The sequence below is a fragment of the Thalia democratica genome, chromosome 1, assembly GCF_965202585.1.
Source record: "Thalia democratica chromosome 1, ktThaDemo2.hap1.1, whole genome shotgun sequence".
NCBI classification, from domain to species: domain Eukaryota; kingdom Metazoa; phylum Chordata; class Thaliacea; order Salpida; family Salpidae; genus Thalia; species Thalia democratica.
Genome location: NC_139165.1, coordinates 115807564 through 115951742, shown reverse-complemented (window position 1 = coordinate 115951742; position 144179 = coordinate 115807564). Strand labels below are relative to the sequence as shown.

The 144179-nt window shown below is 24.6% G+C and overlaps 3 protein-coding genes across 3 annotated transcripts; 2 read left to right on the top strand and 1 right to left on the bottom strand.

Annotated features, from left to right (window-relative positions):
- The first annotated feature begins 35693 nt into the window (after window positions 1-35693).
- LOC145842672 (uncharacterized) lies at window positions 35694-86827 on the top strand. Its single transcript, XM_082950148.1, has 5 exons — window positions 35694-35804; window positions 85616-85686; window positions 85818-85964; window positions 86072-86317; window positions 86410-86827. The coding sequence occupies exons 1-5, from the start codon at window positions 35694-35696 to the stop codon at window positions 86825-86827; spliced, it is 993 nt and encodes a 330-aa protein (XP_082806274.1).
- Window positions 86828-110284: 23457 nt separating this feature from the next.
- LOC145842661 (uncharacterized) lies at window positions 110285-112171 on the top strand. Its single transcript, XM_082950137.1, has 2 exons — window positions 110285-111094; window positions 112085-112171. Exons 1-2 carry the CDS (start codon window positions 110285-110287, stop codon window positions 112169-112171), a joined length of 897 nt encoding a protein of 298 aa, XP_082806263.1.
- Window positions 112172-119612: 7441 nt separating this feature from the next.
- On the bottom strand, window positions 119613-120815 carry LOC145842651 (kelch-like protein 25). Its single transcript, XM_082950127.1, has one exon. The coding sequence runs from the start codon at window positions 120813-120815 to the stop codon at window positions 119613-119615; it is 1203 nt and encodes a 400-aa protein (XP_082806253.1).
- Between the last annotated feature and the right edge of the window lie 23364 nt (window positions 120816-144179).

The window sequence follows — 144179 nt, the reverse complement described above, 5'->3', positions numbered from 1 at the left end:
AAATTACGCTATAATTTTAAACCGATCTATTAATACAAAGGTAATTTTACACAAGCGAAATAACGAATATATTTTGTCACTTCACAGGATTCTTCAGACCATTCATCTTTATCAACATCATAAAAAATAATTAATGAACTGTTATCTTGAAGTATTACGATTTTGTTTCCTATCGAAAGAGCTTTATGCAATTTAATACAGTATTCTGATTTTAGATCAACAAATCTTTTATTGATATTGTCATAAACTTCACAACTATCACTTCTATAACCAATAACAAATAGTTTATTTTTCAGAGTAAGTAAACTGTGAAAAGTTTTACTGTTTATCATGTTAGGCATTGACGACCATTTATTAGCAAATACATCATATGATTCTAGTGTATTCAATTCATTATCAAAATTATCAGTTCCACTAGAAACAACTATATTTCCTTGAAAAACAACACAAGCTGCACACCTTCTTGTTTCTTTCTTTCTAGCTATTTCTTTAAAGTTGTTATTTTTTGTATTGAATTCTAAACAGGGCTTAGTCGTTATTATATAGTCATCATCATAATCATCTATTATATGAAAACCACCAAATATAAATATTTTATTCATAAATGCACAAGCACAAAAGCAATGACGTTCATCAACCATACTAGATACTACAGTCCATGTGTTAGTAGGTGGCGAATATTTTTCAACTGAATTTACAAAATTATCAGCACTATCATCACCACCAAAAACATATACTTCTTCTTTTAAACAAACAGCTTTAAAGTATTCTCTACATTGATTCATTGGAGCAAGATCTTTTACGCAGTTCATGTTACTTCTATCAATTTGTTTTACTTTACTTACAACTTCATCCAATCTATCATCATAACCACCACAAATTAACAAATTATATTTGTTTTGGTTACAATACCTACTTGTGTAAGTAATTTTTGACTTATTTTTGAAGTAGTTGTTGTTTGCTGAAAGTTCTTCTAATATGTTATCATTATCATAAATTTCAGTAATTGAAGAAACTTTATCTGTAATATATTTCAATGCATGTTCTGACAATAAAGGAAGTCGGACTTTTAGTAACAGCTGTTTTGCATGTTTGCGACGATGTTCACTGTTGAATTTAAACCAATTATTTGCTGAATTAAATACTTCAACTTCTGAGTGAATATCCAATTCAGAACTTGAAAGTATTTTTGCAACAAGACTGAAGTCTAAATGTAAAAAGTTTTGAGTTTCAACTACCATCGGAAAACATCGTTCTATATAATTATAAGACAAGTCAGAAATAGCAGCTAGGTTGTAACATTTAGCTAAACAATAAAATACGACAACATTTTTAATTGTTAATTTGCCATGAAGGAATTTACTGATCTTCGTAATTGTGTCTTCTTTTTGCAAAAGCTTATTTATTTTTAAAGCTAACACGATTTCATGTTCTTTTAGATTTGATACATCTAAAAATATACATGTATTATTTTTATAAAAATGCTCAAAATAGTTAATACATATGTAGAACTAGAAACCTGCATTATCAATAAAAATATTATCGCAATATTATTTTATATTAATTATTGCAACACAAAATTTTGTAAATGTTGTTAATAAATAAAATAGAAATTATATTATTATTCTTTTCAATTAAACATTGTAAGATAGATTCATCAAATCTATCATCATAACCTCTACAAATTAACAAATTATATTTGTTTGGTTACAATACCTACTTGTGTACGCAATATTTGACTTATTTTTGAAGTAGTTGTTTTTTGCTGAAACTTCTTCTAATATGTTATCATTATCATAAATTTCAGTAATTGAAGAAATTTTATCTGTAACATTATTCAATGCATGTTCTAACAATAAAGGAAGTCGGACTTTTAGTAACAATTGTTTTGCATGTTTGCGACGTTGTTCACTGTTGAATTTAAACCAATTATTTGCTGAATTAAATACTTCAACTTCTGAGTGAATATCCAATTCAGAACTTGAAAGTATTTTTGCAACAAGACTGAAGTCTAAATGTAAAAAGTTTTGAGTTTCAACTACCATCGGAAAACATCGTTCTATATAATTATAAGACAAGTCAGAAATAGCAGCTAGGTTGTAACATTTAGCTAAACAATAAAATACGACAACATTTTTAATTGTTAATTTGCCATGAAGGAATTTACTGATCTTCGTAATTGTGTCTTCTTTTTGCAAAAGCTTATTTATTTTTAAAGCTAACACGATTTCATGTTCTTTTAGATTTGATACATCTAAAAATATACATGTATTATTTTTATAAAAATGCTCAAAATAGTTAATACATATGTAGAACTAGAAACCTGCATTATCAATAAAAATATTATCGCAATATTATTTTATATTAATTATTGCAACACAAAATTTTGTAAATGTTGTTAATAAATAAAATAGAAATTATATTATTATTCTTTTCAATTAAACATTGTAAGATAGAGGTAGTCCACAAGTAGATCACTGATAGGACATTTTGTTTAGCATTGTTTATGAAATTAAATAAAATCAAGACCCTAAACGGAAAAACCTACAAGAATGTAATTTTGGCCCTCTACAGCATATTTTGAAATCAAATTTGATATCTTTGGGTTTAATATGAAAATAAGATAAAATGTCTTTAAAATACAAAAGATTTAAATCTGCAAAATTTTTTATTAGGATGGAAATATCTTTATTACTGTTTTAAAAAAGAGCTGTGTATTTAATTCGTAGTTTCTAGACTTGGTAATCTTCGTTAATTGCAAAAAAACAACTATAAATAAGTGGTTTTTTATATGGAATTAACAAAAAGGACTTTTTAAACTACACTTTGTTAAACTTTATATTATTTTGTGTTATTTTGACACATTTTTAAAATTTTACTAAAAATATAGTTACTTAAAAAACAACTAGTTTTGATTATTATACTTATTTTAAACAACTTAACTTTTTAAGAGTTTCTTGAAAATCAACAATTTTAAGATAGTAGAGAACAAAGAGGAAAATTTTTTTGAAATTGTGGATTTCTGTATAGTTTGACTGTAAAATTATTCCAGTCAATTAGATATTATTGGAAAATTTTAAAAAAATGACAAAGTCCCAAGCTTATCATAGTATTTAATTATTGAATTAATTACTTATAGTTTACTTTTACAATTTATATAAAATCAATACTTATGTTAAAAAATATCTCTCAGCCCTATTATGCTCTTAATTTTTTAATTATTTTTATATTTACTTGAGTTTTCTTAATGGAGTTTGAAGTTTTGAAAATTCTAAAATATTTATTGATAACATCAAATAACAATATTAAGTCTTATTTTTTATAAGTAATTTTCTAAGCATTAAAATTTTGCTATAACTAACAAATTAAAACGATAAAGAACTAAATCTAATAAAATGTATTAAATCTAATTATGTCAAAAATATTCAATGTTAAAAAAAAATAATTTTCTTTTAATACAAGTAATATTAACTAGTTATAAAAAAACGGTCAATGTTAAATATTGTTTGAATTATCTTACCTGTATTGTTAAAAGTATTGTAAGCTCGTAGACTTTTATCATCTAATTGTTTTGTTAAAAACACCATGCATTTGTTTTTAAAACAATCAAATACTGAATTACTACAAGTTGCACCAAAACTTGCTAATTGTTGATGGTTTTCATCAAGCTTTATTCTTTTAACATCAATGTGGTCCATATTACATTCACTTGACATGAATTGATGATATTTTGTTTATCTTGTTATAAAAAAAATCTGAAAGTAATAGTTCAAATATATTTGGCTATTCTAATAATAATATACTTTTTAATAAGAAATAACTTGTAACAAATAGTTTATTAGGAAAATAATTTTGAAGATTAAAAAATTTTTAACATGGAAAAGTACAGTTTTAAAATAAAAAAAGTTCTGGTTAAAAAACATATAAATTAAATAACTTAACTATATTCTTGCTATTATTTAAAAAAAATTAAAGTAAAAATTAAAAGTTTGTTAGCACTTATAAAAATAGGATATAAGAACACTATAAAAGTTCTTTGTTGTATTAAACAAATTTAATTAAAAATACTAAGAGAGTAATCATGAATAAAACTATGAATTTGTAATTTGTATCTCTTTCAAATGGTTTGAAAATACTAAATTAAAGCATAACAATAACAAAATATTCAACCACACAAAAATTGATACTATTCTTTAAATTGAGCTCATACTTTTATTTTGTAACTTACAGATTCCTATTTCTAAAAATAATAGACATCATTTTAATACTAAAGTATTGTTTAAATAAAAACAAATAAAATGTTTAAAGGTTTTAGAGCAGGGAGTTATATAAGAAAATAATAAAGTATTAAGACTTATATTTATAGAAAAGTATTATAGTTTAATAGAAAAGTATATGAAAACAATAACAAAAATAAAATTAAGAAAAAACACTTGAAATAATTAAAACTACATATATATAATAAAGTTAGCCAACCTGTGTTTTGATAAAAAGATCAAATAAGCCTGAATTAAACTAAGTAGAGTTTGTAAAAACTATTTGAATATTTGTTACATTAAACTTACCACTTAATTTTTACGAGAAGTGAAAAGAACCAAATAGTTTTAGTTTGTTTTTTTTAAATTTTTTAAGGAATGTTTTCCAAATTTATAATAACCCTAAACTTATGTCTAAAATACTGGCTTGATATTAAAACTAGATTTAGTTAATCTTAAAAAACCTAAATAGTTCCGATTCATGCGGAGATTTTTTTTATTTATCTACCTTTGGTATTTATTTATTTAGTTATCCAGATTGTTTGAATACTCTTGCAAACTATTATGAATTTCTATTATAAAAAAAACATCTTGGGTCAGTCCGAAATATATACAAAAATCCTTAGTTATTTTGAGTGTGTGACAACCCTTATAACATAATTATATACATATAAATTTAAGTGTTTTATAATTTCCGGATACATAACAACATATTTTATTATAATAACTTTTTAAAATAAATCATTGTTCTTACAAAAAATCAGTTAAAGCTTAATGAGTGCCTATAAAGTTAGTTTTCTTAAGTTATTAGTTTCAACCAAGATTGAAATAAAACTGAAAAATAAAAAAACTGCAGTCAACACAATTGCATTAAACACATCTTTTACATTATTTCGGTCAAATACATTTTTTATAATTTCAAGTACTTAGTTGGTAGGGGTAAACTTTTTTTTAGTGTAAATGCTACATTAAACACTAAGATAAATTTTAATTTTCTAATAAAAAACTTCATTAAATACAATTTGAATTTATTTGGCAACATAAGTTTATCTGAAAATGATATTATTAACTTTTTATAGGTTTTCTTGTTTATAACTAGATCATTTAAAAACAAATAGTAGGGTTTTCTTTTAATGCTTAAAACTAAATAAACAATAAAAAAATTACTTGTATTTATAAAGTATTTAAATTAATAGAACTAAATTCTAGACCTAATAAAAATAAAAGTGACACTGCTGGCTGTAATAAAATTGTGTAAAAAACTTTAACAAGGTGTCATTCTTTGAATACAAGAAAATAGAGCTTAAACTAAAGCCAGTTAGTCTGAGTCACCCTGTCTTAATAAAAAGTTTAAAAATATTATTAAAAAAAAAACTTTGAATAAATTACTCCTTATCAAGCATAAGAAACTAAAGGTTACAAAATATTAAGGATAATACACAAAATTTAAAATTTTAAACTAACTTTAAACTTACAAGAAAGGTCAACTAGCCTGGGTTATGGTGTATGACAACAAAGTAACCTTATAACTAGCAACAGTTGTTTTTTAACAGTTGAAAATAAAATTTCTCTTAAAAAGCAGTAGATCTTTTTGAATAATATGTAATTTAGTATAGGGCTGCTTTATAAAAAAAATAATTGTTTTAGTCACTAAAGGCTTTTTCTGATATTTGAAAGTTTGTACTTCACTTAGTAACTATTTGTAAAAAAAATAAACCTTCTTAATAAAAAAATAAAGGATGGATATAAGTTTCAAAAACATTATCCCATTATACACATCTATATATTTTTTACAAAACTTACCATATTCTTACAAGATAAAATAGCTTCAATAAATTCTAAAAGTTAAGTAAAAATTATGTATTTTCTAAAAAGTAACATAAATTTCTAATTCATTATTAAGCTGTTGTTAAAGAGCCTAAGTTAAATTTTTGACACATTTATCTTTTCTAATGGCTTTAACTTTTAACTGTCAATTTAAATAACTGAACACTTCCTTAATGTAATGATACTTAAATTATTTACTTTGAGTATGTGTAGACTACTCGATAACTAAAAGGTTTTTAGTAGACCAGGTCCAAAGCTCAAACTTTTAGAGATATTTTATTTATCGTTCAAATACCAATATAGTAAATAGATCTTAGTTTAAGAATTAAGTTGTATATTCATGACAAAGACTGTGACTAAGATAATTTTTACTTTCTTTTTTATACCAGAGTGACAATTTATTTTAAAAATATTTTTCAAGGTTTTTTGAAACACTTCTTTTTTTTTCTATTTAATAAAAAAAAAAAACATAATTAACAAACATTTTAAATTTTATATAACTACTAAATTGATACTCTAAATGTGTGTAAGTTTAAATTTAAAAACATATAAATTTAATTAAGAATTTTTTTGATTATTATTGATATAATGTCCTTTTAATTGCTAAGTAAAGTTAAAGTTATAGAAATAAAACATGTAAGTTTTCCGGATTTACATGATTTTAACATTCATAGTTTTATCTTTATAATTTTCTTTTAAAACTACTAGATTGTTTTTTTTAGCTTGAAATTTATAATCCTTAATATAATTTTAAGTATAATAGCTACCTTACAAAACTAATAACATTTTTGCTTTGATATTTTTTTACCAATAATTAAGTACCATCGATAGATTTTAAAATCAAAACATATTGATTCACAGGTCAGGATGACATGATTGGATTGTTTAGTGTATTAATGTTGCTTGCTTAGGGTTTTAAGTTTAAAAATTTTCCCTTTTGTGTTTTTAAGTGTTGAAATTATATCTTTTGAGTATTAGCTAAACAACATGTCACCAAAAGATTATTTTACGTAAAAAAGATATAAATTATTTTTCATTACTTTAATTTTAATAGAAAAGGTAGAATTAAACATGAATAGATCTATTAGAAAATCTATCAGGGTGGCCACTGATTTTTTCAAATACTCGTTTTTATGTTTATTTAGTTTAAAATTATAAACTGTGTGAAGTAGTGTTTAACTAAAATAAGATACTGTAAAGCTACTTTAAATGTGTCTTTTTTAAATTGATAATGACAAAAAGTCTATTTTATGTTATACTTTTTTGATAAATCAGAACTTTAGTACTTAACATGTAAAATGTGTTTAAAACTACATTTGTTTTAATGATTCTTGTTCAAATTAAATATTTTTCAAATTTTATTTCAAAAATCTTTCAAACTACAGGTTTTTTAGCTTATTCCAGGTTTTGTTTTAAGTTTTCCATGTTTTATGGACACCCTGACTTAACCTTGTAGATTGAAAATTGAAACTGATGTTTTTCAAACATTATAAAATGAAAATATTACAATAAAACATAAAATACTTCTTTATTTTCAAAATTTTCTACACTATTTAATCTTCATTAATTTAATGTAATTGCATAATTATTGTACTCTTAAAATATATAAGTTTATTATTTTACCCTTTGTAACACTGTTTTATTACTATACAAGTTAGCTCAAAACTTTAAATGAATTTAACTTATATTAACAAATGAATTAAAGGTCTTTCTTGTTGTAAATACTTATTAATATAAACAGGGATTCTAATGTTTTAGTCAAAAAACTGTCCTGAGTGACTATTTTTTTGCTTGAGTCACCCTAAAATTTTTGAAATCCTAAGAAAAATCTAAACACTTTTAAAATCGACTAAAAAACAACTACTTCAATAAAATTTGGTATTAGATAAAAAAATATTTCATTTAATTCAACTAACTTTATTTAAGTCTAAAACAATGGCCTATGATTTTCAAAATGTCAAAACAATTCTCAGTTTTCTAATTAAAATAATTACTATCTAGAACAGCTTGACTTTAAAATCAAATTTAAATTATCCTGAGTCACCCTGATATTTTAAAAAATTTAAAAATAGTTTGAGTAATACGCAGTATCCTGTAGAACTGTAGTATCCAGTGTGGCAACCCTGTAGAATTATTTTTTGACATTATTACTAATACTGATAATATGTGTCACTTGAAATTTATATAGTAATTTTGTTTCACTCAAATTTGTGTGGCCTGATGTTAAATAGGTCCTAATTAGGGATCTGAAAACTCTCTCAAGTGCAGAATATTTCAGGATTTAATCAAAGTGGTTGACACATATACAAAGAAAAACAACCTGTTACATTGGTTTCTGCTAGAATTCCATAAATAAAGATTATAAATAGTTTTTTTTTTCAATTCAAAAATAATTATACTTTTTTTTCAAAAATGACATGCTCTACTAAATTGTGGCAAATTGTTTAAATTTTATGATTACTTAATTTCAATACTGATAAAAAACTTGGAGTTATTAAAAATAATACCAATTTGAAAAAATTATAATTTATATTAGTTTCTTATGTTCAAACTTCTACATTTAGGATATTTTTAAATGGACAAAAGTTTAAAAACAAATAAAAGAGAGTAACAAACTTGTAGTAATTTTTTTTATTTATTAGTATTATTTAAAATAACTAATACACTTTTTTTGTTTTATTAAACAACATATAATTTCTACTTTGATTAATGACTATGAGCTGTGACTATTGAACTAAAATGGCTGTTTTTGTTTTATTTTTTTAAGCAGTGAGTTCTTAAAACATCAATTTCAAGTCAATAAATGACATTTATGTTTATTTAATTTAAAATTGTTGATTGAAACAATATGAAATTGATCTCTAAAATATATTAACAAAAAAAAAGGGTAAAAATAGAAAAAAAATTCATATAAAATTTACAACACTGTGTCCAAATAATAATACACAGTTAATTTCAAAACCTTTTAATACTGTGGTATTTTTACACAAAAAAATATGATTTCAAATTAAACATCATGATTCTTTTGACCATTTATTTTTGTCTAGATCACAAAAAAAATACTTGAAATGTGTTATTTTGAAATGGGTTCGATTGTAATGCTGATGTGTTTCCCCAAATATTTTCTGAGTCAGTAGACTTTTCTAATTTTCTTGTTATTACATATCTATTTGCCACCATACCTAAATATATCATAAATTAATCAAAGATCAAACTTTATAAAGTAAATATGAAAAGAATTAGATAATAATTGATATATATGATAAAAATTCTTATTTTTCTCCCACAGCAAAAACTAGGTGAAACAGATCATTGTTTCATCAGGACTTATTGAATTATTACGTTTCTGTTATCGATCGAAAGAGCTGGATTCAAGTAAAAGTAGGTGTGTTGTGGTTTAGAAGCAATTATTTTTTTTATAAAACTGGCATAAACTATTAAATTGTTTCTTATAACACCAGTATCAAATAATTTATCTATCACAACAATAACAATTAAACCAAGGTTACTAATAACTTTTATCATATAGGGATTGAAGACAATTAATCAGTAAATATATCATACACTTATATTGTATTTAGTTGATCTTCATTATATTACTCTTACCTGAAAGAACAATATTTTTTTTAAATACTACACAAGCTGTATTAATTCTTGCTTCAGTCATTTAATTGTTTCTTTAAAGTTGTTACTTTTTTTTATTAAACTCTAAACAGTAGTTAGTTGTTAAGTTGCTCATTTTGATATAAACCTTCAAAAACAATTATTTTGTTCATAAATGTACAAGCACAAAAGGTTCTACGATTATCAATATGCTATTATATTACAATTGTTTGTAGAATATGAATTTTGACTTTATGAAACATTTTAAACGTAACTCTTAAATATTAATTTCTAAACTCATATTGGACTGGTATTCATTTGATAAAAGATTTTCCGATCGAAAAGAGAATCATTATATTTTATTATAGCCCTGTACATGACATTTAACTGTTCTGAAGTATGACTCGATAACCGAAAGATTTTTTCGTGCATCGAGTCCCTAGACCAAACTTTTTGAACGTATTTTGTCGTTTAATAAACAATATATATAAAATAGTTTTGGTAGTTTCTTATAGTGTTGATAAAGATAAATGGAAAAAGTATAATCTAAAGCTAAAAAGGAATTTCGAGATTTTTATTGTTTAAAGAGATTCCCTACTGTTAAAACATTTTTTTTTGATTGGTTTGGTGTTGTTATTTTTGATTTAAATAATAATTTAATTTATTAGTATAAAAAATATTTATTTATTATTTATAGTTTTTGTTTCTAACAATAAATAATGTACACTAAATAAAACATCAACATTATAAAATGAATAACATTTCATGTTATTTTATATTCAGTGCTTTGAATAAATAAGAAAAATAAATCAAGCCATTTTAATTTAATAACCACAGTAAATAACATAACAGCAGTGGAATAACAAATGCAAAAAAGAATGTATTTTAGAAATTCTATGTATTAGTAGTTGCATCAGAAAAGTTTTAAAATAATCAATATACAAAATTAGTTTATTTTCTGCATATGTGAATTTTATAAGCTCTAAGAAACACTATTTTGTGAAATATAAGTTAAATAAGTAGTTTTTGAAACAAGTATTACAAATAAAATTTTGCTCTCATTAATCTGTTTTTTTTATTAAAAATAAGTTTGAGTTATTTTAAATTACATGGACAAATATAATTTTTTTAACAAAAAAAATTCCTGTCTTAAATACTAGTTTAAAAGTTTTTTAAATTTTAAATAACTCTTAAAAGTAAATGTTTAATTAAAGATTATATAATCAAAATTATAATTTTTTTCAATCATATTAGTTTTGGTACATTAGAAGTAATATAAATCTTAAAATTGTATAATCATAAAACAAATTGTATGAAAATTAAAAAAACAACTTATTTTTCTCTAATAAGAAATATTATATTCAAAATTTTTTATTTTTTTTAAATAGTTTTTTAAAGTTTACTACTTATTTTACTTGAAGGTGTAGCAATTTTTTTTATCAATGAAACTTGTCACTTGCTTGTAAATAATATTTTAGACTTGCACATCTCTATTTTAATAAGCATTTTACATTTCGACAAATTGAGCAATCTTTTTTAGTTAAGACAAATAACTATATACTTTTTAAAGAAAAAAATCTATATACTTTTTATTCCTAGGATATTTAGCAGAAACTACTGTAACATGATAGTAATAAAGTTAATTTTATTTTGTGTATGTGTCAACCACTGGAATATTGTTAGTTCCAAGATTTTCAAAGCCCAATTTAGGACCCCTTCAACATCAGACCATACAAGTTTGATTAAAATTAAAAGGTAAAAGTTAGTATATAAATTGCTAGTGGCACAAGTTTACTATTAACAGGGTTGCCAAAAAACCAGGAAAAACCTAGAACTTAAGATACTTTTAAAAAACAACCTACAAAAATCTGGAATTTTGAACAAAAATAATCCGGTAATTTTTAACTATTTCAACATGTTCAGCAGTAAAGTTTTAAATTGACACTAAAAAATTATTGGATAGTTTAAATTTATTGTCATCATTAAATTACTTTATTAAAAAACACTTAAAAAGTAGATTTCAGTGTCTTTTCTATGTTTTTAAAGTATTTAACACATCTTCTTATCTTCAACTTAACTTTTTACTTAAAATAGACTTAAAAATAAGTACCTCCAGAAATTTTGGAAACCTGGAAATATTGCTAAAATCATTTAGCAACCCTGCATTGAGTATTAATTTAAGAAAATATTTACATAGGGATGCCACACACTCGATCATTCAGTACACTTAAGATAGTTTTAAATATTTTTGAAATCACATAATGACTTGAAATAGTTTTAGCTTCCTTTATTGCAATAAAAAGTACTGCCATTGAGAATATGTAAGCAATTAAGTAAAATATCTTGAAGATATTTTGGTAAACTTTAACTATAACAAAATACAGAATTTAATTTTTGTGTTTGAAATTTAGCTTTAATTTTTGATTTAAAAGGATAAATTTTTCTAAAACCTTTGAAGAAACTTTTCAAATACCAGTGGTTATCCTTGTAAATGTTTTTCAGAAGGTTTAAATTTAAGCAAGTTCAATATTTCTTCCCATTTATAAATTAACATTATTGTGATAAGAATAAACTTTTTTTTATCTAACTAAAACAATTTTTTTGGTTATTTTTTGTTTGGCAAATACTCACAGGGTAAAATTTCAACAAAGAAAATAATCCGATGCATGTAAACAATTCAACAATCCAACTATAAGATCACAAGTTATACTAAATATATTTTGAATTGATACAACGAAACTTCTTTTCAAGGTTTAACAAAAATTTAATCCACATGGTTTTTTTAATGCTAGAAAACAAAATTATTAAAAACAACCACCATAAAGCCAAAATACCAGAGAATTTAAGAGATCTAAATTTGAAAAATTAAGCAAAATAATTTGTTCTGAACTTAAATACATAACTAAGTTATATTAATGGAAAAATCGAGTTTATAATAAATTAACTTATGATATGTTTTAATTTTTAGAAATAAATAAAGAGACTCTAACTACTAGATGATAAACAAATGAACAAGTTGACTTATATAATAAATTCTTTCAAAATATTTTAAAGCAGACTCAGTTTGTAACCTTATTTAAATTATTGTATCCGCAAAATTAAAACATAGAATAAATAAACTTATTGTTGTTCATTTTTAAGTTTTAGAATGCAATGCTACAATGTTTTATATTTTTTAAGGGTATCTAGGTCTAGATATCTAGAAAAATTTCCCAGAAATTATATAATTGTTAACAAGAACAATGTTTAATAACTAATTATGACCTGTTATAAAGAAATTAAAGTTAGTTTAACTTTAAAAAATTTTAAAGCCAAAATATTTCAGTATGATGAAGATAACTCAGAATAGAAATCAGGACAACTTTATTTTTTTTAACCAAGGATATATCTAATGTTATGGAAAAGTTTCAGAACATATTTTTTTAGATTTAGAATGAGATTTAGTCTATCCGGTTTAAACAGTTGTATTTCTCAGGATTGCCAAAAAATCTTGAACCCTGGAAGAACCTGGAATTTAACAGATTAAGCTAAAAATCCCGGAAGAGCCTAAGATTTGAGAAATTTTGAACAAAACAACTAAAAAATTATGGAAATATATAATTTTAAAAAATTTTTACATTTTAAGTAGATATTTATATTTGATAACAAAAAAGCTGCTGTTTAGTTATAAATTTTTGTCAATAACCAAAGTTTTTTCTATAAAAAACACAGTTAAAGAAGATTTAAGAAATATTTTTAATGTTGTTACATTATTTTACATAGTTTTTTATCTTGATTTTTATTTCAGACAAAAAATATACCTTTAAACGTGTAGTTTTGAAAAATGGAAGAATTTTAAATCCCTTGACAAAATTAGCCATAAACCCCTGTATTCTAACCAAACAATGTTGATAAAAAAAAATATTTTAATGATTTTGAACAGCTTTTTATAAGTATTAAAAGTTTAAAGCAACTGATTCTTTTTTCATAAAATTAACATTTAGATTATATTTTAAATATGAATTTTATATTTGTCAAGACTTAAGTTTAAATGATAAATTTTAAAAATTTTATTACAATACAATGTTTCACTTCTTTATAAAAACGAGATCTTCAGTTGTTTAAAATCTGTAAAAATTTATGTGATAACAAGTAGGAAGACATTAGGCTAAACTTAAAATAAAAGAAGTTAAAATGAAAAAAGTATAACAAAAAACTGAGTAAAATCTAATTAAAACCTATAGTTTAAAGTTGCCAGCATATGATGATTTTGATGTCGTTAGGCTGATGCACGTTACTTAATAATAATACAAACTTAAAACTTCAACAAATAAATAAAAATATACAATAAAAAATAATTATACTAACATTTAGTGGCCTTTGAAATTTTTAGATAACTAACAAAGAAAAACATCTCTTTAATTAAGCGTTTAAGTTAAATTTACTCGTTTAAAAAAGTTTGGATATTGTATTATGACGTAATTATATATTGGTTTAAATACTTGTACAAATTAAAATAGATATTTGTTTATCAAAACGCTGTTAAGTTTTGAAACAAAGCTTCTTAAAGTGTATACAAGAGCATATTAACTCGTTCCTTTTATTCAAAGATGTTTCCCCGTCAGCGTTCGCTATTTCTATTTTTTCATAGGAGCAGGTCCTGCAGATTCTCTGCGGTTTCCTTATGTGTCCGATTTGGTGTAAAATTTCCCATTTGATGTTGTAGTTAGTGTTGTTGCGTTTTAGCTTCCATATATATTTGGATAGTTTGGTTCCGTTCTCCTTGTAAATTTTTATATCTCTTATGTGGCTATACCACCTTTTTTTGAAAGTTCCTCCTGTGCTTCCTACGTATTGCTTTAATTCTTTTTTTCGTCGTGCATTTTCCTAAATTTAGCCTAACGACATTAAAATCATCATATGCTGGTAACTTTAAACTATAGGTTTTAATTAGATTTTACTCAGTTTTTTGTTATACTTTTTTCTTTTTAACTTCTTTTATTTCAAGTTTAGCCTAATGTCTTCCTACTTATTATCACATAAATTTTTACAGATTTTAAACAAATGAAGATCTCGTTTTTATAAACGAGTGAAACATTGTATTGTAATAAAATTTTAAAAATTTATCATTAAATCATTCTCCTTTTTAAGTCGAGAACTTTGATTGCAAACTTTAAAGCAAAAAGTACGCAAGACTTAAGTTTATATAAAATGTTTAATTACAGTTGAATTTAACACTGTAGATCTTATATAGGCATTACTGTGGGTAGATTACGTATTATGATTAAAGTTAGTCAATTCATTTCAAAAAACTTATTCAAACCATTTTTTATTAACATAAGGTTGATTAAAACAGTCATAAAAAATTATACACCATTTTTTTCTTTTAATCTTAATTTATTTACAATTTTGGCTTTACAATTGTTACTCATTACAATTGTTATTATAATCATAGTAAGCACCTAATGCAGAAGTATACACATAAATTCTTCATTTTAATTACTTAATTATTAGAAGAAAAAAGAGCATAAAGAGGTATAGGTAGTTTGCCCTAAAAGCCAAAAAACATATAAGGGTTTGAAAAAATTCAGGACAAAGGGCATTTATTAGTTATTCATGACAGTTTTTTTGACTCAAAGATTGGCAAACCTGTTCAAATCTCAAGAAATATTTTTTTGTCCTCTTTAAGATTTGTATATTTCAATTTATTGGAGCTTTAATTAAGGTTTTAATTTTAAGATTTAGCTAGTATCATCATTTAAAAATATATTCTACAGACTCTGGCTGATTAAGGTTATCCTGATGTTCACAGACTAGTTTTTAGTCTCTTAGAGGTTGGAAGTTTTAATGGTAGGCTCAAGTTAAAAATTAAAAGAAGGTTCATTTACCTCTATAAAGTAAATCAACTCTTTAAATTTCTCCCAGTTTAATGTCAATACTAAAAGACCTGTTACACTGAATTTTTTAATGTTTTTTTTCTAAACTATTTTCGTTTCTTTAAAAATATCTCACTAAAATATGGTGACTCAAGACAATTTTTTGACTCAAACAGTGCAACTCTGTTTAAACTTCAATAATTGTATTTTGTTATATATCTTTTTTATTTTTTTATATATCTAAATTACATAGAGCTTAAACTAAGGTACTTATTTTAAAAGTTGGCTTGTGCATTATTCTATTTAAAATGTTATCATTTAAACTCAGGCTGACTCAGGTAAACCTAAAGTACAAAGGCTAGTTTATGTTCACTCAGAGATTGAAATCTTTGTAAACTATAAAGGTAGGCTCAAACTAAAAGTTAAAAAAGGTTAGGTTCCTCCTTTAGAACTTTGTAACTCTTTAAAATATTTTGATTAATTCTCAGAGTTGAAAAATATGTCGGAGGGATATTAAATTTTTGAATATAAATATTTTAGCTAAAAAAATACTTTTTTTTGGTAACAAATTATTTTTCATTTTTAAAAAATTGTTGATAAACCTATAGAATTTCTCAAAGTACGTTTATCCTTACAAGAAATAAACTTTATAGCTGATGATGTTTAACACTAAAAAAAATTAAAACCTAAAGCTCATAATAAAATTTGTATAAATTTTTAGACAATGATTTTTTAAAACTGCTATTTAATAAGTCTGGTGCCAATCCTAAACATGTTATTATGTAGCCAAAATTGTTAAAGATATAGGAAGTACATTATTTTTTAAATTAATAACACTACCACGTATATTATAACTATAGGCTAAAATTATAATTATAAACAGGTTTTACAGCCATATATAAACTTTCTATCAGTTGGAGAGGAGATAATTCTAAACCACTTTCCTGCTGCTAAAATGTAAACATTTGTTATTTATGTTGTTTATTGTAAAGTTCGTTTTAAATCAATTTTATTTATTTTAAACATTTTTCTGATTTGAAAATATTTATTTAGTCTAAAAAGTATTAACCATATGAATTTTTTGTTATTCAGCTGTTTATGTAACTTAGTAATTGACAGTTTTAAGTTTTACAAGTTTAGTTTATTTCTGGATAAAATCACAACCTTAAAAAAACTACTTCATGAGTATTATGACAAACATGGATGGTTGTTAAAATTTAAAAATATTTTGTTAAAAACATATATATATACATTAAGCTTATATAGTACATGCAGACTTTAATATAAATATGTTACTTTAGTTTTGTACCTAGTCTTAAATCTGTTGAATGTTATAACTGTTTAGTTCATTAATTTTAAATATGAATCTTAAGAAATTTTTTATAAGATTTTAAATAAGAATCTTAAGTGCTATATTAAGGGTCTAATCTTCAACCATTTTTTTTTCTAAAAAGTCATTCAGTGTAAAGATAAATAATTTGTAATAATTGTAAACTAAAAATACAACAACACTAAATTTTTCATTTAGATTACCTTAAACTTGGATGCATTGAACAACTTTGAAACTGTTTATTTTTTAAACATATAGACTTATTACAAATTAACTTTAAATACAAATTTGATTTAGAACTCCTTTGGTTAGATAAGTTTGTTTCTAATATTAACTTGTCCGACTACTAAAAAACACAAACTAAAAGTTGGATTATACAATGTAAAAACTGGCTAGGTTGTGTCGTTTTAATAATTAAGTTTGAGATAAAATATTGAGCGAATGATAATTAATCAGCTTTAAATAGCTAATTTTGATAAACTTAAGGTAAACCATGGTAGAGTCGGTTGCTAAACCGATTCATGTCTTTGAGTAAGATTGTTATCTTGCGTAAAATTTGTAACAACAATACTTGATAAGTCTTCAAATGAATAAATGTCAACTAATCTGATTACATTATGTTCTTTTATTATTTAAACGAATTATATTCATTTCTATGTAGAAATGGTAAAATTATTTATAGAAACTCTTATTTTTTTAAATTAAAAATTTATTTATTGTTTGCTCACTATGCAATGTTGTCTATTAAAATAAAAAATAACTTTATTTCATTAATACTTTGGACTTTTTTTTTTAATTTTAACCATATAACATAATAATAAGTAGCAATACTGAAAAACAAAGTCCGGATCCGGTTCCGACCGGATTCTAATTTGAAAAAAAAAAGTCCGAATCCGGTTCCGGCCGGATTCTAATTTGAGAAAAAAGTCCGGACCCGGATCTAGTTAGTAAAAAAGAGCATAATGAAAAGTATTTTTTCAAAAACAAACCCTGTGTAAATTAATAAGAGTCATTTTCGTCAGTTAAAATTAAACACCTACTGTGATTGGCTCTTTTTCTACACGTGACTAATTTACATTAGTTTACATTTAAACTATGAAATAAACATTTTAGAAATGCAACTCTTTATTTATAATTGAAAACTTTGGAATGAATACTTGCATTATTTATTGTTAAAGTGAGCTCATAGAATATTTACAGTTAATATGGTTGAATGCAGACATGTTATAAAGCTCTGCTTTGTTTACTCGAGCGTGAAATTACTAACTTAAAACAAACCAAAGTTTTTAGGCTTCATTGCTGAGTTACCATAGTAAATGTTAGCATTTTAACAAGTCTGGTTGAATGTACCAGCAAATGAGACTCATATAACAAAATGTTTCCAATTAAATACTGATGCAACAGAACATCATAACATGACAGGCAGTTTACATGTAAGCAGCTAGTTAGTTTGGTGTGCAGATTGAAGCAACAAATTATCTTGAACTTTTTGTGAATGCTTATAGTAAGTAGTGTTTTGCTTCGAAAGTAAATATTTCAACTGGTGTTTAATTGTTTAAATATTTAAGCCAGGTTTATAGTTTAATAGTTTACTAAAAATTTTACAGTTTCTTGTTTACTAAAAATTTTATTTAATTTTTAATTTATTGTTTTAAGTCTTTTGATATAGATTTAAATAGTTTCCAGTTTTTAAAGTGTTACCAAAGTAATTAATAATTTTGTATATGCTAGTATTTCTTGTTGTGTTTTATATAAAAGATTCATCACTCAAAACTAAGATTCATCACTCAAAACTGTCTGTCTAATTCTAGAAAGTAGTCTCAGTTAGAATTTAGTATATGTAAGATTAAAATTAAATAAGGTAGGATTTTATTAGGATGGATAGTACTAATAAGTTAAGAGTACCACAATCAGTCCACAACTTTACTACCTAATTGTCAACCTTTGCTAGCTGTTCTACTGATTATTAGATTAAAGTAATTTTTTCAGTTTTTAAAAACCTCATTCTGACTCAGGCTTGTTTATACTCACTCTAGCTAGTTTTATTAACTTAAACAGTGGTAACCCTGCTAGTTTGAAAATTTTCAGGAATTTTAGAAAATCTTTGACTGCCTCAGGCTAGTTTAATTTTTAGAAAAACTCAGGCTAGTTTTGTTTTAGATTTTGAATGAGTTTGAGCTGATCCAGTTCTCAATATTTTGTAATTTCTAGTGTATTTTGTTCAAGAACTTGAATTCAGATTTTTAATTGTAAATAACACCTAAATTTGTAAACCTTGTGGCTAGCTGTTCTACTTAATATTAGATTAAAGTTTTTTTTTTCAGTTTTTAAAAACCTCATTCTGACTCAGGCTAGTTTATACTAGTGATGTATATATGTCCGGCCGGATATTGCCATTTTCGTCTGATATCCGGATCCGGCTGGATTCTAATTTGAATAAAAAGTCCGGATCCGGTTCCGGTCGGATTCTAATTTGAAAAAAAAGTCCGGATTCGGTTCCGGTACATCACTACTTATTAGTTATGTTGTGATAATGTATAAAAAAAGTGATAAATGATAAATAGGTTTAAAATAGACTAGACTTGAAATTTACAATAAAACTTTTGTTTTTGTTGTTAAATTTTTTAAATATTTTATTATTATCTAAATATCACTCCCTGCCTTAACACATTTGTATTTTAATCTTTTTTACTTTAACAACATAGTATTATTTGAAATGATGTCTATTATTTTTAGTAATAGGTATCTGTAAATGACAAAATATGAGCTGAATTTATAAAGTATATTCAATTTTTATTGTTTTTAGTGTTAGTTTTAAAATTAATTTTAGTATTTTAAAATCATTTGAGAGATACACATTAAAAAATTAAAGTTTTATACCTTTTACTTACAAAGTATTTTTAATTTAAGTGGTTTTATACAATATAAAAATTTTATAGTGCTCTTACATCCTAATTTTTCAAGTGCTAACAAATATAAATTTTTACTTCGATTTTTTATTTAATAAAAATATTAATAATTTAGTTAAGTTCTTTATTTAAAAACTGTTTATTTTTTATAAGTAATACTTTATAAATTTCAAAACTGTTATTTTTGCTGCTAAAAATTATTTTTATTAGTCTTTAAATTATTTTCGTAATAAACTATTAGTTAAACATTAATTTATAAATTAAAAAGATTAATTATAATTAAAATAGCTTAATATGTTTAAATTATTATTTCTAGATTTTTTTATTTAAAGATAAACAAAATATCATCAAGTCATGTAAGATGAAACTTATACGGACCACACTGATGTTAAAAGAATAAAAATTGAAAATAACCAAGAAGGTATAACAAGTCTTGGTGCGACTCGTATAAATTCAGTAGTTGATTGTTTTAAAAACAAATGCATGAAGTTTTTCACAAAACAATTAGATGATAAAAGTGTACGAGCTTACAACAGTTTTGAAAGTACAGGTTAGATAATTTAATTACTATTTCAGATTGATCATTTTGTTATACTTATTTTTGATAAACTTTATTAATTTTAAGTTTGTATATACTTAATTTGTTAGTTAAAGCACAATTTTAATGTTTAAAAAAATTTCAAATTTTGAGAAAAAAGACTTAGTATTGTATTAGATGTTAATGAAAAGTTTTTTAAAAATTTTGAAAACTGTTGACTATATTAAGAAAATTTAAATAAATATAAATAAAACTTAAAAATTAAGAGTATAACTGTGCTGAGTGATTATTTTTAACATTAGTAATGATTTTTACATAAAGTGCAAAAGTGAACTATAAGTAATTAACTTAATTATAATTTAAAAAAAAAGCTCTAGATATAGTCATTTTATTTTAATGTATCCAATTTAAACTAAAAATTGGACTTTTTTTTCTAGTACAACTAATCAGAAATCCGAAAAAAAAACTTACCCATTATTTTCTAATATATGATACTCAAGTATTCAGGAAATAGTTCTGTTATTAAGAAAGTCTTTTTGTAAATATTGAGAAAAATTATGACCAAAAATAAAGAAAAACACATCAAAAAAAAATATTTTCAAATAAAAAAAACTACTTTGTTTTTCGTACAATAGTAATTTTTATAATTTACTTAAGATTTTAAAAAGACTGCTCAAACTGTAGGAAAATATATATTTTTAACAAAAAAGTCTCTTTCTGCATTTTAACTTTGCATTTATCAACTTTGTCTTATCATATTTTAAAAAATAGTGGATTTAAAGCAACTAATAAAAAATTAGGTTCTTTAAAATAAGATTAATGAATGAAAAAAACTATTTTGATAAATTATGTATTTAATAAATGATTCCAAAGGTGTTAAAATGACAATGAAGATATTTCTATGTTATCAAAAACTTTGCAGATTTTAAATCTCTTTTAATTTAAAGCATTTTTATTTGATTTTAATTTTATACCAAAATATAATAAATTAGAGTTTACAGTTGTGTTGTAGAGGGCCAGATTTAAAATCTTAAAGGTTTTTCTTTTACAGTTTTAACTTTTACGAAACAATAATAGAATTTTAAAATATGACATGTATAAATAACAATGTTAGAAAAGTATGCATAAACTAAACTTAAACTAACTAAAGTATTAAATAAAAAGTGGTTTAAAATATGAGCATTTTTTTAAGTTGGTGTGCATAGAAAACTTATAAAAAATTAGAATCAAATGAACCTCATTTCTTATTACTATGTTATTTTAAATGTATTCACACTAAAATATAACATTTACAAATAAAAAACTTATAAAAGAAACTGAGGTATAAAAGTATTGAAAAAGAATATCTAAGCTATAAAGAAATTACACTTTAGTTAATTACTGTGCATTATTTTTGTGCAAAATGGAAAATATTTGCATTTAGTTTATTTAATAAATAGGTATTATATAACCAACTTATAAATCCAAGCACTCTTGACACAATTTTTTCAGATAATTACTTGCTGTTCTAAAAAAGAAGTAATTATGAAACTGAGAAACATAACCTGTTAGAACGCTAATCTGTCTTTTTCACATTTTTAAACTAAAGAAGTAATTACTTGAAATTGTTTTAAAACATTATAGAGAGACTTAAAATTAAACTAATCAAATTAAGTCGAATTACCGAAAAAATTTAACTAGAAATATAATTCTGCTCAGCGAGCCACATTTACATGCTCGCGGGCCACAAAATTTTCTTTCGCGGGCCGCATTCCATTCCGAAAAATAACATGCTCGCGGGCCGCAGACTTACCCTTCGCGGGCCACAATTAGCCCGCGGGCCGCAGTTTGCCGACCCCTGGTTTAGGTAATTGTTTAACAATTAATTTATATCTAAGTTTCCTTATAGATAATTTATCAATATATGTTTTGTTTGAATGAACACAAAAACATTTGAAATTATACAAAATAAGGTTTTTTTAGACAAAATTTTATTGTTTTAAAAGTTTTCTGTGAACTTAAAGTAAATTACTTGCACATCTATGTTCAAAGATCCTTATTTTTAAAGCATTTTTTCATTTTATAATCAAATTAGATTAAGTGTACTATAAACAAAACTTTCTATTAAAATTATTTTTACACAAAATATTTAAGTGTGTTCAGACACATTTAAAATAATAGAAGTAACACAAACTAAAATATTTTTTGTTCTGCATTTATTTCCATTTTTCGAATAAATATTTTTGGAAAATTAAGTTAGTTTCTATGCGATAAATACTGATATAAATAGATGTTCCTTTTTGTAATTACTTATTTTAACACTACGTCGAATTGGGGATTGTAACTTGTTAATTCTTTTTATTGTTAATCGAAATAGTTCAAACTTAATGAAATAAACAATTTACCCTCGCCACGCAGTTGAAAAATAAAATAATGATGTATGTTTTGTTCAATTCACAATATTGGTTTTATCTAAAATATAAGTTAAAATTTTAGTCTTACAGGTGCTATAATTTAAAATATCATTATATTATTGTAAACATATAAGTGTTAACAATCAGTGTTGCTAAAAACTTTTGCAATATGAAATCTTCGAGTCTCACAAATTACGCTATAAAAGAATTTAAAAAAAAATCTGAATTTTAACAATTTTAATATGGAAAGTGACTAAATTTTGATTTTACACAAAAAATCTATTATAAAATTAACTATTTCTTTATGTTTTTAGAATTTTTCTAACACATTTAAAGTAGCTTAACAGTATTTTTTCAATGTTGCTATACTACTTTGACAGTTTTTTGTTGTACTTAATTTATACTAAAATTAGACCTAAAAATTTGTACTTTAGATATATAAGTAAAAATTCAGAAGAAAAATTTTTTTTTTCTAAGGGTTAAAAGTAGTACAAACGTTTTTAATTAAAATGACTAACTTTTTTAATTTCCTTATATTAAATATCCCTTGTAGGTAAACACTTTATAACGTTCCTTTATTGTATGTAAAACCTTAAACTGAAATTATCATAGTCATTATGTTAAAGCAAATTAATTAACTAAACTTTCATCTATTTATAATTTAGGTAGTTTATTCCTAAGTTTCTCAAAATGATGTTTTATTACTATATGTTATATTTGAATGTACACAACAATTAAAATAACATAATAGTTAGTAATAAGGTTTATTTCATTTTGCTTTCAAAACATTTTAATTTTTTTGGAAGTTTTCTGTGACTTTAAATTAATCCCTATACATACCAATGTACAGAAATGCTTATTATAAACCAACCTTTAAAATAATACTTAAGTTAATAAAAACAACTCTAATTAGTATTCCAAGGTAAGCAGTATTATTGTAGCTACGAAATCATCTTAAATTATCGATTAAATTCCTATCTTTATTTTTGGGGCTTAATTTTCTTCACACATACCCTAAATACGATTTTTTGTTGCCATTAAAGAAATGAATAAAACACGTTTACTACCGGCAACATAAAATGTTTGAAATTATTTTCAATTTTAAACGGTGTCTCCTTTTAAATACTTACTTTTACTACTTTATAACTCGCCTTGATGCATTTTTCTGATCTGTATTTAGTTACTGAAGATAATACTGAAATTACTGCATACTTTGTTGAAACTAATTTACGCGCTTTATTATTTTGCTTGCAGCAATAACTCCTAACCAAGGTTTGTAATTGTTATTCGTCTTTTTTATTTTCAAGTTTCTGTTTTTTTTATTTATGTTACAGCTACGGCAATTGATAATTGTATTGTTACCCAGACTAGGAGCCTCACTGATTTCCTTCGAAATTGCCTCGGTCTCAGGCTCAACAATCTCATCAGATTTCAAGTTAGCAGTAGTGTCGAACTCATTCGGTGCGCGAATGTGTGCGTGGTTTTTTTAAGACTAATGCCTTTTTTATGGGTTTTAAGGACATAACTATATAATTTATATAACTAAATATAATAAAACTAATTAATGTTGTTTTATTATGTACAAATAAACGCAATGACAGCTCACAATAAGTCTAAACACTTAAAGTTAATAATTAGAAGGGAAACGTGCTCTGGATTTCCTCCTTGACGTTTCACTGGTCTCCGGTCGCTCAGTTTCTGGCACTCGACGTTGGTCCGTCTCGTTTACAGAATCTTGATAAACGTTTCCTTGGTCTTCTTTCGGTTCCTTTCCGTAATCAGAGCGTGGCGATAAAATACAATATTAAATAAGCACGATGATATAAATATATATAAATGTTACAATACAAGTACAATAGTAAGTAGTTACGATAATATAAATATGTAAAAATATTACGATAGAATTAATTAAAAGTACGAAAACAACTTGTTCGTAGAAGTGTAGCTAAGGTTGACGCCACAGTCTGTGTGGGCTTGATGTTTGTTTCCTTGAACGCTGTGGACTCAATCGTGGAATTTAGTGTTCAAATTGATCCAAAGAAGTTGTCTGCTACAGTATGCGTAAGCTCATGAGTATGGCACGTTAACAACTCAAATCGAATTGTTCGCCCCGTCGACGTTGTTGAATAAGCAGGTTTTCTCGTATATAGCTTTTCCAAGATGGCGACTTATGTTCAGAGCGACAAGAGAAGGTTTTCCAAAAAATTAGCTAGCTTTTCCAAGATGGCGGTTAACGCTCAAATTTGCGAGTAGCAGAGTGTCGCTTCGTGCTTGTTTCGAGGTAAACTGACCTGCTTCACGCTCTGATTGGGCGTATTTATAGTTTTCCGATTCTTTTTCTAGAATTTTTGTATATCACTTGATTTTTCATTTGATTCTCTCATTTTCCCTTAGCCACACCCATAAACAAGCTATTTCCAGGTTCAACCAAGAAATCAAAAACAAAAATCATTTTAACTAGAACTTATTTTGTTTGTGAAAAATAGTTTTTTTTAAGAATTAGTTTTACTATATTTATTTGTTGTTTTTTTTTAAAGGAAAATATAATATCGAGTGAAAAACATAAATTTTTCAGACAATTAAAAAAATTTGGACACAAGGCAAAATAAGATTTTGCATAAGTGTCCAACAATTGCTACAATAAAAAAGCTCTACTTCAATAATAGCTTAATAAGTTGGTATACTTTTGTTAGAAGTTTTTAAGAAATATAACTGTCCATTCAAGCTGAATTATAGTAATATTTTTTTGCTTTATATATTTATTTTACTGATAATACACTTCGTTTTTTAATTTAAAATAGGGTTTCTAAAAAAACAGCTAGTATGAAGTTTAAAAAATTTACATTAGGTTAAACCTTTTTTTGACTTTTTTGAAAACTCAGGTATGTATGTATGAAATTTCTACTTCAAATAATCTAGGAATTCCTAGAACAGTTTTTGTGACTATTGTGTTGTTTAATAATTCTTGTTTCTTAATTTATTAATTTAATTTTATATATTTTAATAATTCTTATATTTTTCTAGTGTTTTTACATAATATGTATTTTTTTATTATGATGATGTTTTATTTAGGTATTTAAGCTTGGTTTTTTAAAGCAAGTTTTTAGAATATTAGCTAGAAAAAAAAAATATATATCCCAGTTAAAGCCTTTAGAAAAGATAAATGTGTCAAAAAAACTAACTTAAGCTCCTTTACAACAGCTTAATAATGAGCTTGCAAAATCTAAGTAATTTTTTATAAATAACAAAATTTTCTTTAACTTTTGAAATTTAATGAAGCTATCTCATCTTGCCAGGGATATGGTAAGTTTTGTAAAAAAAAGAGTATAGATGTGTATAGTGGGATAATTTTTATGTAAGTTTTTTAAATATGCTTATAACTATCCTTTTTTGTTTTTATTCAGAAGATTTAAAATTTTTTTTAAATGTTTCTGAATTATGTATAAAGTTTTTAATAACTAAAATAAAATCATTTATACATAAAACAAGTCTTTTTCAACAACACACATATATATTTCAACAATTTTCTTCAGTGTGATTACAATTGTAACAAGGTAAAACAAATTTTAAACTTATAAAGCCTTTTTAATTATATGAGAAATTATCAATCAAATAGCAAAAAAAACCCTAAACTATAACAACAAAAAAAATTAAAAACAACACGGAAAACGTAATTAACTGTAACAATTTAAAACAAAACAAAATTAGTCTAATTTAAACAAGGATAATGAGTAATCAAAATACAAAGAGTGGTACTCAAATCTATTTGAGTACCAAAACTACACAAAGTGGATATACCTCTGAGGCCTATACTTTCTATGATAAGATCTCCACAACATGAATTGGCAAGATACTTAAATAGTCTTTTGGATCCAGTGTTGAAATATTTTTCTAGATATATTGTAAAAGACTCTTTCAAGTTTGTAGATGACTTAAAACTCCAGGGAGCTAAAGACACGTTTCTTTGTTCTTTTGATGTAAAAAGTCTTTTTACAAGTGTACCTTTAAATGAAGTGATAGATATTTGTGCAGAAATGTTATATAACCTTGAAAATCCGACTCTGAAAAGAAGTAATTTTGTTCGACTAATGAGACTCGCAACAGAAGAAGTTGAATTCAGTTTTAATAATATATTATACCGTCAAATTGATGGTATTGCCATGGGTTCCCCATTAGGACCTACATTGGCAAACATATTTATGGGCTATCTTGAATACAAAGTTCTACCAGAATTCGATTCAAATTGTAAGTACATGAGATACGTGGATGATTGTTTTGTTATCAGTGATAGTGTAAAAGTTAGTAATTTATTGTTTGAGAGGTTAAACTCTTTGCATAGTGCTATTAAATTTACAAAAGAAAATGAAGAAAATGATCAAATATCATTTTTAGATGTTTTAATCAAAAGAAAGGATAATAAATTCATAACGTCTATTTTCAGAAAACCATTTACTGGTCAATACCTTAACTTTCAATCATATTGCAGTAAAAGAAGAAAAATTGGTTTGATTAAAACCCTATTTCATAGAGCAAAAAAAATATGTTCGCCAGAAGTATTTCAGAATGAACTTAAGGTTATAAAAGAATTACTAATAAAGAACGGATATCCTAATCCGTTGATTGATAAGGTATTCAAAACTGAATTGAAAAGACTAAATTACACAAAACCTTATGGACCAGAGAAATGTCCTGTTCTACTAATTTTGCCCTATGTGGGTGAAAAATCAAAACAAGTTGAAAGAGATATCAAGAATATGACAGAAAAAGTTTACCATGCTTCTAAACCAAGAGTAATTTTTACAACTGCTGCTATCCTAAATCCTAGAGGTAAAGATCTAATATCCTACAAACACAAAAGTTGCGTGGTATACACGTATAAATGCTGTTGCGCAAACAGCTATATAGGACAAACTTCTAGGCATTTAGAAACAAGAATAAAAGAGCACGTACCTAAGTGCGTGAAAGACCATATCAAAAATCAACCGAAGAAAATGAGTAATGCAACCTTAAGCGTAACAAAAAGATCATCAATTTCAGAGCACTTAGTAAAAAATCCTAAATGTGATAATAATTACAGTGAGACAAAGTTCAAAGTTTTAAGAAGTTGCACGAACATTTTTGATTTAATTAAAATAGAAGCTATTTATATTCACTTAAACAAGCCAGAATTATGCAAACAAAGAGAATTTGATTACTCATTATCCTTGTTTAAATTAGACTAATTTTGTTTTGTTTTAAGTTGTTACAGTTAATTACGTTTTCCGTGTTGTTTTTAATTTTTTTTGTTGTTATAGTTTAGGGTTTTTTTTGCTATTTGATTGATAATTTCTCATATAATTAAAAAGGCTATATAATTTTAAAATTTGTTTTACCTTGTTACAATTGTTATCACATTAAAGAAAATTGTTGAAATATATATGTGTGTTGTTGAAAAAGACTTGTTTTATGTATAAAAATTAAAATTAGCAGACATATGTTTAAAATTTTAAAATCATTTAGTTACTAAAACAATAAAAAAAACTTTTCTATAAAGCAGCTCTACCCTAAAATATTCATTGAATCCAAAAGTTTTATGTGCTACTTATGATATTTTTCAATTGATAATAAACCACATTTGCTAATTACAGGGTTGTTTTATACAACAAAATAATAAGCATATCTTAGCGTAGCTAATCTTAATTGTAAGTTTAAAGTTACTTAAAACTTAAATGTTTATGTTTTGCTGTTACTATTTAGTTACTTTTAGTTCTTTAGCTTGATTAAGAGTAGTTTTTGTCATGTTTTAGCTTACCATTTTGTTTAAGTTTTAATTAAGACATGATCACTCAGGCTAGTTGGCTGTATAGTTGTAGTATAGTTGGCTCTTTTTCTTGTATTCGAAGAATGACACCTTGTTGAATTTTTTCAAGCAATCTAAATAAGTAATGCTACTTTTTTATTTATTTGGTCTACAATTCAATTCTATTAGTTTAAATACTTTGGAAATACAAGTAATTATTTTATATTATATGTTTTGATTTTGAGAAAACAAGTAAAGATTTTTGTAATTACTTTATTGTTATTAATTTAAAGCTTTAGAAGGAAATCCAATTTTTTTAAAGTTAATTTAGATATAATGCTTAGTAGAAAACAAGCAAAAGTTTATAATATCATCTTTAGATAAATATGAATGGCAAAGCAAATTAAAATTTTACTTCTTGAAGTTTTATATTATAAATTATAGCTTAATTGTGGTGTAGCATTTATGTCTGAAAAATAGTTTACCTTTACCAACTAAGTCCTTAAAATTAAAAAAAAATATTGTTGTTAAAAAACTTTATTTTAAAAAGCATGCCATATACTGTTGTTGAATGATTAAAAGTTAAAATATGTCAAAGTTTAATGTAAATAGATTTTTATGTCATAATTTAAAATAAAGTAAAATATTGTTTTCAATTATGTTTATAAAACAAAAACCTTAAACTGTACTTTATTTTTGTGATTTTGCTCTACTGTTATATGATGGTACACATAAAAGTAGAAATACATCGTAACATAGTTTTCCTTTATATAACAAAAAAAGCTTGATATTTTTACGTATATTTATATTCAGTAAATAAGTCTTATAACAGAATTTAAATTTGGCTAGATGCAGTTTTATTTTAGCCTGTTATGCATTTTATTTAAACTATGTAAAAAAAAGGGTTAAATACAAATGTGTCAAGAGCAATTTTTTCATTTTCAGTTTTGTCATTTTTTTTTAATTTTGGTGTAATGATAATCCAATGTTAACAATTTTTATTAAATTTTATAATCCTATAAATGTTTTATTTAGTAAGGAAACTATACCATTTTAAAAAAGTAATTAGAATAAAAAATGTAGTTATTCGTCCGGAAATTATAAAAATTAATTTATAATTGTAAAATTTTGATGTTAAGGTTGCCACGCTTTCAGAACAACTAAATATTTTTTTTGTAATTAGGATCCAAAATTGATTTTTTTTTTTTTAATAATAAATCAAAAAAGATTTAAAAGAGCCTTAACACAATTCAGGATAACTCGGAATATTTTAAAAATGAAGAAAATCTTAGTATGATTCAAAACAGTTTAGTTTTTCTAAAAGGAACTCACTACAGTTTTAATCTCAGGCCAGTGTTTTAATTATAAAATTATTATTATTTAAAATGTTCTTTTTGTTAGTTTAGAGAAACAAACTAACATTACTTATTTTTGTTACTTCTTGTAAAAAATTTAGTGCTAAGTTCAACGTAAAAAATATATACATAACTTTTACAAACTCTATTCAGTTTGACTCAGGTTTGTTTGATTTTGTTTTTAAAACTCAGGCTAGCTAGCATTATTAAACATAATTTTAATTGATTTTATTTTATGTATTGTATTTGATTTGTTACTATTTGAATATATTAAAGTATCTAAATATGGCACTGTTTTATAAATAGTTTATGTAACACAGCCTGACTTTAAATACTTACAACTCTGTAAAAAGTTTTAATAAAAATATTTCACTACTATTATATATAGTTCTAATAATTATACTTAACAATTATTTTTCTTTGGTTGAAAAATTATTAAACTTTTTTCATCCATAGCTTCACTTGGCTGTTTAATTTTTTTATGATTTAGTTAAAAAAGTTATTATTTTAATTTAAAATACTTTGTTGTTACAATATTCTAAATCATATCATTTACTGAGTATAATATTCATAATTGAAAAACTTGAACAATAAACAAAGCTAAATCTTTTAAGAAAATATCTTGTGATTAGTTAAGACTTTTATGTTTTTTAAAAGATTATATTATCATCTAGGATATTATGTTATATAATTTAAGTTATATTTGTATTATTACTACAGTAGCGCCCCCAAGCAAAATTTTTTCATCAAAATTGACCTAAAACTAGTTTAAAGATTCTGACACTTGAGAAGAGTTGTAATTTTGGAAATAGTCTTATAAATAAATATTACTGAAGCATAACAATTTAAGTTAAAACAAAAAGTTTACTTGAAGATTTTTTTTTCTATCATTCTGGCAAACTTAAAATAAAATTTTAAATTTACTAATTAAAAGTAAATTTAGCTTGTTAGTAATTTTGTACATTGTAAAAATAAAATGATAAATATTAAATAGCTTTAAATAAGACTAGAATTAGTTCTTAACATAAAGCTTTTGTTTTTTTTTTGTTAAAATTGTTTAGATATTAGTATCTTTTTATACTCCCTGCCTTACCACTTTTAAACATTTTGGTTTTTTTTTAACAGCACAATAATTTCAAAATGTAGTCCTTTTTCTTTAGTTTTAAGTATGTATAAATGACAGAAAAATAGAGCTAGTTTTTAAAATATATTAATTTTTTTACTGTAATTAAACTAATTGCTATTTTTCTGGTTTAATTTGATATTTCATAACCATTTGAAATGTCACAATAAAATTTTATAGTCTTATAATGTAAACTTAAAAATTATTTTGAAATAAGTTTTTTTTATAGAATAACAATTTTTATAGTATTTTTACACCCTAATTTTTTAATTGCTAACAAACTCTGAACTTTTACTTTAACTTTTTCAAAAATAAAATAGTGTGAATATAGCTATGTTTTTAAATATAAATTATTTTTTTTAAAAGTAGAACTTTTTATATACTTAAAATGTAATTTTTGATATTGAAAACTAGTTAGCCTTCATAATTATTTTCCTAATAAACTATTAGTTACAAACTATTTTCTTATTTAGAAAACTAAAGTATTATTTGAATAGCTAAATGTTTTAGAACAATTATTTTCAGATTTTTTATTACAACAAAACAAAATATCATCTAGTCATGTCAGGTGAAAGTGATATGGACCAAATTTATGTTAAAAGAACAAAACTTGAAGAAAACCATGAAAAATTAACAAGTTATGATGCAACTTGTAAAAATTCAGTAGTTGATTGTTTTAAAAACAAATGCATGAAATTTTTAACAAAACAATTAGATGATAAAAGTGTACGAGCTTACAATACTTTCAACACTACAGGTAACATAGTTTTAAAAATTTTTATCATTGATTATTTTTTATATTTGGATTTAATAAAATTTTTTTAATTTAGTTTTATTTCAGTTCAATTTGTTAGTTATGGAAAAATTTTACTAATTAGAAAAGGTTACAATTCTAGAAAAAAAGACATAGTTTGTTATTAGATGTTATAAAAAACTTTAAAGTTTTGAAAACTGTAAACTATATTAAGAAAATTTAAATAAATAAAAATAAAACTAAAATAAATTAAGAGCACACTAGGGCTGAGTAAATTTTTTATTATTAGTATTGATTTTAAAGTTATTAGTTCAATTATAAAAAATTATAAAAAGCTTGAGATTTAGTCATTTTATATTATTATTATTAAGTGTATTGTCCAACGAAAGACCTAGGCATTAAAACCTAAGCCACTTAAACTGAAAGACACTAACATAAAAAGAAAAAACAAATTACAGTGATTAAATAAACATAAACATAAAACTTATACAAGGCAGAAACTGAATAAATTAAAACTTTCACAACCAAATATTCAACAATTCCAAAGTCACCAATCTCCAATTATACGTTCCAAAGCAACAAATCCCTGTAACAAGCATTTCTGTCAAATCTTCAGAAGCTGTCTTCATCTTGCAGAACATTCATCTCAGCTACTATTTGCCACTCTTTATGACGGCAAATTTAGTCAAAAATTACTTCAAAAATTTGGCAGCAACAGTTCACAAATCTAGCTTAGGAATCAACTGAATATCCAATAATTTCAAAATCTAAAGCCCAAAGCCCATTAACAACAGCCCTTCCAAAAAATCAAAGTTGAAAAGTACCTAAAATCTATAAGGGGAAGGTGAAGCTTACAGATTAAACTACCAATAAACTACATACCACACACCAAATCAATGGATAAAGAGATGAACAAAACTAATCACTTATAAATTTTACTGGTAAATATCTTATTTAAATCAAATCTTTTTAAGTTTAATCGAAAATGCTTAAGATTTTTGCACGATACTAGTTCATTTGGAAGTTTGTTCCACATTTTTACCGATCGATAGAAAAAAGATTTGTGCCAACCAACATAGTTTAAATGATATTTGCATGTATATTTTTTATTATTACCTCTGAGTGAGTAATTATTTTTATAAGGTTTAAAGAAAGTTTGAGAATCAATAGTAGTTTCATTGTTAATCAGTTTAAAAAAAGTAATTAGATCAAATTCAAGTCTTCTGTACTCTTAAGTTTTTATATTAAGCTTTGTTAGTCTGTCTATGTAAGACGTATATGAAATGTTGCACCGATTAAAGATTAATCTCGTAAATTTTCTTTGAATAGATTCTAGTTGGTTGATGCTTTTTATAGAGTATGGAGACCATAAAGGTGTGTTGTATTCCATCTTAGGACGGATGTAAACTAGGTACAGTTTCTTAAGAATTACCAAATCCGTAGATAAAAAGCTTTTTAGAATTTGAAAAGATAAAATTGATGCAGTACGGTAAATAAAGTTAATATGATGGTTCCATTTTAAATTATCTGAAATAAAAATTCCAAGGTCTTTAAATACCTCAGTTTTAGGTAAGATTGCATTGTTTATTTTAAAATCAAACGCTGGAATAGGTGTACTTTTGCGAATATTCAAAACATGACCTTTGCTGGGATTTAGGTTTAGTCTCCTTTCTTTTAACCAATGGTAGATTTTATCTAAAGATTTTTGTAAAACTAAGTTATAAAGTTTATAATATAAATGTTTACAATCTAATTGTATGGATTTTTTTACAGATGAACTAATCCGAAATCAATAAATAAAAAAAAAATATTGTTCTTAATTTTTCAAAATAATATACTCAAGTATTCAAGAGATATTTCTATTACTAAGAAAATCTTAAAGTAAAGATTGAGAAAATTATGACACTAATTAAACAGTTTCAGATTGAGAGTTTTTTCAACACGGTGTTTCATGCAAACGCAATGATCACTTAAAAACTCAATAAAGTAAGATAGACAAAGACATATATACTAAACAACTATTAGATGCTACCAATCAACACTAATCAACACTAATTATAATCTTATTACAACTGATTAAATTAAATGAGCCTGCTAAATTGACAAAAAGATTCCAAAATGCGTAATAGCCAAATAAGTAAAAAAACCTTATTGGCTAACTACAAAATGGAGAATTAAAATGTAAAAAGGAACTAGATAACCCAAATACAACAATAATAAATAAAAATAAACCTTATGACCCAAAAAAGAAAAACACAACTGAAAAATGTTTTTTCAAGTTAAATAGACAAATTAAATTTTTCAAAGAATAGAAATGTTTATTATTAACTTAAGATTTTAAAAAGACTGCTTAAATTGTAGGAAAAGATATATTTTCAACCTAATAGTCTCTTTGGCGTTTTTAACTTTTCATTTAACTACAGATTTTTTTAAAATCTTTGACTTTGTCCTATCATTTCTTTAAAAATAGTGGATTTTCAAGAAACTGTTAAAAAGTTAAGTAAGATAAGACTTATGAATAATAAAAAAATATTTTTCAATAAACTATGTATCTAAAGATTACAAATGTTTAAAATTACAATAAAGATATTTTATCTTATTAAAAAAAATTTCAGATTTTAAATCTTTTGTAATTTTAAGATATTTTTATCTGATTATAATTTTAAACCCAAATATATCAAGTTAGATTTTCAAGTTTTTTTTGTAGAGGACCAGATTTATATTCTTGTAGGTTTTTTCTTTCACAGTCTAGCTAGATTTTACCAAACATTTATAAACAATGCCAAGCCAAATTACCTTTTAGTGATCTGCTTGTTGACTACTTTTAGTTTAAAATGTTTTATTGAAAAAAGTTAAACATTTTTTTTTTTTACTATTTTTACAAGTATTTGTATTGCATAAATTAACAGCAATATGTAAGAAACATTATTATTTTTATCAATAATATAAAATTATAGTTCTAAGAATGTATAAACTATTCTAAGCACTTTTGCAAATATAATATTTACACATGTTTATTTTTTCAGATGTAACAAATATGAAAAAACATGAAATCATTTTAGCTTTGAAAATAAATAAACTTTTGCAAAATAAAGATGCAAACGTAAAGATCAGCAAAATTCTTCGAGACAAACTAACAGTTAAAAATGTTATCGTATTTTATTGTTTAGCTAAATGTTACAACCTAGCTACTATTTCTGAATCATTCTTGCTTTATATAGAACGTTGTTTTCCAATGGTTGTTGAAACTCAAAACTATTTACATTTAGACTTTAGTCTTGTTGCAAAAATACTAGACAGTTCTGAATTGAATATTCATTCAGAAGTTGAAGTTTTTAATGCAGCAATTAGTTGGTTGAAACACAACTGTGAAAAACGTATCCAATATGCAAAACAGTTGTTACTAAAAGTACGATTAAGTTTATTATCAGAAGATGCATTAAAACATTTATAAGATAGTAGTTTATTTCTTACTGAAAACACAGAATGTAATAAAATATTAAAAGAATTATCACTAAACCAGAAAACTTTTAATTTTGCAAAAACAGATATTTAGGTATTGTACCCAAAATAAGTTTAATATACTATTTTGTGGTGGTAAAAATGAATTAAATTTATCTGTAAAAAATGTACATCAAGTTGATGGAAGCACAATGAAGCATGTGAAAGATGTTTCTTCAATGACAACTGAGAGAATAAATTCTGAATCTGTTTGTTTAAAAGGAGCAGTTTACGTATTCGGTGGCCGTGATAATTCTTTTAATTATGTAAACATTGTAGAAAAATTTACACCTTCTACTAATACATGGGTTAAAGTTACTGATATATTCGATCAACGTATGTACTTTTGTACTTGTGCATTTATGGATAAAGTATATGTTTTGGGAGGTTATTTTTGCGATGACAGTGAAACAACAAACACTTGTTTAGAATTTAGTGTAAAAAAAGAAAGTTGGAAAGAAATAGATAGAATGATTGGAGTAAGAGAATCTGCTGCTTGTACAGTTTATCAAGGAAATATTGTTGTTTCAGGTGGTGAGAATGAAAATGGAGATGATTTGAACACAGTAGAATCATATGACGTATTTGCTAATAAATGGTCTTCAATGCCTAATATGATAAATCATCATTATTTTCACAGTTTAGTTACTGTAAAAAACAAACTGTTTGTTATTGGAAAGAACTGTGAAGTTTATGACAGCGTATGTAGAAAATTTGTCGCTTTTAAATTATCGATTCCTTTTGTTTTAAACAAAGCCATATCCATTGGAAAAAAAATAATGATTACTGAAAACAATAGTTCTATATTGATTTGTTATGATGTTGATAATGATAAATGGTCTAAAGAACCATGTGAAGTAACAAAATATCTTCAAAATTTTACTTTTGTGAAGGTACCTTTTATTTAAAACTCGGACAAATAAATTCTACATCTCTAAGGACAATATCTTTAGGTAGCTTTGTACAAGTTTTTATCTATTCAATATTTGCAGAGGTATACTAATAAATTCGATCATTATAATAAAAATGTTTATTCTAACAAAAATTAAATTTATCAAGTGATAGTCTTCAATAACTAAAAAGATTTAATTGTGTTTTTGTATGAAAAAAAACCTGTATTAAAATCTACCATTTGCAACAAAAAAACGTTTTCTGGTGTTCACTAAACTATTCTTATAATAATTAAGTTGTTACCATCAATTTAAGAACTTGCTGTTTTTAAAGTTTCGTGTAATTATGAAGATAACAGCTACATTATGCTGTTTACATTAACTATTAATTAAACTGCAACATTCTGCTAATGTTTTGATTTTACATGTTTTAGTGAAAAACTAAAATAATTTTTATAATGTTTTTGTTATAGTATAAGATCATTTCATCAAATAAAGTATAAAACTAAATAACCAAACACGAAAGATAAAGAAACAACTTTTAACAAATAAAAATCAAAATAAAACAAAAATTTTTATGATTCTTATTTAAACAGAATTAGAAAGCTAGTTACTGAGCACAAATAAAGCGTATATTTTAAAAAATACGAAAAACAAAACAAGAAAAAATTTACAAAACTTTAAGTTTTAAATTGAAATATTTACTTTTATAACACTTCTTTTTTAGCAAGTTGTAATACGATAAAACAATGAAAACGTATTTGCTTAAATCACCTTTTCAGACCTGTTCAGATTTTTTTTTTTTTTTCGGTAAAATTATAAATTTTTTGAATTTTTACCATAACAACAGTTTAAGCTAAGTCTATCAGATGCTTCTAAATAAGCTTATTTTAAAACAAGTTGATTGAAAGTAAGTTATATTTACTTGATTTGTATCTTTAATATATAACATGCATCTAAATGTATTTTATATTTGTAAACAAAATACATATCTGTCAACCACTGGTATACATCTAAAAATTTTCAAAGCTGTATGTATTTTTGTTATCATCAGGCAACAATTTGTTATAATGCAAAACAAATTTCATATTTTCTCTAACTAAAAATATTGTTTACAACCTCGAAATTATATAAACTTAAAAGTTCAAGAAACTGTTTTCATTAAAAGTCTGTAGCTTGATAAACAGAGGTCTATTTAAAAACAAGGTATTGACAATTTTTTTGAATATTCATTTTTTTTCTTTCTTCATAGTTGTTAAAAACTAAAATCTTTGAAAATCATTGAATTTAACAAATTAGGTGACTAAACTGGGAAAATCCTGTCAATTGAAGAAATTCGGTAAAAACCTGAAGTTTTAAGGATTTTTTTATTTAAATATTATAAAATTTGTATTATATACAAAAATTTATGAATCATATACAAAAAATACCATTGTCTTTTATAAAAACTCCATTTATATCAGTTTTACAAGATTTTTTTAATGTCCTGTGTCAGACAATTGTTTACCTTTAAATATTTTATATACTAAAAATAAAACATAAAATTGTTCTCTTAAAAGCATAGAAAAAATAAAGAAACAAGTTTTTTTTTAATCTTTGGCGCTCTATCTTTTTAATGTTTTGAAATATTACTTTTAAATCTAAAATATACAAAATTAGGATCAACATGATACTATTTTATTAAGTACTTTTTTATTACTCTTTTTTTTTTAATTTTTTCAAACTCCTCACTGTGCAAAACACAAAATGTAAAAGTTACTTGTAGAACAAAATTCAAGTTTTGTATACATAATAAGTAAAACGTAAGGATTTAAGTAAATATTAACCCAAAAAAAAATTTTTTTTTTCTTTTTCTTTCCTATATGCGATTATTTTTTTTTTCCTATATGCGATTATGTCAAAGTTACTCATTCAATCGAACTCATACATAATAATTGACGTATACATAATAGTTATGACGTAAACATAATAGTAAACTTAAAACGAAAAAATATAAAATATTAACTTTACTAAAAAATGCCTTTGAATTCGATTATGACAAAGTTATGCATAGAAAATACTTACAATTTACCTCATAGTTCAACATAATTCTATATACTTACATTTTATTAAAGGTCCATCTAGTTATAATTTTTTATAGTTAAGCATAATACATATTATTAAGTCATCAACTATTCAGTTAACAAATTAATGCTTTATATCTAAATAAATAAAAAAAGCCTAACGAATTGAAATCATTTTAAACTAGATATAATTCAATTTTAAAGAAGATGTCTTTAGAGTCCATTTTGGCACAATAACCTGCTTTTAACAGTTGTGTAAGTTTGCCATACCAAAGTTACGAAAATGAGTTGAAAAACTCTGTTGTAATTTCTTAACATCGGAAGTTAACTTTTAATGTTTTATTTTAAAACTAAACCAAATGTGTTTTAGCGATGTTGCAGATTTTAGAGTAACACCTTAATATGTATTTTAATTTTTATTTATTGAATGTCGTTTCTAACCTAAGTTCTAGCAGCTATTTACAACTAATAATTTTTTGGGCCTTCTGTTAATTAAGCTAACGTTAAAAATTGGTTATGTTTATTACAATCAAGAAAAAAGTCCCATAATAGTTGAAATTATTTATATAAGTTAAGTCTAATCTGTAAAAAGGGTCACTTTGTGTGCTTTTGCATGCCATGATTTTTTTATATATTTACTTATATATTGATAATAATGATTAATATAAATTTTGTTTAGTTTTATCAAATCAATACTAATCTTTTATCCTTGGTGGATAGTATTTTGTTTTTAAAAATTAATATTTTTTTTAATTAATATATTTTGATATGTATATACTTTATTTCTGTCAGTATTGTCCTCGGTTGGTAACTTCTATAAGAAGTTTATCTTTTTATTTGTTTTTCTTACTTTCGTGCAAAATTTACCCTTCCTACTTAAGTGATCCCTCGTACAATATTGACGCTACATGCAAAAAGGTCTCTTCGTGCTTATTTGACACGTTTCCATTTATATTGCAAGCTAGTTCTAAAAGCATGTTTGCTGGACTTTATCTCTGATCTTGATATTAACTCTTTGTATCTGAATCAGAATTATGAAAGGTAATAATCTACGTGCTGTAATAACGATTATACTGGTTACAAGCTACTTTTAACCGGCAATGAAGTATCTTTTGAAACTCTTGTCTCAAATAGCAGATCCCTCTTCAAAGCCCAAAAGGTTAAAAATTTAAATGGACGGTGCTGGACAGTTATTTAAAACATTTTAGTAGTAAATTTATATCAAATTACCTGTATGACGTTTAAAAGCACTAATATTAACTCACATAAGTATAAAGTGCAAGATTTTTTAATACTTTATAAGTATGTTTCAAACTAAAAATATTCCCAAACGCATAAGTTGATAGATCAATTGCCATGAATATTACAAAGAATTTAAAGCCAATTCGTTGCTTTTTCTTCATAATATTGACAATAGATAAGTGTTTATTGCGAAGTTATGTATTTTTGTTATTTTATTTTACCCCTTATATTCTTTATAATCATCTAATAGATCCTAGTGTATAACTTGCTAACCAAAAATTCTTCTTGTATTAAAAGTTGTAATAATGTTCGTGTTAAGTTTACTGAAAGCTTTTAGTTTGAAATGGTCAATGTAACTTACTAATTAAAGGTTTCACCGCGTATTTATTGATTGAAACAATTAAAATAGTTATCATTAAATATAAGTAATAAATAAAGCTTTTTAATAACTAAACTTTATTTAGTATCCATTTGTTTCTACATATTTTAATGTTTTAACAGTAATAAGGTCAACAAAATATATTTTTCATCAGGTTTGCATACCCATATGAACAAAATTAATTCACGAAGGATGTAATATGCAATCTAATATATATTGACACGTAAACACATCCTTAAATAAAGTTAAATAGAAATTTAGTTTTCAAAGATATTAACTATGACTCTTTATATTCTCACGTGATTGCTACTTAATGTTATAAAATTTGGTACTTATTTTATAATAAGTGCAATATTATTTGCGGGTCCTTAACATTAATGCTACTTATTATTATGGCATACTGTTAAAATTAACAATAAGTCCAGAGTTTTAATGAAATAAAATTATTTTCAAAAATTTTAATAGACAATATTGCAAAGTGAGCAAACAAAAAATAAATTTTCTATTTGTAAAAGTAAGATTTTTTATAAATAATTTTACTATTTCTACATTGAAATGAATTTAATTCATTTAAATAATAAAACCAACTTAATGTTATCAGATTAGTTGATTTATATTGACATACATTCAATTAAAGACTTATCAAATATTGTTATTATAAATTTTACGCAAGATAACAATCTGACTCAAAGATATGACTCGGTTTAGCAACCGACTCTACCATGGTTTACCTTAAGTTTTCAAAGTTGGGTGGGTGTCACTTTTGCACAAGCGTCACTTTTGCACGAGGGGACACTTTAGCACGAGGGTCACTTTTGCACGAAGGGTCACTTTTGCACTAGCGGACACTTTTGCACGGCGACTCTTTTGCACGAGCGTCACTTTAGCACGAGGGGACACTTTTGCACGGCTTCACTTTTGCACAGCGACACTTTTGCACGGAGGGTCACTTTTGCACGAGGGGACACTTTTGCACGGCGACATTTTTTCACGATAACAATTTTTTACGGCAGCATTGTTGCACAACGTCACATTTTTACGATGAAATTTTGCACAGCGACATTTTGGCACGATGACTTTTTTGCACGGAAAATCAATTTTCATGCAGGCTGATTAAAAGTTTTTTAGTTACTACCAAGTTTGTAACATAAAAAAAAACTGAAAACTAAAATTTTATAATATACCTATATTAAAGGCAAAAAATTAAAGATCTTAAAGAGTAAAAGTTAATGTTAGAAACAAACTAACGAACTAACGGAAAGATAAAATAAAATTATTTATAAACGATTCATATCAGAAACAATAAACTTAATTTATTTAGAAACTAGGATAAAGAATACTTTAAGTGTTATTTGTTCTAGTTATTTTGAATTTTAATATATTTATCAAAAACTATGCCTTTTTATATATTTTACTATACGGTTACAAGTATATTGTTCATATGATGAACCTAGGCTTCAAAACCTAGACCACTTAAACTGGAATACACATAAAGAAAAAATAAAATAACACATATAGTTTATTTATTATAACAAAGATAAAAACATAATTTGATATAAAATTTATAGGTTAACATAAAAAGCAAAATTTTAACAACAAACTTATATTTATTAACGCTTTGATGTAGAACGAACAGCATCAAGTATTCAAATGCATTGACCAACAACAATAACAAAAACCTAATGCTCCAAGGACATTAACGTTTGGCTCTCATTGGCTTATTTAATGATCATTGAATTCTGGTGTAAGCCTCTCTTGATACTTTTGATGAAAATAAGTTCAAACTTCGAACTGTTACTCTCTCATTGGCTAATCATGATCTTGCAACATTGTTGTAATGAAATATTCTAAGTTTAAATCATGAAAAATGCGCTATTTTATTGCTTTTTTTATTCTCACGCTAAATTAAAAAATAAAAACAAACATCAAGTAATATCTAAAACACCTTTACACTTATTAAACTATCTAAATCTTTTTTTTAATTTAACAATTGTATGAAATAAAAATAAATCTAAAAAAATTTTAAAAGTTATATAATGCTAATTATAACATCGAGAGAAAATAAGTAAAAATAATACTGAAAATTCGTGTTTTAAAGCCTTAATAAATTAAGTTTATCTTTCTGTTTAAAATGTAACAAAATTCAGATTATTTTCATTTAATGTATTCAAAATTGTTTTCATTTAAGATTAAAATTGTGTATTAAACTTGTTTATTTAAATAAAGCTAATAAATATAAATTAATAAATTTTGAAACGTTATTATATTGTTCTACCGTAAACTTCAAATAAAAACTTTATATTAAAATTTCATTAAAAAACTATCACATTTTATTTATTCAAAATAACTTGCGCTTAAAAGTGAATATTATTTAAGTAAAAATTTTTATTTATTTCTTTTTTAAATGTCGCCGTGCAAAAGTGTCACCCCGTGTAAAATTGACCCTCCGTGCAAAAGTGTCCCCTTGTTCAAAAGTGACCCTGCATGCAAAAGTGACGTCGTGCAAAAGTGTCCCCTCGTGCTAAAGTGACATTGTGCAAAAGAGTCGCCGTGCAAAATTGTCCCCTTCTGCAAAAGTGACCCTTCGTGCAAAAGTGACGCTCGTGCAAAAGTGTCTTCGTTCAAAAGTGACGCTCGTGCAAAAGTGTTCCGTTCCCTATAAAGTTAGCTATTCTGAGCTGATTAATTAACGTTCGCTTAATGTTTTATTTGAAACTTAATTAATAAAACAACACGACCTAGCCAGTTTTTACATTGTATAATCCAACTTTTAGTTTGTGCTTTTTATTAGGCGGACAAGTTAATATCAGAAACAAACTTTTTTAATCAAAGGAGTTCCAAATCAAATTTGTATTTAAAGTTAATTAGTAATAAGTCTATATGTTTTAAAAAATAAACAGTTTCAAAGTTGTTCAATGCATCCAAGTTTAAGGTAATCTAAATGAAAAATTTAGTGTTGTTGTATTTTTAGTTTACAATTATTACAAATTATTTATCTTTACACTGAATGACTTTTTAGAAAAAAAAATGGTTGAAGGTTAGACCCTTAATATAGCTCTTAAGATTCTTATTTAAAATCTTATAAAAAAATTCTTAAGATTCATATTTAAAATTAATGAACTAAACAGTTATAACATTCAACAGATTTAAGACTAGGTACAAAACTATAGTAACATGTTTATATTAAAGTCTGCATGTACTATATAAGCTTAATATATATATATATATATATATAATAAGGTTAATGTTTAAACGTAAACACTTTCAACTGAGCCCACTTGAAGGGCTTTTAAATAATTTATTCAAATGGCGATTTTAAAAATTCTGGAACATATGTTTCACAAAGCTTTAATTTTTCATAAAGCTTTGATCATCAGCCAGTTTAATTCAAAATACAAAGCACTGTACTAAACAAAGATACAAAAGTTATGCAAAAGAACAAAAAACAGTATGACGTAATATTGTACAATACAAATATTCAGTACAAAAATCGATCTACCTTCTAACTAATTAAACAACTAAAATTAACGAAAACAACAGTTAATTGACTATAAAATGCTTCAAAATTTGTTGTTTTTTAAAAGAAGCTTTTTTATATGTCGACAAGACGATATAAATTCGCTTCGCTTATTTAAATAACCTTCTTTTTTTAACGCATACATAACGGCTGTTGATTCTTTTAAGCACAGCCTACAAACAGGGTTGTTACCATCTGCTATTGGCTGTGCTCTTTTTATCACCTCCCAAGTTAATTTAAAATCAATGTTTTTGCGCTTAAGGCCGCAAACATACTTCGAAAGCTCAGTTTCATTTTCGTATACACCACCTTTAAAGGATTTTTTATGGTTGGCATACCGAAATCTGAATTGAGTGGAGCATAGGCCGATGTAGAACTTCTTTTCAAGGTCAGAGTTAACTGTTGCCTTGTAAATAATGTTCTCTGACCGGCAATTACCCCCCTTCAAATTGTATTTACAGCCACCGGCGCAATTACATAGATTTTTGATTGAACCCTGTTTGTAGGCTGTGCTTAAAAGAATCATCAATCAAAAATGAAATACGGTGTATACGAAAATGAAACTGAGCTTTCGAAGTATGTTTGCGGCCTTAAGCGCAAAAACATTGATTTTAAATTAACTTGGGAGGTGATAAAAAGAGCACAGCCAATAGCAGATGGTAACAACCCTGTTTGTAGGCTGTGCTTAAAAGAATCAACAGCCGTTATGTATGCGTTAAAAAAGGAAGGTTGTTTAAATAAGCGAAGCGAATTTATATCGTCTTGTCGACATATAAAAAAGCTTCTTTTAAAACACAACAAATTTTGAAGCATTTTATAGTCAATTAACTGTTGTTTTCGTTAATTTTAGTTGTTTAATTAGTTAGAAGGTAGATCGATTTTTGTACTGAATATTTGTATTGTACAATATTACGTCATACTGTTTTTTGTTTTTTTGCATAACTTTTGTATCTTTGTTTAGTACAGTGCTTTGTATTTTGAATTTAACTGGCTGATGATCAAAGCTTTATGAAAAATTAAAGCTTTGTGAAACATATGTTCCAGAATTTTTAAATTCGCCATTTGAATAAATTATATATATATATATATATATATGTTTTTAAAAAAATAGTTTTAAATTTTAACAGCCATCCATGTTTGTCATAATATTCATGAAGTAGTTTTTTTAAGGGTGTGATTTTATCCAGAAATAAACCAAACTTGTAAAACTTAAAACTATCAATTACTAAGTTACATAAAAAGCTAAATAACAAAAAAATTCATATGGTTAATACTTTTTAGACTAAAGTAAATTTTTTTAAATCAGAAAACTGTTCGAAAGAAATAAAATTGATTTAAAACGAACTTTACAATAAACAACATAAATAACAAATGTTTACATTTTAGCAGCAGCAAAGTGGTTTAGAATTATCTCCTCTCCAACTGATAGAGGGTTTATATATGGCTGTAATCATAGAAGCCAAATGTAGCTAAAACGCGGAAAATTTGCTAAAAAATGAGCTATTTTCCACAATAGCTGTTAGCTTAGCATAAACCTCTTTTAACCCAAATTTTGATTTTTATAGCATAACAGCCCAAAGAGGAGTCACGTAAACGTAAAGGGGAATCCCGTTGTACAAAACATTTTGAAACATAAATTATCAAAGTTTATAAACTGTAATAACAATGCTTGTAACTGCAAGTTGTAAGGTTCAAAATAATAAATTTAAACTGTGACAACTTAAAACATTATAAAAGGTTCTAAAGGAACACTGCTCTTTAAATAAGTTAAATTTGGAAATATTTAAAAAATACTCATGCTCATAACTTTTATAAAAAATCATCAGTATTAAAAATCCAATTTTTAGTATGTTTTAAAATTTTAATTAATTATATATATTTTTTTATTTTTTCAGGTAGAAAGTTAAATAATGTATTTAAATGTTAATTTAAATTTAATTAAACTTTTTTATATTGTGTAACGAAAGTAAGACGAAATAAGACTTTCAGCAAAATATTTAGCTTAGTAAGTTGTTTATGAAACATGGCCAAATCCTTAATTACACTAAAAATACTAATTTTTAAATTTACAAAGTGTTCAATTTAATGTTAAGAAGCAAAATAGAGGGTGGAATAAATTTGATGGTTGTCTACCATAAAAAACTAAAATATTCTAGAAATAAAATAATAAATTGTTGTTAAATTCTTAAAATACTTAAAGATTTTTATCAAAAAGTTTTCCTTTTAGTTTAATTTTTGTATTCTATTTTATTTAATTTAATGTTATAATGAATTTTTAAATGACTTGATTAAATTTCAAATTTTAACATTTCATTCAAGTAATATAGTTTATAACCAAGACATTACTATATTCAAATTACTATTTATTCAAACATAAGTTTATCATTTTTTCCAAAACAAAAATAAGAATTAAAATTTTTTTTTTAGTTTTTAGAAATGTCTCTTTGACTTAATTTTTATACATTTTTGCTGGTCAATCTTTACTCAAAAACAAAAAAACAACAGATTGAGTCTTAATGAAATGGGTAAATAAGATTTCTTGAAACAACCTATCTGCAAAATTTAATTTAATAATGTCTTGCATTATTAAAGTCTAGGACTGTTTGTACAGCAGCCATATACAAAGTAGCCTACAAATGTGCATAATTGTATTAACCATTAAAATAATAAAATTGGTTAACCTGTGTTATCAAATTAGTCCAGTTTTATAAACTAACTCTTATTAATAATATCTTTAAACAATCTCCTTTTGTAACAACTAAATATTTTAACTGTATACTTATTATATATTCAAGAATTAGCTAAATGACTTTAGACTAGTAAAAAACATTTTACCTATTATTTTAGAACGTAACAGTTATATAATGTTTTCTTTTTAATATTTTACACTTTATTTAGTCTATTTAGCTCTTCTTTGATTTCTTAAATAAGTTCTTAAGTTATTTATTTATTTTTGTTTCAATTTTGGTTTTGATAAATCATTTCTTCAAGAATTCTAGAAGTTATGATTTCATAGCTTAAGTTTAGAAGTGTCCAAATTTTCTAAAAACAGCTGTGTTTAAATCAAAATCTAAACAATGTCTTTTATTCACTAAAAAAAATTAACAAAGTATTATGTAAAATAATCCTTTAAAATTAAAAGATAAGTTTTGTGTAATAAGTTTATTAAAATAATAGTTAAATAATTGATCTTAATCATCTAACTGTTATAAAAAAGAATCAGTAAGAACAGTTTAAATAAAATATTCATCAATAAAATTTGATGGATTTGCTTAATTAAAAAAGTTTTCAGCTTACATTTCCCATATCCTACAATATATGAGAAAAAATAACATTATGGCTTTTAAAGCATTCAAATAGTCAATGAAAATGTACATTAATTTCTGTGGTGGACTTTAAATAAAATGATTGTGCTAAGAATTAATGTTTCAGTTTTAAAATTTGTTTGTATCATGTAGAAATTTCACATCAGTAGATTAGTTTTCTATAATATCATCCATAAAGTCTATACTAAGATTTTTTATACAACCAAAAACAGTTTCAATTAACTTTTAAGATATATTCACTTAAAAAAGTTTTAGATACATACTGTGTTTAGCATTCTTAGGCTAGTATGAATTTTTTTTGAAATCTCATGCTAGTATTGATATCCTTTAAGTATCTAATATCAGTTTTTATACCTTAATTATTTCTTATTTCTTACAAATACTGATTTTTTAAATTCTTCTGTAACTATTTAGATATCTTTTTGTATTTAAACTTAATTAGTATTATTTTTATTCAAAAATTTGCTAACTAAAACGTTTAGTTTATATATTATTATAAACTCTAACTAGTCTGAGGTAACACAGGCTGACTATTTTGCCTCAAAGAATTGCAATTCTGATTATTGTCATTAACTCAGGTAAATTATAATTACTTCAACTTAGTAGTTATATAGTTAAAAACAAAGTATACATTTTGAAGATGTTTAGAAAGTAGGAAAAACATCTATCTAACTAACTAATTAATTTTTATTAAGTATTAAGTAAAAAAAAAATTATATTTATTTTAATAGCTTATTACTAACAAAACAATGTCTTACTCCTATATTTGCATATAGGAGATCCTCAGTTGTTGTTAACAAATCTGAAAAAAAAATTGAACAAATAAATGGAAATAAAATAAAATTAAAAACAAAATATTGAAATAGGCATTTCAGTCAAGAACTTTAAATTGATTAATTTTAAAAAAGTAACAATATTAGTAAAAAAGTATGTACAATTATGATTCCCAAGATTTTTTTAATCTAAAATACTAAAAAAATATTATTTGTTATTTTATGATAGCTAACTTTATAACAGCCTATTTAATATAAAACACTAAAACATTTATTTGTCAAAGCTGGTTAAAAATGATAACTGTCGAAATTGAAGCACCTACTAGGAAGAATAAACAGGTCAAAGTAATACACTTCTAATGGAAATCTGTTCCCGAGTTTAAATGTAAAGTAGTTGATTATTTCTTTACATAAATAAGACTTATCTATTAAATACAGAATATGATTTTACTAATATACTGGATTATGCCTGAAGTTTCTAGTTTATACCACGTAAGGTGTAGATATTGTAAGATAAGATTAAAAGCGAAATGCTTTGAATATGTCTTTAGAAAATGTCTTAAATACCATGCTAATACTAGCCAAGATTTGAAAAAAGTTAATTTTAAATAATCATCCTACCAAAAATTTTGAATAACAATTAAAAACATATTAAGGGCATAGGGATATAGATCACCATTTTTATAATTTAGTCTTATAATATTGAATTTTAACTAAGCTACAAGTTGCTTTTTACAAATTTAAAAAAATCAAATTACTTTTTGAGATATAGTAGGTCGAATTGGACGGCAACAATAGATTAAAAATCTATCTTCTTCTACGTTTTTTGATATAAATACCGCAAACTTTCAGAATATGCTCCTTGCAATTTTTAGAAAATTGTGTGGGAAGAGAATTTAAACAAATAAAAATAAATAATTTGTGACGAAAAAACAAAAAAAAAACTGTTTGTTTTTTGTTTATTTTTTTTTAATTTTATTTTTTTAATTTTAAAAAAATTCTTTCTGACAAAGTATTAAAGTACTTTAAACAACATATCCTGAAAGTTCGAGGTATTTATTTCAAAAAACGTTGGAGAATATAAATTTTTATTGAAGTAGTCTTTTTTGCTGTTTTAGTTTGCCCCTCCAAAAAGAAACCTATTGTTGCTATCCACTTTGACCTGATATATATCAAAAATTGTTTTTTATTATTAAAATCAGTAAAAACCATCTTGTAGCTTAAAAACTCAATAAAATAAGATCAAAATGTGAAAAAAGTGTTTAACCTCCCTTTGCCCTTGATACTTTTATTAAAATTTGTTAGCTTTTCTTGATTTTAAAAATAAGTAAGTTAATTTTCATACTGCTCTACTATTTGCATGTAGTTTTTATAGATAATCATGATTAAAACTTCAGTAACAGGTTGATTCATTAATTTTTTCATAAATGGGCCTAATAAAGCATGCTTGTTTTCTAAAATATTATCACTTTGTATAAACTTTACCTGAACACAGTAAGCTGAAAACCGGTTAAAGCGTCCATAAAGTATGATAAAATAATCTTGCTGAAAAAAAACTTGTACAAAGAGTTAAACATAGTTTAACAAAGTTTGATTTCTTTGTTTTAAAATTAGTTTTGTTGTTTTTCTGCTTTAAGTATTTAAAAAATTTTGTAAGTTTATATTCAACTAGTTTTTGCCTATACAGTTTGAAAACTAATCCAAATTCTTCATAGTTTTGACAAAATTTTCTTGCAGAATGTTAGAGAAAAATTTCTGTAAGACTAATTTATACAACTTGGAAACCAAATGAATAATAGTGCTCAATCTTGAAACAGAGAGCCAAATATACTAATAATTTATTGACTAATTGCAACCTTACTAACCCGGTTTTACCTAAAAAGGATCTTCAGAGTCTAGGTAGCAATAAAAATGAAGCACACTGATATATATAGAAAAAAATAATCAAATTAATTAGCATTAATTAGACTAATAAGCACCAATTAGACATAAATCAGTAATTAAGTACTTTATAGATATTTTTAAGTGAAATTAATTAATAACTTTATAAAAACTTATTATGTTTAATTAGTAAAAATTATCATAAAGTTTATAAAAGTCTAAAAAAATTAAAGATTAAGTTTAACATATAAGATGGTAAAAACAGTAAAAATAAGACACAACAAGCAAACAATAAATCAAAAATAACAAGACTTATAATGGGGACACATAGCGGTTAATTCTTTTCTGGTATTTAATGATTTGATTCTATCTGCTTCGGCTATAGTCATTCTCTCCAGATTGCAGATTGAACAGTTGTCAGCTTTCTTCGGGACTGAGCTATTAACTATATGTATAGCATTTGCCATTTGATTTCGGCAAAATTGATATTGTTTGAAATGGCAAGTTTGGAAAGAGTAGTTGTTTGAGATTTCTTGAGTACGCTTAATTTGTGCTATTGCCATCTTTTTTTGAAAGATACCCCCGTTGATCCTCTGTTTTCCTTATTCCTGATAGAAGCCTTAAAGATACCTTTTAGTAAGCATTGTCCTTTAAAAGGGCAGTTGGTTTTGTCCCTACAGTTGCAAGTCTTATCTTTTTTGTTTGAATCGTCTAACATCCTTTTGTTATGGGTAATTTATTACGTTTTTAGGTTTGGAAGGCAACTATATGAAATTTTAATGGTGTTCTTATTAAAGATCTTGTGAGGTTTATTATTTCTTGGAAAATGAAGTCATACAAGATCCAAGAATTTTTTACCAATATTTATTTTAACAGAATTGCAGAATGGGGGGTTGATGTAAATAATTTTCCTAGACTTTCTGGTTTTTCTATTGCGCTTTAAGATAGTTTCGTTGTAGCTTTTGAGTTTGTTGTATCCGCTTTTAGCCAAGGCATCATTGTAGTCTTTTTTGATGCTATTGAAAATCTCTTCGCTACTGATAAGTTTACCTAATCTGTTACTAACCGTTTGGCCTATGCTCTTTCTTATTAGTTTAGGGTGATTTGATTGCTTGTTTATATATCTTATATGCGAATTTTCTTTTCGAAATGGGGCATATGTGTTATTTGATAAATTCATCGTGATGTCTAAATAGTCAGTTTGGATTAAATTTGCTTCCACAGTTATCTTAAACCCATGATTCTCGAAAATCTTTCTGATTGTTTTAGCTGCCCTTTCATTTTTACATTTGGATTTCTTTAAAACTGTTAGACCATCGTCCCGATATAACCCAAATGAAATTAAAATGTCAATTGAAGACAAATCGGACAATATATATAATCCTTCCAGATCGCAAATTTCTGCACCCATATAATTTTTTAAGAAATGTTAATTTCTTAAAAAAATATCAAGGAGCTAAATGTACTTTTTAATAAAAAATAAAAAATATATTGTAGGATTGCTAGAAAATCTAGTAGTAAACGTTTGATGTTTTTTTAGTTAAAAATATTATGCACGAGTAATACCTATTATATAATAATCTAAATATTTGATATTAAATTTTAAAGAGTTATTTTAATATATTTTAAAAGAATGGAAACTTTAAAGTTTCGTGAACAAAAACAAGTATTACTTTATGTTAAGAAAAATAAATATTGAAAAATAAAAAGTTCCTTTCAACATATTTTTTGTTTTGAGATTTAGCTGAAAAAAATCAAAGAGTTTCTATATTCTAAAGAGGCGCTGAAGCATTTTTTATTAAATTTTTAATTTGAGCGTACTGTTTTAACCGACATTGCTTATACACTCTGAGTGATTGTAAACTAGCCTGGGTATATCAGGCTAACTTAATTCAGCCTGATTTTAATCAAAAACAAAATTAAAAAAATTATTTTACAAATTTCAATATAACTACCTTAGTTTAAGCTTTTAAAGTTTTTAATATAAATATATTGAAAAAAGAAATAATAAAACATAAACATGGATATTAAAAAACGATTGCCATTCTTGGAGTTAAAAAATTTTTAGGAGTTATTAAAAATATCTTAAGTGACCAAAATTTGTACTGTTTATTTTAGTTTTTTTTTTCAAAAATTAATTTTTTTTTGAGTCTTTGACAAAATGATTTTATTACACAGATTATTTTCTTCTTAATAACTAAAGAATAGGTTTCGCATTAGGTGTTTACTATATCTTACAATAAAATTTTTTTTACACATTTCGCTTATAATTGTAAGTCAACTAAGATTATAAGATTATAAAATTCTCAATAAGTTTAAGTAATGATTATTAAACTAAAATAACTTTACTTGTTTTTGCAAAGCAGTGAATCATTAGATACAAATCATTATATATTAATAAAACATTAAGTAGAAAAAAAATTGTTCACAATGTTTAAAAAGCAAATGAGTTGAAAAGTACTTTATTAAAATAAAAAGTTCATTTATTAAGTGCTAAGGATATCATCAACAATTTGATAAAAGTTATTGAAATATATATTTATATTTATATATCACTAACACTTGAAACATAATGGCATATTTATAATCGCTGAAATGTTTGCAATTGTACAGTTACAGATAAAATATTTATTTTTTGAGGTTTGATGATGCCAACTGAACAACTAACTCCTGTTTAGAGTTTAATGTAAATTGAAACAACTTTAAAGAAACAACTTGAATGATTGTTGCAACAACTAATGCAGCTTGTGTAACTTTGAAAAAAATATAGTTGGTTCAGGTTCAAGTAAAAATAATGAAGATCAACTGAATAAAGTATTATTATATGATTTTTTTTACTGAAATATTGTCATTAACCCCTGATATGATAAATTGTAATAATAACCACAATTAGTTTTTGTGAAAGATAAATTATTGAAACAAAAAATTTTATAGTTTTTGTCAATTTTACAAAAATTTAATTGTTTATAAACCACAACAAACCTCTTTTTTGGGTAAGATTTTTCGATGGAAAACAGAAACGAAATGTTTATAAATGTCTTGTAGAAAAGTTGAGGTGTTTTAGCTAGTGTTTGCTGAATCAGCAAAATATTTTTTTATTCAATATAAAAACTAATTATTTTATTATTTCTTTATATCTTACTTCATAATATTTATTTATTGATTAACTCATTATTTAGATTTGGAATAGGTGTTAAAAAGAACGAGATGTTTAATGAAAAATCATAATTTTTTTATGTGTAGGTTCCCCAGTTTTAAAACATTTTTAAATCAATTATGTATTATTTTTTAGACATAGTGCTGTAACTTCGAATTTAGAGATAGTTTTTTGTTGTTTTAGTTAATAATTTTAAGTTAAATTAACATAAACATTGTTAATTGTTATTTTAACTACACACTGCTTAAAAAAAATCCATTTTAGTTCAATAGCCACAGCTCATACTATAGTAGTACTGGAAATAAAAATGTATTAAATAAAGTAAAATTTACATGTTCTTTGATAAAATAAAAAAGGTGTACTAGTTGTTTTAAATAATATTATTAAATATAAAGTTTTAACTAAAAGTTTGCATTCTTTTATATTAATATACAAAGTGTTTTAAATTTTTAAACTTCCAAAGTTTGAATAAAGATAATAAATTTAATTTATAACTATTTTATATTTTTATTGATTTGAAAAATTTAAAATTTTTTATCAATACTAAGTTTATATAATCATAAATCGGAAAAAAATTTTCACAACTTAATGGAGCATGTCATTTTTAATTTATAAAAAAAATATATTTAAATTTAATTTTGGTTTGAATGTTATAATATATTTTCTATAATTGTAGCAAAAACCTTTGTAACAGTATAAAAAGCAGATTTTTTTTTCTTTATTTGCCAACCACTGGGTTTGTATCTTTGAATACTGTTCATTTTAGAGATTTTTCAAAGCACTTAATAGAAACCCTTTAACATCAGGCTACACAAATTTGATTCAAACAAAGTATATAAATACTAGTGACACAAATTATCAATATTAGTGTTAATGTGGAAAAAATATTTTTACAGGTTTGCCTGTTTTAGGATACTCCGGATTACTCGAACAGTTTTTTTAGTTTTAAAAATATCAGGATGTCTCAGGATAACTCAGGATAATTTAAATTTGGTTATAAACACAGGCTAACTCAAGCGAGGTATTTTCTTATTAAAAAACTGAGAATTGTTTTAATATTTTAAAAATAATAGGCCATTTTTCAGACTTTAAATAAGATTTAGCTGAATCATTAGAATTCATAATTTTATTGAAGAAATAGTCTTTGATTCTTTTTTAGGATTTCAAAAATTTCAGGATGACTCAATCAAATAAATGTTCACTCGAGACAGTATTTTTGACTTAAACAGTAGACTCCCTGTTTATAGTAATAAGTATTTACAACAAAAAAGACCTTTTATTCATTTATTTATATAAAATTTATTTACTTTGACTGTATTCAGCTAATTTTGATAGTAATAAAACACTGTTACAAATGGTTAACTATGAGACTGATGTATTTTATAGAAAAGAATAATTATGCAACTATGTTAAATTACTTAAGACTGAATACTATAGCATATTTTGATTATAAAGATTTATGATATTTTACAAAAAGTTATGTTTTTATTTTAAAATGTTTGAAAAACATAAGTCTCAATCTTCAATCAACAAGGATAAGTCAGGATGTCCACAAAACATGAAAAACTTTGAACAAAACCTGAAATTAGAGAATTATTTGAAATAAAATTTGAATAGTACGGAATTCTAACAAAAAATCATTAAAAATCTGGAGTTTTAAACAATTTTTACATGTTAAGTACTTAGATTTTGGTTTGACACAAAAAACTATGATATAAAATAAGATTTCATGTCATTATCAATTTCTTATATTTAAAAACACATTATAAGTAGCTTAACAGTTCCTTATTTTAGTTGAATTTTTACTTCACACAATTTTTAATTTTTAACTAAAAATTAACTAAAAAACGAGTATTATAAAAAACAGTGGCCACCCGGTTAAGTTTTTGAAAGGGTTTATTCTTGCTTGATTCTAATTTTCAATTAACATTAAAGTAATCAAAAACAACTTCAATATTTTTAATTGAAAAATATCCCCTGGTAAAATGTTGTTTGACGAATACTCAAAACATAAAATTTCAACGCTTAATTACACAAATGTATTAATGACGAGTATTTTAAAAACCAGTGGCCATCCTGGAGAGTTTTTAAGCAGATTTATTCTTGTTTAATTTTACTTTTCTATTAAAATTAAAGTAATTAAAAATAAGTTATATTTTTTTAGTAAAAATTTTCCCTTGTTACATTTTGATTGGCGAATACTCAAAAGGTGAAATTTCAAAGTCTAAAAACAAAAATGTATAAACTAATTAGCTGGAAGTTCAAAGCAAGCAATAAAAATACACAATCCAATCATGTGAGCCTTATAGTTCATCAATTTGTTTTGGCATTACTGCTAAAAAAAATCTATCCAAAATCGATTTATAATTTTTTTTGCCACAAAACTTGGAATCTTGTAAATATCTTGAATTTTTGAAATTATGAACAAACCATGAAATTGAAAAAAAAATTATTACGAAAATCATAAAAGTCCTTGAACTTTAAACAGTCATATTAAAAACGAAAATTTTTATTTGAAACAAAAATCTATCAAAAAGATTAAAAAACTTGTCACTACCAACTCAAAGTAGCTTAACAGTGTTTTTCTAATTTTGAATACATTATCACACAGGTTTTAACCTTAAACTTAAACTTAAACAACGAAGTTTGTCTAAAATCATCGCTTATAAAACAAAATTCATAATTTCAAAATAAATAAGTAAACTAATAGTTTGTAGGGGGGAGGCATAGGGATACGAATATTCTTTCTTTTGTTTATAGTGGAAAATTAGTGAATTTTACTGGTATTTATTGTATTTATATAAAATCTTTTTAGTTTTAAACGAAATTGTTCTACCCCCGCACAAGATACTATATCTTGAGATAGTCTGTTCCACAAAGCTTTTGCTCTGTGAAAAAATGCGCCTTGCCACTGACTGTTTTGAAAATTATGTTTACATTTTATTTTCAAATTATTTCCTCTTAGTTGATATTTATTTTGGGAAAAACTAAAAAACTGGATAATTTTTTTTATATTTGCCCTTGATAATTTAGTAAACAGTTAATAGATCAAATTCCCATCTTCTATAATCCAGTGATTTCAAGCTAAATTTAATCATTCTATCATTATATGATGTGTAAGATATGTTGCAACGATTATAAATATGACGATATAAATATGACGATTATAAAACTCCTTTGCACTGATTCAATTTTTTTAATATCCTTTTTTAAATGGGGTGAACAAATTTGGGTACTAAACTCAAGTTTAGGGCGAACGTATGTTTTAAATATTTTTGTCAGAATTGAAGCAAAATTAGTTTTAAAACTTTTTAATATTAGATAACATGTAGTTTTTGCAATCTTATATAAATAGTTGATAAGTTCATTCCTTTTTAAATCTCTGGAAATATAAATTCCCAAATTTTTAAAAACTTTATTTTTTGGTAACTTGATGTTATTGATTAAGAGGTCAGTTGGAGAAGATTTTTTGTTAATGATTAGAATTTTACATTTGCTAGGATTTAAGTTTAGTTTTCTTGTTTTTAATTATATGTAAATATTATTTAAAGATAGTTGTAATGAAGTATTTGACTGACTAAAGAATTTGGCATCATCTGCAAATAAGCTTAACTTACTTTTAATATCAATGAATGAACAAATATCATTCATATAAATTAAAAAGAGAAGGGGACCAAATACACTACCTTGTGGTACTCCACTGTAGATTGTTAAAGAGTCAGAAAGCGTATTATTGATGAGTACTCTTTTTGATCTTTTATTTAAAACGTTATAAAACCAATCAATTAAGCTTTCATGTAGCCAATACTGATTTTAAAATGTTTAGTAATCTTTTGTGTGATATTGAATCAAAGGCTTTTTTAATATCCGTATAAACTACTTTAGTAAATTCATTTTTGAGATAAGGAACTAACCAAGAATGTAAGCATGTTAACAGTTGAATGGTTGATGAGCGGTTTGGGACAAAACCAAACTGTTTGTTAGTTAATAATTGTTTATCAAAGAGGTGATTGAGAATTTTTACAGATACAATATGTTCATTAATTCTTAAAAAGCCACTTGTTAGAGATATTGGTATACCCCTTACACTCAATCTATAATTTTTTTTTTAATTTTCTTATTACATAACTCTACCCTCAGGAACTTTTTATTTGTAAAACTTATTTTATTTTTTTTTATACTTTCGTGCAAAACATGTAACTCTTGCAATTTTTTTCACTTGTTCAACTTTGACTCGTGTAATTTAGACCCATTCCTATTATTAAGACCGTTTAGACTAATCCGTCTACAAATAAATGCTTTATATGTTATAAAACATTTTAACGAAGTAAGTTTATATTAAACCATGTATACGTCAGTTTTAATGAATTGGTGCAAAATTAATAATTCATTTAAAGGGTTTTTTAGTAGAATAGCTTGCTTTTAACAGTGGTGTCAAAGAATTTCTAGATATGTTGCAGATTTAAACATAAAACCTTATATATTGAAACCTAATTTTTTATTGAATGTCATTGATAACCAAAGGTATATCAGTGATTTGAAACTAACATTTTTTTGAACCAGTTGATTAAGCTAAGTTTTGAAATTAGTTATATTTAGTACAACTGTGAAAAAGTTACCATAGTAGGTCAAATATTTGTATGAGTAAAGTCTAATTTGCAAAAAGGGTCACTTTTGCACGGGATGATTTTTTTAACTTTAATTTATACTAATTAAATTCTTTACCCTTGGTCAATAATTTTTTGTTTTTTAAAGTTAATTATTTTTCAATTAATCTTGATAGGTGTATTTTTTTGTACCGAGTTAAACAGTTGTGTCAAGTCAATAATTTTTTACAGATCTCTGCACATTTGTACATAAAACCTTGATCATGTATTCTAATTTTGTTTTACATTTCTAACCAAAGGTCTAGCAGCTATTTAGCTAAACAATTTATAGTCGCTGTTTATAAAGCAAAGTTTTGAAATGAGTTATCTTTATCATAACCGTAATAGTTCAAGTATTTTATATGAGTAAAGTCTAACTTGCAAAAAGGGTCAGTTTTGCACGATATGATTTTTTAAACTTAAATTTATATGTTAATTACTAACAAACTTAAACCTTAGTTGATGATATGATTTTAAAAGTTAATATTTTTTTATAAACTTTGATAGATATTTACTTTTTTGTCACTATTACCCTAGATCGGTAATTTTAACAATAGTTATATTTTTTTTACATTGCGCAAAAATAACCCTCCCTACCAAAACTGATCCCTCGTGCAATGTTGACACTCCGTTAAAAGTGTTTCTTTGTGCATATTTGTCCCTTTACCATTTTATATTGCATTATAGTTGTAATATCATGTTTGCCAGAACTTATATCTAATAAAATTTTTGTATCCGAATAAGATTTATAAAAAGTAATAATTTATGTGCTGCAATAACGATTGTATTGGTTACAAGCTATTTTTAACCAGTAATAAAGTACATTTTGTCTCATCTGCGGATCTCTTTTTTAACCCTAAACAATTTAAGAGGTAAAAATGAAGTGTGGTCCTCAGTTATGAAAAAGCTGTAAAATTTATATCAAATTTTATGTACGTCGTTTGAAAGCACTAATATTAACTCACTAAAGTATTGAGTGCAATATTTTTTTCAAATGCTTTTTAAACTGAAAATCTTTTCGAAACGCAAAATTGTTTTAAACAATTCATATCATTATATTAAATTTTCAGCCAATTCTTTGATTTTTCTACATAATGATGACAATTGATTGTTTATTGCGAAGTTATGTATTTTTGTTTTTTCCTTATACTCTTTATAATTATCTAATAGATCCTACTGTTTGACTTGCTAACCAAAAATCTTCTTGTATTAAATGTCCTTAACTAAAGTTCATGTTAAGTTTACACAAAGCTTTTAGTTTTGAAAATTCATTGTAACTTACTAATTCAAAATTTTCTCAGTGTCGACTTTATTAGGTTTAAACAATTAAAACAGTTATCTTTTAATAAAAGTAATAAACTAAGGTTTTACGCGACTAAACTTTTCTAGTATCATTTTATATCTACATATTTTAATGTTTTAACAGTAATAACGTCAACCAGAAACTTTTTTCATCAGACTTTGCATACCCATATAAACAAAATTAATACACGGAGGTTGTGCAATACATTGTAATAATATTAACGCATAAATACAATCCTTAAATACATTTATTTAGAGATTTAATTTTCAAAAATATTAACTCTAAGTTATAAATGTAACTCTTTATATTTTCACTTAGTAGCTATTAATTGTTATATATTTTGGTACTTATTTTAAAATTAGTACAACATTATTTGTGGGTCCTTAACAGTAATGCTCTTACATAGCAACAGGCGTCGCAAATTAAATACATCAGTATGATAAAATCCCCGAAAGTAGGATTTTTTAATCTACAATGTAATCAAACTTTTAAAAATAGTTATAATACTTAGTTATTAATCTTAAGATAGGTTTTCTCATTCTGAAGATATCAAAATAATTTTAAGCTAAAATATTTTTAGTTTCATAATTTAAGCCTTTGATTTATTTTTTAGTCAAAAATTAATACTATTTAGCTATTTCTTTAGAACAGTACATTCTAAAATTTACAACTCTCATTTGTGGGCAAAGCATGCACAAAACAAAACTTCGTATTGTATACTGTATATAAGACAATAAAGTATTTGTCTAAAATGTTGTATCTAATATTATTGATTATTAAAGATATTAAAATATTTAAGTCTAATGTACCTTTAAGAACTTATGTATCTAACTTTTTAAAACATTTATACAAAAAAATAGTAAATAAAAAGTAATAATAAATAAAAGATTAAGTTACAAAAGAAAATTATTTTATATTTAAATTTTTTTATATTCTTTTTTTAAAACTTTAAGCAAAAATAATTTATTAAGAACTTCATTTTTTGTTTTTAAAAACAAAAGAGTTAAGTTAGTAGGCAAATGAACTTGTTATTATGAATTGTTTTAGAATAACAATTAAGGTGTTAAAATTGTTTTTGTACATTGGAAATTGAAATTTTTGAAATTTTATCCTATGTAAAAAATTAGAAAAAAAAAGCTGTATTTTGTTACTTTAACTTTCTTTTTACTATAGCAATAAAACAGCTGTATTTAGTGGTTTTAAAATTTTACAATGCTACTAATGCTACTTATTATTAAGACAAGCGGTTAAAATGAACATTAAGTCCAGAGTTTTAATGCAATAACACTATTCTTTAGGATTTAAATTGACAGTATTGTTATATTAGTTTTGTTTTCCATTTATAAAAATAAAAGTTTCCTTAATAATTTTAATTTTCAAAAAGTCTTTTTCTCAGTTTCTCAAATTGAAAAATTATATCAAACTTTACTGACTAATCTCAAATATAAGTGTTCCATTAATTTTAAAGTAAAAGTATGAAATTCAGTATAATAATAATATGGTAGTTTTTAGTTTTTATTTTAAATTTTGCTAAAATATTTTATTTACTTTCTCTAGTTGCTAATATATTTTTTTGTTTTCTACAGAATTGAAAATGTTTGTTTTTTAATAAACGAAAGATCTATTCTAAGTTGTTGTATAAGACTGTGACTGATTTTTTTAATGGTTCTTACCATTTTTATTTATATTTATCTAAAATTCAATCCTGTCCGGTCTTTAAAATCAAAAGAGGAAGACTACCTTCATCCCATTTTAATTAATAATTTTAACTGCTTTTTGATATAATTAAATTAAAAGTCATTTAAACGATTAAAAGAACTTAATGTAATCAGATTAGTTGACACATATATAATTAAAGACTTATCAAGTATTGTTGTTTTAATATTAATAATAGGTAAGATTACAATCTTACTCAAACATATGCCTTGGTTCAGCAACCGTCTTTACAATAGTTTACCTTAAGTTTATCAAAATTAACTATTTTAAGCTGATTAATTAACATTCGCTAAATATTTTGTTTTAAACTTAGTCATTGAAAAAGACACGACTTTGATATGTATTAAGTTGTATAACCCAAGCTTATAAGTTTTTCAACTAGTGCTTGTTACTTGGCGGACAAGTTATTTTCAAAAAAAAACTAATTAAAGCAAACTTTAACTCAATCTTTATTTAGATTAAGTTAGTAATAAGTCTATATCTTATTAAAGATAAACAGTTTCAAAGTTATTCATTGCATCCAATTTCAAATAAATAACGACATAGTTTATTTTATTTTTGTTTTCTCAGTTTTTATTCCTACAAAAATCTTTTTCTTTACACTAAAAGACTTTTGAAGCAAACAATTTTGGTTATAGCTTAAACCGTTAATAAAGCCTTAATATTTTTTTAAAACAGTTATTACATTGAACAGATTGAAACCAGGTACTAAACTATAGTAACATGTTTATATTTTGTAAAAGTTTTCAATTTTAAATGAGTTTTTTGTAGTAGATGTTTTTATCAAAGTACTTATAAATTTTATCACTACAATTTTATCATAATATTCATTATGAGTTTTGTTAATATTGTTATTTAATCAAGAAATGAACTTAACTTATAAAACTTAAACCTTACAATCACTAAATTACATTAACAGTTCAAAGTTTAAACAAAAAATTCATATGGTTACATTTTTTTAGACTAAAGTTTATATTTTTATCAGAAAACTGCTCAAAAAAAAAACATTGTATAAAACAAACTTTATAATAAACAACAATTGAAACAAATGTTTACATTTTAGCAGCAGCATTGTGGTTTAGAATTATCTCTTCTCCGATTGATAGACAGTTTTTATATGGATGTAATACGGGAATGCAATACTTCATCAGTAAAGTTGTTACGGCTTTTTATTTTATCCATATTTTACAATTATATCACTAGACTAATTCTGAGTATCCCCTTAAACACAAAATGGTTTTTAATAAAAATTGATGTACAATCACTCTTATATATATATATATATATATATGTATATATAAAGGTTTATTTCAAGATGTAAAACTCAAAGGACTCGAGTTTCGTGCTTATCGTTGATAAGTGCATTAGCACGAAATTTGGGTTCTTAAAGTTTTATATCTTGAAATAAACCTTTTTATTAATAAAGCTTTTAAGGTGGGCTCAGTGTGAAAGATTTACTTTTTCAAATTAAATAACTTAATTCTAAATAAATAAATAAATATATATAAAAAGGTTATTATTCAAACTTGAACACCTCGTACAGAGCCCACTTAAAGGGCTTTTAAATAATTTATTAGAAATGGACGATTTTAAGAATACTAGTACACATGTTTTATAAAGCTTTTATCATCAGCCAGTTTGTTTTAAAACAAAAATCAACTTATAAAACATATATGAAAAGTTGTGCAAAAATACAAAGTTGTGCAATTGATTCGAGAGAATTGATTTTTGAATTGGAAAAATTTCTATTTGCGCAGAAACTTCCTATACTTTAAATTAATGCTTGATTAATAAATTTTTCAAGGCCCAATTTTTTTTTTTTATGACGGTAATTACTTGGAAAAACATGTGCTTATCAAAAGCAAAGGGGGAAAACACTGCCCTTACAGTTATAATAAGAATTAATTAAAACATTGACTACTACGGAAGCTTACTAACAAAGGCTTGACTTTAGCAAAGTTGACGGGGCGTAAAATTCGGTTTTAGTATCTATAGTTTTCAACCACAAATTATTTTATTACGACAATTAAAAAGCCGTCATATAAAGTAGAATATTATCAAGCTGAACCACCGGAAATATCTTCTTACCGAAGTTATTTTAAACACTGACATCTACCGGTAACTCCAGGAGTTCAGTGACATTATATTAATACAATTATCTTATATTTGTATATTTCATTATCATAACTTTTTATTTTGCGCGCTTTAAATCCGGTATATATGGAAAAAAATAAGTCCACACGTAAATAAGAAACAGTAAATTTTACGAGCAACCAACAATTAAAGCTAGAATTGAGAACTACAAAAACTTTAAAGCAAATGATCTTAAGCTTACTTAAGCAATTCTGTTTTGTTTGATATTTTAGTGTATTAAACATCATATACATAATTGTAAGTCTATATAAATTTCAAAATTATGAATTAAATAATTTTCTTTTAAACAACCTCACACTCGATCTCAGATCTACAAAAAGTCAAAATTTCCAGGTAGCTTCTGAAAATCTGACTTCTGTCAAAACTGCCGAACTTGTTACAGGAACGCTCGCTATAAAATTAGAAACACAAATAACTTGGAGAGCATTTAGATAATTAATCTTTATCAAAATCATAAAAAATTACTGGTAGACAATTAATCGTATTTATTTTGTTGCATATTGTCACAGATGTACAAAAACAATATTTTTTTAAATATGAATTTTAAATCATTCTAAAAAATAACTTTAAATACCAAATTTTACTTTTTAAATAAAATAACAACACAACAATTAGATCAAAATTCATTTATTATGTAATCGATAAAATACATATCAAGTTCAGACTTCAGTTAAGCCTTTTAAAAGAATTTGTAAATTATGCCTTAATTTTTAACGGATTCTATTAAAACCAAGGTAACTTTGTACAAGCAAAACCGTGGAGATTTTTTGTTACTTCACATGATTTTTCAGACCATTCATCTTTATCAACATCATAAAATACAACTGATGAATTGTTATCTTGAAGTATTACGATTTTGTTTCCAATCGAAAGAGCTTTATTTAAAGCAATACGATACTCTGATTTTAGATCAACAAATCTTTTATTATTATTGTCAAAAACTTCACATCTATCACTATTATAACTAATAACAAATAATTTATCTTTTACAACAACTAAACTGTGATGACTTTTACTTGTTATCATATTAGGCATTGTTGACCATTTATCAGCAAACACATCATATGATTCTACTGAGTTCAAACTAATATCATCATTATCTAATCCACCTGAAACCACAATACTTTCTTGAAAAATTGTACAAGCTGCATCCCATCTAGCTACATTCATTCCAGTAATTTCTTTAAAGTTGTTATGTTTTGTATTGAATTCTAAACCGGACTTAGTTGTTATATAGTCATAATGATTATCATCTATTTTATGATTACCACCAAATATAAATATTTTGTTCATAAATGCACAAGAACAAATGTAATGGCGTTCGTCAACCATGCTAGATACTACAGTCCATGTGTTAGTAGAAGGTGAATATTTTTCAACTGAATTTACAAAAATATCAGCACTATCAACACCACCAAAAACATAAACTTCTCCTTTTAAACAAACAGCTTCAACGTATTCTCTACATTGATTCATTGGAGCAAGAACTTTTCCGCAGTTCATGTTACTTCTATCAATTTGTTTTACTTTACTTACAACTTCATCCAATCTATCATAATAACCACCACAAATTAACAAATTATATTCATTTTGTTTACAATACCTACTTGTGTAAGAAATATTTGACTTAGTTTTGAAGTAGTTGTTGTTTGCTGAAATTTCTTCTAATATGTTATCATTATCATAAATTTCAGTGATTGAAGAAATTTTATCTGAAATATATTTCAATGCATGTTCTGACAATAAAGAAAGTCGGACTTTTAGTAACAATTGTTTTGCATGTTTGCGACGTTGATTACTATTGTGTTTCAACCAAGTAATTACTGCATTAAAAATTTCAACTTCTGAGTGAATATCCAAATCAGAAATAGAAAGTATTTTTGCAACAAGACTGAAATCCAAATGTAAAAAGTTTTGTGTTTCAACTACCATTGGAAAACATCGTTCTATATAATTTAAAGACGACTCAGCAATAGTAACTAGGTTGTAACATTTAGCTAAACAATAAAATGCGACAACATTTTTAATTCTTAACTTGTCTTGAAGGATTTTGCTGATTTTCGTAATCGTATTTTTTCTTTGCAGAAGCTTGTTTATTTTTAAAGCTAGCACGATTTCATGTTCTTTCAGATTTGATACATCTAAAAATATACATGTATTATATTTATAAAAATGCTTAAAATATGTAGAACTAGAAACCTGTATTATCAATAAAAATATTATCGCAATATTATTTTATATTAATTATTGCAACACAAATTTTTGTAACTGTTGTTAATAAATAAAATAGAAATCATATTATTACTCTTTTCAATAAAACAATGTAAGATAGAGGTGGTCCACAAGTATATCACTGATAGGACATTTTGTTTAGCATTGTTTATGAAATTAAATAAAATCAAGACCCTAAACGGAAAACCTACAAGAATGTAATTTTGGCCCTCTACAGCTTGTTTTGAAATCAAATTTGATGTCTTTGGGTTTAATATGAAAATAAGATAAAATGTCTTTAAAATACAAAAGATTTAAAATCTGCAACATTTTTTATTAGGATGAAAATATTTTTATTACTGTTTTAAAAATGAGCTGTGTATTTATCTAAGTCGTAGTTTCTAGACTTGGTAATCTTCGTTAATTGCAAAAAATCAACTATAAATAAAAGGTTTTTTATATGGAAAGAACAAAAAGGACTTTTTAAACTAAACTTTGTTAAACTTTATATTATTTGTGTTATTTTGACACATTTTTAAAATTTTACTAAAAATATAGTTACTTAAAAAACAACTAGTTTTGATTATTATACTTATTTTAAACAACTTAACTTTTTAAGAGTTTCTTGAAAATCAACAATTTTAACATATTAGAGGACAAAGTAGAAGAGTTCAATAGAATCCTTTAAGTTAAAAAAGAGTTAAAAAAGCGGAAAAAGACTTTATGGTCAATTATATATCTTCTTCTACAGTTAAAACTATTTTTCTAAAACCCAAAATAAATAATTAACACTACTATTTTACGAAAAATAAAGATGTGTTTTATAATTTAAGAAGACATTTTTATATGTATATTCCTCTTTTGAGTGATAATTTATCTCAATCCTTGCAAAAAAGGTTTTCAAAATAACAGAATTATTTCCTGAATACTTTAGTATTATACGTTAAAAAACAAAGTGCATTTTTTTTACAAATTTTGGATTTCTGCATACTTTAACTGTAAAAATATTCCAGTAAATTAGATAATATTGGAACAATTTCAATAAAAAACCAAGTCCCAAGCTTATCATAATATTTATTTATTGAATTAATTACTTATAGTTTACCTTTACAATTTATTTAAAATCAATAATAATGTTAAAAACTAACTCTAAGCTCTATTATGCTCTTAATTTCTTTATTTTTTTTATATTTGCTCAAGTTTTCTTAATGGAGTTTAAATTTTTGAAAATTCTAAAATATTTTTTGTTAACATCAAATAACAATACTAAGTCTTATTTTTTATAAGTAATTTTTTAAGCATTAAAACTTTGCTATAACTAACAAATTAAAACGATCAAGAACTAAATCTAATAAAATGTATTAAATCTGATTATGTCAAAGTTTTTAATGTTTAAAAAAAAAAAAAATTTCATTTAATACAACTAATATTAACTAGTTATAAAAACAACGGTTAATGTTAAAATATTGTTTGAGTTATCTTACCTGTATTGTTAAAAGTAATGTAAGCTTGTAATCTTTTATCATCTAATTGTTTTGAATAAAACTTCATGCATTTGTTTTGAAAACAAGTAACTACTGAATTTCTACAAGTTGCACCAAAACTTGCTAATTGTTGATGGTTTTCATCAAGCTTTATTCTTTTAACATCAATGTGGTCCATATTACATTCACTTGACATGAATTGATGATATTTTGTTTATCTTGTTATAAAAAAAATCTGTAAGTAATAGTTTAAATATAATTGGCTATTCCAATAATAATATACTTTTTAATAAGAAATAACTTGTAACAAATAGTTACCTAGGAAAATAACTTTAAATACTAAATAATTTTTAACATTGAAAAACACATTTTTAAATTAACAAAAGTTCTGCTTAAAAAATATATAAATTAAATAACATAACTATATTCTTGCTATTTTTATTTGAAATGAATTAAAGTTAAAATTAAAAGTTTGTTAGCACTTAAAAAATAGGATATAAGAACACTATAAAAATTCTTTGTTGTATAAATAAAATTTAATTAAAAATACTTAGTGAGTAATCATAAATAAAACTATGAAATTGTAATTTGTATCTCTATCAAATGGTTTTAAAATACTAAATTAAAGCATAACAATAACAAAATATTCAACCCCACAAAAAATTGATACTATTCTTTAAATTGAGCTCATACTTTTATTTTGTAACTTACAGGTTCCTATTTCTAAAAATAGTAGACATCATTTTAACACTACAGTATTGTTTAAATAAAAACGACTAATAAGTTTAAAGGTGTTAAAGCAGGGAGTGATATATAATTAAAAAAAAGAATTTAAATTTATATTTATAGAATAGTAGTACAGTAATAAAGATGCATATATTGAAACAAAACAATAATAAAATTAAGAAAAAAACACTTGAAATAATTAAAACTATATATAATAAAGCTAGCCAACCTGTGTTTAGATAAAAAGAATAAATGAGCCTCAATCAAACTAAGTAGAGTTTGTAAAAACTATTTGAATATTTGTTACATTAAACTAACCACTAAAATTTCACATGAAGTAAAAAGAATCGAGTAGTTTCAGTTTGTTTTTTTTAAACTTTATAAAGAATATTTTACATAGTAATAATAACCTTATTTCTAATATTATTGCCTGAGATTAAAACTGAATTGAGTTCATTTAAAAAGAACTAAATAGTTCCGAGTCATGCGTAGATTTTCTTTATTTATCTATCTTTGGTATTTATTTAATTATCCTGAATGTTTGAATACTCTTAGCAAACTATTATGAATTTCTATTATAAAAAAAACATCTTGGGTCAGCCCGAAAAATATATACAAAAATCCTCAGTTATTTTGAGTGTGTGACAACCCTTATAATATAATTATATACATATAAATTTAAGTTTTATAATTTCCAGATACATAACAACATATTTTATTCTAATAACTTTTAAAAATAGTTCATTGTTTTTGCTAAAAAAACATTTAAAGTTTAATGAGTGCCAATAAAGTTAGTTTTCATAAGATTATAATTTTAACCAAGATTGAAATAAAACTGAAAAATAAAAAAACTGCAGTCAATACAATTGCACTAAACCAGGGGTCGGCAGGTAGTTGGTGCCTGCGGGCCAAATTTCAAATTTCCAAAGTCTTTGCGGGCCGCAGTTTTAGTTTTAGTGACCTTTGAATAATACTTTGGTTATAGTAAAACTAGAGAAAGTTTTACTTTAAATCACTTTATTATTCTAAATAACTTTTTTCTATACATATAGTGAACATTTAAATTATAATAAATTATTAGAATAAAACTCACATTGACTAATATCCTTAAGTCTTAATAAACAATGTACTTTTTTAAGGGTTTATTAAGTTAAACTTAATACTTTTGTAATTTAACTTACAACCTAGCTCTCTATATAAATCGAGCTTGAAAAACATTTTTGGGTACTTTTATACAACTTTTATATTTTTAACCCTTTATTCATACTTCTAAAAATTTTTTTTTTTAATATTTTAAAAACTCATTTATTAGCTAACTAAAAAATTAAGACCTATTTATAGTGTAGAAAGCTAAAACAAGTATATTAACATAACTAATTCTCGAATACTTTAATAAAATATCTTGTTAGTAATAAACTAGTATGTTATATGGTTGTCACTTTAAAAGCAAAAATATTTAAGTGATATTAAACAATCATAAGTTTATTAAAAGATCAAAAAACTAAAAACTTGCTGTTAATCAAGCTTAAATACCTAATTAAATTATCTCTATCATAATAAAGTACACAATGTTTAAGATGACAAAAAAAAATTATAACTAGTATTTTACATTACAGTCATAAAAACTACTCTGATAATTCGAAGACTTATTCAAAGTGTTTAAAATAAAAGTATGACACAAACCTGAGTTTTAAAAAAATGTATTAAACAGATTTAGCCTATTCTGAGTTGTTCAAATTTTTAAACATGCCTGTTTGTTTGGCAATCTTATTTAAAATAAAGAAATAACGAACTTATTAACAGTGAATAATATATATAGCAAATAAATATTATAATTTAGTTTGAATGGACAAATAGGTTTATCAAAATTTTTTAACAAAATTATAAAAGTTTATTAAGCCGTTAATGAAACAGAAAAACTTATTTTTATTGAGCATTATAGCTATTATTCTGTAATAAAAACATTGCATTTCAAAAGACTACATGATAAATATAAGACAAACTAAAAGAATTAAAAAACGGTAGTTAGGAGTTATTGCTAGAAACCAAAAAAAAATTAATCGCTTGGTCAGTTCCAACAAAACACATGATTATATTTATCAAGAACTAATGATCGAAGAAACTGCTAAGGCAAGCTATGAGGCAGCAAAACTATTTACTAAAAAGAATATACCATTTAGAACTTTATTTTCTAAAGAATTTATGTTGGTGGTAATGAAATATTTTTGTTTGTTATCAATGAAAACAAGAAGTCGTGTTTAGAAAAAGTCTGAAGATTTTAAAGCCACACAAATCAAATCAGGACTTTAATTAGTCTCTTAAGATGAGAGCACTGATACAACAAGTATTGCATATCTGAGAGTTTTATATAGAAGTGTTTTTACTAACTTTGACATTTTAGAAGAATTTCTAGGTTAAATTTCAATGCAAAGCACAACAATACATTTTATAAGCAAAGGTGCAACGCACTAATATAAAGTTTTTAAAAGAACAATTCTTTATACTGCTTTTAATAAAGAATAAAATTAAAAGTAAAAATAACTGCCTCATATAATATATCAGTATCAAAAAGATAAAGTTAAGCTAATTAAGTGTGTTTTTAATAAAATGAAAATTATTGTGGTAAATTTTTTGTTTCATATCGAGATTTCACTACTTTACATGTAAAAAGTGTTTAAAAATCCAGGTTTTTTCAAAAATTCTCAAATTCAAGCTTTTTCCAGATTTTTAAGAATAAATTTTCAAATTCCAAGCTTTTCTGGGATTTAAGTTTTACTTACTTATATGTATACAATAATCTTAATAATATTTCAAATTATATCAGCTTCAAAATTTTAAATTTAACATATATTATAATTCAAGCCACACAGTGAATTGAACAAAACATAAATCATGAGTTTAATTTTTAACTCTTTAAAGCAAAAAAGCCAGCCTGATTGAGAAAAAAACTAGTCTTATATTTTCGTATACAAAAAGTAATTAAAGCTAAACTCTTAAAAAAAAAGACTAAATTGGCCTGAGATTTGAATTCTTCAAATCGTTTTGAATGTTCATTTTATTTATTAACAATGTACAAACTTAATAAAATTACCATCCCTAAAACTAGTTTTTATTAAACAGGTAGTTCCAAAAAACAGCAATTGTATATATTAGTATGCATATGCAACGCAAACAAATTAACTTAATTTGCCATAAAACATTGTTTAAAAAATAAAAATGCATGCCTAACAAAAACTATTTTAATTTATGTCATACACACTGTTTTAAATCTGTACACACTTAGCCATTACATGTAGAAACAATAATGTTAGAAAGTTATGCATAAACTAAACTTACAATTAAGACAAAAGTTATATTGAGTTTATTACTTAACAATTATTTCACGCTAAAGCGATGATCACAATTAAACAAACTTATATACTAAATTTCATCTAATTTAGGTATAATCATGAGCATGTTTATTCATTGGTGTACATAGTAATTTATTTTAAGTGCAAATAAAACTTTTAAAAAATCAAAATGTATCAAGACTACAATAAAATAACCTTATTTCTTATAATTTTGTCATTTTAGATGTTTTTATGCACACTCAAGATTAACTAATAGTGATAAGATATCTATAAAAGAAACTGAGGTACAAAATAAATGTTTACCAAAATACCTTAATTGTAAAGAAATAACATTTTTGTTAATTACTGTGCATCACTTATGTCAAAATGGAAATCATTTGTATTTAATTAATTTACTAAATAGGTTTTATATAAATAACTTACTAAAACGAAGCACTCTATAATTTTTTTTTCAGATAACTACTTGCTGTTGTAAAAAAAAAGCTATTGTGAAACTGAGAAATAAACCTTGTTAGACTGCTAATTTGTCTTTTTCACATATTAAGCTATAGCAGTAAAGTCTATTAACTATTTTAAAATTTTGGACAGGAACTTAAAACGAAATTTATCAAATTAAACCAGAATACCAAAAAAAAAAAAAATTAAAATACATTTTTGCTCAGCGGGCCACATTTACATGCTCGCGGGCCACAAAATTTTCTTTCGCGGGCCGCATTCCATTCAGAAAATAAAAGTGCTCGCGGGCCGCAGATTTACCCTTTGCGGGCCGCATTTGGCCCGCGGGCCGCAGTTTGCCGACCCCTGCACTAAACACTTCTTTTACATTATTTCAGTCAAATATATTTTTTCTAATTTTAAGTACTTAGTTGGTAGGGGTAAACTTATTTTTGTGTAAATGCTACATTGACCACTAAGCTAAAATTTAATTTGTAATAAAAAACTTCATGAAGTACAATTTCAATTTGTTTGGTACTTAAAATTTGTCTGAACATGATGTTATTAACTTTTATATGTTTTTTTACTTTTTAACTAGATTCAATTAGAAAAAAATAGTAGGGTTTTCTTTAAATGCTTAAAACTAAATAAACAATGAAATAATTACTTGTATTTATAAAATATTTAAATTAATAGAATTAAATTGTAGACGAAATAAAATGAAAGAGTGACACTGCTTACTGTAATAAAATTGAGATAAACAAACTTACAAAGGTGTCATTCTTTGAATATAAGAAAATACAGTCAGACTTTAAGCAAATTAGTCTGAATCACCCTATCTTAATAAAACTTAAAAAATATTAATAAGCAAAAAACTTGACATAAACTACTCTTAATCCAGCTTAAGAGACTAAGGGTTACTAAATATGAATAGTTATAATAAAAAAGATAGTAATAAAAAAGCAGACAGAAGGGATAATCTAAACAAACGGTACGAACTCTTTTATTCCTGCACGCACTTCCGAAAACTCCACTTCAAAACTTAAATTAATCGTAATACAGGTTTTATGCATGCTTTTTAATTTTTGTAACTATAATTTTCTTAAAGTTAATTTTCTTTTTTTTTTTTTCTAAATTATTCAAGCAAAATTTTAAAACTTTGGTAACTATTATAAGCACAAAACTACTTAAATTTACAATATTCAAGTCACAATAAAATTCAGCTTGATTAAAATGCATCTTAACTTAAGCCTACTTATTATTATTAACCTTATTCTTATTTATTTGTGTTGTTCTTTGATTTTTAAATTTAACTAGAATTTAAACTTTGCCAAAGATTCAAACTTAGTACCATAATTTAACTTGTTTTGTTTTAAGGTAAAAATTTGTTTTAACTGTAAGCTTTCATATAAAGCATTTGAGCGTAAATTTAAATTTTAATAACGATTAAAAGCACAAAATTGTTCAAATTTTCAATAATTACGTCACGATTAAAATAAGCTACACCAATTTCAATTAAATTTTAAGCTCATTTCATTAATTACACTTTTACTTAAGCAATGTTTAGTCTGTAAATTATCTAGAAGAAAAAAGAAAGCTACATACAGCTTTGATTATTGTTAGTATTGTTGTTATATTGATTTTAAAACTTAGCTAAAAATTTAAACTTCTACTAAAACTCAGTCTTAATATTAAAATTTGATTTGTTTAGTTTCTTAAGTAAAAATTTTCAGTAATATTTTGTTTTTATCTTAATTGAATTGTTCAATTGCTATTTTCCATGGCTGTCACATATCTTTTTTTAGATTTATTTAAGCACTGAAGAGGTCTTTGACCGAAACTTAGTTTGTAAAATAAATTTTTGAAAGAATAAATATAAAAAAGATAGTTTTAAATTAACTTTAAATTTACAAAAAAGGCCAGCTAGCCTGAGTTATGGTGTATGGCAACAAAGCAACCTTGTAACTAGCAACAGTTGTTTTTTAACACTTAGTAATAAAAATTCTCTTATAAAGCAGTAGAAGTTTTTTAATAATGTGTAATTTAGTATAGGGTTGCTTTGTAAATAAAAGATAATTGTTTTAGTCACTAAAGGCGTTTTCTGATATTTGAAAGTTTTTACTTCACTTAAAAACTATTTGTAAAAAAATAAAAACCTTCTCAATGAAAAAATAAAGGATAGATATAAGTTTCAAAAACATTATCCCATTATACTCATCTATATATTTTTTACAAAACTTACCATATCCCTTGCAAGATAAGATAGCTTCACTAAATTTTAAAAGTTAAGTAAAAATTTTGTATAATATATAAAATTACTTGGATTTTGCAAACTCATTATTAAGCTGTTGTAAAGGAGTCTAAGTTAGCGTTGTTACACCTTTATTTTTTCTAACAACTTTAACTTTAAACTGTTAACTCAAATAACTGAATACTTCTTAATCTAATTATACTTAAATTATCTATTTTTGATATATTTATACTACTCAATAATTTAAAAGTTTTTAGTAGACAAGGTCCTTAGCTTAAACTTTCAGACAACTTTTGTTTATCGTTTTAAATAACAATATAATAAATAGATCTTAGTTTAATAAATAAGTTGTATATTCATGACGAAGACTGTGACTAACATAATTTTTGCTTTCTATTTTATAGCAGATTGACAATCTATTTTTAGAATAATTTTCCAGGTTATTGAAACACATTTCCTATTTTTTTAATAAAAAATAAACATAAGTAACAAACATTTTAAAATTTATATAACTACTAAAATGATACTCTCAATGTATGTGAGTAAAACAATATAAATTTAATTAAGAATTGTTTTTGATTATTATTGATAAATGGTCTTTTCATTGCTAATTAAAGCTAACGTTATTGAAATAAAACATGTAAGTTTTTCGGATTTTACATAATTTTAACATTCAAAGTTTTATCTTTATAATTTATTCAAAAACTACTATTTTTTTTTTAACGTGTACTTTATAATCAATAATATAATTTTAAGTATAATAGCTACATTAAAAAACTAATACAACTTTTGCTTTGATATTTTTTACCAATAATTAAGTACCATGGATAAATTTTAATTATGTTTTGATTTAAAAGTCAAAACATATTGATTCACAAGTCAGGATTACATGATTAGATTGTTAAATGTAATTTTGTTGGTTGCTTAGGATTTTGAGCTCAATAATTTTCAAATTGTTTTCAAGTGTTTAAATTTTATCTTTTGAGTATTAGCTAAACAACATGTCACCAAGAGATTTTATTACGTAAAAAAAGATAGAATTTACTTTTGATTACTTTAATTCTAATAAATATGGTAGAATTAACCATGAATAAATCTACTTAAAAATTTATCAGGGAGGCCAATGATTTTTTTAAATACTCGTTTTAGGGTTTATTTAGTTTAAATTAAAAACTGTGTTAAGTAGTGTTCAAATAAATTAAAATACTGTAAAGCTACTTTGAGTGTATTATTTAATAAAATAAATCGATGCTGGCAAGAAATTTTATTTTATATCTTATTTTTTTTTGTCAAACCAAAACTTTAGTACTTATTATAAGGGTTGCAACTCTTTGAGTCGAAAAAATTTTTTCGCTGAGTAACCTTAAGCTTCCTTGAGTTTATTCAAACCCTTATAATTCTTATAATTTATTAAAAAATACAATTTTAATTCTAAGAATATAGAGGAACTAGCTGCAAGGCTAAAAAGTTTCTAAATAAGCACTCAAAATAAATTAAATCTAATTTTTTGGAACATAATATTGAAGCTGAATTAACTAAACTTTATACAAGATCTAGAAAAAAAACTCCGTGAGATTTTTTAAAAAATCTTAAAATTTCCCTGAAATTTTTAGAAAAATCCAAAACTGCCCTGAGTTTTCCTGAGTTAAAAAATGAGATCTTTTTTGAGTTTCCCTGAATTCCCTGAGTTTGTGGCAACTCTGTAATATGTAAAAATAGTTTAAAACTCCAGGTTTTTAAAATTCATATTTTTCAAACTTTATTTGGAAAACTTTTCAAATTACAGGTGTTTTAGCCAATTCCAGGTTTTGTTGTTTTGTGGAAACCCTGACTTATCCTTGTATACTGAAGAATGAGACTGATGTTTTACAAACATTATAAATTGAAAATATGTTTGAAAACATTTATATTTCGTTAAAATCAAAATTTGCTAAAACATTTGATCTTCAATAACTTAACTTAATTGTGTAATTGTTTTTTTTTATAAAAACATCAGTTTTGTAGTTAACTCTTTGTGACAGTGTTTTTTTACTATGCAAAACTAGCTTTAAACAGTCAAAGTAAATAAGTTTTTTTAACTTTATGAATATAAAGTCTTTTTTGTTGAAAATACTTATTATTATAAAGAGGGATTCTACTGTTTTAGTCAAATATAGAATAAAATAATAAAATATATATTCTAGTCCTGAATGCCATTTATTTGATTGAGTTATCCTGAAATTTTAAAATTCTGAGATAATATTAAAATTTTTAAAATTTTACTAATAAACTACTTCTTTAATAAATTGGGTATAATAATAAATATTTTAATTAATTCAACTAAATCTAATTCAAAATAAAAAAAAATGGCCTAGGATTTTCAAAATCTTAAAACAATTCTCAGTTTTCTAAAAAAAAACAAAACTATCTTGGGCCTGCCTGACTTTTAAAACAAAATTTAAATTATCTTGAGTTATACTGAGATTTTTAAAATAGTTTGAGTAATACGGAGTATCTTAAGTGTGTGGCAACCCTGTACAAATATTTTAATCACCAATACTAAAGATGATAATTTGTGTCACTAGGTATCTATATACTACTTTTGTTTCAATCAATTTTGCGTGACCTGATGTTAAAGGGGTCCCAATAAGTTCTTTAAAAAATCTCTAAAGTGAACAGTATTCAAAGATACAAACCCAGTGGTTGGCAAACAAAAAAAAAATCTGCTTTTTATACTGTTACAAAGGTTTCTGTTACAATTATAGAAAAAATATTATAACATTCAAACCAAAATTAACTTAAAATATATTTTCTTATAAATTAAACATGACATGCTTCATTAAATTGTGGCAAATTTTTTCCCACTTATAATTATATAATTATAGTATTGATAAAAACTTTATATTTTTAAAAACTATTAAAAATATAAAATGGTTGTCATTTGAATTTATTTCTTTATTTAAATTTTAAGTTCTTAAAATATGTGAAAAACTTTATATAATAATATAAGAGAGTGGCAAACTTTTAGGTTAAACTTAATATTTAATAATATTATTAAAATTAACTAATACTTTTTTTTATTTTAATAAAGAATATGTAACATTTACTTTGTTTTAAACTTTTTTATTTCCAGTACTACTATGGTATGAGCTGAGCCTATTGAACTAAATTTTTTTTTTAAGCATTGGTAATTAAAACAACAAACTAGTGTCAAATAATAAGGTATATGTTTATTTAATTTAAAACTATTAACTAAAACAAAATAAAACTGGTCTCTTTAAAAATATTAAAAAAAAGATTGTACTAAAAATAGAAGAAGAATTTTATTATTAAATTACAACAATATGCCCAAAAAATAACTCACAGTTGTTTTCAAAATGTTTTTGTACTGGGGTATCTTCATACAAAAAATTATGGTTTTCGATTAAACATCAAGATTATTTTGAACATTATTTTTGTCTACATCATAACAATTCACTGAAAATCTGTTATTATGAAATGGGTCCGATTCTAATTTTGATGTGTTTTCCCGAAAATTTGCTGAATCAGCAAAATTTTCATAATTTTAGTTTTCTTTATTATTCAATATATACTAGCCACCTACTCCAAATTTAATTAATAAATTAATCAGTAATTAAATGTTATAAAATAAGATAAAAAGAATTAATAAAATAATTAATATTTATGATAAAAAATAACTTTGCCGACTTAGAAAATACTAGTTGAGACAGCTCCACGTTTCTGTTTTCACAACGACATTTTAAAATGTTACGTTTCTGTTTTCCATCGAAAAATCTAAACTCAAATATTAACAGGTTTGTTGTGGTTTAAGAGCAATTAAATTTTTGTAAAATTGACAAAAAATATAGAATTTTTTGTTTTAACACCAGTAAAAAGTAATTTATGTTTCACAACAATTAAAATGTGGTTACTATTACATTTTATAATATCAGGGATAAATGACAAAATTTTAGTAAAAACATAATATAATTGTACTGTACTTAGTTGATCTTCATTATTTTTACTACCACCTGAACCAACAATATTTCTTTTCAAAGTTACACAAGATGCATTGATTGTTGAGACATTTATTCAAAATGTTTCTTTAAAGTTGTTTCATTTTATATTAAACTCTAAACAGGAGTTAGTTGTTGAATTGGCATCATCATTATGATAAAAACATCGAAAAATAAATATTTTATCTATAAGTGTACAATCGCAATTATTTCAACGATTATCAATATGCCATTATGTTTCAAGTGTTAGTTATGTTTAAATATAAATAAATATTTCAATAACTTTTATCAAATTGTTGATGATATCATTAGCACTTAATAAATGAACTTTTTTTTTAAATAAAGTACTTTTAAACTCATTTGCTTTTTAAACATTGAGAACAATTTTTTTTCTACTTAATGTTTTATTAATATATAATGATTTGTATCTAATGATTAACTATTCAATGCTTTGCAAAAACTAGTAAAGCTATTTTAGTTTAATAATCAGTACTTAAAATTATTGAGAATCTTATAACTTATAATCTTAGTTGACTTACAATTATAAGCGAAATGTGTAAAAAAAATTTTATTGTGAGATATAGTGAACATCTAATGCAAAACCTTTTCTTTAGTTATTAAGAAGAAAATAAAATGTGTAATAAAATCATTTTGTCAAAGACTCAAAAAAAAGTTTAATGTTTTGAAAAAAAACTAAAATAAACAGTACAATTTTTGGTCATTTAAGATATTTTTAATGACTCCAAAAAATTTTTTAACTCCAAGAATGGCAATCGTTTTTTAATATCCATGATTATGTTTTATTATTTCTTTTTTCAATATAATTATATTAAAAACTCTAAAAGCTTAAACTAAGGTAGTTATATTAAAATTTGTAAAATGATTTTTTAAATTTTGTTTTTGATTAAAATCAGGCTGAATTAAGTTAGTCTGATATACCCAGGCTAGTTTACAATCACTCAGAGTGTATAAGCCTTGTCGGTTAAAACAGTACGCTCAAATTAAAAATTTAATAAAAAATGCTTCAGCGCCTCTTTAGAATATAGAAACTCTTTGAATTTTTTTTAGCTTAGTCTCAAAATAAAAAATATTTTGAAAGGAACTTTTAATTTTTCAGTATTTATTTTTCTTAACATAAAGTAATACTTGTTTTTGTTCATGAAACTTTAAATTTTCAATTCTTTTAAAATATATTAAATTAACTCTTTAAAATTTAATATCAAATATTTAGATTATAATATAATGGGTATTACTCGTGCATAATATTTTAAACTAAAAAAACATCAAACGTTTACTACTAGATTTTCTGGCAATCCTACAATATATTTTTTTATTTTTTATTAAAAAGTACATTTAGCCCCTTGTTATTTTTTTAAGAAATTAAAATTTCTTAAAAAATTGTATGGGTGCAGAAATTTGCGATCTGATAGAATTATATATCTTGTCCGATTTGTCTTCAATTGACATTTTAGTTTCATTTGGGTTATATCGGGAGGATGGTCTAACGGTTTTAAAGAAATCTAAATGTGAAAATGAAAGGGCAGCTAAAACAATCAAAAAGATTTTCGAGAATCATGGGTTTAAGATAACTGTAGAAGCAAATTTAAAACCAAACTGACTATTTAGACATCACGATGAATTTATCAAATAACAAATATGCCACATTTCGAAAAGAAAACTCGCATATAAGACATATAAACAAGCAATTAAATCACCCTAAATTAATAAGAAAGAGCATAAGCCAAATGGTTAGTAACAGATTAGGTAAACTTACCAGTAGCGAAGAGATTTTCAATAACATCAAAAAAGACTACAATGGTGCCTTAGCTATAAGCGGATACAACAAACTCAAAAGCTACAACGAAACTATCTTAAAGCGCAATAGAAAGACCAGAAAGTCCAGGAAAATTATTTACATCAACCCCCAGTTTTGCAATTCTGTAAAAACAAATATTTGTAAAAAATTCTTGGATCTTGTACGACTTCATATTCCAAGAAATAAATAACTTCACAAGATCTTTAATAAGAACACCATTAAAATTTCATATAGTTGCCTTCCAAACCTTAAAAACGTAATAAATTACCCATAACAAAAGGATTTTAGACGATTCAAACAAAAAAGATAAGACTTGCAACTGTAGGGACAAAACCAACTGCTCTTTTAAAGGAGAATGCTTACTAAAAGGTATCTTTAAGGTTTCTATCAGGAAAAAGGAAAACAGAGGATCAACAGGGGTATCTTTCAAAAAAAGATGGCAACAGCATAAATTAAGCGTACTCAAGAAATCCCAAACAACTACTCTATCCAAACTTGCCATTTCAAACAATATCAATTTTGCCGAAATCAAATGGCAAGTGCTATACATATAGTTAATAGCTCAGTCCCGAAGAAAGCTGACAACTGTTCAATCTGCAATCTGGAGAGAATGGCTATAGCCGAAGCAGATAGAATCAAATCATTAAATATCAGAAAAGAATTAACCGCTATGTGTCCCCATTATAAGTCTTGTTATTTTTGATTTATTATTTGCTTGTTGTGTCTTATTTTTACTATTTTTACAATCTTATATGTTAAACTTAATCTTTATTTTTTTTAGACTTTTATAAATTTTATGATAATTTTTACTATTTAAACATAATAAGATTTTTTAAAGTTATTAGTTAATTTCACTTAAAAATATCTATAAAGTACAGTCACCTCTCGCTTATTTACGCACATTGTGTCCACAGAAAAACTGCGAAAAGATACGAGAGATCGTAAAAATACGAGAGGTATAAAATATACTTACTATTATAGCTGTTTTTTGATATTGCTTCTAGTTAAAAGCAGTCTGGGGACTTTCTCACTTTTTAAAAATTTGTTTAATTTAATTATAAATATGAAAACAAAAGATAAAACTATACATATATTAAAAAAAAATGATTTAAATTTATATAAAATAATAATACTTTTAGAAATTTTTTTACTAATTTTAATAATAATAAGTAGATTTTATCTTTATTTATATGTGATTTATTTGATACTAAACATTTATATTCTATTCTACTTAGCAAATTCATTTGATAATTAAGCATTTGTGTTAAATTTAAACTCTATATTTATCAAGTATCACTACTACTTTTTGCTAGGAAGTTTCATAAGATTTCTTTTTTAAATGTTTGTTCATATATAGGGCAAGAGTGCTGTATCATTGGTTTGTGTTTAAACTTTCATTATTTCATAAAACTTTCATTATTTAACACAGTCATATTTCTTTCAGACATTTAATTTAAACTCTTATTGTTAACAAAATTTCTGATATACTGAGGTATAACTAAATGTTTATCAATTAGTCAAGGAACATAAGTTTACAAAGTCTAAAGATATAGTGAAATGAGTTAGCATTTAAAAACACATTTTACATTTAAATATAAACTAGACCTAATTTGTGCAATATTAAAAAATATTAAATAATTTTTTTTTGAATTTTTTAGAATTCTAAAATGCGTAACTAAACGAGAGTGCGTAACGTCACGAGTGCGTAAAGATGCGAGAGGTTACTGTACTTCATTACTAATTTATGTCTAATTGGTGCTTATTAGTCTAATTAGTGCTAATTAATTTGATTATTTTTTTCTATATATATCAGTTTGCTTCATTTTTATTGCTACCTAGACTCTGAAGATCCTTTTTTAGGTAAAACCGGGTTAGTCAGGTTGCAATTTTGTCAATAAATTATTAGTTAATTTGGCTCTCTGTTTCAAGATTAAACACTATTTTTCATTTGGTTTCCAAGTTGTATAAATTAGTCTTACAGAAATTTTTCTCTAACATTCTGCAAGAAAATTTTGTCAAAACTATGAAGAATTTGGAGTAGTTTTCAAACTGTATAGGCAAAAACTAGTTGAAGTCATAATTAACTTACATAATTTTTTAAAACTTAAAGCAGAAAAACAACAAAGCCAATTTTAAAACAAAGAAATCAAACTTTTTTAAACTATGTTTAACTCTTTGTACTATTTTTTTTTTCAGCAAAATTATTTTATCATACTTAATGGACGCTTTAACCGGTTTTCAGCTTACTGTGTTCAGGTAAAGTTTATACAAAATGATAATATTTTAGAAAACAAGCATGCTTAATTAGGCCCAATTATGAAAAAAATAATGAATCAACCTGTTACTGAAGTTTTAATCATGAATATCTATAAAAACTACATGCAAATAGTAGAGCAGTATGAAAATTAACTTACTTATTTTTAAAATTAAGAAAAGCTAACAAATTTTAATAAAAGTATCAAGGGCAAAGGGGGGTTGAACACTTTTTTCACATTTTGATCTTATTTTATTGAGTTTTTAAGCTACAAGATGGTTTTTACTGATTTTAATAATAAAAACAATTTTTGATATATATCAGGTCAAAGTGGGAGGCAACAATAGGTTCCTTTTGGGAGGGCAAACTAAAACAGCAAAAAAAGACTACTTCAAAAAAAAATCTGTATTCTCCAACGTTTTTTGAAATAAATACCTCAAACTTTCAGGATATGTTGTTTAAAGTACTTTAAAACTTTGTCAGAAAGAATGTTTTTAAAATTAAAAAATTAAAATTAAAAAAAATATAAACAAAAAACAAACAGTTTTTTTTTGTTTTTTTGTCACAAATTATTTATTTTATTTGTTTAAATTCTCTTCCCACACAAATTTCTAAAAATTGCAAGGAGCATATTCTGAAAGTTTGCGGCATTAATATCGAAAAACGTAGAAGAAGAAAGATTTTTAATCTATTGTTGCCGTCCAATTTGACCTACTATATCTCAAAAAGTAATTTGATTTTTTTTAATTTGTAAAAAGCAACTTGTAGCTTAGTTAAAATTCAATATTATAAGACTAAATTATAAAAATGGTGATCTATATCCTTATGCCTTTAATATGTTTTTAATTGTTATTCAAAATTTTTGGTAGGATGATTATTTAAAATTAACTTTTTTCAAATCTTGGCTAGTATTAGCATGGTATTTAAGACTTTTTTTAAAGACATATTCAAAGCATTTCGCTTTTAATCTTATCTTACAATATCTACACCTTGCGTGGTATGAACTAGAAACTTCAGGCATAATCCAGTATATTAGTAAAATCATATTCTGTATTTAATAGATAAGTCTTATTTATGTAAAGCAATAATCAACTACTTTACCTTTAAACTCGGGAACAGATTTCCATTAGAAGTGTATTACTTTGACCTGTTTATTCTTCCTAGTAGGTGCTTCAATTTTGACAGTTATCATTTTTAACCAGCTGTGACAAATAAATGTTTTAGTGCTTTATATTAAATAAGCTGTTATAAAGTTAGCTATTATAAAATAACAAATAATATTTTTTTAGTATTTTAGATTAAATAAATCTTGGGAATCATAATTGTACATATTTTTTTAGTAATATTGTTACTTTTTTAAAATTAATCAATTTAAAGTTCTTGACTTAAATGCCTATTACAATATTTTGTTTTTAATTTTATTTTACTTCCATTTATTTGTTCAAATTTTTTTTTCAGATTTGTTAACAACAACTGAGGATCTCCTATATGCAAATACAGGAGTAAGACATTGTTTTGTTAGTAATAAGCTATAAAAATAAATATCAATTTTTTTTTTACTTAATACTTAATAAAAACTAATTGGTTAGTTAGATAGATGTTTTTCCTACTTTCTAAACATCTTACAATTGTATACTTTGCTTTTAACTATATAACTACTAAGTTGAAGTAATTATAATTTAGCTGAGTTAATGACAATAATCAGAATTGCCATTCTTCGAGGCAAAATACTCAGCCAGTGTTACCTCAGACTAGTTAGAGTTTATAATAATAAATAAACAAAACGTTTTAGTTAGCAAATTTTTGAATAAAAGTAATACTTATTAAGTTTAAATACAAAAAGATACCTAAATAGTTACAGAAGAATTTTAAAAATCAGTATTTGAAAGAAATAAGAAATAATTAAGGCATAAAAACTGGTATTAGATACTTAAAGGATATCAACACTAGCATGAGATTTCAAAAAAAGTTCATACTAGCCTAAGAATGCTACACACAGTATGTATCTGAAACTTTACTAAGTGAATATATCTTAAAAGTTAATTGAAACTGTTTTTGGTTGTATAAAAAATCTTACTATAGACTTAATGGATGATACTATAAAAAAACTAATCTACTGATGTGAAATTTCTACATGATACAAACAAATTTTAAAACTGTAACATTAGTTCTTAGCACAATCATTTTATCTAAAGTACACCACAGAAATTAATGTAAATTTTCATTGACTATTTGAATGCTTTAAAAGCCATAATTTTATTTTTTCTCATATATTGTAGGATATGGGAAATGTAAGCTGAAAACTTTTTTAATGAAGCAAATCCATCAAATTTTATTAATGAATATTTTATTTAAACTGCTCTTAATGATTCTTTTTTATAACAGTTAGATGATTAAGATCAATTATTTAACTATTATTTTAATAAACTTATTACATAAAACTTTTTTTTTTAATTTTTAGGATTATTTTACATAATACTTTGTTAATTTTTTTTAGTGAATAAAAGACATTGTTTAGATTTTGATTTAAACACAGCTGTTTTTAGAAAATTTGGACACTTCTAAACTTAAGCTATGAAATCATAACTTCTAGAATTCTCGAAAAAATGTTTTATCAAAACCAAAATTGAAACAAAAATAAATAAATAAATAACATAAGAACTTATTTAAGAAATCAAAGAAGAGCTAAATAGAGTAAATAAAGTGTTAAATATTAAAAAGAAAACATTATATAACTGTTAAGTTCTAAAATAATAGGTGAAATGTTTTTTGATAGTCTGAAGTCATTTAGCTAATTGTTGAATAATTAATAAGTATACAGTTAAAATAAAAAGTTGTTACAAAAGGAAATTGTTTAAAGATATTTTTAATAAGAGTTAGTTTATAAAACGGGATTAATTTAATAACACAGGTTAACCAATTTTATTATTTTAATTGTTAATACAATTATGCACATTTGTAGGCTACTTTGTATATGGCTGCTTTACAAACAGACAAACAAGACATTATTAAATTAAATTTTGCAGATAGGTTGTTTCAAGAAATCTTATTTACCCATTTTATTAAGACTCAATCTGTTGTTTTTTTTTTGAGTAAAGATTGACCAGCAAAAATGTACAAAAATTAAGTCAAAGAGACATTTCTAAAAACTAAAAAAAAAAATAATTCTTATTTTTGTTTTTGAAAAAATGATAAACTTATGTTTGAATAAGTAATAATTTGAATATACTAATATCTTGGTTATAAACTATATTACTTGAATGAAATAATAAAATTTGAAATTTAATCAAGTCATTTAAAAATTCATTATAACATTAAATTATATAAAAAAGACTACAAAAATTAAACTAAAAGGAAAATTTTTTGATAAAAATCTTTAAGTATTTTAAGACTTTAACCACAATTTATTATTTTATTTCTAGGATATTTTAAAATTTTGGTAGACAACCATCAGATTTACTCCACCCTCTATTTTGCTTCTTAACATTAAATTGAGGATTTTGTAAATTAAAAAAATTGTATTTTTAGTGTAATTAAGGATTTGGCCATGTTTCATTAACAACTTACTAAGCTAAATATTTTGCTGAAAGTCTTATTTTCATTACACTATATAAAAAAGTTTAAATAAGTTTAAATTAATATTTAAATAAATTATTTAATTTTCTATCTGAAATAATAAAAAATATATATAATTAATTAAAATTTTAAAACATACTAAAAATTGGCTTTTTAATACTGATGATCTTTTTTATAAAAGTTATGAGCATGAGCATTTTTTAAATACTTCCAAATTTAATTTATTTAAAAAGCAGTGTTCCTTTAGAACCTTTTATAATGTTTTAAGTTGTCACAGTTTAAATTTATTATTTTGAACCTTACAACTTGCAGTTACAAGCATTGTTACTACAGTTTATAAACTTTAATAAATTATTTTTCAAAATGTTTTGTACAACGAGATTCCCCTTTACGTTTACGTGACTTCTCTTTGGGCTGTTATGATATAAAAATCAAAATTTGGGTTAAAAGAGGTTTATGCTAAGCTAACAGCTATTGTAGAAAATAGCTCATTTTTTAACAAATTTTCTGCGTTTCAGCTACATTTGGCTTCTATGATTACAGCCATATATAAACCCTCTATCAGTTGGAGAGGAGATAATTCTAAACCACTTTGCTGCTGCTAAAATGTAAACATTTGTTATTTATGTTGTTTATTGTAAAGTTCGTTTTAAATCAATTTTATTTCTTTTAAACAGTTTTCTAATTTAAAAATATTTACTTTAGTCTAAAAAGTATTAACCATATGAATTTTTTGTTATTCAGTTGTTTATGTAACTTAGTAATTGATAGTTTTAAGTTTTACAAGTTTAGTTTATTTCTGGATAAAATCACGACCTTAAAAAAACTACTTCAAGATTATTATGACAAACATGGATGGCTGTTAAAATTTAAAACTATTTTTTTAAAAACATATATATATATATATATTAAGGTTATATAGTACATTAAAAGTTCTCAACTCTGATGCCATCTGTCTCTTCGTCGGACACATCTGCTTCTAAGTTTTGGTCTAGGATCGAAAAAGTATATGTCAGAAAGCCTTTGAAACTTTTGGAAAGAACAAACATGCCAAAAAAGACTGGTTCGAAGAAAATGTCAATATTTTATCTCCTCTTTTAAAGAAAAAGCGACAGGCTTATGTTGATTATCAACGTGACCCAAGTAACACGTGTCTTAATAGACTTCGTTAAGCCAGAAAAATTTTTCGGAGGGCAGCTAGAAAATGTGCTACTGAGTTTTAGTTAAAGGCTAGTGCCCGTATTTAGGCTGCTGCTGACAGAGGAGATACCAAATCAGTCCAAGAAGGAATAAGAAAAGCAGTTGGACCAACAAAGAGGTCAATATCACCTTTGTTATCTGAGACTGGTGAAATCTTACACAGTAGGAATGAACAGTTGAGTAGATGGGTTCAACACTTTTCCCTTCTGTATTCTACACAGAATATTGTTACTAATGATGCCCTTACAGAATGGATAGTCTACCAATGATGGATGACCTGGATAGCGTACCAACTACTGAAGAACTCAGTAAAGCCGTTGATATGATGGCTCCGTGGAAAGCTCCAGGTAGTGACGACATACCAGCGGACTTGGTCCGCAATTGTAAGTCATGCTTGTTACCTCATTTACATGATAATTTAGCCAAATGTTGGAGAGAAGGTATAGTGCCACAAGACATGCGTTGTGCTAAGATCATAGTCTTATATAAAACAATGGTTCCAGATCGGACTGCAATAGTTACAGGGGAATTTCTCTTCTTGCGATTGCTGGTAAAGTTTTTGCAAGAGTGGTTCTTCCTCGTATTCAGAAGCTGGCTGAAAGAGTATATCCTGAGTCTCAATATGGATTTAGGTCTAAAAGATCTACCACCGACATGATTTTTCTGTACGTCAGTTACAAGAGAAATGTAATGAGCAGAACATGCCTTTGTACATCGCTTTCATTGACCTCACTAAAGCCTTTGAATTGGTAAGTAGAGAAGGGCTACAGTAGATACTGCTGAAAATTGGATGTCCTCCAAAATTATTCAATATTGTGAAGTCTTTTCATACAAACACAAGGGCAACCATTCAATATGATGGTAGTGTATCTGACTCATTTGAAATCAAAAGTGGGGTAAAGCAAGGCTGCGTACTTGCTCCAACTTTGTTTGGAATCTTCTTTTCGATGCTATTAAAGCATGCTTTTATTATATTAACCACTGGAATCAAGCTTCATACAAGAACTGACGGACACCTTTTCAACCCTTCAAATCTAAGAGCTAAGCGAAATCTGAAGAAAGTCACCATACGTGATCTTTTATTTGCTGACGATGCTGCACTCGTGGCTCACTCTGCCCAAGACCGGCAGACACTGCTGAATCAGTTTTCTTCAGCATGCTCGGATTTCGGCCTTACTATAAGCCTTAAGAAGACTAAAATTCTAAGTCAAGGAACAAATATTTTACCAATATCAATTGTAAGGATATCGAGAATGTAGATATCTTTGTATACCTTGGCGCAAATGTTGCGTCAAACGCATCATTGGACAAAGAAATAAATAGTCGCATTGGCAAAGCATCAGGCACTTTCGCTCGCTTGACTGCAAGAGTTTGACATAACCAAAAGCTAAGCATTCGAACAAAGGCTAACATTTACCCTTCCTGTGTCTGCAGTACTCTGCTTTACGGTAGCGAGACATGGACGTTACCTAGCGTACAGGACAAGAAAATCAATACCTTCCACCTACGATGCCTTCGTCGCATCATTGGTATTACATGGCAGCAAAAGATCACCAATGAGGAAGTATTGAGACGTACTGGTTTTACCACTATGTACTTTACCCTCAGTCAGCGCCGGCTACGCTGGCTCGGTCATATCATGAGAATGAATACTGAGCGGATCCCAAAGCTTCTATTGTATGGCGAATTGGTCGTTGGCAAACGAAACCAAGGACGTCCAAAATTACATTTTAAGGATGTATGCAAGCGCGACCTAAAAAGCTTGAACATGGGAACTGATGATTAGGAGTTGCTTGCAAATGACCGTGCCAAATGGAGATCAACTATACACAAAAGACTGCAAGAAAGAGAAAAGGAATATTTTAGAAAAACGAAGAAGAAGATGAAGAAATAAGAAGCAGAATGAATTTAATTGTTTTTTTGTGTGTTTGTGTTTTGTTTATTGCATCAATGTGTATGTTTTTTTTTTTTTTTTTGAACATATAATTTTTTTATTTTTTCTCTGTGCACAACACGCATAGCCGATCTCGGCTGATAGCGGGCCTTATTATTATTTTTATTATACATAGTACATGCAGACTTTAATATAAACATGTTACTATAGTTTTGTACCTAGTCTTTTATCTGCTGAATGTTATAACTGTTTAGTTCATTAATTTTAAATATGAATCTTAAGAATTTTTTTATTAGATTTTAAATAAGAATCTTAAGAGCTATATTAAGGGTCTAACCTTCAACCATTTTTTTTTCTAAAAAGTCATTCAGTGTAAAGATAAATAATTTGTAATAATTGTAAACTAAAAATACAACAACACTAAATTTTTCATTTAGATTACCTTAAACTTGGATGCATTGAACAACTTTGAAACTGTTTATTTTTTAAAACATATAGACTTATTACTAATTAACTTTAAATAAAAATTTGATTTGGAACTCCTTTGATTAAAAAAGTTTGTTTCTGATATTAACTTGTCCGCCTAATAAAAAGCACAAACTAAAAGTTGGATTATACAATGTAAAAACTGGCTAGGTCGTGTCATTTTAATAATTAAGTTTGAGATAAAATATTGAGCGAATGATAATTAATCAGCTTAAAATAGCTTATTTCATAAACTAAAGGTAAACCATGGTGAGTCGGTTGCTAAACCGAATCATATCTTTAAGTCAGATTGTTATCTTACGTAATTTTATAAGAACAATACTTGATAAGTCTTTAATTGAATAAATGTCAACTAATCTGATTACATCAAGTTCTTTTTATTATTTAAATATATTATATTCATTTCAAAGTAGAAATAGAAAATTATTTATAGAAACTCTTATATTTTATTAATGGAAACTTTATTTTTTGTTTGCTCACTATGCAATATTGTCCATTAGAATTTAAAATTAATTTTATTTTATTAAAACTCTGGACTTATTTTTAATTGAATAGATGTCAAATAATCTGATTACATTAAGTTTTTTTTTATTATTTGTAAGAATTAGCTTCAATCAACTATAGAATGGAGTAAAAATATTTAGGGAAATTCTTATCTTTATTAATGGAAAATAAAACTCACTGTTGGCTAACTATAAAATTAAAAGTTTAAATTCAACTATTCTAATGAAAACTATTGGTGTAACATTGCAGTAAAGCTCTAATCTTATTGTTAATTTCACTGTTTGACTTAATAATAAGTAGAATTACTGTTTAGGTCCCACAAAAAATGTTGTGCTAATTATACAATAAATGCAAAGTTTTAAAACAATAATTAGCAACTAGGTGATAACATAAAGAGTCACAGTAGTAACTTATAAGTAAATATTTTTTTAAAACTATATTTCCAATTAACTGTGCTTAAAGATGATATTTATATGTTAGTTTAAATTATATTGAATAACACAACCTTCATCAAGTAATATTTTGAACATGGGTAGGCAAAGTTTGGTAATAAAATTCTAGTTGACTATATCACTATTAAAACATTAAAATATGTAGAAGCAAATTGATACTAAGAAATTTAATTACGTAAAAGCTTTAATTATTACTATTATAAAAAGATAACTGTATAATCTTGTTATAATTGTTTAACGTAATAAAATATGACGCAGGATTTTTTTTTTGTTTAACTAGTCACACTTGATCAACCTCAAAATTAAATTATTATTAAAAATAACACATAAATTATTTAAGGACCTATAATACAAGAAGACTTTTTTGGTTACCAAGTCACAGACTAGTATCCATTAGATGATTAGCGGTTTTAGAAATAAAACAAATAACAAAAAAAAAAACTTTATTATAAATACTCATCAATTGTCATTTTTTTGTAAGAAAATCGTCATTATATATTATCATAGAAAAAAATCAACGAATTGGTGGAAAATTTATTGAAATAATCATGGAAACTAGTTTAAATAGTTTTGCGTTTTAATATGGTTTTTAGTTTAAAACATACTTAAAAAGTGTTTCATAAAAATTTGCACTAATTACTTAAGTAAGTAAATATTAGTACTTTCAAACAACATAAATCTATTTTGAAATAATTTTAATATTACAATAATTCAAATAACTTTGTCAATTTTAACCTGTTAGGCTTTAAAAGGGCTCCGCAAACTGAGACAAGAGCTTCATTGGTAGTTACAAGTAGCTTGTAACCAGTACAATCGTTATTGCAGCAAGTGAGTTATTACCTTTAATAAATTTTATTCAGATACAAAAAATTAAAAATTATAGCAGATATAAAATCTTGCAAATATGCTTTTAAAACTAGCATGCAATATATAATGGGAACGGGTCAAGTATGCACGAAGAGACACTTTTGCACAGAGTGTCAATCTTGCACGAATGATCACTTTAGCAGAGAGGTTGACTTCCGCTCAGAAGTACAAAAACTAAAAAATAAAGTGATAAACAATTATACAAGTCACAGACCGAGATTGTCGAAATTATCTTTCAAATTACTAGATCAAAATTGTCGATCTAGGGTAAAAGTTAAGAGTGATTAAAGTATGAAAAAGTTAAACTTAAAAAAAATAAAACTCATCCCGTGCAAAAGTGAATCAAACTAGGCTGAACTCATAAAAAATATTGAACTATTATTGTAAATTTTTCACAGTTGTAAGAAACATAACCAATTTCGAAACTTAACTTTTAATCTACAGCGGAATCAAAAGAATTGTTAGTTATATATAGCTGCTAGAAATTTAGTTAGAAATGATGTTCATTGAAAACAAATTAGGATACATGGTTAAGGTTTTATGTATAAATCTGCAACATCTCTAAATAATAATGACTAAGTTTAAACTAAAATATTTGAAGTTCACTTACGTTGTTTAGATAGTACAACAGAGTTCTCAAACTTATTTTAATAACTTTGATATGGCAAAGTTACACCACTTTTAAAAGCAGCTATTGTACCAAAAGGTGATTTAATTAACGTCAATAGAACCATTCTTTAAAATTGACTTACACATGGTTTACAATGACTTTACTTTGTTTAAAAACATTTTTCAAATTAGATATATAACATTAAGTTTCTGACTGAATAGTAGAGCCCTAAATAATATGTATGCTGGTAAATTATAAAAATATAACTAGATTGACCTTTAATAAAATGTAAGTATGTTAAAGGATTCTAGTAAACTTAAAATTTAAAAAAAAAGTTGTGCTTTCTTTTCCGTAACTTTGACATAATCGCATACAAAAGCTTTTTTTTTTGCTAAAGTCAATATTGAACATTCTTTTTCGTCTCAAGTATACTAAAATTTTTACGTCATAACTATTGTGTATACAAAAATTCAATTTGACTGAATAAGTAACTTTTACGTAATCGCATAGGAAACTAAATTTTGCATATTTTGTTTTGTACAGGGAGAGGTTTTACTTAAAAGAAATAAAAAATATTAATAAAAGAAGTGCTAGTACAAAGGTATAAATTTAAAACCGATTTTGTATATTTTAGTATCAAAAATAATATTTCAAAACATTAAAAAACAGAGCGCCAAAGATTAAAACTTTTTTTTTTCAGGCTTTTAAGAGAACAATTTTATGTTCATTTTTAGTAAATAAAATATTTAAAGGTAACAAACTGTCTGAAATAGGATACTAACAAAGAAAAAATATTGTGAAACTGACTTAAAATAGATTTTTATAAAATACAATGGTATTTTTTTCTATATCATGTATATAATTTATGTACATAATAAAACTTCGACAAATTTTCAATAAAAAATTTCTGAAAATTACAGGTTTTTATCAAAGTTTTTTAATTTTCATGATTTTCCAAATTTTATCACCTAATTTGTCAAATTACAATTTTTTCAAAGAATTCAGTTTTTGGCAAGTAAGAACAACGCAAAAAAATGAATACTCAAAAATATAGCCAGTACCTTGTTTTTAAGTAAACCTCTGTTTGTCAAGCTACAGACCATTTTCCTGTAAACACTGTCTTGAAGTATCTAAATTTTCTATTTTTAATATTTTTTTAAATTTCGAGATTGATAACAATTTTTTTCACTTAGACATTATATGAAGTGTTTATTTTTTTAAATACAAAAAACTATAACAAATTGTTGCCATATAATAACCAATTCTAATTACAGCTTTAAAAATTTTGAAGTGTAAATCTAGTGGTTGACAGGTTTATTTTGTTTTAGAAAATTAAATTCAAATTTGATGCATATTATATGATAAGAATACAAATCAAGTAAATATAACTTACTATCAATCAACTTGTTTTTTAATAAGCTTATTTAGAATAACCTGTTGACAATATAAATAACTTAAACTGCTGTTATGGTAAAAATTCAAAAAATTGACAAAGTCACCAAAACAAAATTTAACGTAAATTAAAAATTTAAGCAGAAGGTCTGAAAAGGTTATTATTTCAAACACGTTTTCATTGTTTTATCGTGTTAAACTTGTTAAAAAAAGAAGTATTATAAAATTTAGTATTTCAATTTAAAACTTAAAGTTTTGTAATTTTTTTCTCGTTTTGATTTTCGTATTTTTCAAAATAAACATTTTAATAGTGCTCAATAACTAATTTTCTCATTCTGTTTAAATACGAATCAAACGTATTTTTGTTTTATTTTGATTTTAGTTTAGTTAAAATGGTTTATTATTGTATGTGTTTAGTTGTTTTGTTTTAAATTTAATTTGGTGAATTGATCTTTTACTATTACAAAAGCATATTTAAAATTATTCTTATTTTTCACTAAAAAAAGTTAAAAACAATAACATCAGCAGATTGTTGCAACTTTAAATAAAAATTAATGTAAACAGCATAATGTAGTTGATGTCTACATATTTACACGAAACTTAAAAAACAGCAAATCATTATAAAGATAATTTAGTATACAAAAAAAAAACGTTTTTCGTTGTAAATGGTTGATTTTGATACTAATGTTTACAATAAAGAAACAATATTTAATTTCTTTTATTTTATTAAAGAATATCACTTGGTATATTAAAGTTTTGTTAGAAAAAACGTTTCTATTCTAACGATCAAAAAAATAAAAATAAACATTAGTTGAAATAAGACTTATTCAAAAGCTAAGATGATATAAATTAAAATTTAATCAAAACCTGTAAATTCTTAGCATTTTTAATTTGAACATAATGAATCTACCTTAAATCCAAATTTGTTTATACATTAAAATATTTAAGTTTTTTGCAAGTAAAAAACAGTAGTATAAGCGTTCAAATAGTTTTTTAAAATATTGAAAACTTGAACTAACTAAACAAACATCAAATGATAATCAATATTAAACTCAACTGTTAAACATAATGTGAATTTATTAGTAAATCTATATATATACTAAATAGTTAAAATCATGAACTAATCTACCTAAAGATATTGACTTTAGAAACGTAGATTCAACTTGGCAGAGTTTTAATTAAAAGGTAATTTCACACAAGTAAAATAAAGAAGATCTTTTGTTATTTTACATGGTTCTACAGACCATTCATTTTTATCAACATCATAATAAATCATAATCGAAGCATTGTTTCCAGTGATCATAATTTTATTTCCAATGGATATAGCTTTGTTTAAAAAAAAAGAAATCGGTATGTTAACAGCAACAAATTTGCTACATACGTTATCATAAACTTCACAGCTAAATCCAATAACAAACAGTTTGTCTTTTACAGTAAGTAAACTATGAAGACAATGAGAACTTATCATATTAGGCATTGAAGACCATTTATTAGCAAATACATCATATGATTCTACTGTGCTCAATTCCTGTTCTTCATTATCCTCACCACCTGAAACAACAATATTTCCTTGGAAAACTACACAAGCTGCAAAATTTCTTGCTTCTTTTATTTCAGAAACTTCTTTTCAACTGTTGGTTTTTGTATCGAATTGTAAACAAGAATTAGTTGTTTCATTGTCTTCGCGAAAACAACCTCCAAAAACATATATTTTATTCATAAATGCACAAGCACAAAAGAACATACGTTGATCAAACATATCAGTTACTTTACTCAAATTATTAGTAGAAAGTGAATATTTTACTACAAAATTTATGAAATTGTCAGAATTATCAAAGCCACCGAATACGTAAACTTCTTCTTTTAAACAAACAGCTTCAAAATCTTTTCTCTCAATTGTCATTAAAGAAACATCTTTCACATGCTTCATTGTCTGTCCATTAACTTGATGTACATTTTTTACAACTAAATTTAGTTCATTTTTACCACCGAAAATTAAAATATTAAATTTGTTTTGGCTACAATACCTACTAGAGTAGAATTGATATGAGTTCAACCGATTAAAAGTGTTCTGGTTTAGTAATACTTCTTCTAATGTTTTGCTACATTCAATGTTGTTAGTAGGCAATAAACTTCTATCTAGTAAATGTTTTAATGCATCATCCGATGATAAACTAAATCGTACCTTTAATAACAATTGTTTTGCATATCGGATACGCTCCTCACTGTTGTGTTTCAACCAAGTAATTATCGCATCAAATACTTCATTTTCTGAGTGATTATTCAATTCAGAACTTGCAAGTATTTTTGCAACCATATTATAATCTAAGTGTAAGAAGTTTTTATTTTCAACAACTATTGGAAAACAACGTTCTATATAAAGCAAGGATGACTCCGAAATATTAGCTAGGTTGTAACGTTTAGCTAAACAATAAAATGCGATAACATTCTTAATTGTTAATTTGTCTTGAAAAATTTTGCTGATCTTTTTGATTGTATCTTCGTTTCGCAGAATCTTATTTATTTTTAAATCTAAAATGATTTCATGTTCTTTTGTATTAGGTACAGCTATAAAATAAAACATGTATAAGTATTATATTTTTAAATTGCTTAGAATCATTTGTACATTTTTAGAATTATAATGCTAAATTAATAATAATAATTTGTTAAACTTTATATTCTTTCAGGTAATTTCAAAATTTTTGTAACCTTTTTCAAATACTTAGTTAGGGAAAGAAAAAACTATTCTTAATAGTTTTTTCTTTTTTATAAAACTTAAATTTTTACCAATTTTTGGAAAATCAACTAATTTTTTTAGACATGAGAGGACAAAGTCTGAGAATGGTATAAAGTTTTTAGATAAATTCAAAATTAAAAAAGCAGAAAAAAGACTATTTGCTTAAAAATATTTCTTCTCCTACAGTTTGAGCAGTTACTACAAAATCTCAAGTAAGTTATAAACTACTCTACAAAAAAATCGAAATTTCTTTTTTAATCTGAAAAGTCACTTTTCAGATGTGTTTTTCTTTGCTTTGTTTTTTCTTTTCATAATTATCTCAATCTTTACAATAATATTATCTTATTATCTTAATAATAGAAATATTTCCCGATTAATTGAGTATAATACGTCAGAAAGGAAGCCAAAGTTTTTTTTGATTTTATAGATTTCTGATTAGTTTGACTGTAAATGTATTTTAACAATGATATTATATTGGAAACATAAAAATGAAAACATTAAGACTATATTCCAAGTTTTCAAAAAATTTTATAATTAAATTAATTATTTATAGTTCGGCTGTACACTTTATATGAAAGCCAATACTAACGTTAAAAATTATCACTCAGTCCTATTATGACCTGGACAAGACGTTAAAAGGTATTTAAATGGTAGGCGACTCGATTACCGAAAGGTTTTTTCGTGCACCAGGTCTTTAGACCAAATATTTTAAGCGCTTTTTTTACGTTGTATAAACAGTTATATGCTCTTAATTTCTTTAGTGTGATTTATCTTTATTTGAATTTACTTAATATAGTTTAAAGTTTTCAAAACTTTTTTAAACTTTTTTTAACTTCTAATAATAATACTAAGCTTTTATTTTAATTTTAACCCTGTCTAAGCATTAAAGTTATGCTCAACGGTTTTTTGTACACCAGGTCTTTAGACCAAACTTTTTGATCGTAATTTTTTGTCGTTCAATAAACAGTAACTAACAAATGAAATCTATACAAAACTAAAATTAATAAAATTTATTAAAACTATATCTAACAAAATGATCAATTTAAAATAGTGTTTAAACTATCTTACCAGTTTTGTTGAAAGTATTGTAAGCTCCTACAATTAAAAAACTTCGTGCATTTGTTTTTAAAACAATCAACTACTGAATTTCTACAAGTTGCACCAAAACTTGTAATGTTTCATGGATATCCTCAAGCTTTATTCTTTTATTATCAATGTGGTCAATTTTACTTTTACCTGACATGACTCGATGATACTTTTTTTAAATTTGTTATAAAGAAACCTGATAATAATAGTTTGAATATATTTAGTTATTCCAATTTTTTTTTTAATTTAAGTAATATTTTTAACTGATAGTTTTTTATGAAAATAATTTTGAAGACTTATTAAATTTCAACATTTAAAATTACAGTTTGAAATAAAAAAGATGTTCTATTTAAAAAAAATAATATTTATAAATGAAAAAACATAACTAAATTCTTGCTATATTTATTTAAAAAAAAAATTAAAATAAAAATTCAGAGTTTGTTGACACTTGAAAAGTAAGGATGTGAGAACACTATAAAGATTTTAAATTGTATAAAACCACGTTAATTTAAAATACTTTGTGAGTAAACATGAATAAAACTGTGGACTTGTGATGTGTATCTTGTTCAAATAGTTTTAAAATGCTAAATTTAACCATAAATATAACGAAAATTCAACCAAACTAAAAAATTAAATATATTCTATAAATTAAGCTCATACTTTTATTTTGTTAGTCAAATATACCTTTTACTAATAATGATGAACACATTTTAAATAATACAATTTTGTTTGAATAAAGGCGACTAATATGTTTAAAGGTGTTAAGATAGGGAGTGATATAAAAGTGATAATAAAGATTAAAACAACTTTAACAAAAAAACAAAAAAATTATTTAAAAACCAAGTTTTGTCTTCTTTTAAGCAACTTATGATTTTTTTAACCATTGTACAAAATTAGCTACAAGCTCAATATACTTTTTAACAATGAATTTAAACTTCATTGTAAAATTGTTAGAATGACAGAAAAAAATCTGATAGAAATATTTTTTTGTTATAACTTAAAATGTTATGCTTGAGTAATAATCACTATTGCCACAATTACAACTCTTCGCAGGTGCTGGAATCTTAAATAAAATTTAAGGTCTATTTTCATAAAAAAAATCCCTTAGGGCCGTTGCTGTAGTAATATTACAAATATACTCTTAGTTGTATAAGCTACTATACTATATGACATTATATACTTATTAATCTGAATAGCAAATATAAGTAAAATTATTCAAAAAAAATTTTTTTAAATATATAGTTTTGTTTATAAGCCTATTTTGCTAATAATAAATTTTATGTTTAGTAGAAGATTTGAATTTTTTTAGTAATAAAAGGGTTTAACTTGAATTTTTTTTTACTAAAGCTAAACAGTTATGTAAAGCAACTTAACAAATTATACAATTTTTAACCAAACAGTAATATTTAAAATTTAATTATAAGAACTATAATTAATAGTACTGGAATATTATTGTCAAAACTATTTACAGAGTTGTAAGTATTAAAAGTTAGTGAATATTATATAAATTTATTTATTTGAATTAAATTTTTAAAAGAGTAATGTAATTAAAAAATTAATTATATTAAAATAATAGCAAAAATAGTATTAAAAATTATACTAAAATATTTATAAATAATTAATTAAATAACACTATATTTACTAGAGCTATCCTGAGTTAAAAAAAAAACAAACAAGGCAGATTTAAACTGGATAGAGTGTGTAAAAATTATGAGTATATTTTTTAAGATAAACTTAGCACTAATTTTTACAAGAAGTAAAAAATAAAGTTTTAGTTTTTTTTAGTTACTAACAGAACATTATAGATAGTATAGTGGCGTCGCGTGGTATTTTTTTAGGTGGTGCAGAATTTATAAAAAAAAAATCCCCTACTTTAAAACTCTTTTTTATCTTAAATAAAGACTTTTTTCTACAACAATCACACTAAATTGCTAATGTAACCTAGGAAATTTTGTTTAGAAATAAAACATTTATTTTTTCAAAAAAAATGTGAGAAAATAATTTAAAAAAAAAGGTAAATACTTTGAAATTTTAAGTAAATATAAGAATATAAGAAAAAAAATTATTTTAAGTAATTTACAAGACTCGAAAAATGTTAGCTTACTTATGAGTATTAATTTTTAAGAAGGATTTAAAATTTAAACTAACAGTAGAAAAAAATTAAACAAAACAAATTTTTATTATATTGAAAAACACAGCAACTTTAATAGTTTTTCTTTTGCCTCAACTTAATTTAAAAAATATTTGATTAAACATCATACTAAGAATGGTTATTTTACTAATATTTAACTTAACAATAACAAAAGAAATGTCTTATTAGACTTGGCAAGAACATTAAAAAGTCTACAAACAAACAAAAAAAGGTTATGTACAAAATGCAAGTTTATTACAAGTAAAATTTATTAAAACTCAGTAGAAAATAATTGCTTATTTACTGATGAAAAATGGAAAAAATAAACGAGTATCAACTTATAACTAATTAAAATTTTTATGTTTGAAAAAAAAAAAACAGCTTGACTACTAAGTTAAAAACACAAAAGTAAATAAGCAAGCTCATAAATATCAAATTTTACGAAGTCTCTAACTTACAATTTAGATTAAACAGATTAATATTATAATAAGAAAATACAGAAACTGCAATAATAATTTTTTAGCCTCAACTTTAGTTTAAAAATATTGGATTAATTAAATATCAAACTATTAATAATTGTTTTACTATTATTTAATAATAAAAAAGTCTAATTATACTCGGCAAGTAAATTAAAAAGTCTACAAACAAATAAAATGTTGTGTAAAAATTGAAATGTTTTTAAAGAACAACTTACATTACTCAGTAAAGAAATTTAAAATTCATTTATGATAAAAAAAAAAGTTTAAATAAGTAAAAAACTCAAAAGTAAAACAAGCAAACTAAATAATATTAAGTTTTACAAAGGCTCTAAAGTTAAAACTAAAAGTAGCTTACAATTTAGATATAAGAAACTTATATTATAATAAAAAACACAGCAACTATAATAATATTTCATTTTAGCTTCAACTTTACTTGAATAATATTTTAACTTATTTTTAACTAAACAAAAAAAGGAATGCATAATGAAGCTTGGCAAGTAAATTGAAAAGTCTACAAATAAAGAAAAATTTATGTACAAATTACAACTTTTTACAGAAAAACTAAACTTGCTTAGTACAGAAAATAGTTACTACTGAATGTCTACCTAAAAAGTTAAACCTAAAGTCTAACTTTGCAAACATAAATACTTAGACTCTTTTTTTTTTACCTTTGTAACTAAAATTCATACTTCTCTCCTTTTGGCTGATAAATTTCTCCATCACCTCTTCTTTGAAACTAGTACAGTTTTTAAGTAAGTCCCTACCAATCGAAATTACACTCAAAGAATTTAATCTTGACTGACCCATGGTGTTTCTCAAAAATGTTTTTATCCTTTTCAAAGATGAAAATGTTCTTTCAGCGTCTACACTATTCATGGGAATAGTTATTAAAGTTCTAAGAAACTTTGTAGTTTAGTTAAATATTTTAGTCAGGTTATGTTCTTCAAGATATGACAGTATTTTCACTAAATCATCCTGATGCATGTGAATAAAATGTTTTCAGTTCTCTTTCTAACTGTTTATATTCAACTACTGGATAACACTTCTTCACTGTTTCTATAAGTTCTAAAGGAAAACAGGATTTATAAACAGTAAAATATTTTGCCAACAATAACTGTGAAATTCTTAAACTGTTCTAACTATACAGAGTAAACTAATAAATAATTTCAATATTAAAAAATAAATAAATAAAAGCAAGGTTGCCACTCTTTAAGTCAAAAGAAACTGTCCTGAGTGACCTTGAAATGCCCTGAGTCACCATGTGTTTTTGAGAAAAAATCAAAATACCCTGAGTTTCCCTGAGATTTTTTAGAACTTAAAATATCATCAAGTTTCACTGAGTACCCTGAGTGTGTGGCAATCCTGAATATAGCTAAAAAAAAGATCAAAATAATTTTAAAAACAAAGAATTTCATTTTATCAAATTATTATCTTTAAGGACATGAAGATATTTTTTTTTAATATATTTTTACTATCAACTTTGAAAACAACTGAACTTTTGCTACACCTGAAGATAAGCTTTGCTTTTAAGGGCATTGGGAGGATGAAACACTTTCTTCACTATTTGATCTTATTTTATGAAGTTTTACTAAGCTACAAGATGCTTTTTACAGATTTTAAAAATTCAAAATACTTCTTTAGATATAGCCGATCAAAGTCGAAGGCAACAAAAGGTTCCTTACAGGAGGCACAAACTAAAACAGCGTTTAAAAAAAAAGTGTTTTACCCCCCTTTTATGCCCTTAACATATACTTTAGAATTATTTTACTGAACTTATTTTATACAGTTTTAATTTAACTGCAAGGCATTTTTTATCAACATAAAAAATCTATTAATTTTTGAGTATGGGAATTCACAATCAGAGATACAAAAGAGTCCTTATTAATATAATATAAACTCAAACAACAAATAAATCAAATCACTAAAACCATATCTTTTTTTATAAGTTGGCCTCAAAATCTTTAGATGTTTCTTTTATAAAATAAAACAATTTGCTAAAATAGATATTTAAAACTCTAAGAAAAAAAAGTTATAACGAAAGTAATATTTTTTTGTATATATAAAAATATGTATTGATAGATAAAAATTTAACACTTCTCTTCAACAAAAGTATAAAATTTCACAAAGATTAGGATGAAAAAGTTTGATAAAAATTGCTTTAAAAATGATGGAGAATAAAGGTTTTGAGTAAAATTGTATTTTTTTGCTGTTTTAGTTTGCTCCTTGTGTAATAAATCAATGTAATCTCTGGCCTGACCGGTTGTATCTAAAAGTTTAATTAAAAGATTCAAGTTTATTAAAGAGTAACTATTAGCTTTCTGAAAAACTTAGAATAAGAACAACATGTAAAAATGTGCCTATACACCCCCCCCTTACCCCTCACTATTTTGCACAATTTTTTTCAACAAACTTTGAGATTTTTATTAACTTTTTTCCAAACTTAATGTTTTTTTGTTGGAGGTTTAAAATTCAATAGTTTTTTAAGGGTATCTTTTATGTATTTAAACTTAATTTGATTTTTATTTTGATGACAGCATTTTTCTCAGGAGCTCAACTTTTTAAAATTTAGTTGGTGAGGCTGTTGAACTTTTCAAGAAATTTAAAGATACTTAATAAAAATGTAACCATTATAGAAGTAAAATTTTGGTTAGTTAGTTTTCATATGGCCATAGGGGTAAAACACTTATATTTTAACTTTAAATAAACTTGTTATTTTCTGAGTAAAAAACTAAAACTTCTTTAGTCAGCCTGAATATTTTCTAATTTGGTCACTTTTAATTTATCTTGGGTCATCTTGAGTTTTTTTAACATTTCTAAGTTACCCTGATTATGTGGCAAGGCAACCATGTTTCAACAATTTTATCTAAAATTTTTGCTTTGTTTATGAAAAATTAAATCAAAAGTCATATAAAGTAGACTAAAATGTTAAACTACTCTAAGTAATCAAAGTTTCTTGGGGGGTCAGACCAATATTTTAAGTTAAGGCTATTTACTTTATTTAAATATGTGACTGTTTCAATAATAATAATTTTTATTTAATATAAATCTAAATTATTTTTCCTTAAGAATAAACTAGAAGTTTATAATAAACTGCTTAACATTTTTTTAGAACTAAAATTTTACATTTAAATATTATTTTATTAACTTTATGATTACAATAATCAGTTATAGTTAAGTTTATGTATGCAGATTAAAATAAAAAATCGAATTTCTTAGACTTTGGTGATTTAAGTTTCTTATATATTTTTTTCAAAATATTTAATTTATGACAAGTTTAAATTTAAAAAATCATGTGAGTACATAAACTCAAGTTAATCCTTTGCAGTGGCTTAGGTTTGTTTTTATTTTATGTTTACAATAGCTTGTAGATGATACTTAAGCATGTCCTGTTTTAGGGAATTTTCAACATAGCTTACTTACTGCAAGATATTGATTTTGCGATAATTCTTGAAGAAATTTTGCTTTTTTGAGTTCATTTGCGGCAGTCAGCTAAGAGTTTGCGGCAGTGAAGTGGGCAAAATGGTCGTTTTCTAAATTTGAGTTTTAAAAGAGATTTCTTTCTAAAAAATAACGAAAATATTAAGGATACTTAATTTTTTCCTTACAAAATTTCCAGGTGGTGCACTTACGGCAGTGCAACACCCCACGCGACGCCCCTGGATAGTAATAATAACCTTAATTTTATATTTAAAATACGGCCACTGACTAAAACTCTATTGAGTTCCTTTTGAAGAACTAAACTGTTCTGAGTCTTGCGGAGGTTTTATTAGTTTTAAAAATTTCTGAGATATCCTGAGTGAAAACTGTTATAAAGCTATACTCATTTTTTACTATGAAAAAAAAAACCTTAAGTCAGTCCATATAACATAAAAATATCCCTAATTCTTTTGAATTTGTTGCAACTCTAATATCAAATGTTTTAATTTTTTTTTTTAATATCCAGATACATAAATACATTTTTTATTGTAATTACTTTTTTAATGATCCCTTTTACTTACTAATAAAAACTTTAAAGCCAAATGAATTCTAATAAAATAAATTTATAATATTAACCACGATTGTAATAATATTGAAATTGAAAAAATTGCAGTCAACACATTTTCATTAATTTTTTTTTTAAATAATTTTAATCAAATATATAACAGGCTAAACTAAAACTGCAGCTAGCATAAAACTAATTCTCGTAAAAGACTTAATTGCTGAATATGAATATATTCGTGAACATGTCAAGCTAGTATTTATTTTATAAAACGAAACCATGCTATGATGTCTTTCTACTTAATTGTTTACAAATATATAACAGTATAGTTAAATCAAAAAACCTAACTAGAGTAAAATTTAAGATTTTTGTTATATAAACAAAATTGAAAACGAAATTTTACTTTATTTTTAAATAATGACATTATAATCTTTAAGATTTTTAACTTGTAATTTATTAACGAAAGTATATTGCATTCTTTTCAATAATTGTACATAAAATTAAAAAAGTAATAATTGATTAAGATTTATTTAAGCACTGACGAGGTCTTTGACTGAAAATTAGTTAGTAAATAAAGTTTCAAGAATAAATTCATTATTTTTCCTTTAGTAGTTGAGATATCTTTATTTGTTTTATAAAATCAAATCATATAAAACAAAAATTAAAGTTTATTTACAACAAAAAATATTTTTAATTTTAAGGACTTAGTTGGTAGGTGTATATTAATGCTACGTCACAAGTTAAGCTATAATTTATTTTTTTTTTAAACTGCATGAAGTAAATTTCAATTGGTTTGGCCACTCAAATTAACCTGAGGATGAAAAAAATAATTTTTTAAATGTCTTCTACTAAGCTTTATATCTAAAATCACTTAGAAAAAAAAGTAGGGTTTTCTTTAAAAGCTTAAAATTAAATATACAATAAAATAATTACTCGTATTCATAAAGTATTTAAACTAATAGAACTTAATTGTAGACCAAAAAATGAAATAGTGGCACTACTGATTTAGATTGTGGGAAAAAACTTTAACAAGGTGTCATTCTTTCAATAGAACAAAATAGAGCTTAAATTAAAGCCAGTTAGTCTGATTTACTTTGTCTTTATAAAAAATTTAAAAACAATTTTTAAGCTAAATCTTCGCAAAAACTACTTTTAATCCAGCTTAAAAAACTAAAGGTTTCTAAATAGTAGCAGTATAACATAAAAACAAAAAATTTAAACTAACTAAAATTACAAAAAAGGTCAGCTAGCCTGAGTTATAATGTATGGCAACAAAGCAATCCTGTAACTAGCAACAGTTGTTTTTTACCACTTATAAAAAAATCATAAATAAAAGATAGAAATTTTGAATTCAATGAGTGTTTAAGAATAGAACTGCTATATGAACAAAAATGTTTTTGTTACTAAAGGCTTTTTCTGTTATTTGAACCTTTATACTTCATTCAGAAACTTTTTGAAGAAATTTTTAACCTTTTTAATACAAATACAAATACAAATACAAATACAAATAGAGTGCTATAGTTTATTTTGTTTAACAACAGCTGTTTCGAAAGACAGATAGTCAATCTCTTCAGGCTTCAACAAAATAAGAATAAGCACGTTTTAGGCAACTATTAATAAATACAAAATAACTATTCATGCGTAAAAAGAAAGTAAATGAAAGTAAAAAGAGAGAGAAAGTAGAAATGAACCTTTTTAATATAAAATATACGATATAAATAAGCATATTTAAAACAGTTTCAAAAACATTATCCCACTATACACATCTATATTCTTTTTTTTTTAAAACTTACCATATCCCTTGCAAGATAAAATAGATTCACTAAATTTTAAAAGGTAAGTAAAACATTTTGTATTTTATAAAAAGTTACTTAGATTTTGCAAGCTCATTATAAAGCTGTGATAAAGAAGCTGAAGTAAGTTTTTTTGACACCTTTATCTTTTTAATGGCTTTAACTGGGTGAATAGTTTTTTTTTTTAATGTACCCTTGAATAACTGAAGACTTCTTGAATGTAATGACATTAAATGATCTACTTTGAATATGTGTTGTTTATACGACTCGATAACTGAAAGGTTTTTAGTGGACTAGGTCAAACTTTTAAAGAAATTTTATTGTACGAATAACAATATATTAAATAGATCATAGTTTTAGAATTAAGTCGTATATTCATGACAAAGACTGTGACTAACACTATTTTTACTTTCTATTTTATACCAGAGTAACAATTAATTTTAAAAACATTTTCTCTTTTTTATAACAAATTAAACATAAGGAACGAACATTTTAAATTTATATAACTACTAAAATGATACTCTAAATGTGTGTAAGTTAAAGTTTTAAATAATTTAAATTTAATTAAGAATTCTTTTTAGATTATTATTGATATAATGGCCTTTTTGTTGCTAAGTATAGTTAAAGATATAGAAATAAAACATGTAAATTTTCTGGATTTTAGATAATTTCGATAGTCAAAATTTTATCATTTTAATTTTTCAAAAACTACCAAATTGTTTTTTTTTGCTTAATTTTTCTATACCATAGTTTTTAATTTAAATAGTCACTATAAAAACTAACATAACTTTTGCTTTGATTTTTTTAACCAATAATTAAGTACCATGGATATATTCATAATAAATTTTAACTTTAAGGTCAGACCATACTGTTTAACAGATCAGAATCACATGATTGGATTTTTGAATGAATTTTGTTGCTTTCTTAGAATTTTAAGCTTAATAATTGTCCCTTAATGTTTTTAAGTGTTAAAATTTTATCTTTTGAGTACTAGCCAAACAATATGTCATCAAGAGTTTTTTTACATAAAAAAGATTGAATTAAACATAAATAAACCTTCTTAAAAAATTTATAAGGGTAGCCACTGATTTTTGAAGGTACTTCGCTTTTGATTTTTTGTTTATTTTTAGTTTAAAATAAAAAACTGTGTGAAGTAGTTATTGTATACCATATTTATTTATATGTAAAATAAAGGGATATTAATTATCTCTACCTTTAACGGGTATAAATAGGTACAGCAACTTAATTTAGATATAAAATAAACAACAAAAACTATGTACAATTTATTGCCTTCAAAAACAAACGATTCAAAATGGTGCACGACGCTTCAGTTTTCTACACATTAATCTTATACGAACTTCAATATCGATAAAGGTGGAAAAGACGATATTTATGAACGTAGAAATCCTATCGAAATAGTTTCATATCGTACCACAGCTTACGTCTTCGACCACGAAGTCTCACGTAAGCTGTTTTGAATCGTTCTATAGTTAACCTCTGCGGCCGCGCAGTCCCAAGCCAACTATTTTGTATCGTACTGCCATTTACGTCTCCGGCCTCGAAGTCTCACGTGAAAAGCTGCAACTACTTCCACGAAGGAAGAGTCGCCCCGTTGAAGCGGCCTAGGTCCGCTCCGTAGGGTAGTTGAGGTATAATAACCTAGTTGTAGATGTTCTTCATCGTTTATATACATTTTTACTCTCTCTTTTGCAGGTGGCTTGACATGTTGACAGTTGCAGGTGGCTTGACTTGTTAACAGTTGCAGGTGGCTTGACATGTTGACAATTGTAGGTGTCTCGTTGCATGTTGGAAGCTGCAAGTGTTTCGGCATGTTGGTATATGCATGTTGGAATCTGCAGTTGTCTCGGCATGTTGGAATATGCATGTTGGAATTTGCAGGTGTCTCGGCACGGTTTTAATAGCCAGCTTACATACTCACCTGGCTTTGCACACGGCAATTAATGAATAAAAAATTGTATTTATTTTGCCTTTGTCAATCAAAAAATATCGAGTAGAATTTAAAACATAAATTAGAGAACTGTTGTTATTATTTATTTGAAACTTGTCTTTAAAAAAAAAATTAAAAAAGTTTTAAAATTTATTCTAATGCATGCATCGACATATGGACAATTGAAGTGAAATAAGTATAATTTCACATAAATGTCCAACATAGTGTTCAACTAAAGTAAGATATTGTACAGTACTTGAATGTGTTTTTTTCTTAAATTAATAATGACAAAAAGTTTTATATTATATCATAGTTATTTGTGTAAAATCAAAATTTTAATTTTTAACATGTAAAAATTGCTTAAAAGTCCAAGTTTTTTAATGATTTTTGTTCTAAATTCATTAGTTCTAGATTATTATTCAAATTTTATTTCAAAAGTTCTTCAAATTCCAGGTTTTTTAGCCAATTCTAGTTTTTTTTTCAAGTTTTTCATGTTTTGTGGACACCCTGACTTAACTTTGTAGATTGAATATTAAGAATAGGGTTGATCACGCCAATTCGATCATCAGACCACAAGTTTCGGTAGACTGAGACCGGTTTCGTCCTTGTTAGGACTCATCAGTCAGTCAAAACCGAAAAACCTGTAGTCGTCAATCTACAAACGGTTTATCATGCTTTCACATGAATCAACCATTTGCTGACAATGATCAGTGACGTCAGCATTGTCATTTGCCGTGCAACGTTTAAAACATTGTCCACTAAGCAAGACATCTGGCACGCTCGTTTTAGTACGATCAACAAAAAACATCGGCGAAAGTCAGCAGAGCAGAAGAAAGCATGAAAAACCGTTTGTAGATTGACGACTACAGGTTGTTCGGTTGTGACTGACTGATGAGTCCTAACATTTTTTTAGGACGAAACCGGTCTCAGTCTACCGAAACTTGTGGTCTGATGATCGAATTGGCGTGATCAACCCTATTGTTAAACTTGAGCTTGTCTCACGGCAAACGAAAGTCCAGGCTTCTGCTCTGCTGACTTTCGCCGATGTTTTTTGTTGATCGTACTAAAACGAGCGTGCCAGATGTCTTGCTTAGTGGACAATGTTTTAAACGTTGCACGGCAAATGACAATGCTGACGTCACTGATCATTGTCAGCAAAAGGTTGATCCATGTGAAAGCATGATAAACCGTTTGTAGATTGACGACTACAGGTTTTTCGGTTGTGACTGACTGATGAGTCCTAACAAGGACGAAACCGGTCTCAGTCTACCGAAACTTGTGGTCTGATAATCGAATTGGCGTGATCAACCCTATTGTTAAACTTGAGCTTGTCTCACGGCAAACGAAAGTCCAGGCTTCTGCTCTGCTGACTTTCGCCGATGTTTTTTGTTGAATATTAAGAATGATGTTTTTTAAACATTATAAAATTAAAATTTAACATTTAGAAAAATAAAATATTTCTTTATAAACAATATTTGCTAAAGTATTTAATCTTTAGTAATTTAACATATTTGATAAATATTTATTTCCAAAAAAAACATCATAAATAGTGAATCTTTTGTAACAGTGTTGTTTTACTATGCAATATTAGCTTCAAACAGTCAAAGTAAATAAGTTTTATATAAATAAATGAATAAAAGCTCATTTTGTTGTAAATACTTATTAATATAATTGGGATTCTTATTATTGGGAAGTTTAACTTATTACGTGCTTATGAAAGTAAATAGTTTATTAATACTTAAGTATATTAGTCAATGTAAATTCTATTTTAATATATATTAATATAAATAGGCATTTTTTGTATAGATAAAAGTCATTTAAGATAATAAGGTGAATAAAAGTAAATTTTTTCTCTAGTGTGACTAAAACTAAAACCAAAAGATTATTCAAATGTCACTAAAACTAAGACTGCGACCCACGAAGACTTTGGAGACTTGAAATTTGGCCCGCAACGACCAACTACCTGCCGACCCCTGATCTACAGTAAGATATCTATTTTACTGTATGATACCTATCTTAAACTATTTATTTTATTTATGCTGGTTATTCATATTTTTTATAGAAATAAAAGTTTTTAAAAATTAATTCAGCAAAACTTTTCTATGCTTAATAGTATTTTTTTGATATTGATTCAACTAGATTGAAAATAATTGATGGCATTAGTTTTTTGATGAACTTTATTTTCATACACTCAAACTACTTTGGCTAACTCTTATGCTATTTTAGAAGTTTGGAAAACTTTGGCATAGCAATTATTTTGAATACTTATGTTGAAACAATTATGTTTGAACTAAATATGAAAAATTCAGAATAGTTTTTTTTTTAATCTTATGCTATTTTTTCAACTGACTAATTGTTGATTTTATTGATATTTTTTTCATTTAAGTTTTATTAATTTGTTATTAGTTTTGGCTAAATAAATATTTCATTATTTTAAATAAATTAAAGAATTTTAAAATTGTTTGATGGACAATTAGGATTTTTTTACTTGAAAGAGTGACAAACTCTAAATTTAATTACTAGACCGGTTAAAAACCAAAAGTATAGTAGTTATAAATTTTATCAGAAAGATAGTAAAATTTGAAGTTTTTATATTACTTAACAGAACAAAGTGACAATCAGATACAACCCTAAACTTGGTGAAGTGCAAAAAGTCAGTCTGTGAAAGAAACTGCACCAGCTATACGGAGAGCAACAAGATATACTGTAGATTATTATGAGTTTAGCTATTTTTAACTCGTTTTCATTGTTGTCGTTTGTCTGTTACTTTAATATAATGTATGTAGTTAATATTTAAAAAAATATTTAAAAAGTACTGTACTAGATATTTTGTAATGATTGCAGAGATGTGTTCAATTAATAAGTACTTCAGGCATAGCCATATAATTAAAATATCATAGTTGAAATAAGGTAAACTAAAAATAAAGGCTCATTAATATTAGTAGTTAATAATAAATTTCAGCACTAGTTAATAAGAGCTTTGCATGTAAATATAAATTAAGTGATAACTTTTTTAAATAGAAATATAAACTTTTAAGGTTCCATGAATACACATTTATTACATGAAACTTCAAGGTTTTCGGGTGGAGTAAAAATAAAATTCTGACAGTTCGAATCCTTATAAGATATTAAAAAACCTTAACTTTAAAAGTGTATATTTTGAACAAAAAAAATATCCATGTAGGTCTTTAAATTAAATATACAATGTTTTTTACTTTTGAAATTAATTTTTGAGATATGAATAAAATAAGCTTAAAAATAGTCATTTTTAGGAGTTTATGAATATGTTTAGTTAAATAAAAACTTTGCAAAAAAAAAAGCCTGACAATATTAATAAGACCTACAAACGTTTTTTCTCTTTCAGATATATTTAGACCTTTTAATGCAATTAAGTACCATTTAACTACAAGACAAACAAATTTTTTCATTATAAACTTTATTAAAACTTAAGCGCTTTCGGAATGTCCATATTCCCTTATCAAAATACTAAACACTCTCTAGTTAAACTAAGACAAAACAAATTGAGTGAAATTATATCATTTGTAAAAAACACAACTAATTAAAACGACAAGTAATTAACAAAAATGGATTTTTATAAACAATTAAAACAAAATGGATTATTTAAACACATTAATAGTTACTCTTGATCCTTTATCAGGACCAAGCTGATTATTCAAATTTGGCTGGAATTTTTTTATGAGTAGAGCTTCAGAAGATAATAATTCATTATACGAAGTGCACGTTTTAATAACCTTGAAACAATTATAAATATTTTTACAATTAGTACAAAATACACAATTTTCAATATGTTTAAACACCGCACTGTTGGTTGGGGTCACATGTTCTTTAATTCTGACGAAAAGTTGTCTTTCTGTCTCACCAATGTACTGGTTGTTCAGATCTCCTGGACACATAAATTTATAGACAAGACAACTCTGATACAAGCTACTTATTGAATCTTTTAGGGAGAAATATTTCCCTACTTTTTCTGATCTATAAGTAATGCGTACTTTTACCCCGATGCTTTCAAATACTGCTTTTATGTTCTTGGCGAATTTCTCTGATGTCTTTTTAACATATGGTATTGTAAAGAATTGTTTCTTATCATCTTTATTTTCAATTAATTCTGTCTCAAAGGTGTCTTTCTTTTGTATTTGTTCATCGATAAACTTGGCCGGAAATGAGTTTTTCATCAACAGCTCTTTTACCTTTTGCCACTCGTTATTTTGTAAATCTTCTGTAACGAGATTTTTGATTCTGTGATTCAGGTTTTTTACTAAATTAATCTTCTAAGAGCATGCTCACAGAGCATCTTTATGTTCAATGGGACCATATATCAACAAACAAACGGTTTATCAATGGGCTCTCCTCTTGCCCCTTTACTGGCCAACTGGTTTGTCAGTCAATTGGAGACAGAGCTGCTCAACAAAACTGCAAGGCCAAGAATGTACTGCAGATATGTTGACGACATTTTCTGCATTTTCCAAAATAAAGAACAAATAGATCGGTTTGATGAAAAACTCAACAATATGCATCAAGACATGAAATTTGTAATCCAGACTTGCCAAGAAGGTAAACTACCATATCTCGATACACAGGTGACAATAAAAAACAACAAGTTTATAACATCAATATTCAGAAAACCAACAAGCACGGGCGTGCTCATGAATTTTAACTCGTGTGTACCGCAGTCGTGGAAGAGAAATTTAGTAAAAAACCTGAATCACAGAATCAAAAATCTCGTTACAGAAGATTTACAAAATAACGAGTGGCAAAAGGTAAAAGAGCTGTTGATGAAAAACTCATTTCCGGCCAAGTTTATCGATGAACAAATACAAAAGAAAGACACCTTTGAGACAGAATTAATTGAAAATAAAGATGATAAGAAACAATTCTTTACAATACCATATGTTAAAAAGACATCAGAGAAATTCGCCAAGAACATAAAAGCAGTATTTGAAAGCATCGGGGTAAAAGTACGCATTACTTATAGATCAGAAAAAGTAGGGAAATATTTCTCCCTAAAAGATTCAATAAGTAGCTTGTATCAGAGTTGTCTTGTCTATAAATTTATGTGTCCAGGAGATCTGAACAACCAGTACATTGGTGAGACAGAAAGACAACTTTTCGTCAGAATTAAAGAACATGTGACCCCAACCAACAGTGCGGTGTTTAAACATATTGAAAATTGTGTATTTTGTACTAATTGTAAAAATATTTATAATTGTTTCAAGGTTATTAAAACGTGCACTTCGTATAATGAATTATTATCTTCTGAAGCTCTACTCATAAAAAAATTCCAGCCAAATTTGAATAATCAGCTTGGTCCTGATAAAGGATCAAGAGTAACTATTAATTAGTTTAAATATTCCGTTTTGTTTTAATTGTTTATAAAAATCCATTTTTGTTAATTACTTGTCGTTTTAATTAGTTGTGTTTTTTACAAATGATATAATTTCACTCAATTTATTTTGTCTTAGTTTAACTAGAGAGTGTTTAGTATTTTGAAAAGGGAATATGGACATTCCGAAAGCGCTTAAGTTTTAATAAAGTTTTTTCTCTTTGTTTTTCAAAAGTACATTACTTTTTAAGATATAGTCTCTTAATATTTTTTTTTATTTGAATTATTATTTAACCATAATTTCGCTTTAAGAGAACACATTAGTGAAAGTGTTTACGTAGTTCCACAATTAGCAGAGCTTATTAAAATCGGATCTTGGGATGCACCAATTTTATTTTTTGCATTTTAGTGTAGACAAATTTTGATTAACGTGCCGACCACTGAACTAAAAGCTGAGTACACTTTAATTGTCTTAAATCATACTGAGTTTTTTTGAAATCTTTAAACCAATTATAAACTTTTCAAAAACAACAAAAAGTAAATTCTTGAACAAATTTGGTTACTAAATAAGTAAATAAAGTCAAAATCTAGTCAAAATGTAGAAAATAAAAACCTTAGTTTTTTGAAAATCTTAGAATTATCATAATTGTTTTAAAATAAAAAAACCAAACTATCTCAAGTCATCCTGAGATTTTTTAAAGTTCAAAAATATTTTCAATAATCCTGAGTTTTTGGCAACCCTGTATAAAATATTTTTTGACTTTAATATTTTATGGTAAATTTGTTTAATTGAAACTTTATCTTTCAAATAATTAAGTTTGTGTGCGCTGATGTTGAAGTGGTCCTAAAAAATGCTTTAAGAATTATGAGAGTTGAACAATATACCGAGATTCAAACCCAGTGATTGACCCATATACAAAACAAAATTAGCTTGTTACAGTGGTTTATGCTATAATACATGGTATAGTGATTTTTTGGAAGAAAAAAATCTCTAATTATCAATTTTTTTTCATTAACTAATAATGAAGTGCTCTATCAATTTTTGTGAAAAATTTTTAACATATAATTTTACACAATCTCAATAAATTTAAGACCTTGAATCTTTAGAAAATAGTATAAATAGATAAAACTTTATTCCATATATACTTGATTTTATTATTCTTATTTAAATTTTTACTTTTTAGAGTTATTTAAAAGTTACAAATAAAATTAAACTAGTAAAATGAAGTGATAATTTTGTAGTAAAAGCTTTATATTCATTTTATTTTAATTAAGTCGTATACTTTTTATTTAAATAAAAAACAAATTGATAAAAGCTAAATTTCATCTCTAAAACGTATTATAAAAATTACTTATACAGTTTATATTCAAAAAAACAGTATCTTTGAACTTATTATAATCACACAAGCAGAAACCTTACGAATTTTGTACAAAAAATATTTATAAACCTATTAATTTATTAATAAAGTTTTATGGTGCAACTACATCCATGTAAATTCTTAAAATAAACTTTATTTAGCACATTTTGCTTTTTCACATCTATTATAATATAACGATTCTCTTTATGTTCTAACTATCGTTATTCAAATAAATACAACTCCACCCTGAAGTTAAAGAAACAACTTTAGACTTACGTTTAATAAAAAAGTTCAAAGAGTTATCTACAATATAATTAAAACTGCTAAAAAAAATTCATACTCTAATAACACTTGGAATATGGTAGCAGATTGATTAATGTTAAAACTTTTGTACATGTACATTTATGTATAAAATATTTAATTTTGAAGGTTTTTATTATAATAATGCAGATGATCAACTAAAAAACTTATTCCTGTTTAGAGTTCAATATACTTTGAAAAAATTTTAAAGAAATAACTGCAATGAACAAAGTAAGACTCAAGTTAACTTGACCAGTTTTTCAAGGGAATATTTATTGTTTAGCTAGTAGTAATAAAAATAATGGTCAGTTGAATACTGTATAATAATATGATGTTTATACTGATAAATTATCATCAATCTTTATTCCCTGATATGATAAAATCTAAAAGTAACTACAAAATTTAGTTGTGTGAAAGATAAACCATTTGTTTCTGTTTATAGAATAAACATTTTAAAAGTTTAAATCAATTTTTGTAAAAAAAATATTGCTATTAACCACGACTCGCCTATTTTTATTTGATTAAGTCGACTTCGATGGAAAACAGAAACTTAATATTTCAAAATGTTTTGTTAAAACGTGGAGGTGTTTTACCAAGTATTTGCTGAATCACCAAAATAGTTTTTTTTTATCATAGATAATAATTATTTTATCAGTTTTTTTATCTTTATTTTATAAAGTTAAATCTTTGATTAGTTTTTGATGTATTTTTTTTGGTGGCAAATAGATATAGAATATATAAAATAAAGAAAACTAGAAATCTATAGTTCTGTAATTAAAAAAGACATTAAATTAAAGTATTAAAACGTTTTATACTTCAACAGTTTTATAAGTAATCTTATAGAATTTTTTACAACCATAAAAAATAAACACTGTTTTATTTTACTAAAAATTTTTAAACTTATTTTAAATTTTAATCCTAAACTTTTTAACATTTTAAAAGAAACTTTATTCCTATAAGTTTTTTGTAGTATTGAGGATATTATGCCTGTACTGAGTAGAAATGAAAAAATGAAGGAGGAGATAAATTTTAGTTTTTATTTTTTTATAAATTTAGACAAAATGGGCTATGAAAATTTTTAATCATTCATTTGTATTGCAAAACTTATGCTAACTATTTGCAATTTATAAAATTATTGTTTAAGTTGCAAATGGTACATACATACGTTCAAAAACCTTCCTATAGTAGTAATAATAAATTGAAATAAAATAAATTATACAGTATTTATTTACATATTTAAGTACAACCAATGTTAAATTTTGTAGATAAAATATTGGAACCCTCTAGGCTTTTTATAGTTTACAAACTAAATTTAGATGGCTACTATTTTACTAAGGGCCATATGAGAGGTTAAAAAAACATTTTTAAAAACTAATACTATTAAATGTCTAATGTTTCAACTATTAATTAGTTTGTACAGTTTTAAACAAATATTTACAGCCAAGTGCCTAAAATCAGATTAAATAATCCTGACAGTTATATTTTTTAATCTTAATTAATTCAAATAGACCATAGAGTGAACTTAGTAAAGGATAGAAACTGAAAATAATGTTTGTCAAGCTTAAATACTTAAAAAACTAAAAAACCACTAAAGGAATTGCAGAAGGAAAACATAAAGTTTAAAATAAAAAAATCTAAGAAATAAAAACAAGCTTTAAATAATAAATAAAAGTGTTTCAAAATTACCTAGAAAAATAAATATTAGACTGATTGCTTGGAAACCCTGGATATGCTTGTTTAAAATACCTGTATACTGTTTATAAAAGGTAAAACCAAAGTTTTAAGCTTGGGCCAGAAGTAGATCAAAGCTAACATCAAAATTTGTATCAATAAATCTTCCAAATTGGTAATTATTTTAATAGAATAAACATTTATACACATCATGTTTTAAATAACTGTTGTTGCTCAGTTCTACCAAAGATACTGGCCAAGCTAAAATCAAAACACAACAAAGTTTAATTTACGGTTTTTAACCATATAACATAACATTTGTTAAAAGTGGCTTATTAGTAAATAAATTCCAGGTTTTCAAAAAAGTGATGTTCTGTCCATCTTTAGTACAAAACTTAATAAAAGATAAAACATGAATTTATTAGTACAATAATTGTATTTTATAATAAATAAAAATCTAAAAAATGTCAAAAATAAGGTTGTAAATGATGTATCTTTTTATCTAATGTAATTTACACTATTTAGCATATGAAATTTGTTTAAAATCCAGTTTTAAGTGATTTTAAACTAAATTTTCAAATTTATTTTCAATGTTTCTAAATTTATTTTTTTTGTTTTATTTGTAATATTTTTCAAGGTTTTGTAAATCCTGTTGCACCTTAACTAATTTGACAAATACTTACCACTTTCTTATAAAAGACAATTGCAAAATATTTTCTTTTGTAAGATGTTGTAGTTTTAAAAGCATAAAGTGTTAAGATGAAAATATTTGGTCCTACAATCTGGTTCTTAAAGAACCTTTCTGTTATTGAGTTGCACATCATGGATACCTTTTAATGTAATGTTTAGGACAATTACATACTAAGTACTGAAATACTTAACTGCTTCAAGTTAAGGCCATAGGGAAGGTCCAACACTTTTTTTTACAAAAATTAACTTTGAATTTTATGAAAGCTTTAAATACAAATTACATGCCAGTTTTTATAGAATTATAAAATATCATTCAACTTTTGTGATATTCCATTTATTGTAAAAAGTTTCTGATACATCATGGATACCTTTTAATGTAATGTTTAGGACAATTACATACTAAGTACTGAAATACTTAACTGCTTCAAGTTAAGGCCATAGGGAAGGTCCAACACTTTTTTTTACAAAAATTAACTTTGAATTTTATGAAAGCTTTAAATACAAATTACATGCCAGTTTTTATAGAATTAAAAAATATCATTCAACTTTTGTGATATTCCATTTGTTGTAAAAAGTTTCTGATACAAACGTAAGGACCACACATTTTTCGGGATCAATTTTCTTGGAAATTTTAAAATGCACAAAAATATATCTACTTCATTTTTTAAGCAATCTTCTTCAAAATATCGGGAAATGTTCCTCATATTAAAAGGAAAAAACGTAACATATGAGTTTTAATAGTTTAAAAAATCAAATATTTTTTAAAATTTTTTTTTCAAATTCAAAAATAACATTTTTTTTATATTGTATAATGATTAGACTTTGAAAGTTTGAAGAAGATTGCTTGAAAACTGTAGGAGGAAATAGATTATAAACAAAATGTATTATTCGCTGTTTTAGTTTTCCCTTTCCATAGAGAACCCAATATCCAGCTAGACTTTGCTGGTCATATCTCAAAAATAATTTAAAACTTTTAAAACGATAAAAAGCATCTGGAAGCTTAGAAAAAACTCAATAAAATAAGAACAACTTGTAAAAAACATGGCTTACCCCCCTTCCTAAGGCCTTAATACTGATTTTGTAGATTATAGATGAAAATTAAATTCCAAAAAATTAGAAAAAAAGGAGCCAAAGGTTTTTTTAAAATTTTATCTAGGTTTTTTTTTCATTTCTTCCAGGTTAAAAAGAACGTTTCACTTTCACAATATATTTATAAATTTTAAAATATGTGTTAAAAAGTATAACAGAATTGTAAAGCTGCTTTAAATATGTTTTAGAGAAGATTTTTAATGAAACATATCTTTTTTATATAATTAATAGATACATAATCAAAATTTCATGACTTTATATGAAAAACTCTTTAAAGTTCCAGGTTTTTAAAATATCCCATATTACAGGTTTTTTTTACCTAATTTGACAAATTTCAGGTTTTTCAAGGATTCATGATCTTTTTGCAACCATAAAGAAAAAAGTCTTAACACTCAAAACAATGGTCAATAAATTGTTTTTAAAAAAAGCATCTGTTTATCAAACTACACACCATTCTTCTCTGTAAACACATTGCGATCTGTTTGGGCTAAGATTTCTAGGCTTAGACTATGAAAAATCGAGCATCTAAAGTTCCGCATGAGTAATTTCACTGCTAAAATAGGCTAATATTTTGAAAATTACATCTTGGTATACGCATGTGTCATTTTCATACCTTTCCATATTAAACTTTATTTAAAACTAATAAAACAGATATCGATACGTTCCCTAGGCTTTGTAGTTATTGAATAACTTGTTTATTTTTAATAAAAACACTTTTCATATACTTTTTTAAGATCTCAAAGTTTGACTAGTTTTTTTTCGAAAATTTTTCTTTTTTAAAGTACATGCATGTGTCATTTTCATACTTTTCCGTATTAAACTTTATTTAAAACTAACAAAACACATATCAATACGTTCTCTAAGCTTTATAGTTATTGAGTAACTTGTTTAATTTTAATAAAAACACTTTTAGTATACTTTTTTAAGACCTCAAAGTTCGACTTTTTAATTCATAAATTTTTCTTTTTATAGTACACGCATGTGTCATTTTAAAACTTTTTCATATTAAACTTTATTTAAAACTAATAGAACACATATCAATACGTTCCCTAGGCTTTTTAATTATTGAATAACTTGTTTATTTTTAATAAAAACATCGCCTTGATTGCAATAGTAAACACTGCCTTTAGCTATTCCTATTTTCAAATTGATATTTATAACTTTTATTTAATATTAATAAAAATGACTGAAAGTTAAACATGATGTAAAAATTGTTTGCTTTTTAAGTCAAAACTTTTTAATAATGTGTGGCTGGATGGCTAGGGATTTGTTAAATTGCAAAATGTAAACCTAGTGGTCAAAACTTATTTTAATTAGACAACATTTACATTAAATTCATGTTAAAAATTAGTGATAATAACAATACAATCAACTATTTTTTTTAATAATACTTACTTTCATTCTAAGCAATTTTCTGAAAATAAGCTCTTTTGATAAGCATCTGTTGTTAATAGAAATAACATAAACTATTGTTATAGCTAAAATTCAAAAAAGTTAACAAAGTCACCAAAGCAAATAATAAATGCAAAATATGATTTAATTATATAACAAAATATATTTCATTTTTACAACTAATTTTAGTACTTTTGTAGTAAGGCTCATCAGAATTAATATTATACTGAGTTAGAATAAATAGAAATTGAAATAAAATCATACTTTGCTTAAAGTTTTAAAGAATAAAATGACGTAATAATCTTTAAGGCCCCGTTTATGTAAGCAGAACACGTTCGTATACCAAACTAGACTTTTTAAATCCGTGTATTAAGTGATTTCAAATTATTTAGTTACTTGTTAATTTTTATTTTAAAGTGTAATTTTAATGTTAATTTTATCGTTGATTCATTTCAGAGTGATTTTAATCTAACGAGTTTTATATATTTACTATACCAAATATATACAGTATAATCATTTAGTTAATATTTTAACATTTACGTAATTTTATATTTTAAAACTTTAAACTACTGTTTGATTTTGTTTAAACTTCTTTTCATTCTAACTCAGTTAGAAATAATTTCTGATAAGCTTTACTACAAAAGTACTAAAATAAATTATAAAATGAGAGGTATTTTGTTAAATGATTTAAATAAGTTATGCACCTGAAAAAAACTGTTTAAACAATTTAAACAGTAGGTCCGCAAAGCTGCATTTGAACGGTTCTTTTGTATTACAACTATGTTAATTTAAAATAACTAAAAAAAACATTCTATATTGCATTTTTGTTTTAAATCGAAAAAGAAAATGTTAGGTCATAAAAAAAAAAATAAATTATTTTTTTTTGATAAAAAGGCATTTCTAAAAAAAAACGTCAACTTTATAGGTGTTGTAAAACAGGTTATAATATTCAATCTAAAATCTAGAGTTTAGTATATCTCTGTTTGTTTAGTTTTAAGTATATTTATTAAAAAGGTTGCGATTGTTTTAAAAATTTTCAACCTTTCTTATCTTTATAAAAGAACACTTTGTAGAAGTTTCTTTTTTACTTGTTAAAACTAGTTGAAACAACTTTTTATATTTACATTTAAAGTATTCTTGATGTTAACTTTTATACTTAAAACTTTTGGGAATAACTAAAAATTAAATTAAAATACTTAAAAATATTACTCTGGTAGATGGTAGTAAAACAAAAAAGGATTAAAAAAAAAAGGTTCAACTTAATTTAAAAACATAGTTTATAGCGACTACACCTCCTTAATTCTAAATTAATACCGAAAAGATCTATATATAAATTTAAAAGGCTATGAAACATAACAAATGATGGATCATTTCGTTTATGCGTATAATTTGAAATATAACAATTTAGTTTGTAAAGCAATTTTTAATATATTTGGCTCTAATAATTAAATAAAAATATTAGAAAATGTATATTATATGTAAATTCCTGTAGTTTACAAATGAAAAAGTCATGTTAGCTGAAAGCTATAAAAAAATCAAAATTTGAAATCAAGAATACTTTTTACTGTTTTTATAAAACTAAATCACTACTAAGTAGTATTAACTTTATGCCGTTTTAGATATCTATAAGGTTCACTCAAAGTTTATAGAACATTATGAAAAAAATAATTTATAAAACTGTTTTATGTTAAAATTTACATAATCCTCAATTAAATTAGTTAAATTATCTAAATAAAGTTATATTTTAATCGAAATCTAATATTTTATCTTTTAAATGTTAATACATACGTTTCAGTTACAAAAAGTTTTGGTGTTTAAAACAGAAAATTTAATTCTAAGAAAATTTTAAAACTGAGGTATCTTCACACAGGAAAAACGTCGAAGATTTTTTGTAGCATCACATGATTCTTCACACCATTCATCTTTATCAACATCATAAATAGTTAGTGATGATCTGCATTCTTGAAATATTAAAATTTTATTACCAATCGACATAGCTTTATTCCAATTTAAATGGTTAGATGATTGAAGAGCAACAAAACTCTTACAAACATTGTCGAAAACTTCACAATTGTTTATCCAATTACCAATAACAAACAGTTTGTTTTTTACAACAACTAAACAATGATTACTATGATGATTTATCATGTTAGGCATTGACGACCAATTATTAGCAAATACATCATATGATTCTACGGATTTAAATTCATTATCAAAATTACCAACTCCACCTGAAACAACAATATTTCCTTGAAAAACTGCACAAGCTGACGAATTTCTTGATTCTTTTAATATTGAAACTTCTTTCCAGCTTTTGTCTTTTGTATCAAATTGTAAACATGAATTTGTTGGTTTATAGTAACCATAATCGCTATTAAAACAACATCCTCCAAATATAAATATTTTATCCATAAATGCACAAGTACAAAAGTTACAACGTTCATCAAACATATTAGCTACTACAGTCCAAATATTATTAGAATATGAATATTTTTCAACAGATTTGACAAAAGTACGTGCATTATCAACACCACCAAAAACATAAATACCTCCTTTAAAAAAAACAGATTCAAAATATATCCTACGTTGAATAATTGAATTAAAATTTCTCACCGAATTCATGTTACTTCCATCAATTTGTTGCACTTTACTTACAGCTTCATTACTTTCATCATAACCACCACAAACTAACAAATTATATTTGTTTTGCTTACAATACCTATTTGTGTAATAAATATTTGAACTATATTGAAAGTAGTTTTTTTTAGCTAATACTTCTTTTAGTATCTTCACACTTTCATAAACTTCATCAATTGAAGAAAGTTTATCTATAATATGTTTCAATGCATGTTCTGACAACAAAGGAAGTCGGACTTTTAGTAGCAACTGTTTTGTATATTTGCTACGTTCTTCACTGTTGTGCTTCAACCAAGTAATTACTGCATTAAATACTTCTACTTCTGAATCAATACTTAATTCAGAACTTGAAATTATTTTTGCAACAAGACTAAAGTCTAAGTGTAAGAAGCTATTTGTTTCAAGAATCATTAGAAAACAACGTTTAATGTAATTCAAAGATAACTCAGAAATAGAAGCTAGGTTGAAAAGTTTAGCTAAGCTATAAAATGTCAGAACTTTATCTTTATTCTCTTTGTCTTCTATGAAATCGAATATCTTTATATTTTTATCTTCATCTAACATCAATTTATTAAGTTTTAAAGCTACAACTAATTCGTTTCCTTCAATCTTTGTTTTACCTGAAGTATAAATACATATAAGTATATACATATAGTTTTTAAATTTTAATAATCTTAATTGTATTTTTTTTGATATTTATAAAATCTTATCTTTTTAGGGTGATTTTTGCTACATTGTTAAGCTTAAATAGTTTTTTTTCAACAAAAAAAATAATTTATTATTAATAAAAAAGATATTAAATTAATGAGATAAGTTTTAATTTTTTCATAAAAACATAAACTAGATGTTAGAAATTACTTTGAACTTTGTAAATATGTTTTCTCTGTAAAATCTTAAATTTTAACAGTTTAGTGAATATTTGTTAATTTAAAAGTTAATTATTACTGTTTTTTTCACGTATATATATTTATATATACTGATTGATATATATGTATGTGTTATAAATTAAACTGCACCTTCTTTATTTAAGGGCATGGAAATACTTAGGCTGAAACTATATTGAGTTTTCATAAACATTAATGTTTAAAAATTGCTTAACAAAAATTTAAATTACACGAATTTTACTTAAAATATATATTCTTAATTTAACAACTGTTTAAATTTAAGTAACTTCGTTTCTAATAAAAAAACTGTAATTTTAAATAATTTTGAAGATTATCAAATTTTTTAAAGTTTTTACCTCGTTTGGAAAACTCTTTTAAAGATTTTGCAATTTTTTCTTCACCAATTTTTTGTGCATTACTCTTAAATCTATCCACTAACTTGTACATGACTTAAAGCTGTTTTTTCTCACAATTATTTTAAATCTGAAAATTGTGTTTTGTTATATTTCAAAACATTTATTTGATCATTCAAATTATTAATTTAGATTACTAATAATGAAAAAAAATTAACAGTTTACATTAAATATTTTTTACAATGTTATTCATCGAATAAAACAACTACTTTTATATACATTTAAAAACTATTTTTATAGTACTTTTTTAAGAACAAAAATACAACGATCTAAATATTTGCTCTTAGGACCTGGTCTACTAATAAACATATGGTTACATTTACACTACTAGGATACCGTTTAACATCATTGTTCAGGACATTCTTACTATAAAAAGCCTAAAATAAATTTAAATAAGGAAAAAAGTAAAATGTTGTGTTTTAGGTTTGTCTTTAATTAACTTTATACAAAATATGAGTAATTTATTTACATAAATAAATATTACTACACTCTTGTGACAATCTAGAAAAGTACTTAAAATTCACATTCAGTTTAGTACAGAAAATATCAAAAAATGTTTAGAATTTGAATTTTTTAATATTAAAAATATCCAGGCTTTCCTAAGTTTTTAACTCCAAACTACCCTGACTTATGATACAATCCACAAGTAAGCCTGAGTTTTAATAAAATTTAAAGAACTTAAAGATTTTAATTTAAGAAATTTAACTTTTTATTCTAGTACCAACACTTTAGTGACAATTATTTTTTCTTCCAAATTTAAAACTATTATTAAAATAATTCAACTGAAAAAATTTAAAATTATACTACAAATTTTAATAAACTTTATTTGACCTTACCTCTGACAAGCTATTTTATTTTGAGTTTGTGGAAAATTATATAAATTTATTTACTAGCAAATAGATAAAATACTTTCTAGTTAAGAAGCAAAACTAAATTTACTTATATATTCTAATATTAAAGTACATTGGTACTTCTCTATGATAAATGCATCATAACAGTTTTGGCATTAATACTATAAATTTCCACCTTAACTGTTTTATTATACTCAACTATATTTCAATTGTAAATAAAAATTGTTTTTGTTATGAAACCTAAGCTGTTACCCAAGTTAGAGTACTTAAACATACCTTAATCTGCTTTATTAAAACATTTTTCACATTCTACTGAATGCAAAAAAACACTTGGTTGCAAATTTATTTTTAGTATAGTTATTTCAAAATATTTAATTAAATAATTAATGACTTGTTTTTAATAACATTAAATCTGAAATAGTAAAAATCTAAAATATACTGTAAAAAGTATGAAAATAAGCACAAAAAAATACATTAAAGCAAAAAAAAGTAAAAAATATCAATTATAATTTCAGATTAAAGCTATTTTTTATTAAAATTAATATGAATTCAACTCATAGGCTTATTTTTTAAGCATTACTTTGTAAACAATTTTGTTTATTTGCTAACTTAATTTACAAAGCTATGTAAACTTAATTTAAACCTGCAGAGACTTTGATTAACTTAATGTTTTAAAATAAATTATCATTTACTATTAATTAAAACTTACAGTATAGTTATATTTTAAAATTTTTAATTTTGTTCTGCTTTTAACTTATCAATGTCTAAGGTTAAACAATTACTTAACACTTGTTCACTTCAGGAAATAAAATGTTTAAGTCCTTTAGGTCAGGCAGGGATCGTGTTTTTTTAACCAAAAAGTAAATTTTTTATGTTCTAAAGTAGAACTTATTATATTACAAAATTGTAAGTAAGTTATTTAAAACTATACTCTTTTTAATTTTTATACAATACCTGAATTTTTTAACTTTATTCCCTATCAAGAATAATTTGAATTAATACCAAAACTAAGAAGTTAACTAGATTTTTAGAAATCTTAAGTTAATTTAAACTTAAAATATCATGCTCGAGTAATGTTAGCATCAAAACTTATCTTTAAACTTTATTTATTCTATATCACGAGTCGGCCTCAGCATCTTTGTATTAATCAAGGCTAATTTTTCTATGAAACGTAGCTCAACATCTGCAGTTATTAAGCTATAAGTAATAGTCAAAAAAAAAAGTGGTAAGATAAGCATTCTTTGAGCACTACTAAATAGTTGTTAGTAAATCGAAGGTAAACTGTAAAGTTTTAATTATATTCTTGTATTAGAAATTTTAAAAAGTATTATAACTTTATTTTTATTTAACAAACCGCACAATTTGCAGAAAAGTTACCATAATAAGTGATTTCAAAGCCAATATTACCTCTATAATGACATTTTATGGTAAAAATGCTTTTTTTTAATAAGTATGAGGTTGGCGTTGCAACATTATTATTCTTCTTAAATAGGTCTAAAGTATTGGTTAAAAACTCGTTATAATTTAGATTTTTTTTCAACTTTAAAACTAATTTCAATCTATTTTTGTCGTAATTAGCTAAAATCGTCCATTTTACCCTCTACCAACTAAACAAACTCGAAATACAGCTTAAACTAATAAAACAAAAGGCAAAATACATAATTAAACTACTTCTAATATTTGAAAGTTTTAACAATGAAGGTTTAAAAAGTAATTTTAATAGTCTATTTTTAGTATAGAACTGAAATTAAGGCCTTAAATGGTATACAAGTAGTGTAAAGATACTGTAATGCTACTTTAATTGTGTTCTATAATGAGTATATACAAATAATACAAAAAATAATACAAAAATTATTATATGTTTTTAATTTTTTTGTATCCAGTTTAAACTTTGTAATTCTTCTTTATAAAATTATTTATAATTTAGGGTTTTTTAATAATTTTTGTTTAAAATTCCAATTTTTTTCCAAAAATATTAAGAATTCATGTTTATTCCTATGACTTTCTAAGTATCAAGGTTTTTAGTTTTTCTAGAAAACCTGTATGTAATTATTATTTTTGCCAATAGCTATAGTGGCAGTGTTATTAATTTAAAAATACTCTAATTCCTATGCCTTTAACAATTAAAGCTACATAATAATATGTTTAGGATTGGCACAAGACTTAATAAAAAGCAGTTTTAAAAAATCATTTTTTTAAAATTTATCTAATTTTTATTATGAGCTTGAGGTTTTAAATTTTTTTAGTGTTAAACATCATCAGTTATAAAGTTTACCCCTTGTAAGGATAAACGTATTTAGAGAAATTCTACAGGTTTATCAAAAATTCTTAAAGAGTTGAAAAAAAATTTAAAACCAAAAAAAAAATTTATTTATCTAAAATATTTTTATTCAAAAATATAATATCCCTACAACATATTATTCAACTCTGAGAATTAATCAAAACATTTCAAAAAGTTACAAAGTTCTAAAGGAGGAACTTAACCTTTTTGAACTTTTAGTTTGAGCCTACTTTTATAATCTACAAAGATTTCAATCTCTAAGTGAACATCAACTAGCCTTTGTAATTTAGGTAAACCTGAGTCAGTCCGAGTTTAAATGATAATATTTTAAATAGTAATATGCACAAGCCAAGTTAAAAATAAGTACCTCAGTTCAAGCTCTATCAAATTGAAATATATAAAATAATAAAAATATATATAACAAAATACAATTTTTGAAGTTTGAACAGGGTTGCACTGTTTAAGTCAAAAGACTGTCCTGAGTCACCATATTTTAGTGAGATATTTTTAAAGAAATAAAAAAAGTTTAGAAACAAATACATTAAAAAATTCAGTGTAGAAGGTCTTTTAGTATCAAGATTAAACTGAAAGAAATGAAAAGAGTTTCTCTACTTTAAAGGAGTGAGTTAACTTTTTTTTAAATTTTTTACTTGATCCTACCATTAGAACTTCCACCTTCTGAGAGACTAAAACTAGACTTTATACATCAGGCTAACCTTAGTCAGCCAAATTTAGTAGGATAAGTTTTAAATGATGATACTAGCTAAATCTTAAAATAACAACCCTAACTAAAGCTCAATTAACTTAAAATATATAAATGCTTAAAAAAGACAAAAACATAATTTTTAAGATTTGAACAGGTTTGTCAACATTTGAGTCAAACAATTGTCCTTAGTGACTATTAATTGCCCTCTGTCCTGAGTTTTGTTCAAACCCTAATATGTTTTTTGGCTTTTTGGGCAAATTACTTATACTTCATATTCTTTTTTTTTTCTTTATAATCAAAAGGAAGAATTTATATTCAATTCTGCATTAAGTGCTTACTATAATTATATTAAGAATTTTAATGAGATTATATTATTAAAACTGTAAATCATCCAAGATTAAAAAAAAAAAAAACATTGTGGATATTTTTTTATTACTGTGTTAATCAACTTAATGTAAATGAAAATAGTTTAAAGTTTTGTGAAGTTAATTGACCAACTTTAATCATACTACGTTAACTACGCACGGTAATGCCTGTATAATATCTTCAAAGTTAAATTCAACTGTTTCAACTCTTTTAAACATTTAATATAAATTTAAGACATGACAAATATTAATTTCATATTTAAAAAATCATCTAAATGTTAATTCTAAGAATAAAAAGCCACAGTGTTTAAATACTTTAAAAAAGCATTCTAAAATATATAAAAATAAATTTCTTGAACAACATTGTTTGGTTAGAATACAGAGGTTTATGGCATAATTTGTCAAGGGTTTTAAAATTTCTTCCAGCTTTTAAAACTACACGTTTAAGGGTATATTTTTTGTCTGAAATTAAAATCAAGATAAAAATCTATGTAAAATAGTGTAACAACACTAAATAGATTTCTTAAAGCTTCTTTAATAGTGTTTTCAATTGAAAACACTTTGGATAATGACAAACATTTATAACTAAACAATAATTTTTTTATCAAACATAATTATCTACTTGAAATGTGAAAGTCTTTTTAAATAATATATTTTCATGATTTTTAGTTGTTATGTTCAAAATTTCTCAAATCTAAGGGTTTTGTAGCTTAAATTGTTAAATTCCAGGTTCTTCCAGGGTTCCAGATTTTTTGGCAACCCTTAGAAAAACAACTTTTTAAACCTTATAGACTATACCTCATTCTAAATCTAAAAAAATATGTTCTGAAACTTTTGCTTAACATTAGATATATCCTTGGTTAAAAAAAATAAAGTTGTCCTTATATATCAATAGTAAAAAAAAAACATATTTTGAGTTATCTTCATCATTATGAGATATTTTAGCTTCTAAAAATTATTTAAAGTTTAACTAATTTTAATTTATTTGTAACAAGCCATATTGAGTTATTAAACATTGATCTTGTTAACAATTATAAAATTTCTAGGCAATTTTTCTAGATATCTGGACCTAGATACCCATAAAAAATAAAAAAAATTATAGCTTTGCCTTCCTAAAACTAAAACATGAACAACAATAAGTTAATTAATTATATGTTTTAATTTTGCGGTTTCAATAATTTAAATAAGCTCAGAAACTGAGTCTGCTTGAAAATATCTTGAAAGAATTTAATAAATAAGTCAATTTGTTTATTTTTTTATACTCTTGTAGTTTAAATCTCTTTAATTGTTTCTAAAAATCAAACCATATGATAAGTTAATTTATTATAAATTTAAGTTTTCTTAGTAATATAACTTAGTTATATATATAAGTTCAGAACAAATTATTTTGCTTAATCTTTCAAATTTAGATCTCTTAAATTTTCTGGTAATTTGGCTTCATAGTTGTTGTTTTCAATAGTTTTATTTTCTAGCATCAATAAAATCATTGCGGATTAATTTTGGATTGAACTTTTTTAAGAAATGTTATTTTAATTTATCATAATATATATAGTTTAACTTAGAATCACATAGTTTGATACTTAAATATTTTTTGTTGCATGCTTAGGATTTTGTTCTTTGTGTTTTTAGTGTTGAGATTTTATACTATAAGTATTTGCCAAACAAAACATACCCAAAAAATTGTTTTATTTAGATAAAAAAAGTTTATTTTTTATCACAATAATGTTAATTTATAAATGGGATGAAATTTTGAACTAGATTAAATTTAAATCTCCTGAAAAACATTTACAAGGATGACCACTGGTTTTTGAGAAGTTTCTTCTAAGGTTTTGGTAAAATTTATCCTTTTAGATTAAAAAGTGAAGCTGATTTTCAAAAATAAATAATAAATTTTGCATTTTGTTATAGTTAAAATTTGACAAAATATCTTCAGAATTTTAATTTAATTGTTTACATATTCTCGATGGCATTACTTTTTATTGCAAACAAGGTAGTCAAAACTATTTTAAGTCATCTTGTGATTTTCAAAAAGGTTTTAATTTATCCTGACTGTCCTGAACGATCGAGTTTGTGGCAGTCGTATGCAAATATTTTTTTACATTGATACTTAATGCAGGGTTGCCAAATGTTTTTGGCAATTTATTAGGTTTCCAAAATTTGTAGAGGTACTTATTTATATGTCTATTATAAGTTTAAAGCTAAGTTGAAGGTAAGTAGCTGTGTTAAATACTATAGAAACATCAAAAAGGCACTGTAAAGCTACTTTAAATATGTTTTTTAATAAAGTAACTTGATGATGACAATAAATTTAATCTATACATTAGGTTTTTAGTGTCAATTCGAAACTTTACTGCTGAACATGTTGAAATAGTTAAAAATTCCAGGATTTTATAGATATTTTTTTGTTTAAAATTCCAGGTTTTTGAAGGTTGTTTTTTCTAAATATCTCAAGTTCTAGGTTTTTCCAGGTTTTATAATTTTTGGCAACCCTGTTAATGGTAAACTTGTGCCACTAGCAGTTTATATACTAATTTTTACCTTTTAATTTTAATCAAACTTGTGTGGCTTGATGTTGAAGGGGTCCTAAATCGGGCTTTGAAAAATCTTAGAGTTGAACAATATTGCAGGATTCAAATGCAGTGGTTGACATGACACATATACAAAATAAATATCTTAGATACTATCATGTTACAGTAGTATCTGTTAAAATTCTTAGTAATAAGTAATATATAGTTTTTTCTCTTTTAAAAGTATATAGTTATCTGTCTTAACTAAAAAAAATTCCTTAATTTTCTGAAATGTAAAAAGCCTATAAAATAGAAATGTGCAAGTCAAACATTTTATTTACAACTTAGTGACATAAAAAAATTGCTACCTCTTCAAGTAAAATCTAATATTTAACTTTAAAAAGTAATTCTTTTACAAAAATAAAAGAATATAATGTTTCTTATTTGAGAAAAATAAATTGTTTAATCAACTTTTATGCAAATTATTTTATGATTACATAATTTTAAGATTTTTATTACTTCTAATTTTCGGAACTAATATAAATAAAAAAAATTAAAATTTCGATTATTTAAGCTTTTATTATACTTTCTTTTTTAAGAATTATTGAATAGTTACAAAACTTTTTAAACTAGTTTTATAGACAGGAAATATTTTTGTAAAACCATTGTATATGTTCAGGTCATTTAGAATAACTCAAACTTTTTTTTTCAATAGAAAAAATACAAATTAATGAGAGCAAAGTCTTATTTCTAAAACTTGTATTAAAAACTACTTATTTGACTTATGTTTTACAAAAGAGTATTTCTTCAAACTTATTAAAATAACACATACAGAAACCAAACTAATTTTGTAAAATTATTATTTTAAAACTTTTCTGATGAACTACAAATGTACAAATTCTTAAAGTACATTTTGTTTTGCATTTTGTGTTATTCCACTGCTATTATGTTATTAGCTGTGGTTATTAAACTAAAATGGCTTTTATAGTTTTTATCAGTTTTATAAAAAAATAATTGCTCTTAAACCACAACCGCTAATATTTGAATCAAGCTTTTCCAAATGAAACAGATATGTGATATTTTAAAATGTTTTGTTAAAACGTGGATGTGTTTCACCTAATATTTGCTGAGACATCAAAATAAGAATTTTTTATCATAACTATAAATTATTTTTTCATTCTTTTTATATTTATTTTATAAAGTTTGATCTGTGATTAGTTTATAATATATTTTGTTATGGTGGCAAATATATATGTCATAAAAAAAACAAGAAAATTAGAAAAGTTTGCTGATTCAGAAAATATTTGGGGCAACACATCAGCATTACAATCGAACCCATTTCAAAATAACAGATTTTAAGTAATTTTTTTATGACCTAGACAAACAAAAATAAATGGTCAAAATAATCGAGATGTTTTATAGAAAATCATAATTTTTTGTGTGAAGATACCACAGTATTAAAACATTTCGAAATCAACTGTGTTTTATTTGTCGGACATAGTAATGTAAATTATAATTCAAATTTTCTTCTATTTTTAATATTTTTTTTCTATAAATATGTTTTTAGAGATCTATTTTTTATTGTTCAATCAATAATTTTTAGTTAAATATACATAAACGTTATTTATTGACTTGAGTTTGTTGTTTTAACAACTCACTGCTTAAGAAAAAAAAAAAAAAGCCATTTTAGTTCGATAGCCACAGCTCATACCATAGCAGTAATGGAAAATAAAAAGTATTAATCAAAGTAGAAATTACATATTGTTTACTAAAACAAAAAAAGTGTATTAATTATTTTAAATAATATTAATAAAAAGAAAAATTTATTAAAAGTTTGTTTATGTATTTGTTTATAAAGTTTTGTCCATTTAAAAAGCTCCTAAAAGTAGAATTTAAAACATAAGAAACTAATATAAATTACAATTTTTTCAAATTTGTATTGCTTTTAATAACTCCAAGTTTTTTATCAGTATTGAAATCGTGTAATCATAAATTTTAAACGATTTGCCACGACTTAGTAGAGCATGTCATTATTGAAAAAAAAAAAAAGTATAAATATTTTTGAATTGAAAAAAAAACTCTTTATAATCTTTATTTCTGAAATTCTAGCAGAAACCACTGTAACGGGTTGTTTTACTTTTTATATGTGTCAACCACTTTGATTGAATGCTGGAATATTTTGCACTTTTGAGACTTTTCAAAGCCTTAATTAGAACCCATTTAACATCAGGCCACACAAATTTGAGTAAAACAAAATTAGTCTATAAATACCTAGTGACATAAATTATCATTATTGGTGTTAATGTCAAAAAATATTAGTACAGGTTTACCACACATTCCGGATTACTCAAACTTTTTAAAAATTCTGAAAATATCAGGATAACTCAAGATAGTTTAAATTTGATTTTAAAGTCAAGCTGTTCTAGATAGTTATAAATTTATTTAGAAAACTGAGAATTGTTTTTAGATTTTTGAAAACGTAGGCAATTTTTTCAGACTTTAAATTTAGTTGAATTAATTTAAATATTGTTATTTATTTTATACCACAATTTATTGAAGAAGTTGTTTTTTAGTTATTTTTTAAAGTTTTATGATTTTTTTAGGATTTCAAAAATTTAAGGGTGATTCAAGCAAATAAATGGTCACTTAGGACAATTTTTTGACTAAAGCTGTAGAATCCCTGTTTATATTAATAAGTATTTACAACAAAAAAAACCTTTTAATCATTTATTTATATAAGGTTTACTTACTTTGAGTGTTTTGAGCTAACTTGCATAGTAATAGTAAACTGTTACAAAGGGTAAACTATGAGACTGATGAATTTTATAGAAAACAATAACTATGCAATTATGTTAAATTACTGCAGATAAAATATTTAAGCAAATTTTGATTACAAAGTGATATTACATGTTTCAAAATGTAATTTTTTCATTTTATATTATTTTAAAAAGATCAGTTTCAAATTTCAATTTACAAGGTTTAGTAAGGGTGTCCACAAAACATAGAAAACTTAAAACAAAACCTGGAATAGGCTGAAAAACCTGTTATTTGAAAAATTTTTGAAATAAATTTTAATAAAATATAAAATAAAAATTTTCGGCACTATCAATTAAAAAAAAAGACACAATCAAAGTAGCTTAATAGTATCTTATTTTAGTTGAACACTACTTCACACAGTTTTTAGTTTTAAAATAAAAATAATCCCTAGAAACGAGTATTTTCAAAAATCAGTTGCCACCCTGATGAATTGTTTAAGAAGGTTTATTCAATTTTAATTCTACCTTTTTAATTAAAATTAAAGTAATCTAAATTTCAGGAAGAAACAAAAATTTCTTAAATAACCCAATCATGTGATCCTGACCTGTGTATTAATATGTTTTGACCTTAAAAGTTAAAACTTAATTAAAATTTATCCATGGTACTTAATTAATGGTAAAAAAAATCAAAGCAAAAGTTTATCACTTTTTTACGTGGCTATTTAATTTTAAAACTATGGTATATAAAATTCAATCTAAGAAAAAATAAATCTAGTGTATTGTTATTTACATCTTGTGAAAAAATTAGAGTTAAGTTTAAAATAACAAATGAACACATAACTTTTACACACTCTTCTGAGTTTGACCTTCATTTACTCAGGCTAGCTAGCTTTATTAAATATAGTTTCACGATTGTTTGTATTTTTTCTAAATTTTTTTCATGTAATTGTTTGAATATATTTTAGTATTTAACTTCACAACTACATTATAAATATAATTATATAAATACATTTTACAAGTAGTTTATGTAACATACACTAATATGGAATACTTACAACTCTGTAAACAGTTTTGAATAACTTATTCCAATACAATTATATTTAGTTTCAATAATTGTCTTTTACTATTTTTACTGTTTGGTTAAAAAAAAATTTAATGTTTTTATTCCATAACTTATGGCTGTTTAGCTTTAGTTTAATTTTTTTATAACAAAGTTAAATTATTTTGGTGTTAAATAGTTTCATATTTTTTATTTATAAAACACTAAATTCATATTTGAAAAATCAGGCTAATAAATAAAACTAAATAATTAGCAAAACATGTTATGTTAATTTAAACTTATATTTACTTCTAAGATTATTTAGTAACTATTATCATATTGTATGATATATTATGTAACTAACAGTATTTTAGTATAATTACTGCTGTATGGGCCCCCAAGCAATGTCTTTTCATGAAAATTGACCTAAAATTTAATCAAAGATTCCGACAACTGCAAAAAGTTGTAATTGTGCAAATAGTCATCTAGATTAATATTACTCAAGCTAAATATTTCAAGCATGTACAAATAAAAAAGGTATACTATAGGATTTTTTTTTCTGTCATTCTGGTAATTTTGCAATGAAGTTATAAATTTTATTGGAAAATAAAAAGCTTGTTAGTAATTTTGTATAATGTAATAATTAAAAATAAAATGTTAAGTAGCTTTAAATTAGGCTAGGACTTGGTTTTTAAAATAAAACTTTTGCTTTTTTGTTATTTTTTTTACATGTTTTATTATTATCTTTATATAACTTCATGTCTTCACATCTTTAAACATTTTGGTCTTTTTTATTTTAACAAAATAGTAGTATTTAAAATGGTGTCCATTGCCTTTAGTAATAGGTACTGTAAATGGAAACATACTAGGTTAATATATAGAATATATTCAATTACGTAGTGTAATTGAATAAATTGTTCTTTTTTATGGTTTTATTTAGTATTTTAAACTATTAAAAAGAGATACACATTACAAATTCATTGTTTTAATCATGATTAATCACAAAGTATTTTCAACAAAAGTGATTTTATACATTATAAAGTCTTTATAGTGCTTTTACATCCTACTTTCTCTAGTGCTAACCAAATATAAACTTTTACTTTGATTAAAAGAATATAGCAAAAACTTAGTTAAGTTTTTTTATAGATTAAGTTTCTTTTTGTTTTATAATGAAACTTATTTTAATACCTAAACATGTTACTTTTAATTTTTTGAATTAATTAGTCTTCAATTTTATTTTTATAATAAACTATGAGTTAAAAATTATTTTTAAAATCAAAAAAAAAATATATAAAAAAACAGCTAAGTATATTTAAACTCTTACTTTTAGATTTATTTATAAAAAATAAACAAAATATTATCAAGTCATGTCAGGTGGAACTAATATGAACCACATTGAAGTTAAAGGAATAAAGATTAAAGATAACCATGGAACTCTAGCAAGTTTTGGTGCAACTAGTAGAAATTCAGTAGTTGATTGTTTTAAAAACAATGCATGAAGTTTTTCACAAAACAATTAGATGGTAAAAGTGTACGAGCTTACAACACTTTTAACAATACAGGTGAGATAATTTAATAATATTTTAACGTTGATAACTTTTTTATATTTAGTTTTGATAAATTTAATAAATTTTATTTTTTATAGATTTAGTTTGTTAATTAAAGCATAATTTTAATGGTTAGACTTTTTAAATAAAAATGATAAGTTTATTTTTTCGTTGATTATTAAAGTTTATTATTTACTTAAGATTTTATAAACACTGTTAAGAAAATGTTATGATTTCAGAAAAAAAAGACTTAGTATTATCAATAGATCTTATAAAAAAATATTTTAAAATTTTAAAACTTAAAACCATATTAACAAAATTTAAATAAATATAAATTAAAACTAAAGAAATTAAGAGCAATTTAGGGCTGAGTGATATTTTACAACGTTAGTAATGACTTTTATATAAATTGTAGATGTGAACATTAAGTAATTAAATTAATTAGAAAAAAGTTATAAAAAAACTGAGATGTAGTCATTTTATTATAATATTTCCAGAAAATTTTTATATTTTAATAATTTAAAAAATTTAAAATTAGAAAATTTAAATTTTAATATTTCTTATTGAATGGTCAACTAATCAGATGTCCATAAAAAAAAAACCTAAGCCTTCATTTTTCAACCTATTGTATTCAAGTATTCAGGAAATATTTCTATTATTAAGACACCTTATAATAGATTGATAAAAATAATGACCCAAAAATATAAAATAAATTCTGAAAAATATCTTTTCAAATTAAAAAAGACAACTTTACTTTTCGTAGAAAATTAGCATTTATTGTCTACTTAAGATTTTAAAAAGACTGCTTAAACTATAGAATAAGTAAAACTTTTAGCCAAATAGTCTTTTTCCGCCTTTTTTACTTTGAATTTATCTAAAAATTTTATTAAACTTTTCGGTTTTGACTTTTCATTATCATATCTCAAAAAAAAAAATTCAAGAAATTGTTAAAAAATTAAGTTTTATAAATTAAGATATAAAAATAAAAACAAATGTTTTTTGTTTTCTATACTACTTTTATATAAAAATTTGAGACAACAATTCATTTTGCAGTATATTTTTTTTTTTTGTGAACTAAAAATTTTTCAACTTACCCCTTTCAATAGTTCTTGTAAATAACTAAATAGCTTTTTGTAAAATAGTAAAATAATTAAATTGTAAAAATATACGTCATAATAGCTAAATAAAATTACATCTACTTGGCGATGCTAATATTAAGTTGTTTAACAAAATTAAAAGTATAAAGTATAAGTACTAGAAATTGAAAGTATTAATAGCAATTTTGATAAGAGGAAACCGACTTATTTAAACTTTCTTTAAATATAATTAAACAACAAAAACAAAACTTAGTAGCAAATTTACAATAATTTGAACAAATTAGAGTTATAAACATTTCTCAAATTTTTATATAAATGTTCTTTTACTAACTATGTATTTAATAAAATATTACAAGGGTGTTAAAATGACACAAAAATAATAAAGTTTAGCAAACTTTTGTTAAACAATTCCTTTTAGTTATTTTAATATAAAGTACAGCTTATTAGCACTTATGTTTTGCAATTAACAAAGATTGCCAAAATTAAGTCTAGAAACCACGACTAGTTTAAACACAAAACTTATTTTTAAAACAGCAATAAAGATATTTCTACCTTATTAAAAAATGTTGTAGATTTTAAATCTCTTGTATTTTAAAGACATTTGTATCTTATTTTAATTTCAAACCCAAGGATATCAAACTTGATTTCAAAATTTGTTGTAGAAGGCCAGATTTACATTATTGTGGGTTTTTCCTTTTACGGTCTGGATTTTATTAGATTTTATAAACAATGCCTAGCAAAATCTCCTATCAGTGATCTGCTTGTAGACTACCTCTATCTTACAATATTTAATTAAAAAAAGAAATTTAAAATATTTCATGTATTAACAACAACTACAAAAGTTTGTATTGCAATAAAAACAGTTTGGTATAATAAAACGTTAGTAACTTTATTGATAATGCAGGATTCTAGTTCTAAAAATGAATCAAATATTTTGCGCAATTTTACAAATATAATACATGTTTATTTTTTAGATGCATCAAATATAAAAGAACATGAAATCGTTATAGCTTTAAAAATAAATAAGCTTCTGCAAAGAGAAGATACAATCACAAAGATTAACAAAATCCTTAAAGACAAGTTATCAGTTAAAAATGTTGTTGCATTTTATTGTTTAGCTAAATGTTACAACCTAGCTAATATTTCAGAGTCATCTTTGCTTTATATAGAACGTTGTTTTCCAATGGTAGTTGAAACTGAAAACTTTTTACATTTAGATTTTAATATGGTTGCAAAAATGCTTTCAAGTTCTGAATTGGATATTCACTCAGAAGTTGAAGTATTTAACGAGCAAATAATTGGTTGAAATTCAACAGTGAACAACGTCGCAAACATGCAAAAGAATTGTTACTAAAAGTTCGACTTCCTTTATTGTCAGAACATGCTTTGAAATATATTTCAAATATCGTTTCTTCAATTACTGAAATTTATGAAAGTGATATCATAATAGAAAAAGATTTAACAAACAACAACTACTTCAACACTAAGTCAAATATTTATTACACAAGTAGGTTTTGTAACCAAAATGAATATAATTTTTTAGTTTGTGGTGCTTATTTTAATAATTCAAAAAAAAATGTTAGTAAAGTAAAACAAATTGATGGAAGTAACATGAATTGTGTTAAAGAACTTGCTCCAATGAATCTATTTAGAAAATACTTCGAAGCTGTTTGTCTTAAAGGAGAAGTTTATGTCTTTGGTGGTTATGATTTTGCTAATAATTTTGTAGAATTAATTGAAAAATATTCACTTTTTAATAACAAATGGACTGTAGTAACTAATATGGTTGATAAACGTAGGTGTTTCTGTGTTTGTGCATTTATAGATAAAATATTTTTATTTGGTGGTTATCAGAAAATAGATGATAATGATGATGGCTGTATAACAACTAACTCCTGTTTAGAATTCAACACAAAAAATAACAACTTTAAAGAAATTACTGGAATGAATGTAGCTAGATGGGATGCAGCTTGTACAATTTTTCAAGAAAATATTGTGGTTTCTGGTGGAATGGATAATGATGATATTAGTTTGAAATCAGTAGAATCATATGATGTGTTTGGTCATAAATGGTCACTATTGGCTAACACGATAAATCATCATGATGATCATAGTATAGTTAATGTAAAAGATAAACTGTTTGTAATTGGTTATGGAACTAACAACTGTTTTTGACAACGTATGTAAGAAGTTTATTGCTCTGAAATCACCTAACAGTCATATTTATTTAAACAAAGCTATGTGTATTGGAGATAGGATTGTAATAATTCGAAATGATGAAACATTATTAATTTGTTATGATGTTTGTAAAGATAAATGGTCTAAAGAAACATGTGAAGTATTAGCAGATTTTGAAAATTTTTCTTGTGCAAAGTTACCTTGGTATTAGAACATATTTTGTTAAAGTAGACTAAATACTTAAGAAATTTTTACAACATCTAGACAAACAGTTTAAGTTTATGTATTTTTAAAGAAATATTTAAAAAAACAATAAAAAATTTGACTTTTGGCCTTTATTCATTATGTAAGAAAGGTTTAAACTTAAAAAAAAAATTATTAAATTTGTTCTTTGCTTTTGATTGGATTGAATATTGATTTAGTGTTTTTTATACAGTGTTTATAGTTTTATATTAACTCAAATTAATTGTTTTAAAGTGCAGGTGTTGTGTATTTTTTGTCGTCGAACAAATGAGATGATTTTAATCGGCAATGGCATTTAATAAAATAAAAAACTATTTTAACGTGACACTTTATAATAACACTAACTGTTTTCAGACATTTTGTTTACATTAGAAAACCTCGATTGAATTAATTCATTAACAGAGTTTAAATGAAACTAAAAATGGTTTGGAACCAATAATCAACCACTGTCTCAGTCTTTTACAAAAAACTAACATTTGAAAAATTCTTACGTCTAATAAATAAATATCATCGATTCCAAATGAATAAAAAATGTATTTTTTTATCGAATATGTAAGGTTTTTTTACTAAACGAAAGATTAATTTAATATTTATAGCTAGACCTAAATTTGAACATACAAAAATTTTTAACGTTTTCTGTTGGTAGCAGCAATAAAAAGTAAAAAATACTGTTTTCAAAGTTTTGAATTATTATATACACTTTGGCTAATTGAACCTCATTAATTAGTAAGATAGTTAGATTGCTTAATTTAATAATACAAAGAAATCAAGTCTTAGAAACAGAATGTGTAGTTACAAATTAATAAAAATACGATGAAACACAATACAACAAACTGCTAAAAAATGACACAACATAAACTAATTTTGCTCAAAAGCCAAAGTGAAAAACATCATTCTTTATAACAAAATGTCGTTAACGCCAGGCTACAACAACTCAAAACGTAATCGATAAAAAAGATCAGGGACTAACTCACAAACAACAGCGCTCTCATTGAATTTAAGTGGTTTGAATAATTTAAGGGAAATATAAGGAAAAAAGCCACTTTCGACTGCAAAAAACTATAAAGTGTTACAATTAACCAATAGGCAATACCACGCTTAGGTTATCCGCTAGAGGCGCGAAACCGGAGTAACCATATACCGCAAAGCCGGAGTAATCATGCTTAGGTATATATATGTAACGCGGGCCTGGCGGTTACTGAATATAACGCGCTTATATATACAATAATCCTTAGTTTGTTTTCAGGCTAATTTTTAGACTGACTTAGCTAACTAATTTATTAAGTTTTAAATGTTGATGATTTTTTATACTGTTTAGTTGTAGTTAGTTAACAAAACTGTAGATAGCTTATACCGGTGGTCGTCAAGCTAATCAAATTCTATGTACACCAAGCTGCAAAAACTAAAAATTGTGCACTCCAAGATCTCATTTTAATAAGCGCCGCTAATGGTGGGACTACGTTAACACTTTTATTAGTGCATTTCTTTATAAAAGTCATAACTCAAATTGTATTTACATGCAAACCATGTAGCAACTGAAGCTGAAATTTTTTAACTCACTTTTTTTTTGACCTCTATATTTGTAATACCTTATTTTCACAATTAAATTTTAGTTATATGGTTTTATCTTACATACTTATTAATTGAACACTTATTAACAATTACTACTAAGTTCAATATTCTTCACATACTTCATTAAAATTTAGCTACATACTTGATCTAACTCTATGTTTTATTTTCGCTCAACCCAAAAAATTTCGTGCACCCAAAAAAAAGTTTCGTGTACACCTTGACGACCACTGGCTAATACTACCTATACAACTTAAATCGAGTCTGTAAGTTAAGAATGTATTTAGAATGAGTAAATGTGCGAAAAATTAAAACACATAAAGTAGAAAATATACACATTATTAAATAATTAAGCTTAAAGCTTAATTTAAACCAACCGGCATCGTTACTAGTGTAACGATGTTTAATAAATATGCATGGTGACTCATAAGAAACACAAAATTTTAATACAAACAAAAGCAAACCACATCCAAGTGCGTTAACTGCTTATAACATCACTTTATATTACATATATGTATAATAAAGTATAATATATATATTATAATTTGATGATATATGTATGAGTTGAAATAATATTAAGTATTATTAGTTCTAGAACATTCAAATAAAGAAGCATAGAAATTATATAATTGTAAATTTTGTAATAGCATTTAAGTATAAACCTGTATTTTAAAAAACAATAAACTAAAAAAAAAGTAAGATTTAATAATTTTAGTTATAGTTTATATTATAATAAAGCTTATTTACTATATGCATATTTATATATTTTTCTTATAAGTTATAGCACTAGTTCAAGACTCAAGTTTAAAACTTCGCCAATTTATGCTGCGTTGAGTTTACCATAGATAAAATTGGCCTCAAAAGTTAAAATTGGCATCAAAAGAATGTTTTTATAATGAATTTCGGTTACACATATAAACGTGAGGTAGCCAACACGGTTGATTAAATTAAATGTACATTCACTAACTTTGTTCTTGTTAAATTATTGTTTCATAAACTTAATAGTTTTACTTAAAAGTTTGTCAATACTATCTAACTTTTTTTGCTGAGCCTAAGACTTTAAACTTTAATGAATCACCAATAATATCAACTGTAACATTTTTTTCCAGGTAGTCAGGTTTGTTAAATAATAAACATCCGTTTTCCTTGTTTAATTTCGAAATTATCAAATCGTTATCGTTTTTCTCTGTAACTAAATTTCTTATTCTAGAAAAATCCAACAAACTACGTATTTTTTTTACTTATTAGTTCACCTAAGGTTTAAAATCACTTATTTTGAGATAATGATATAATTTCACTTAAATGATATAATTTTTGCCATACTTGGTATTAAAGTATAGGAAATTAACTGATCAGTAAATTTACAATATTTACATATTAAATATAACTTTATTCACATATTCAATAAAAATAAACTAGTTTGTGATATGTACATCAGTAGAGTTAAAAGCTAATAAGATATAAGATTTTAAAAACTTATGTAGTTATTAAGTAAGCAAAAATTTAATAAAAGGAAATACCATTTATGACAAAAAAAAGTGTATAATTAGAGTATTATAAAATTACATATTTTAGCTATATTGTCACTTTAGTAAAAAATTGTGAAATTATGAGAGAATCGTATCATCAGAACTGCATCATAAAACACACTCTCATTTTACAGTGAACTGACGCGTATATGTATAAAATTGGTCTCATCATTTATTGCATTTGCAAATTAGTTCCTCATGGTGTTAAAAGCTACATTACCTTATTTATGTCAACCATTTTTATTTAATTATACTCTATCGATGAGAAATTATTTTTTATTTTGAATTAACTAAGGAGTTTTCATGAAATTCGTTAAATATAAATTATACTTTAGTACTAATTTATAAATCTTCAATAATTTTTCAAAAACAATAATTTTATTTTATAATAAGAAAAATAACATTTTTATAAGAATAATAAATATAAAAAGTTACTTAATTTTCTTTGTTTTTAAGAAAAACAAAACATTCTACCGTAGATTCTAAAAAAAATAAATTTAAAGGGATTATTTTGAACAAATATTTATTATATAATATGAGTAAGAAACATGAACTTTTCAAAAAAAGAATAAATATAAATAGTTATTTAAACTTTTCAATTAGATATGAAACAAAAAACATTCCACTATAGACACTAAAGAATTTTAAACAGTTATTTTTTTTCTAAATGAATTTCTCGAGAATTTTTGAGCAAATTAGATTTTTGAATTAACAGAAAATTTATATGATAAACAAAATTATGATAAACTGTAATAAACAAAAGTAAACATTTACAATATATTTTGTGATTAATTTATGCTTTTTACATTATTAAGTATATATTATCATACAGAATTGTAAGTTATATAACTAAAAGTATATTTGTGTTATTACTGCTGTAATGGCCTTCATGCAATATTTTTCAATGAAAATTAAAATAAAAATTGTTAAAAAATTCCGACACCTGCGAAGAGTTGTAATTGTGGCATTAGTCTTACAAATGAATATTACACAAGCATAGAATTTTGAGATAAAATAAAATAAAAACGTTTACAAGATAAAATTATTTTATCGTGTTATTGCAATCCTACTATAAAGTTTTAAATTTACTATTGAAAATTAAATTTAGCTTGTTGGTATTTTAATACTAAACAAAAGTACAAAAATAAAAGTTAGTTTTATATTTCCGATATGATTAATTTTATATTATTTAATAAAAACTGACTTTTTGTTAAAACATTTAAAATAAAACTTTATTATTTTTACACATTCTCTCCCTGCTTTAATATTTTCATACATTTTGGTCTTTTTTTTTTAAACATAATAGTGTTCAAAATAGTTTCCTTTCTTTTAATAGTAGGTATTTTATTCATATAGTTTACACTTTGCAAGTTTTCAAATCTTTCATTAATATTCCTTGTCACCAGACATTGGTGTTTTTTTTGGCTACCTTTTCTAAACTATCTTTTTATAGGCTACTCTGATTAAAAAACACAAAAATTCATATAGTTCACCTTTAAAAAAGGTAGCCTAGAAGAAAGTTTAATAGTACTAATTAAAGAGTAAAAACACTTTTTTTTTGATTTAAATTATATTCATAGATTACATAGAAATAGGATAACTATATTTTAGATTCTAAGCTCTCACTTAAGTGTTGTCTATGTCACTACGGCCGAAATAAGACTTTAAAAAAAGAACATAATTACAGAACGAACTCAAATTTTGCAGTAATCTTCATTAGTATATAATAAGTAAAGTTTTCATTCTAAAATCTTTAATTCAAGTATTTAATAGCCGTTTGAATTATTGCTCAAAAAAAAACATAAAAATATTTTTATTTGAATTTTGGGTCGAAAATTCTTTATAGAGTTAACTAAAACTTTGCAGTAATGTTTTGGAGTGTACTAACAATTAAATATCAAAGCTCTAACTCAACTGTAGTTAATGTTAAAGCTGTTTAAAATATTAGTTAAAATTAAACTAAATTAATTATTAATATAATATATTAATATATTTAACATAATTATAAACTATTAATATAATGTAAGTCTCAAGGTGAAGCAAAATTTTCTTCTTTTTTTTAATTTTAATTCGAAAGTAAAAAACAGGTGGGGATACTGGAGTTTTTAAATACCAATTCAGTAAGAAACACATTCTACGTTTAAAATTTATTCGCATGACGACGTTTCGACTTTCAATAAGTCATTATCAACAAATTACTGTGCAAAAATAAATAAAATTAGTGATAAACAACTACGTATACAAAAAAAAATTTCTAAGTGATACATTATATAAAAATTTTATAAATTAAGATTATAAACTCTAATACAAAAAAACATTTTACATAAGTACTAACAAATTGTTACACTAATATATATCAAACTAATGAAAAATTCTTAATGTATGGGTAATACCCGGTTTAATTAATTGTTTATTTAAAATTGGATTATAGCGTTTAATTAGTAGAGCTTCACTTATTAGGGTCTCAAATTTATTTCTACATTCTTTCAAAATTCCAAAATTATTAACAGTTAGATTATAAACTATTATTTTATAGATAAAAAGACATATAACAACCTAATTACAGGTGGCAACTCGACGGGCAAGTTATATGGCACGTGTAAAGTCCATAAAACAGATTACCCATTGAGACCTATCGTATCAATGCTAAACACACCGTCATATAAATTAGCTAAATATCTGGATGTAACAATCAAACAACATATCCCAAAACAATATTGTGTGGAAAACAACAAAGAGTTTCTAGAAAAACTTTCTAAATATGAACGAAAAGACGGTGATTACTGCATAAGCTTTGACGAAGTCTCACTATTTACTAATGTACCACTAAATGAAACTCTACAGATGATTGCAAATGGAGTACGTGATAGTACCATACCACAATCAAATATGTTAAATCTTTTAAAGTCTGTTACTGGAGGTTTGTTCCAATATAATAAGCAATTATATACACAAATAGATGGCGTAAGCATGGGAAACCCATTAGCGCCTACTATAGCAAATTATTTTATGGGAACATTGGAAAAAAGTCTCTTCAACACCGAAGATGAAAATAATCCAGTTTTATACCTTCGATATGTCGACGACATATTCTGTATCTTCCGAAAAGATGTCTCATTCGAAAAATTCCACAAAAAGTTAAATAAACTACACAAGTCTATCAGCTTCACATATGAATTAGGTGGAAACGAACTCCCATTTTTGGACATTAATATCAAACTAAAGAGAGAGGAAATAACAACAAAGGTACATAAAAAAGAAATTGATACAGATTTCATTTTAAATTTTAGTGCAGTGGCACCAATTAAATGGAAAAGAGCTCTAATACTGTGGTTTGTAAACAGAGCGAGAGTTATAGCTTCCACGCATAACATATACAAACAAGAAATCACAAGCTTAAAAGAAAAGTTCTTTAAGAATGGATATCCAAAGAAATTTGTTGATGACATAATTGAAAGATCTCTTGATATTAATAAAGACTGCACTAAACAAAAACTAAGTAACTCAGACTTCAAAAATGTTGTAAAGGTACCTTATATTGGAAAACCTAGTATCGAGTATAAAAAGAAACTAGAAAAGCATCTAAACAACTACATCGAAGAATTCAAAGTAATTTTTACCACAACAAAAGTAAGCAATTACTTTAGTAATAAAGATAAGACACCCCATGAATTAAAATCAAACGTGGTCTATGAGTACAAATGCTCTTATGATAAGAGTATCCAATATATTGGATTCACTTCACGACCATTAGTAGAAAGAATTAAAGAACATTTAAAGGGCAAAACATCGGTATCGGACCATATTAGC

Bases quoted from the DNA above. Each gene is read 5' to 3' on its own strand.
- LOC145842672 (XM_082950148.1), top strand. From the start codon at position 35,694: ATGATTGGAGTAAGAGAATCTGCTGCTTGTACAGTTTATCAAGGAAAT. The intron at 85,687-85,817 runs GTCAATATCACC...ATGCCCTTACAG, and splicing joins GCAGTTGGACCAACAAAGAG to AATGGATAGTCTACCAATGA. The intron at 85,965-86,071 runs GTTACCTCATTT...CAATGGTTCCAG, and splicing joins CGCAATTGTAAGTCATGCTT to ATCGGACTGCAATAGTTACA.
- LOC145842661 (XM_082950137.1), top strand. From the start codon at position 110,285: ATGGGCTCTCCTCTTGCCCCTTTACTGGCCAACTGGTTTGTCAGTCAA. The intron at 111,095-112,084 runs GTGTTTAAACAT...CAAATAATTAAG, and splicing joins TGACCCCAACCAACAGTGCG to TTTGTGTGCGCTGATGTTGA.
- LOC145842651 (XM_082950127.1), bottom strand. From the start codon at position 120,815: ATGATTCTTGAAACAAATAGCTTCTTACACTTAGACTTTAGTCTTGTT.